This window comes from Bos mutus, chromosome 22 (assembly GCF_027580195.1).
Source record: "Bos mutus isolate GX-2022 chromosome 22, NWIPB_WYAK_1.1, whole genome shotgun sequence".
NCBI lineage: Eukaryota > Metazoa > Chordata > Mammalia > Artiodactyla > Bovidae > Bos > Bos mutus.
Genome location: NC_091638.1, coordinates 14,929,553 through 15,066,991, shown reverse-complemented (window position 1 = coordinate 15,066,991; position 137,439 = coordinate 14,929,553). Strand labels below are relative to the sequence as shown.

The 137,439-nt window shown below is 48.0% G+C and overlaps 6 protein-coding genes and 1 long non-coding RNA gene across 16 annotated transcripts; 3 read left to right on the top strand and 4 right to left on the bottom strand.

Moving 5' to 3' along the window:
* Window positions 1–3,670: 3,670 nt before the first annotated feature.
* On the top strand, window positions 3,671–36,199 carry CCDC13 (coiled-coil domain containing 13). Of its 2 annotated transcripts, none has more exons than XM_070359023.1 (16): window positions 3,671–3,740; window positions 4,619–4,845; window positions 8,645–8,793; window positions 12,243–12,385; window positions 13,975–14,064; window positions 18,593–18,709; window positions 19,915–20,019; window positions 22,564–22,722; window positions 23,348–23,524; window positions 24,685–24,891; window positions 26,499–26,638; window positions 27,123–27,206; window positions 29,387–29,509; window positions 33,229–33,383; window positions 35,358–35,472; window positions 36,040–36,199. In XM_070359023.1, the coding sequence occupies exons 1-16, from the start codon at window positions 3,717–3,719 to the stop codon at window positions 36,197–36,199; spliced, it is 2,175 nt and encodes a 724-aa protein (XP_070215124.1). In that variant the 5' UTR covers window positions 3,671–3,716. The 2 variants fall into 2 exon arrangements, with proteins under 2 accessions (XP_070215124.1, XP_070215125.1); XM_070359024.1 differs by having other exon boundaries at window positions 3,701–3,740; window positions 4,625–4,845.
* A 5,096-nt stretch (window positions 36,200–41,295) lies between these two features.
* On the top strand, window positions 41,296–51,109 carry HHATL (hedgehog acyltransferase like). Its single transcript, XM_070359027.1, is given in 13 exon segments — window positions 41,296–41,461; window positions 43,217–43,335; window positions 43,755–43,822; window positions 44,359–44,472; window positions 44,729–44,923; window positions 45,272–45,326; window positions 45,329–45,480; window positions 45,719–45,890; window positions 46,422–46,566; window positions 46,688–46,723; window positions 49,952–50,153; window positions 50,550–50,691; window positions 50,880–51,109. Coding segments are annotated over 12 exon segments (1,512 nt in total). The 5' UTR covers window positions 41,296–41,461; window positions 43,217–43,229; the 3' UTR covers window positions 51,005–51,109.
* Window positions 51,110–51,347: 238 nt separating this feature from the next.
* KLHL40 (kelch like family member 40) lies at window positions 51,348–58,614 on the bottom strand. 2 transcript variants are annotated; one of them, XM_070359026.1, is made up of 6 exons: window positions 57,414–58,614; window positions 55,711–55,871; window positions 55,279–55,386; window positions 54,896–55,081; window positions 52,875–53,048; window positions 51,348–51,907 (listed from the first exon to the last, which is right to left on the bottom strand). In XM_070359026.1, the coding sequence occupies exons 1-5, from the start codon at window positions 58,572–58,574 to the stop codon at window positions 52,898–52,900; spliced, it is 1,767 nt and encodes a 588-aa protein (XP_070215127.1). In that variant the 5' UTR covers window positions 58,575–58,614; the 3' UTR covers window positions 51,348–51,907; window positions 52,875–52,897. The 2 variants fall into 2 exon arrangements, with proteins under 2 accessions (XP_070215127.1, XP_070215126.1); XM_070359025.1 differs by having other exon boundaries at window positions 52,902–53,048; window positions 57,414–58,613.
* Window positions 58,615–60,569: 1,955 nt separating this feature from the next.
* Window positions 60,570–67,471, top strand: LOC138984757 (uncharacterized). Of its 3 annotated transcripts, XR_011462045.1 has the most exons (5): window positions 60,570–60,863; window positions 61,204–61,343; window positions 62,135–62,235; window positions 67,098–67,176; window positions 67,341–67,471. It is a non-coding gene; the product is annotated as an uncharacterized lncRNA (long non-coding RNA). The 3 variants fall into 3 exon arrangements; XR_011462043.1 differs by having other exon boundaries at window positions 60,570–61,343; XR_011462044.1 differs by having other exon boundaries at window positions 60,570–61,343; window positions 67,285–67,417.
* Window positions 64,460–76,025, bottom strand: ZBTB47 (zinc finger and BTB domain containing 47). The gene is given in 7 exon segments (XM_070360409.1): window positions 64,460–66,404; window positions 66,591–66,735; window positions 67,371–67,390; window positions 67,393–67,485; window positions 68,772–68,919; window positions 70,542–72,098; window positions 75,838–76,025. Coding segments are annotated over 7 exon segments (2,325 nt in total). The 5' UTR covers window positions 75,841–76,025; the 3' UTR covers window positions 64,460–66,045.
* Window positions 76,026–81,939: 5,914 nt separating this feature from the next.
* On the bottom strand, window positions 81,940–126,039 carry NKTR (natural killer cell triggering receptor). Of its 6 annotated transcripts, none has more exons than XM_070360628.1 (17): window positions 125,983–126,039; window positions 125,550–125,630; window positions 113,898–113,972; window positions 113,233–113,340; window positions 111,962–112,006; window positions 110,094–110,181; window positions 101,095–101,124; window positions 100,511–100,656; window positions 99,348–99,570; window positions 98,764–98,919; window positions 95,793–95,880; window positions 95,157–95,302; window positions 90,584–93,463; window positions 87,074–87,169; window positions 86,630–86,686; window positions 86,077–86,181; window positions 81,940–84,554 (listed from the first exon to the last, which is right to left on the bottom strand). In XM_070360628.1, the coding sequence occupies exons 2-17, from the start codon at window positions 125,605–125,607 to the stop codon at window positions 84,467–84,469; spliced, it is 4,389 nt and encodes a 1,462-aa protein (XP_070216729.1). In that variant the 5' UTR covers window positions 125,608–125,630; window positions 125,983–126,039; the 3' UTR covers window positions 81,940–84,466. The 6 variants fall into 6 exon arrangements, with proteins under 6 accessions (XP_070216729.1, XP_070216727.1, XP_005891140.2 ...); XM_070360626.1 differs by lacking the exon at window positions 125,983–126,039 and adding an exon at window positions 125,760–125,935; XM_005891078.3 differs by lacking the exon at window positions 125,983–126,039 and adding an exon at window positions 125,760–125,935 and having other exon boundaries at window positions 86,077–86,178.
* Window positions 126,040–132,152: 6,113 nt separating this feature from the next.
* Window positions 132,153–136,211, bottom strand: SS18L2 (SS18 like 2). The gene is made up of 3 exons (XM_005891077.3): window positions 136,033–136,211; window positions 135,705–135,781; window positions 132,153–132,707 (listed from the first exon to the last, which is right to left on the bottom strand). Exons 1-3 carry the CDS (start codon window positions 136,099–136,101, stop codon window positions 132,620–132,622), a joined length of 234 nt encoding a protein of 77 aa, XP_005891139.2. The 5' UTR covers window positions 136,102–136,211; the 3' UTR covers window positions 132,153–132,619.
* Window positions 136,212–137,439: the final 1,228 nt, after the last annotated feature.

Genomic DNA, 137,439 nt, shown 5'->3' with positions numbered 1-137,439 from the left:
AACTGATTTTTGACAAAGGGTCAAAAGCAATTCAGCTGAGGAAGGATACTTTTCAACAAACAGTGCTAAAGCAACTGGACATCCATAGGTTAAAAAAAAAAAAAGAATCTCAACCTAAACCTCACATCTTACATAAAAATTATGTCAAAATAAATCATGAACATAAGACTAATGCTTTTAGAAAATCATAAGGGGAAATCTTTGGGACCCAGAGATATTCAAGTGTTGTAGGAAGGGGGACCCCTTCCAGGGCCTGAAACTGGGCTCTTATCTAACACTCAGAAATGAATTGTCCGAGGAGACACATGTGCTGACAAAGCAAGAGATTTTATTGGGAAAGGGCACCCGGGTGGAGAGCAGTAGGGTAAGGGAACCCAGGAGAACTGCTCTGCCATGTGTCTTGCAGTCTTAGGTTTTACAGTGATGGGATTAGTTTCCGGCTTGTCTTTGGCCAATCATTCTAATTCAGAGTCTTTCCTGGTGGCGCACGCATCGCCCAGCCAAGATGGATGCTAGCGAGAGGGATTCTGGGAAGTGGATGGACACGCAGTGTCTCCTTTCGACCTTTCCCAAACTCTTCCAGTTGGTGGTGGCTTATTAGTTCCGTATTTCTTACCAGGATTTCCTGTCATAAAATAACTCATGTGAATGGTTACTAAAGGGCCTGGCCAGGGTGGGCGGTTTCACTCAGTGTGCTTCCCCTAACACAAGGAGTTCTTACACTCAACACTGAAAGAAAGAAAATGGTAAATTGGAATGAGTCAAAATTTTTGTTCCGTGAAAACTCATGTAAAGAGAAAAAGTTAGCTACAGAATGGAAGAAAATATTTGCAAACTACAGTCCAACAAATAATTAGTATCTAGAACGTATATCAATAACCTCGGATATGCAGATGACACCACCCTTATGGCAGAAAGTGAAGAGGAACTAAAAAGCCTCTTGATGAAAGTGAAAGTGGAGAGTGAAAAAGTTGGCTTAAAGCTCAACATTCAGAAAACGAAGATCATGGCATCTGGTCCTATCACTTCATGGGAAATAGATGGGGAAACAGTAGAAACAGTGTCAGACTTTATTTTTTGGGGCTCCAAAATCACTGCAGATGGTGACTGCAGCCATGAAATTAAAAGACACTTACTCCTTGGAAGGAAAGTTATGACCAACCTAGACAGCATATTCAAAAGCAGAGACATTACTTTGCCAACAAAGGTCTGTCTAGTCAAGGCTATGTTTTTTCCTGTGGTCACGTATGGATGTGAGAGCTGGACTGTGAAGAAGGCTGAGCGCTGAAGAATTGATGCTTTTGAACTGTGGTGTTGGAGAAGACTCTTGAGAGTCCCTTGGACTGCAAGGAGATCCAACCAGTCCATTCTGAAGGAGATCAGCCCTGGGATTTCTTTGGAAGGAATGATGCTGAAGCTGAAACTCCAGTACTTTGGCCACCTGATGCAAAGAGTTGACTCACTGGAAAAGACTCTGATGCTGGGAGGGATTGGGGGCAGGAGGAGAAGGGGACAACAGAGGATGAGATGGCTGGATGGCATTGCTGACTCGATGGACTTGAGTCTGAGTGAACTCCAGGAGTTGGTGATGGACAAGGAGGCCTGGAGTGCTGCGATTCATGGGGCCGAGAAGAGTCGGACACGACTGAGTGACTGAACTGAACTGAACCGAGAACATATAAAGAATTCTCACAAATCAACAGCTAGAAATTGGGCAAAAGACATGAACAGACACTGCACCAAAGATACACAGATGGCAAATGAGTACCTGAAAAAAATGTTCAATATCATTATTCATTATGCACAGTAGACCACAATGAGACGTCACTACATACCTACGAGTATGTCTAAAATGAAAAATACTGACAAATCAAGTACTGGCAAAGATGTGAAGAAAGTGGATGACTCATACACTGCTGGTAGAAATGTAAAATGGTAGACGCACTCTACAGAAAAGACTGATAGTTTCATATAAAACTAAACATGTTATTATCATACAACTGGACTCTTGGGCATCTATCCTGGAAAAATGAAAGCGTTAAGTTCCCACAGAAATCTATATCAGCTTTATTTGTAATCCTCCTCATGTGTCTGTTAGCTGCTCAGACCTGTCCAACTCTGTGACCCTATGGACTGTAGTCCACCAGGATCTTTTCTCCATGGAATTCTCCAGGCAAGAATACTGGAGTAGGTAGCCATTCCCTTCTTGAAGGGATCTTTCTGACCCGGGGATTGAACCTAAGTCTTCTGCATTGCAGGCAAATTTTTTACTGTCTGAGCCACCAGGGAAGCCCCTTTATTTGTAACTGCCCCTTACTAGAAAGAGCCCAGATGTCATTTGAGGGGCAAATGGTTTAAACAAGATGTTGTACATGCAAATCATAGAAAACTACTCAGCAGTGAAAAGGAACAAACTGATACATACAACAACCTGGATGAATCTCCAGAAATCTATTCTGAATAAAAGAAGTCAGTCCCCAAAGGTTACATACTACATTATTCCATTTATATAACATTTCTGAAATGACAAAATTTTAGAAATAGAGAACAGATTAGTGGTCACTCCCTTTGGGAGTGAGGAGGGAGGAAAGTGGATGTAGTAATAAAAGCCCCAAAGAGGAATCCTTGTGGTGATTTAAGTGTTCATTATTTGAAGATGATAGTGGATATGCAAGCCTAAGCATGATAAAATGGTACAGAACTAAACACACACACAAATGCATACAAGTACAAAGATCAGCATCAATATTCTGGCTGTGATACTGCACTAGAGTTCTGCAATATGTGGTCCGGTGCCCCACCTTCATGCATGTCTGTGGAGTGAATGCCTTATGAGGAAAAAAAGAAGAAAAAAACAACCATGAAATATCTGAAGACTTTCTGAAGACCTGAATCTAGTAGTGACTTAAATTCGGAAGTATCTGAAAGAAGAAAACAAACAAACACACAAATGTTTTCCACTGTGGAAATAAACCATGTGCTCTATATTATCCTCTAAAGTGCAAAAATAAAAACACACCATTGCAATTCCAGCACCCGAATACAACCATTTTAAACTTTAATATTTCTCTGCATTCCTCCCCAGTCAAGTTCCGTTCCCAGTTTTTGTTTTGTTTTGGCAGCGCCATGCGGGATCTCATTCCCAGATCAGGGATCGAACTCGCACCCCCTGAAGTGGAAGCGCAGAGCCCTAACCACTAGACTCCCAGGAAGTCCCTCTGTTCCTAGTCTTAAAAACATAACTACATTTATTTAGCAGTTACTATTTCGTGCCCTGCCTTTTACACTCACTGGCACAAAATAACCTTTTCCCGACACTGTTCTGTATTTTCCAAAGACTTTCTGAAAGGCTACGTTAAATTTCATGGTGGGATCGTTCACTTTAATTTCTTCCAGCAGGACTGCGGGATGCGCATCTCTGCGTAGAACGTTTGGCCCACAAAACTTTTAAACTACGTTCTAGAAGCGGACCACTAGCTCAACTTTAAAGTCTCAAGACGCAAGACGCCCCCTCCCATTACCCGACCGCGCTGGCTGACTTACCTACTAAACCCGGGTAGTCTGCACCTCCGTCCCTTTCCGAACTCCCTGCGCCCTCTTGGCCGCCGTAGACGCATGATGACGTCACGCGGCGTCGTGCCTGGTTTCCCTGGTGACGGTTGCCAGGACAGCGCAGGAAAGCGTCTGAAGAGGTGACGGACCTTCTGCAGCTAGAGATGGGGAGCAGCGGAGCAAACACTGTAAGTGCAGGGAAAACTACAGAATGGTTCCGGCTGGAGTCAAGGGAGCAAGTAGCCGCCAGGAGGCCTGGCCGGAGCCAGGGGTGTATACCTGTGTAAAGACTTATTGAGCTGTACAGTCACGACTTACTCATATTATTTACTCATGTAAATTATAATTCAATAAAAGCAGTAATTAGGGACTTCCCTGGTGGTCCAGTGGTTAGGACTTCGCGCTCCCAATGCAGGGGGCTTGGGTTCGATCCCTAATCGGGGAACTAGATCCCATATGCCACAACTAAAGATCCTGTATGCTGCAACTAAGACCTGGCACAGACAAATAAATAAATATTTTTTTAAAAGCAGTAATGATATCTGAGCCCCATTCCTAGGAATTGATATTTAATTGGTCCAGGAATGTGCCACAGCATTGTTATATTTTAGGAGCTCCTGCTGCTGCTAAGTTGCTTCAGTTGTGTCCGACTCTGTGCAACCCCACTGACGGCAGCCCACCAGGCTCTGCCGTCCCTGGGATTCTCCACTTAAGAACACTGAGATTCTAATGTTCAGCTAGAGTTGACAGCCACTGCTTATAGGGATAGGAAGGAGTCAACTGTTGAGTCTGAGTAATGGGGAAGAGTATCCTGATGGCACAGTCAGGGATGGAAGGGTGTGTCGGGGGTGGGGTGGGGCGGTAACGCTCAGTACAGTTCAGCTGTGGCTGTCAGGGGATCTGAAGTGAGGGTGGGTCTTCCAAGCTTCCACATGGACACTTGCAAAGCTAAGCAAGAAACTCCAGGCTTGAGGGGTCGTACAGGGCTTACTACGAGTCGAGCACTCTTGAGGAAGAAGCACTTCGTAGAGTTTGCTTCAGCTCAGGCTTCTTTTCCTACTCCGAGGGCAAGATGGCAGAGGATGAAGGCTCACAGGACACCTTGAGGCTCCAGTTTAGAGCCATGCAAGAGATGCAGCACAAAAGGTTACAGAAGCAGATGGAGAAACGGAAGGAAAAAGAACTGAGCCTCCAAAGCAGAGGTGATGACCAAAAAGAGCCCCTGGAGATCTCTGATGGCCTCAGCGTCCTCCAAGCTGGGGAGCAGAACTCGAAAACCAGCTTTCAGCAGAGGTAAATGCAAGCTTGGACTCTCCCAGGGGCATTGCAGGGAGGTAGGGAAGATGGGGAGAATGACTGCAGACAGTTCGACAGTCCGGTTGGCCAGATGTGTGTTTATCAACTGAGACTCAAGAGGTTTCAACATAGAGATTGTTATTGAAGACTCTTGCATCTGATAGAGGGTCTGTGGGCCTATAGACATAATTTGGCATGAAATTTATTCAAAAACCATGTGAAGTCAAATGGAAAATTTTGAAACTCATCAAGGTGTAGTTTATTCACTTGGATTTTGTCTTTCATGAAAGAAAAAACTGGTTTTTGAGGAGCCAGTTGGCTGGCTCTGATGACTCACAGATGACCACTGCTCCAAATCTCATCTGAGATTGTTCTGCCCCAATTTCCCTTTCCTGACACACAAGGACACAAACCTACCTCTCATAAAGAAGCACTTGATGGATTGCTTTTATATAGTTGGTGAAAAGTTTGAAGAGTCCAAAATCTTCTCATTTTGCTCTAAATTTGTCATACAGATGCAGTGATTTATATAGGCTATTAGAAGCAGAAGTCTCAATTGATACCAAAGTTTGCTAGCCAGTTTGCTAAAAAAAAAATCACAGCAGTTGTTGAGCTATTTCTTTGCTTCTGGTTTCACCCAGAATCTATTTTCTCCATCTACAAATTCTACTTTTCATGGTTTCTCAGTTTTCACAATGTTCTACTGAAAAAGCTAATTAGAAAAAAATTAAGATGTCAATAATTGAAAAATTCATAGGGCTCCTAAATATTAGATCTAAGTTAACCCCAGACCGATTTCCAAATGATCTTTACCCAAGTCGGAGAAAGTGGAATTTGTGGATATCCAACAATATTATTAATAATATCCATTATCTAATAATTAGTTGAGCTTCCCATGTGGCTCAGTGGTAAAGAATCTGCCTGCAATGCAAGAGATCCAGGTTTGATTCCTGGGGCAGGAAGACCCTCTGGAGAAGGAAATGGCAACCCAGTCCAGTATCTTGCCTGGGAAATTCTGTGGACAGAGGAGCCTGGTGTGCTACAGTCCATGGGGTCACAAGAAAGTTGGACATGACTTAGCAACTAAACAAAACAACAATAATTACTGTTACCTTTGAGCTTCCCAATTGGCGCTAATGGTAAAGAACCAGCTTGCCAATGTAGGAGACGTAAGAGATGCAGGTTCAATCCCTGGGTCAGGAAGATCCCGGGAGGTGGGCATGGCAACCCACTCCAGATTTCTTTCCTGGAGAATCCCATGGACAGAGGGGCCTGGTGGACTACAGTCCATAGGTTGCAAAGAGTCGGACAACTTAAGCAACTGAGCAGACACACATGCATAATTTCTATAACTTATTTACTTCCTGAGCAACTGCCTCTATGGAGCTGGTTTCGTGCCTAATGATAGAAACAATCACAGACCCATCAATCACATGTTTCTCATGTTTTAAAGTTCTGAAAAAAGCGTTGCAAGACAACGTAGAACATGCAATACCAGTCGCCTATTCTGATTTCCTATTGGATTAACCTGAGACCCAGAGCCCTGGCCTCAACTTAAGGCTTAGACAATCCTCTTTGGTCTTCTAATTGTTGTCCAGTCACTCAGTCATGTCCAACTCTTTGTGACCCCATGGACTGCAATACGCCAGGTTTCCCTGTCCTTCACCATCTCCCAGATGCTCCATCTTGCTCAAACTCATGTCCATTTAGTCAGTGATGCCATCCAACCATCTTGTCCTTTGTGGTCCTCTTCTCCTGCCTTCAATCTTTCCCAGCATTAGGGTCTTTTCTAATGAGTCAGTTCTTCACATCAGGTGGCCAAAGTATTGGAGCTTCAGCTTTAGCCTCAGTCCTTCCAATGAATATTCAGGGTTGGTTTCCTTTAGGATTGACTACTTTGATCTCCTTGCAGTCCAAGGGACTTGATTTCAAGAGGCTTCTCCAACACCATAGTTCAAAAGCATCAATTCTTCGGCACTCAGCTTTCTTCACAGTCCAACTCTCACATCCATACATGACTACTGGAAAAACCATTGCTTTGACTAGATGGATCTTTGTTGGGAAAGTAATGTCTCTGCTTTTAATATGCTGTCAAGGTTTGTCATAGCTTTTCTTTTAGGGAGCAAGCGTCTTTTAATTTCATGGCTGCAGTCACTGTCCACAGTGATTTTGGAGCCCCCAGAATAAAGCCTCTCACTGTTCCCATAGTTTTCCCATCTATTTGCCATGAAGTGATGGGACCGGATGCCATGACCTTTGGTTTTTTAATGTTGAGTTTTAAGCCAGCTGTTTCACTCTCCTCTTTCACAGTCATCAAGAGGTTCTTTAGTTCCTCTTTGCTTTCTGCCATAAGGGTGGTGTCATCTGCGTATCTGAGGTTATAGATATTTCTCCCGGCAATCTTGATTCCAGGTTGGGCTTCATCTAGTCCAGCATTTCGCATGATGTACTCTGCATAGAAGTTAAATAAGCAGGGTGAATATAAGCAGAGAAGTTAAATAAGAACAGAAGTTAAATAAGCCTTGACCTACTCCTTTCCCAATTTTGAACCAGTCCATTGTTCCATATCCGGTTCTAACTATTGCTTCTTGACCTGCATACAAGTTTCCCAGGAGGCAGGTAAGGTGGCCTGGTATTCCAACCTCTTTAAGAATTTTTCCACAGTTTGTTGTAATCTACACAGTCAAAGGCTTTAGCATAGTCAATGAAGCAGAAGTAGATGTTTTTCTGGAATTCTATTACTTTTTCTATAATCCAATATGCAAGTAAAACTAGAGGGCCTTCCCTGGTGGTCCATTGGTTGAGACTTTGCCTTCCAGTGCAGGAGCTGCAGATTCCTGTTGGAAAGCTAAGATCACACACATGCCTCGGGGCCAAAAAACTAAAACAAAAAAGAGAAGCAGGGCTTCCCCTGTGGTCCAGTGGGTTAAGAATCACCTTTCAATGCAGGGGACACTGATTCAATCCCTGGTCCAGGAAGACTCCACATACTGTGGGGCAACTAAGCCCATGCACCGCCACTAGAAGAAAGCCTTCACGCAGCAACCAAGACCCAGCGCAGCCAAAAATTTTAAAGTAAATAATTTTAAATTATAAAAAGCACAGAAGCAGTATTGTAACAAATTCAATAAAGACTTTTAAAAATGGTCCACATCAAAAAATCTTTTAAAAATTAAGACTATAAATTTCTTGTAAGTATCACTTTAGCTGTTCACAAGTTTTCAGATATATTGCTTCTATAGTCAATCCATTCTAAATGCTTCATAATACACATTATGATTTCTTCTTAACCCATAAATAATCTAGCAGTGTGTGTGTGTGTGTGTGTATGTTTAGTTCTAAGCATATGACAACTTTGGAGTTCTTTTCTGAATTTTTGCCCTTTTTTAGTATTGATTTCTAATTTTAGATAATGAATATTTAAGAAAATGGTCTGCATGATGCTCATTATTTGAAGTTTGCTAAGATTGCTTTTGAAGACTACAATACATTTTTATGCATGTTCCATGGATGCTGGAATGGAGTATGAATTCTCTGGGCAGGGTTTTACATAGCTCTGTTGAACCCCTAGTAAACCATAGCATTCAAAGCTTGTTACTCCTTTCACTTATGTGCATGTGTCCTTGATCATTGTTTTGAGAACAGTATGCTAAAAATCTGCTCATTGAGATTCCCCTTAATTCTTCATTCCTGTTTTATACAGACCAGTTCTAGTCACCACCCAGTACCCAGCCAGGGACAACAAACCTGGGCCACGGAGGCCTGAGCCCCCTGTGATTCTGCTTTTCCCTTGCAGGGTGCTTGAAGATGAGATCGAACAGCTTCGGGATCAACTCAGGGAAACAGTGGATGAGAACGGGCGATTATATAAGTTGCTGAAGGAGAGGGACTTTGAAATCAAACATCTCAAAAAGAAAATAGAAGAAGACAGATTTGCCTTTACAGGTAACTGCACTGCTATTATGACAGTTCCTACCCTGAAGTCTAGGTCGGCTGGCCCAGCTGCCATGGAGCCTACAGGGTGGACAAACAGCAAGTTCCAGAGGGCAGGTGTGAAGAAAGAGTGCAAGGGTCAGCTGTAATCAAGCTTGTCCAGTTAAGTCTCAGAAATGAGGGATGGGGAGAGGAATGGAGCAGGCAGGGTGGGCCAGCATGCCAGGAACCGGGAGCAGCAGAGGCAGAGGACAGGCATTCCAGGCAGTGTGGGTGAAGCCGCTGGGACTCATGACAGTTCTCCATGGCATCTGCTGCATGTTCGGTGGGCTGATGGCATCCATTCTATCTCGATACTCTGACTCAAACATGGACGTGAAAAAAGCCCCAGTAGAAGTAAGCATTTACTCTATACCTCTTGCTGTTACTGGGCGAGAAGGGTAGACAAGACAGGGAATTTGGCTGTTCCCATGGGGATTTCCTGGAATCCAGCAGCATCTAGAGTGGACCTTGTCTCTTCAGGTCTGACTTGGACCTTGGCTCTGCTGCTTGAGACCTTGACCCCATGGGCCTGTTAGGGACCCTGGGTATGTTAGCCCTGTGGGTGTGGACTGGACATTGACCACTGACTCTGTGGTTCTAAGCTAGACCTTATTCTTACAGACCTGGTAGAGACCTTGGCCCTGGCTGTCCTCTGCTCCATGCATTGAGCAATTCCCAGGTGGCTGACTAAAAAAGTACAAAGTCGGTGTCACCAATCACAGAGGGCAATACGTCTCACCTGGCATCTGCTGGAGTGTCCCCCTCTGCCTTTGCTAGTAAATGCCCTTGAGAGTAGGTGTACCCAGAGGACCAGTGCTGAATTAAAAAGCAAGGGAAATTTGGTATCTTAAAAACTCTTATGCCTCCCTCCATTCTTTGGCCTTTTCTGTCTAAAAATAAAGCTATACTGAAGAGAAGGTAACACCTAACCTGGCTTGGGTTTCAGATGCAAAGGGGCAGCTTTTGCAACACTGTCTCTCAAGGCTGAGAGGCTCCAGGGGAAGAGGAGATGCCTTCATGTTTTGAAGAGGAAAGTCTGACAGGCTCAGTTCATGTCTCTAAACCAGGCTGCTGACAGCTGATAAACTGGTTTTCCTTTGGCTGGATTTTTCGTGTTTGCTTTAGTTTTTCCATCGCTTTGTACAATTCTTTAATGATTGCACTAGTGCTTACAACACATATAACTTTTCATGGCCTACTTAGAAATATTATTTTACCACTCAAGTGGGATGAAGAAACTTTACCACCATATGGATCCCTTTCCCCTCCCCCTTACAGTACAACTCTTAAGTATTGTATCTGTATATGTTGAAAATCTCATCAGAGAATGCTATTGTATTTGCTTTCAACCATTATACATGAACCGTGAACTTCCAAATGTTGGATTTAGAAAAGGCAGAGGAAGCAGAGATCAAATTGCCAACATCTGTCGGATCATCAAAAAAGCAAGAGTGTTCCAGAAAAACATCTACTTCTGCCTTATTGACTATGCCAAAGCCTTTGACTGTGTGGATCACAACAAACTGTGGAAAATTCTTTAAGAGATGGGAATACCAGACCACCTGACCTGCCTCTTGAGAAACCTATATGCAGGTCAGGAAGCAACAGTTAGAACTGGACATGGAACAACAGACTGGTTCCAAATAGGAAAAGGAGTATGTCAAGGCTGTATATTGTCACCCTGCTTATTTAACTTACATGCAGAGTACATCATGAGAAACGCTGGGCTGGAGGAAGCACAAGCTGGAATCAAGACTGCCAGAAGAAATATCAATAACCTCAGATATGCATATGACACCACCCTTATGGCAGAAAGTGAAGAAAAACTAAAGAGCCTCTTGATGAAAGTGAAAGAGGAGAGTGAAAAAGTTGACTTAAAACTCAACATTCAGAAAACTAAGATCATGACATCTGGTCCCATCTTCATGGCAAATAGATGGGGAAACAGTAGAAACAGTGACAGACTTTATTTTTCACTGCAGATGGTGACTGCAGCAATGAAATTAAAAGACGCTTGCTCCTTGGAAGAAAAGCTATGCCCAACCTAGACAGCATATTAAAAAGCAGAGACATTACTTTTCCAACAAAGATCCGTCTAGTCAAAGCTATGGTTTTTCCAGTCGTCATGTATGGATGTGAGAGTTGGACTATAAAGAAAGCTGAGCACCAAAGAATTGATGCTTTTGCACTGTGGTGTTGGAGAAGACTCTTGAGAGTCCCTTGGACTGCAAGAAGATCCAACAGTCCATCCTGAAGGAAATCAGTCCTGAATGTTCATTGGAAGGACTGATATTGAAGTTGAAACTCCAATACTTTGGCCACCTGATGCGAAGAACTGACTCATTGGAAAAGACCCTGATGCTGGCAAAGATTGAGGGCAGGAGGAGAAGGGGACGACAGAGGATGAGAGGATGAGATGGCTGGATGGCATCACCGACTCAATGGACCTGAGTTTGAGTAAACTCCAGGAGTTGGTGATAGACAGGGAGGCCTGGCGTGCTGCCGTCCATGGGGTTGCAAAGAGTCGGACATGACTGAACGATTGAACTGAACTGAATTATATTAATACATATTTTAAAGAACTTAATGATATAAAATATTCTATTTACCCAGATATTTTACCATTTCTGTGCTTGCCCATTTAGTGCTGCCCCTACTATCATGGGGTTGGCAGCTTCAAGCGTGGGGCTTGGGCTTCCCTGATGGCTCAGTGATAAAGATTCCACCTGCCAATGCAGGAGACGCCAGTTCAATCCCTGATCCGGGAAGATCCCACATGCCTCAGAGCAATTAAGCCCATGCACCACAACTATTGAGCCTGTGCTCTAGAGGCCAAGAGCCACAACTACTGAGCACGGGTGTTGCACCTACTGAAGCCCGTGCATCCTCGAGCCCATGCTCTGCAGCAAGAGAAGCCACAGCATTGAGAAGCTGGGAATTGCAACTAGAGAGCAGCCCCTGCTTGCTGCAATAATGAAGACCCAGCACAGTCAAAAATAAATTAAAATTATTTTTAAAAAATAGTGGGGCTTGTCTGAAGACAGTTGGGAAAGAATAAGCAAAAGAAAAGGATTTCCCCCATTCGCTCTGAGCCCACTGCCTGCCCTTTGGACGAGAGAGGGCAGATCGCTTTGACCTCTTTCTGATGTCTAGTTCCAGGATTTGTAATGCTTTTGAGTCCTGGGAGGGAAACATAACCAGAAAACTCACCACTGGACCATCTGTACTTCTAGGTTTCGTTTCCTTCCCCAGGTTCTTTCTCCTCACGTGTCCTCACCCTCTTCAACAGACATGAGGTGGCCGAGGGCAGCTACTCCTTGTTTCCCCAGTCACTGCCTGGCCCAGGTCAGCAGCAGCAAGCTTATTCAAACATGCGGGCCTGTGTTTTTAATGGACCTCACCGTTTCCCTTCATTTTAGGGACAGCTGGTGTGGCTGGGGATGTGATTGCCACCAAAATCGTTGAGCTGTCCAAAAAGAACCGGGTGCTGATGGCAGAGTCCGAGGGCGCGAAGACCAGAGTGCGGCAGCTCAGCAACCGCATCCAGGAGCTGGAGCAGGAGGTGAGGAATCTCAGGTGCCCCTGCCCCGGGGGCTCCTCACACCCCACGCCACTCCTCCAGAGAGGGAACGCACTTACATGCTTTGGGTCCTTTGCAAGGACTTGGGGTCAGTGTTTGCCCTGAGTCCCTCAGTCTGTCCCATCCTGAGAGGGGACTGTTGGAAAGCAAGGAAGAAGCAGGTCTGGAAAGGTAACACAGCACACTGGAAAGGATGCAGGCCTGGAGCCTGACCACCCAGGTGTGAATGTCAGCTCCACCACCGACTTGCATTGTGACTTTGGGCCAGTTACAGTCTCCCTGTGCCTCAGTTTCCTCCACCTGTCACATGGCAGTGATAATGGTGCTCACCTCAAGGTTTTCTGAGGATTAAATGACTTACTGTTGTAAAATGCTTAGAACAGAGCCTAGCAGGTATTTAGCACCAGAAAGATGTTGTTAGATACATGATCAGGGATTCTGGCTAACTTGAAGCTAGAACCAGGAACATTCCATCAGTTCGTCCCCTGTTCGTCCACCTTCCCTCTCTGCCACCCCTGCCTCTCACAGCTAATCATAAACGCCTCCAGCTGAGCGAGGGCACAGCCCCAGCGGCTCATGGTCCTTCAGGAGCTGGAATGAACCTACGTGCATAGCTTCTCCTTATGTGGCTGGAGGAGCCGAGGCTGGCAGAGGTTAAGAGGCTTTCTCAAGTCACACAGCATGTGGTGGTGCCAGACTTCAAATCCAGTTCTGTTGTTCTCCAAAACCCTCCTCAGTCATTATACTTGGCATTGCATTAGAGCTTCTTTATTCTATAACAAATTTCTTTTTGAGAACCATCTCAGGCTCTGTTCCAGACCCTGGGGAGACTGTGAAGAGCAAAATAGGCCTGAGTCTTTTCCTCCTGGAGTCAGACCAGCATCGGGGGCCCTTCAAGGAGGTAGCACGGGCAGTGGGTCCCTGGAGGATGAGAAGGGCCCAGACTCGGAGGGTTGAGGCAGGGGCCTCCAGACAGAGGACCCAGCAGGTGCAAGGACCTAAATATGGATAAAGGCCTGAAAGAGGGCCAATGTGGCCAAGCGTGGATCAAGGTGAGGTGAAAGAGGTGGGAGGGCGGGTCGTGCCCAACCATGTCAGACAAGCGTGGTCTTGGTGTGAAGGACAACTGGGAAACCCTTAAAGGGTCAGTTGACTGTCTGTATATAGCAGCGGTCTTGGCCACCAGGCCACAAGCCTGTTAGGCAGGTTTCTTAGCATCTCCGACCTTGTTTCCTTGAGTGTAAGGTGAAGTCCGTAATTCCTTTTCTGTCTCCCAGGCTGTTGTCAGATGCAGACCATGGCTGCAGAATCATTATTTATTAAGCTGTTCATGAATCCTAAGGCTGCTCCACTGTGACTGGGGAATGGGGCAAACAATCAATTAAACCTTTTCCCACCGCAAAGCAGCTTGTAAAGGACAGTTCTTCCATTAATGGGCCTTCAAGTGAGCTGAAGAGACAGGCTACTGAGATCGGTGACCGCACATCCGACGGCAGCACCAGAGCACTTCCCGCAAGGTGCCACAACCACTGAGCAGAATTAAATATTAAGTGCCAGGCTTGCTTTTTCAGCTGCAGATAGCCCAGGCCAGGCTGCCAGCCAAGGGATCCACTGACGCAGGAGCCAAGCCACCAAGGACCCAGATGGGAGACAGAGTCTTGGTATGAATTCCCTTCTGTGCTGGGGAGTGTGTGAGGCAGCCATGGGCCTGGGCCTCCCCTCTTCCATGGGGGCGCAGGTGTCTCTCTCCAGGGTCTACCTCCACCCCACTGCTGAGCTGGTGCCACCACTGCAGCAGCATCCTCAGAGTAGCCATCAGGGCACAGTGACCAAGTCTACCATCTGAGGCCAGGAATGCCCCAGTGAAGGCTAGTGAGGGTCTAATTGATTTAGTTCCCAGAGAGGGAGGTCAGCAGGGGCCTGAGGACCCCGGAATCCTAGAATTTCAGCATCAGGAGGGAAGGCCTGGTGTAGCTGGCCTCCCACTCTCAGCCCAGCCATGAAGGATCTCCGTTACAGCCTTCACTGGTGAGACATCCAGCCTCTACCTCACCCCAGGGACAGGGCTCTCACTCGTCCTCAACGGAACCCTGGTTTTGGAAGGAGGCAGTCCATATTGTGGGAAGTCTTCCCTTGGTGGAACTCCAAATCTACAGAGTAAAAGTGGTCACTGGGAATGGGGGCTATTTCCAAGATTCCATTTTCACGTAGCCAATGAGCCTCCAGGAAACCTAGGACATGGGAATTACAACTCCATGAAAGGAAGGCAGCCTGACCCAGTGGGCTACTGGTGAGGGGCACCAAACCCAAGCCAGACAATAAATAGCTCAGAGTCTCAAGGACAGGCTTCCCAGGTGGTTCAGTGGTAAAGAGTCTGCCTGCCAATGTAGGAGGCAGAGGAGATGCAGGTTCAGTCCCTGGGTTGGGAAGATCCCTTGGAGAAGGGGCATGGCAACCCACTCCAGTATTCTTGCCTGGAGAATCCCCATGGACCGAGGAGCCTGACGGGCTACATTCCATGGGGTCACAAAGAGTCAGACATGACTGAGCAACCGAGTACACACTCAAGAACATCCCAGGAGGCCTCCCCACGGTTTTGTTTTTGTTTTTTTGGCTGCACCATGTGGTTTATGAGATCTTAGTTCCCTGATCAGAGATTGAACCCGGGGCCCCAGCAGTGAGAGCACCAAGTTCTAATCACTGGACAGCCAAGGAAATCTCTCCATCGTTTTCTTAAGCCAAATGAGTTGGTGAAATGGAATCCAAGCCTCAGTACTCCCAGTTCGGTGCCCCCTTTTCCACCCAATCTTCCCTGTTGTCTATGACTCAGGGTCAAGCCACTTCATGCCTGTCTCAAGGAGAATTCAGTCCTCTCCTCGGTGTACAGTGATGGGCCCCTCCATGTACAGGGTGACATATCTCTTGAAGGCTAGTCTTGTGTAGACCTGTCTCATTGCTAGGGAGGCAGTGGAGGGGCTCCGCCCTCAGCGGGGGCCAGTCTGGGTGTCATTCAGCGCTTTTCCCAGCTCTAGGGGATGCTGCTAAGCTGCCCCATGTACATCCACATCTCTGAGTGGGACTGTGCTGGGTGGGAAACTGCTCATTCGGTCACTTGTTGAACCTGATGGAATTTTCTGTAACACAGAGAATCAAAGACCAGCCCACTGTCCACAATAGGGGAGATGAGTAGGCATACTGAAGGGAAGAGGCGGGGACAGGGCCCTCAGGGAGAGCCCCCTGGCTTGGAGTTCACAGAGGGAACGCACTCCACCCGAGGCAGCCAGGAGGTGGGATGGGCAAGGGCTTCCTGAGGTGGCCTTGCTGGAGTAGGAAGGTAGGGGTGGCCCTTCCAGCAGAAGCAGCGTAAGCTCAGAGCAGGAAAGCGTCACTGTTCCTATTCTGTTTGTTAGCTGGGCATCAGTTAGACAACATTTGGCTGCAGCCCAGGGCCCATGAGGAGGAAAAGGGGAACATAAACAAAGCTGGGGTGGAGTCACCTGCGGAAGGAAGCCTTGACAGTAGCTGGAGGAGGAGTTCCAACTTCGTTCTCTGGCAGCAGGGAGCCTGGGAGGTTTCTGATGGAAGCGTGGGTGGTCGGCTGCAGTCTCCACTCCTCAGGACACAGGTCTTCCCGGGCCTCTTCTACTGAGAGCGAGAACAATAGCCATGTTCCTCTCATTAGACTGTTCAGCCCAACCCAGGCCTGGGTCATGCTCCATAGCCTGCGGGCTCACCCCCGACTGGGCCCAGAGCTCCAAGTGCATTCCAGAGTAGAGCTGAATACCCTCTCTGCATGGGGCCTCATGAAGCTGTTGTTGTGTGTGGCCTTGGCACTGTCTGCTCCCCCTGGACACCGGTTCAGGTATTCCCTCAGGGGAGAAAGCCAAGACCCCCAGAAAGCCTGTGGTATCTCACTCTGGGCAGAAACAGCTCTGAAATGCCAAGGAGGTGGGGTTGGCACAGCTTCCCGAGTTGGGGGTGAGGTGTGGAGCCTGGCAGAGTAGATGGGGTGATGCCCTCACCAGAACACCATCTAACCCTCAGCCACTTTTGCCAGCTGCCGCCCCAAGCCAAGTTATGCTCTCTGGGCATCACCATCTGTCAGAATCTGCCCCAGGGAGCACCTTTACAAGCATTATCCCATCAACACTCACAGGCACCCCAGGGGCTGGTATAAGATTGCCCCCATTTCACAGGCGAGAAAATGAGGCTTGGAGAGGTGTGAGGTTGCCCGGGCTCCAGATCGAGATGCAATCCGAGTGCCCTTTCTGTGCCCTCATGCTCTCAAGTGCTCTCTCAGCTCTTGCACCACCACCCACCAGAGCCTGGGGGATAGGGCGGGAGGGGGTTGTCAGGCAGGGGCTGCTGCTTCCTAACCCAGGGCAGATTCAAAGCAGCACCTTAGCAGGGGGCAGACAGGCCCCCAACAGCAGTGGGAAGGGATGGCAGACAGCCAGACGGGGGAAGGACAGACAAAAAAAAGATGCCCTTGTGTTTTGCCTAAGTTCTCCGGTTGCAAATTCTGCTCACACTGGTTACTCTATTTAGCCTCATGGTGGCGCTGTGAGGACGCAAGCATTTCCTAGATGAGACCCGCCCCCATGAGTCCAGGCTTTCCTGGCTGTGTGTGCAGGTCTAGTTACTTTGATCAGTGGTTTTCACAGGGGCTGCCCAGAACCTCTGGGGTCTATGGAGCTCCCCACCCCCAGTCTCCTAGGGTCTATCTTTCACTAGAATTCCCTGGAAGTTTTAATCTGTGTCTGCTAAGAAAAATTGAGAAAGCTGCTGCGGTATCCACCTTGTTTCCCAGAAGTTTACTCCACCTGATGTCTTGGGACAGGAGCAGATGGTCTGTGTCACTGCCAGTGGGACCCTCAGCCCACCAACCAGTGTACCTGTTGCCATCATGCCAGGGCAGCAGCAGCAGCTTAAATTTGGAAAATCAGTTGGTGCAAGGGAAGGACTAGGCTCCTAATTCTACTGCTGCCACCTCAGCCAGCTGTGTGACTGAGAGGGCATGTATTTCCCTCCTCAGGAACTTATTTTCATCACCTATGGAAAAGGTTTGAATGGGCTGACCCTGGAGTCCCTTTAATGCCAAAGTTCTGTGAGCCTCAGGAACTTCTATTGAAGTCAGAAATGGGGAGCACATTAGCTCCCCATTTTGAGAAAAATTTCATCCAAATAGTTTACATGAAATATTATTATTAAAAAAAAACAAAACACTGCTAAGAACTCTAACAGGCAGAGTTTTCATGGTTCCTGCAATTCTTTATACCACAGAAATGGAGCACTGGGGGATTAAACTGGTCCTTATTTCTTTTTTCAAAAAATAATGTTATTCATTTATTTATTTATTTTTGGCTGTGCTGAGTCTTCACTGCTGCAAGGGCTTTTCTCTAGTTGCGGTGTGCAGGCTTCTCATTGGGTAGCTTTTCTTGTTGCAGAGCACTAGGGCACATGGGCTTCAGGAGTTGCAGCTCTTGGGCTCTAGAGCACAGGCTCAGTACCTGTGGCACATGGGCACAGCTGCTCCGCTGCATGTGGGATCTTCCCAGATAAAGGATTGAACCCGTGTCTTCTGCATTGGCAGGCAAATTCTTTGCCAGTGAGCCACCAGGGAAACCCTGGGTCCTTATTTCTATTTAGTGAACTTACTGCCAGGAAAGCCCAAGGCCCAGTCTGACAATTCTAGGAGAGGGAGGCCCTGAGTTAGAATGTTTGTGGCCCTCCTGCCAAGCTAAACCCGTTCCCTCTTCATCCTGAGTGAGGGTGGATTTGCTGTGATACCAGTCTCTACACACAGCAGAGAGCCCACAGTCTGTGTCTGGGGAGGGGGGGAACAGCCTCCTCCAGATGCTCCCGGTCTGTGGTCAACCACAGGTGTCCACACGTGTGTGGGCCACACTTGAGCACAGGGCTCAGGCCCCAGCGTTGGGCTGCCAGGATCCACACCCCTGCTCCCCTTTACCAGGTCCCTCAAGCCAAGGGGCTCACCTTGCACCAGCCTCTGCTCTGCATCCACAATGGTCTGACGGCAGGACCTACCTCACAGCGCGTATGATGATGAGATGGGCTCCTTTTGTTGAGCCTCAGCGTGGTACCTGCACACACCTGGAGAAATGGGGGCTGTGAGTATTATTACTATTTAGGCTTCAAGTGAACTCTCTCCCTGTCTTTCCCAACCAGCCGGAGAACCCAGAGGTGAAAGTCTTGCAGGACAGGCTGGCGGCCACAAACTTGAAGATGAGTGACCTCCGCAACCAGATCCAGGCTGTGAAGCAGGAGCTCCGGATGGCCCAGAAGGTACTTCTGGGTCAGAGTTCAGGTCTTCTTGCATGGCTGGACTAGGGCTGGGAAGGGCACGGCTGGACAATGACTTCCATTCAGGAGCCTGGTCCCGTGAGCATCATGTTGCTTGTTCTGGGTCAGGCTCCAGATCCAGTAACGTCCTTCCACCAGCTCTTTAAACAGACCCATCTAGTAAGGGGGATTGCTGGCTGCCTGCAGGTCCCTGCACAGAGGCCCTTGTGGTGCCCACCCAACCCTGGATGGAAGACAGTGCTGTCCACCCTAGAAAGTCCCTTAAACCTTCCCTGAGCTATGTGTACCCCAACAGACCCTGGATGTCTCCTTAATAAGCCACCTTGGACTTGGAAGCCTACCAAGACCCACCTCCTGTCCACTGCTGTCTCTAATGTTAGAAAATGGAAAGGTTGTTTGTGGATTAAAGGCCCCTTTCAAAGGAAAATGCTCAGACTTGGGAGGCAGGCCCAGCTGGTTCATTATTTATTTTTATTTACATAGTGAATTCTCTGGCATTTGTCTTCCCTGCTGGAACCACTCAGACCAGCCAAGATTTCCAAAACAGAGTTCTATTGTGGAAACAAGCACCAGAGACTTGGTACGCTAGATCAGTTTCCGTGACAGGCTACAGAGGGCCCCAGGGCACAAGCTGGGGTGTACTGTTTCTACCTCAAAGCCTTGAGGTTGAGCCTGAACATCTCCCTGTAACAACCACAAATCTGGGCCCTTCTGGAAGCAAACATCCCCAAGTGGCATTTGGTAGGCCCCTGCCTTGCTGCACTCAGACACGGCCCCTCGTCTGTGGCTTTGCACGGAGGGCAAGGCCCTGTGGTGAGGTCGTCCCTGTAACCTCCAGAACAATCTCAGTTCAGGGTGACAGGGGAACAAATTTAGGAAGCAGGTCCTGGTCAACTTTGTGATTCACTCATCCCAGAATGTGTCAAGAGCAGGCGGCCCCACCTGGGCACTGTCAGCAGTTCCTTGTCTGCTTGGAGCATCACCGGGAAGTGCTGGGGAAGGTGGGTTTACTGCTTTCCCAGGGAGAGCTGCTCATAGAGCGTGGTCAACTGGCCTTTGAGGTGGGGAGGCGGGAGAGGGGGGTGGTTGTGCAGGTGGAGGCCGGGTCTTCTGGGAACGCCAGGCACCCAGCACTGTTTCTGCACATACTGTGCTTTGGGTCATACTGAAGGCCCCACCTTTTTCAGGTTTTGACTAGTGAGGTTGGGGAAGATGTGAACATCCAGCAGCTCCTGTCCTCGCCTGGGACCTGGAGGGGTCGGGCTCAACAGATCCTTGTCCTGCAGAGCAAGGTGAGTGAGTCATCAGGCTCCTCCTGGCCCTGAACGTAAGGCTTGAGATGCCCTAGAAAGACCCACGATGACCCACATTAAGAGACACAGAACCCAAAAAAGGCCTTTAGATTCTGCGGAGTGCACTCGCAACGCTGTTGTTTCACATTTTCCCCAACCAGCCTGATTTTCATTTGTTGTTTAATGAACAGGCATTTATGGAACACTACATGCCAGGCACTGGCGCTCAACAAATGCCTTTGATTTATTTCACTCCAGGCAGATTTTTTTCCCCCTAGTTCATGTAAATTTGCATGACTATTGTAGGCTTTTTCCAGTTTTGTCCAAATGCTTGCAGGCTTTTGAAAGTTTCAATTACCCACCCCACCCCCCACCAAAAAAAAACTTAGCCTGTCTCCCTTTTTATGTTCTAAATATTTTGGAGCATTTCTGGGAGATGGTGAAAGACAGAGAATCCTGGCATACTGCAGTCCATGGGGTCGCAAAGAATCGGACACGACTGAGTGACTGAACAGCAACAAAGAGGCTGGGAGTAGGGGCTCCGCAGCCATACTGCTTGGATTCAAATCTTCGCTCTCTGAGACTTCGCTGGTGGTCCAGTGGCTAAGACTCCATGCTCCCAATGCAGGGGGCCTGGATTTGATCCCTGATTGGGGAACTGGATCCCACATCCCACAACTAACACGTGTCCCAACTGAGACCTAGTACGGCCAAATACATAAATATATATTTTTTAAAAACCAGCAAATGTTAGCTCTCCACTCACCAACTGTGTGGCCTCAGGCAAAATGCTTCATCTCTGTGTCTCAGTTCCCTCCTCTTTGTACTGTGGATAATGACGGCATCTACCCTACAGGTTGTGGGGGGACTGAACGTGTGCACATGTGTAAATCGCTTGCCACAGTGCCTGGCATGGAGGAAACGCTGTCTGAGGTTAGCTGGACCAAGAAACTAAGAGGCATGCAATTAGGTGGGCCACTTCCATGATTTGCCACGCGCAGGTTCGCCTTCACCCCAGGTTCTCCAGTGGCTTTTACCCTCAGGGTCTCCTGTGGGATCCTTGAAGCCAAATGAAGAGGTCTCCAAAAAACTGTAATTAACAACCAGTGTGTGGCCTTGAGCTTCCAGAGACCTGAGTTTGAGTCTGGCCTCAGTCATTGGTCTACATGTTTGGTGTCTTTGAATAAATCTCTTCATCTCTGTGTCTCAGTCTCTGCACCTGTAAAATGGAGATAATAATACCTTCTTTATAGGATTGTTATGGGTTAGACAAAATAATGTTTGGGAAGCACCCAGCACAGTGCGTGGCCATAATAAGCACTCAGCACTTTAGTTATTATTGTTAGTGTTGTGCTGCTGCTACTGCTAAGTCACTTCAGTCGTGTCTGACTCTGTGCGACCCCATAGACGGCAGCCCACCAGGCTCCCCCGTCCCTGGGATTCTCCAGGCAAGAACACTGGAGTGGGTTGCATTAGTGTTGTAAAGCTGTGTAAATAAATGGTTAAAAGCAAGTGTTCTTTAGCGCTTAAATGGAATTACCACACAATGCCACAGGAGGGCGCTGATCCTGCAGCCCTTTACCAGGGATCCCAGTGAATTTTTCTCCTGGCCATGGACACAGGAACCCAGTGGGCTATGGTCCACACAGTGGCAAAGAGTCAGACATGACTGAGTGACTAACACTTTCAGGGTCACACCATGTATGTTGTGTTGACACAGAAATCAGGGTTAGAAGGGCCCTAGGGGTTATCCACATTAAACTCAAAGTGATAAAGCCATTGTTCTGTAGGATGACTTCCACCTGCCCTATGCTGAGGGCTTCCGCCGTCATTTTGAGGCCATTTTGGGGTTTCTCAAAGTTGCCTAACCTAAAAATCATCTATAGCACCTGTTTAAAATGAAAATCCCAGTGTTCTTCCCCTGGAGTGGGCCCCAAGATTTGTCACCCCAAAAACATCTTGGGGATTCCCAGGCTCAGACAAGTTGGGATTCTGAACTCTCCTAACATACAGGGTGTACTCATAGATCCCCTACCCTTAACAGACGAGGGACCTGAGATTCAGAGAAGTAATCTGTGCAGAGTCACAGCCAGCGAGGCTCTGAGCTGGTCTCCCAGCTTCCCCACCCTGCCCTCCCTCGCAGCATCTCCTGCAGGAACCTGTGGCCTCCCGAGGAGCGTCCCCAGGCTCAGGTGGCCTGTCTGTTAGCTATTTCTGGTACTGAGACCTGTTGTCCTTTCCCTCCCAAGTTCCCGGGGCTCCACATCTGCTTCTCGGCCTCAGAGATAGGGTGATTTCTCTCATTTCCTTTGAAGTTTCTCTTTGCCAAGCAAAGCCTCTCTGGTGTCTTCCCTTGTTCTGCTCAGGATGCTGCCACAGACCCCTTCCACCCCTCCCCCACCAGTGTCCCTCTCCTAGGGGCCTCCACACCCATCTGGAACTGCGGTGTCATCTGTCCAGGGGGGTCATGCATACATCACATTGCAGGGCGGCCCCTCTGAGGGGTCGAGTCTCACTGCAGACCTGTTGTGGAACCACCTTCAGGTTAGAGAGCTTGAGAAACAGCTGGGACAGACCCGGAGCCGGTCCGAAGAAACAGCCAGTGAGCTGTCTGTCTATCCTGACTCAAGGAAGCTGTCAGCCCAGGAGAAAAATCTGCTGCGCATCCGCAACCTGGAGAGGGAAAAACAGGAAGGATGGGAGGTAAGTGTGCCCGGCAGGAGGTCAGGGGCATGTGGAACCGGGAGACCACAGCCACGTCTGTGAAGACTCAGAGGCTCTGAGGTTTGGGGTCACCTCTGTGCATGCTCCTCATGCCCTGCTGGTCCACTCTGAGCAGCCTGACTGGTTCCTCACCCCAAGCCCATTTCATGAATATCAAGGTGGCCCCATTATGGCTGTTATGGAGATGCTGGGCCTGAAACTAGCTCTTGATGGGGTGAGACACCTCAGTTTGAACATTAGGCTTAGTGTTGTCCACCGAAGCATGGCTTTTCTCTTTTCACCACCCAGGCAGGGATTGAGGGTCCTCAGAAGACACACTGGGACTTCCCAGGTGGCTCAGTGGTAAAGAACCCACCCGCCAATGCAGGAGATGCAAGAGATGTGGGTTCCCTGGGTCAGGAAGATCCTCTGAAGGAGGAGATGACAACCCACTCTAGCATTCTTGCCTGGAGAATCTCATGGACAGAGGAGCCCAGTGGGCTACAGTCCATGGGGTCCCAACCCCTCTCTGCTCTGGCCTCATCAGTGAGTGGCAGTGAAGGCTCAGCTGTGACCAAGGGTCCCACTCAGCCCTGCAGCCTGTGACTGCCCCCTCTGATTACAGAAACTTGCGGCGGAGCGGGATGCCCTCCAGAGAGAGCTCGAAGAGCTGAAAAAGAAGTTTGAGGGCATGAGGTCCCGGAACAAGGTGCTGTCGAGTGAAGTGAAGACCCTCAGGAGTCAGATGGGGACCCTTGTGGAGAAGGGCCGGCATGATGATGAGCTCATCGATGCCCTCATGGTACAGTTACCTCTGGGGCCCCCGCCCCAACCAGAGACCTGTGACCCAGTCCCAGCCCCCAGAGTCCTCATGCACCCCAACATGCCACCTGCATAACCCGGGAGCTCGTTGCTCTGCTGGGCCCAGCCCCAAAGCCTGGCGCTGGGCACAGGAGCAGCATAGAGGCTGCCGGAGGGCCAGCAGAGGACCTGCTGTGAGAGGTTGATGCCGGCCATGAGCCACTGAGCCTGTGGACCCCAAAGGAGGAAGAAGAGGATGTAGTGGGGACAGATGCGGTTACACCCTGGGTTATTTTTCATGGAGAAATGGAAAGGATGACTGAGGGGAGCCAGTGCATATCCCCATCTGTGTGGTAGCAACAGCACACCCTTCTGGGCTCTTGGGGTGTGGTTTATGATGGTGAGTCACCAGTCATGTCCAACTCTTTGCAACCCCATGGACGGTAGCCTGCCAGGCTCCTTTGTCCATGGGATTTCCCAGGCAAGAGTACTGGAATGGGTTGCCACTTCCTCTTCCAGGGAAGATAACCCTTGCTGCTGCTGCTAAGTCGATTCAGTCGTGTCCGACTCTGTGCGACCCCATAGACGGCAGCCCACCAGGCTCCCCCATCCCTGGGATTCTCCAGGCGAGAACACTGGAGTGGGTTGCCATTTCCTTCTCCAATGCATGAAAGTGAAAAGTGAAAGTGAAGTAGCTCAGTCGTGTCCAACTCTTAGCGACCCCATGGACTGCAGCTTACCAAGCTCCTCCATCCATGGGATTTTCTAGGCAAGAGTACTGGAGTGGGGTGCCATTGCCTTCTCCGAAGATAATCCTTAGGAACACATAATCCAATTTCACAGCTAGGTAAGTCATCCAAGGCCACACAACTGAATTCAAACCAGACTTATCTGATCGTAAAATCTCCTTGGATGGGGCTCCCGGAAGCCTTTTGGATGTCCTTCTTAACCCTGATCTCAAGGAGAAGGGAGCTGAGGACAGGAAAACCTGGTTGAATACCCGCTGAGGGCAGGCAAAGTATTCTTCCTTCTCAAGGGAACACTAGCATCCCACTGTTAGGTTCCCGAGGAGCAGGGAAGGGGTGGGTTGCTGGTCTTCTCTTGTCCTTCTCTATCGAGAGTCGTGGCTCCCCTCGCCCACCCTCCCACCCGGCCCCACAGGACCAGCTGAAACAGCTCCAGGAGATTCTGGGCAGCCTGAGTCTGCAAGAGGAGAAGACGCGAGTGTCCCAGCACCGCCTAGACCAGCAGCTCAACAGCGAGGCTCAGCGAAGCAGCAGCCTGGTGGCCCAACTGCGGGCCATGGTGGCTGAGCGGGAGGCCAAGGTGCGGCAGCTGGAGCTGGAGATTGGGCAGCTCAGTGTGCAGGTGAGCGGGGCACTGGCTCAGCCTGCTGGCTCCCAAGTTGGGCAAGTCCACCCATTACCCAGAGAAGCCTCAGCCACTTCCTCTTCCCTCCACCTGTGTTCCCTTGGGCTGCACCATCTCCTACCTGGCCCTGCTTCGGCTCCCTGCTTCCATCTGGCTCCCCAGCCCATGCTGCACACACCTTTCCTCTCTGAAGTACAGATCTGATTGTCTCCCTGCTCCTTGTAAAACCTGTCTGTGGCTCCCCATCACCCTCAACCTCACCTGGCCAAGGGTCCAGGCTCCTGCCAGCTTACCCTCTTCCTCCCCAGTTGTGGCCTTCATCCTCATGACCCAAGATGGTGGCCACAGTGCCAGCACTTTTATCCACATTCCAGGCAGCAGGATAGCAGAAGGGAAGCACACTCCTTCGTCCAGTCTGCAGGGCACCAGATGACTGGCTCCTGCTGCCATCCCTCCTGCATCTTCTCTTCACTGCCCACCGTCCACCACTCTAACCACGTGGATGCCACTGAGCTCCCCCATGGCCCCACTTTCTCCCCACTCTGGGCCTGTGCACATACCCAAAGCACACACCTTCCCTGCCCTCCCCTCAGCTTTGACATCTTACTAGTCCAGAGCTCCTCCAGGAAGCTCTGGGGCTCCCAGTCTGTATTATAAGCCCCTCCTGGGTACTCTCCTAACTCCTGTGCATCCCCAAGCCAAACTTCTGTCACACAGTGTGATCATTTTCCTGTTTTCTCTCCCAAATTCTCCTTGAGGGGGCACCGACAGTGGTGCCTCAGTGCCTGGCCCAGGACCGAGCACACAGTAGTTAGCTGCTCAGTAAATGCCTGTCTAACGCGTGAGCTCCTGAGGATGTTTTGCCTTAGCAGAGGCCTGGAGGTCACAGTATCTCCACCTCACTGCTGTCCTGGCTCCAGGCACAGAAAAGAGACTGACCTTCACCTCAGAGGTCACACCGAGCAGTTGGGGGCCGAGCACTACCCCAGACAAAAGGGCACACATGGCAAGTTTCCTCGGGGTGGCCGGGCTTAGGGGACGTGCCAGGTTGTTCGGGGCTCACACCAACTGTCCCGCTGTTGATGGTGGCCAGACCTCCCGTTGGGGGTCCTCAAACGTTCCTCCTTCCACTGGCCCCACCAGCCATCTGAAAGAGGGAGGGATGGGGGAAGGTAGGGGCCTGAGAAGCCCAGCCTCCTGGCCGGGCTGCCAACCCTTGCTCTTGGCTTCAGGTGTTTGGAAGGTCTTCACATCTCTAGTTGAAAAAGGCCTGAAGTCACACCTGGTGTTCATCCCCGTGTGGGTGGGGCTGCCCGGAGAGGTGGACCTGCCCCCTCACCTCCCCTTGGGACCTGAATGTGGAACAGCTTCATGGCCTGGTCACCCTCCTCTGGCTGTGAAGCTCCCTTTCTGAAGAGAGGCATTATGAGCTGTTATTATCATGCAAGCAGTGCCTTCACCCAACAGGCCTCGCTTTGCACTCCTGAAAAGAAGCCTCTTTCATATCCCCTGAAAGCCCCGAAATCAAGCCAAGGCCCCCTCCTGCCTTCTCCAGGCCTCTGAGCCAAGGCCCTGATGATGGAACCCACGTCTGTTCCCTGCAGTATCTTCGGAATAAAGGAGTAGACGAGGGCTCCAGTGGGCCCGAGGTCAGCCGGGCCTCCACCAAGCTCCCTGAGGACCCTGGCCTGACCAAGCCCCCAGCCTCAGCGGGCGATCATGCTGGCAGGCTTGGATCTTCTCGGTAAGAAAAAATGGGGTGGGGCGCTGGGTTGGGAAGTGCATCTTCATTATTCAGAAGAAAGGGCGGGAAGCCCCGGATGCAATTTTACGATGTCTGTGGTGTTGTCTTTCTGATACATGGGCCTCCCCTTCCGTCAGCCTCGCATCTGTATGAAGGGGCCAGTGAGTTCCAGATACCATTACTTCAAGAGCGTTTGGCTGCAGCTGTCTGTAAAATTGGTTCCCAGCTGGCCTCAATTCTCACCCGCTTCTAGGATTCTCAAACAGACCCGTGTTGGACCCTTCGAGGCTCTGATGTCCCCTGGCTCTGTCTTGTTTTTAAGCAAGCTAGAGTTCTGGAAAGGAGGGCGGCAAATCCACAGGGTGGCTCTAGGGGCCAGCACTGCCCCCTCCTCCACTCCCAGGTCCCTGCTGGCCCCTGCTCCCCTCACAGCTGGGCCCAGCCTGCCTGCCCGTGGTGATGAGCCCATTCTGTCTTTGCACAGCTCCGTGACCAGCCTGGGCCACACACTGGTGGAATCTTCTCTCACATGGCCTTCGCTGCCCAGTCCTCATGGGGCCTCACCCAGGTAGGAACCCAGCCCTCTCAGCACCATGCCTTCACAGGACTTCCCATCCTTGATTACTTAGCCAGTGTTACCATCCCATTACAAGGATGGGAAACTGAGGCCAGGCCACGTCTGGGGACTCATCCCAGTTTCCATAGGGACATAGAGGGTCAGGGAGGTCCAGGGCCTTATCTAAGGTGAAAGGGCAAGTGGCTTCACAATAGGAGTCCTGGCCTAGTGTTCCTTCTGCTACCAGAGTTCACACCAGGAACCTTCCAGGGCCTAGGGCCCAGAACCTTCCCTTGCCTCCTCTTGCCCATTGAGAGTCCGTCTCTAGGGGGGAGAATTTCACATCACACGGTTCCCACTTGAAGCCACTGATATCCCCTCAGCTCTCTGGCCCGCTCTTTGTTGATAGAATCAAGCCATAGCACTCCAATGGGCCCTTTGTCCTTCCTGCCAGCTCACAGACAAAGGGCTGCTTTGTCCTTCCTCACTTGTCCTGTGTACTGTCCACTGGAGCCGTGCTCCTGCTGTCAGCTCCTGCCCCCACTCCTTGGGCAGGTCAGCTCAGGTTCTGCTTGAGGCCTCTCAAGGGCCTCTGTCTCACGCTCACCTTGCTGTGTGGCTGTCGGCAAATCCTGGGGGCTGTCCCCCAGGAAGTGTCTGGGGGTGGTGCTTCTGGCTTGACATCTGGCGGCACAGGCACCATGGGCTGAGGGCAGCCCTGCAGATGCCCCCTCCATCAGCCTGGGGCCACAAGGGCATGGGGGAGAGGGGTCTGACTCAGAGCCTCAAGGGCCCCTGTCACACTCTCCTCATAGCACAGGGAGAACAGAGGCTCTGTTGCTCTGAGGCGGTTATCACAGTAGTGAGAGCAGGAGGATAGACAAGATGACCCCAAGGTCCCTGCCAGGCTTATGCAGCCATGACCTCTGCACTCCAAAGGGCTGCAGAAGCCAATGTGCCCCGGGCTGGCCAGACTGCTGGTTCTTAAGCTTGTGTCTTCCACAAGACACATATTTACCAAAGCCAACCACATGTGAGTCCTGCCTTCACGGAGCTCACAGTTCCCTCCCATTAGGGACAGGACAGATGTTCAGCAAGTAGGAGTGATCCCAGAGAGCGTGTCTGTCAGGGCTAGCGTGCTGGCTCAGATGCGGTGCCTGGGAGGCAGGTGGAGTGAGGGGATAACACCTTACCCCAACATGTGAGATCACAGAGGCGACTAGAGTAGGTTTTCCTAACTCACTGTGCACACGAATCAGCTGAGGATCTGCCAGGTTACAGCAGGTTCTGACTCTGCAGGTAGGATCCTGCAGGAAATGGGATCCTGCATTTCCAGCAAGCTCGATGATTCAGAGACCACATGGAGCGGCAAAACCTTAGAGTATACTTAGGAACCAGAACAGAGGGGAGCCTGCGGTCCTCAGAACCCATGGGGGAGCCAGTCAGCTTCTGGGCTCCTGGCCCCAGCCCAGCCCTCCTCAGGTCCTGGGGTTCTGGAAGAGCAAGTCAGCTTCACCAGGGTCTCCCTAGGAAGGGTGAGGGCAAAGGAGAGAGCAGCTTGGCACTGTACAAGCACTCCAGGGGTGGGGGCGTGCAGAGCTCCCCTTTGGTCCCAACCCCAGCCAGCAGGTAAGGCCCAGTGGTAAGAAGGGAACCAGAGATGGGCTGGATCAGGGCTGGAGAAAACTGACTAAATTACAAAGCAGGAGTCCAGGGCCCAGGAAAGAGGACTGGGCTGAGGGTCATGCCAGGAAATACAGGAGGGCCAGGACAGGCTGACAGGGAGACAGGAGGGGCTGGGCCCAGCTTGCACTGAAAAGGGCGGCCAGGTCCCACACCTCACGGGTTCCCAGGGTAGGACCACCAGGTGCCCAAGAGTCAGCTTCCAAGGCAACCATACTGATTCCAGGCCCCTACAGGGACTGGGTGGACAGAGGTACTGATGAAACTCTAGTCCTGGTGGGGAATGGCTTTGGAGCCAGCTAAGTGAGGTCGAGAGATTTCAGCAGAGCCAGGAATGGAGGCCTGAGAAGAAGCCAGAGGAAGAGGCCAGAAGGGACTGGACTGTCTTCCTTCTCTCTGGTTCCCTTTGAGGACCCGTGAATGTCCTTCCAGTCCCTCCCACCCTCACAGGGATAAGCATCTCTTCAGGTAACCCTTAACTGACCTCTGCCCCCAACCCTGGTCCCCAGGTTCTTGGACTCCCCTGAACAAAAAGGCTGGCAGACACAGGTGACGGAGTTCAAGGCCCTCTGGCAGGCTGCCGAGGTGGAGCGCGACCGGCTCACGGAGTTTGTCACCGTCCTACAGAAACGGTAACGCCTGGAGCCAGGGACACACTCTCGTGGGCCCAGGTGGGCTGGTGGTAGGCAGCCTGACCCAGGGGCATCCCTCTTGGACAGAGGCCAGGCCGTGTCCGTGCCTGGGTCCACCCCACTGGTGAGCTTGGTTCCCATAGTGTTGGTCCTGGGCCTTCCCGGCCACATCTCATGTGCCCCCCGAGTGCCCCTCAGTCTCGGGGCCCCGTCATCACACTTGTGTTCTGCCGTGGCCGTGAGGTGGGAGTCTCAAGGAAGGGACTCTGAAGTAGGTAAATCAGTCAAGTCAACTCACCAGTAAGAAAGATCTAGGATGAGCACAGCACTGCACTCCGTGTCTCTGCAGGCTGCGGTGGGAAGAAGTTCCAGGCGAGACTGAGGCCTGAAATAACAAAGAGGAAAAGGGTCACCGAGAGATGGGAGCTGGGGCTTTCCTGGTTGGGGGAGGGAAGCGTGTGGCCTGAGGCAGTGGACCGGGGGTTTGGTTTCCTCTAAGGGGTTGTTGACAGATTTCTATTCGGATAAACCAGTGTTCCTCTCTCAAGTGATACTTTTGGCAAGAACTGTGGCTGCCCAGGCCAACACATGGCCCAACCATGTGACATCCACACTGAAAAATATAAAGGATACCGCTGATTATCTCCCTGAACAGGCCATGTCACATGTCAGTTAGGGCTCTTTGGTGACAACAGAAACCAATTCTGGCTTCCCTTTCCTTCAAGGGAAAGGAGAGTGGGAAAGTGCTGGCCGTCTCCAATGTGCAGGGCAGAAGAGGAGCCCAAGAAGGTCCAGGGATATTGGTAGCAGGAACCCTGGAGTAGTCTCTCCTGGGCCATGAGAATGATGCCCAGTGGATTTCAGTTCTTATGCCAGTGGGTCCTGGGAGAGAAGGTCTAGCTGGCCTGGGTGGCTCACATGTCAACCCTGGACAAAGGCCAGACACCCATACTGGAAGGACCTCCAGGTGCTCACATAATGGAGGAACGCTGGGACTTTCCTGGTGGCCCAGTGGTTAAAGCTCCGTGTTTCCACTGCAGGGGGCATGGGTTTGATCCCTGGTGAGGGAACTAAGATCCTGCATGCCACACACTGCAGCCAAAAAAAAAAAAAAAAATTAAATTAAGTGAAGGAGGGGCAAACTGCCAAAGGAAAAGATGGAGTAAGTCACCAAAGGAGCTGAGGTGCTGGGATGGCAACTGCCTAAGCAGTGAGGGGTAATCAGCTTTATTTTCTTTTCAGTAGTATGTACACAGAGAGGGTAGGAATTTCAGACATGCTCAAGCAAGTAAGAAAAAGTAACAAATTCTTTTTCTGTCACTGAAATATAATGGCTAGCACAAGCCTCCAGCCTACCCAAGGGAAGAAACATACTCGGTTATGGCTTTCTTTGCCGTTTTCTTTGAGCTGCACCTGAGTCTGGGGCAGTGCGGTGTGAAGCAAGCTGACTCGCTTATCTACTGCTGCCTAACAAACCGTCCCAGACCTAGTGGCCTCAAATATGACTGATTTTTTCTTACCCTTCTGTGGGCAGCCTAGGTAATCCTGCTTCACATGATGCCAGCGGGATCACGCACATGCTCCATTCAGCTAGCTCGGTAGGGGCGCCTCTGTTGTGTACGTCGCCTCTCTCTCCATGTAGAGCCTTATCTTCCAGGGCCTCTCCATGCAGGGCTGGGGTGAGGGTGGGGCAGGCAAGAGACCTAGGGTACAACATTCAAAAGACACTCTCAGAGTCACACGTGTGTGATTCTCTCTCAGCTGATACCCAGACCTTCTGGGAACTGAATTTTACATTTTATTTTCATGACTTTTTATTTGAATGGCTACATGTGGACACGAGGCTGCAGCCACTGTGTTGAGCAGCACAACTCCATCATATTCTACCATATCCCATGGTGTGAATATGTTACCTTTGGTCTTTCCCCTGTTGATGCACCTTTAGGTTGTTTTAGTCATTTGCTTTAGCAAATACAGTTTCAAGGAACATTCAAAGTAACAAGGAACATTGAAACTAACATTGTTAGTTTCAAGGAACTAACGCAACACTAACAGGTTGTGTTAGTAGCTGTATACTGTGTTGGCATACAGTTCTGTGTTGGTAGTTGTATTCTGTTCAAAATTGTTAGCATTCTGCTCCTTCTTGAAGGAAGGGAAGAAGAACACCGGGAAGGTGGGATGGTGGGAAGAACGCTTCCTCCATCACTGTTCTTACATCTCCAGGTTCCCACTCTGATTTGCATGGGTCTATGTGTGTATGTGATCCTTTGCTGGGGTGAAACCTCAAAGAGTCCTTTGGTATCACAAAAGTCTGAAATGCCACACGTCACCATAAGAAGGACCACAGCCTCAAACTCAGTGAGAAAATAATCAGATCCTTTGGTGAAATAACCAAATAACAAGGACTTGAAGGCCCATAAATTCATGACAAGTATATAGAAAATAATAAATAATCATAATAACAAACAGAAAGCAATCACTAACTCCAAGCAAAACAAGCAAATAAGAAAGAAAATGTCCAGAATTCTTCGGTAGTCTAGTGGTCGGGACTTGGAGCGCTTCCACTGCAGAGGGCCCCGGTTCAATCTGTGGTTGGGGAACTAAGATCCCACATGCTGTGTGACATGGCCAAAAAAAAAAAAGTAATCATGAGTATACTGCCTCTTGAGTGTCCTAATGTAACCCCCTGTGGTAGACAGGATTTTGTTCCCTGTGTCCTTCCATCCCCACTCTTGTGCCTGTGAATACTTTATGTTATATGGCAAAAGAGACTTTGCAGATGTAATAATCATCATGGACCCTGAAACAGGGAGATTATCCTGGATTACCCAATCTAATCACTTGAACCCTTAAAAGCAGAGAAATTTCTCCATCTGGGGTCAGTCAGAGAGGTGCTACAGAAAAAGTCAGAGACAGTATGAAAAGGGTACCCGGCTGGCTTTGCAGATGGAGAGGGCCCAGTAGTCTCTAAAAGTTGAAAGTCACCCAGCCAACAAACCAACAGGAAACAGGGATTTTAGTCCTTCAACTGGAACTGAAGCCTTCCAACAATGTGGACAAGCCTAGAAGCAGATTCTCTCCTAGAAACTCCAGGTAAGAGCCCAGTTCAGCCAACACCTTGATTTTGGCTTATAAAACCTGGAGCAGAGAAACCAACAGGACCTGCTAAACTTCTGACTTACAGAACCATGGGGTGATAAATCTGCATTGTTTTAAGCTAAGTCTGTGGTAATTTGTTACAGCAGCAATAGAAAACAAATACGCTACCTAACATTCATTCAGCCCCCAATAAGGGTAATATAACTACATTGGGAAGTGGTGAGGTGATTCTGTTTGGTGAGGAGAAAGTACCAAAATAAAACTAAAATCTCATGTTGCATAAGATATACTCATAAGATTATATTTAAGCCTTAAAAAATAGCAGCATAAGCATCTGTAGAAATATGGCAGTAGTGAAAGGAACAGCTAAAAGCGGTATAAGTGGTTGCTTCTAGAGAGCAGGAATTGGGAGTGAGTAGGGGTGGGAAGAGGCTGCATTTTTTTTTTTTCATTTTAAGGCTTAGAGAGAACTATATGGTTTTTAAACGCACATATCTATGTTACTGCAATAAAAATAAGGAAGAACGGAGCCTGTGTCCACTGGTGTAAGACGTGCCCAGCTCTCTGAGAGTCTGAGCAGGTGCCAGGGAGTATGGTGGCCCCTGTTCTCTCATCACCAGGGTGGAGGAGAGGAACAGCAAGCTTCTGGAGTCAGAGAGGAGGCTGCAGGAAGAGCGGCATCGCGCCGTGGTGCTGGAGCAGCACCTGGAGAAGATGCGCCTGGAGCCGGGCAGGATGTCAGCCTCTCAGAGAGCAGCCCCCAGGAGCAAAACAGGTAGGGCTGGGGGTGGGGCCGGCCCAGGGCCATGTGGGCTGACGGTGCTCTGGGGCTCCTGGTTCTGACTGGGGGCTGGGGGAGAGCACACACAGCAGCAGAGGCAGGCTGAGCTCCACCCTGGTGGAGGGGCTACTGCCTGGCTCTACCCTCTGTCCTGAGCCCCTTAGCTTCCAAGGGCAGGACCCTAAGGTTCCACAAGTCACTTCTGCTTTCATCCCATTGGCCAGATCCTAGTCACATGACCACACCAGCTGCAGAGGGCAGTTTAGGTGTCCTAAACTAAAAGTTCAGTTCTATGGCTCTAACACAGTGGTTCTTAAGGTACAGTCTCTGGACCGCAAGTGGCAGCATCTCGTGGGGGCAGTGGGGGTGCGAGATGCCAGAGCCAGAAGCCATTTCTGGGGAGGGAGAATCTTCAGTGAGGAGATGATGGGTCTGCCTCTCTCTGATAGCTCTATCCCAACCCCTCTGGGTTCTGGCGTGGACGGTTGTCCCCACTTCCCTGCCTCTCAACACCCCAGTACCCCTCCCCCAGCCAAGGACACTTAGATCTTTTCTCCCAGGGCAGGTGAGATCAGAACACTGTAGGATGTGCCAGAAGTAGGGCACGGAGAAGGAGTAAAGCCCTTTTCCCTCCAGCAGAGCCAAGACTCCATGGGCCTTCCAGGAGCTGCTGAGAGTACAGGCTGGGGAAGGAGTACAGGGCTTAGCTCTGCTGAGCTCTCAGAACAGGTTCCTCAGGGATACAGTGTCTCCAGACCTTGGACTTACCTCCTTGGCCGAGCCTCCAACTAGGGAGGGCTAAGCCACAGTAAGAAAAACTACTCTGGCACTGCCTGGACAAGGAAGGGGCAACTGCCTGGAGAGAAAGTGACCACGTGGCTTCTGTGCATGCTGCTTGTGACCTGGGAAATGCAGCACCCCTCTGGGGGGCACAGCACACCCCTGCACCTATACAATAGGAAGCCTGATTGTGAAATGAGGTCCCTTGTGGCAGTTCCATGCCAGTGGGGAAGAGAACCATAAACAAACCAGCAAAGGATGGTAGGTCAGATAGAGGCAGGTGCTGTGGCTCATAGAAGAGGAAGGGGACAGGAGGTACGGAGAGCAGCTGATTTCTGTGGAGCAGTCACCCTAACTGATGAGCTGACATCTGAGCAAAGACAGCAGAAGGGGGTGGGGATGTGGCATAGATACCAGCGGGAAGAACAAGTGCAAAGGCCCTGAGGTGGGTACATGGCTGGGGGCTTGGAGGCAGTGAGACTGGAGCATGGGGAGGGGAATATGAAGTGAGGTAGGGAAGTCATGAAGTGCTGAGGTGGTGGTTCCATCACACAGGCCTTGAGGGCCAGACGTGCATCCACTGTGGCCTCACAGAGCTCTGGAGGCAAGAACTATTCTCCTCATGAAACAGGTGAGGAGACCAGCTCAGAGAAGTTGACGGTTTACCTGGGGCCACACAGCAGGAGGTAAAAGCCAGGGCTGCTGATGTCAGGTGACTTACCCTGCACCAGGCCGCCCCTGAGGTCTTATTCAGCACAGAGGTTTTCTGATGCTGTGATAGTACTGGAGTTCCCCACTGGGTGGGCTCTGATTTCTTTTTCTGAGCACTCTTTGTCGCCTGGACTCAGCCACCCTGGATCCCCTATATGTATGGATAGAGCTGGAGGTGAGGGGCCCAATGGTAAGAGAGCATCAGGTCCAATGACCTAGACTCAGACCCAACCTGCAGGCCAGACCTCAGGCCCAGCTGACTTCCAGAAACTTGTAAAATGCAAATATGGAAACATTAACAAGAGGAGCCATCTCAGTACAAAGCAGGGCCTGGAGGGAGGCAGCCTATACCCTGAAGGAGGTATAATGTTTCACAAAGTGGAAAAGCAGGAAGTGGACAGTTCGGGGTTGGGCAGGGGGAAGTGCTAACACAGAGCCATGGCCGGATCACAAAAAGTAGCCACTGCTGCCCCACAGGTCTGCCTGCCTCTAACACCAGGCACCACCCGAGCGAAAGTGAGAGGAAGGACCCATCTTCCGCCCAGCTCTCCAGTGTGCCCATGGAATCCCAGATGGAGGAGCTGACCACCAGGTGCTCCCTGCCCCTTTTTCTGAAAAGGGTGATGTTGCATGGGTGGAGGTGCCCTGACAGGCAGAGGGATCACATCGCTCCCCTCGTGACTTCTATTTGCCCAGAAGGCTGGTCCCGCAGGGTCCTGGGTTCTAAGCCTGCCATTCAGTGGCCGGCCATCAGGGGGCAGAGAGACCCAACCATGACTAAAGATCTCATGGTCCCAAGAAAAGCTTTATCATGTGTGGGTTACTGAACCCACTTTGCTCATTCACTTAAACTTTTTAAGGTCAAATGCAGTGGTGGGAAAGGAAGAAAGGGGAACCTCTATAAATTAGTACTCATGCCTTGAGGCAGTCAACATTTTGGAGAACTACCAGACACTAGGCCCAGCAGCTGTGAGTGGGCCCAGAGAGGAATCCCAGATGGTATTATTCCCCGAGGGTCCCTGAGAGGAGGGGACTGGTCAGAGAGTACCCTGAGTGTGAAGAGCAGCTATGCCGGCAGCCCCAGGGCCCTTCGCAAACATGCACACGTGCTCACACGTGCCAGCTCAGTCATGCTGAGCCCTCTCTCTGTGTGGTCCAGGCTGGCCATCCAGGTGGAGGAGAATGAAATGCTGAAGGCTGCCCTAGGCAACGCCCTGCAGGGAAAGGAGGAGGACTTCCGAATGTACCATGAGACCCTGGACCAGGTGAAAGGGGTTTTCCTGCAGGCCCTGCGGCAGCAGAAAGCAGACAAGCACTAGGAGGGCAGCCCCGTCAGCCTGGCTGGACAGGGCAGCCTTAGGCCTTGAGAGGACGAGGCTCCATCTGAGGACTCCATCTGCTCCTGGAAGCCAACCTGAAACAGCCAGCTGGGCCCTTGCTCCCAGAAGAGGCGCTTCAAAGGTGACCAGAGCCAATATCCCATGGCAGGAGAGCAATATCCCCGGGCATGCTTAGCCACAGCAGGGAAGGAGACCGACACCCTGTCAGCATCAGCAAGAGCTCTGGGATGAGACGCCAGCTGTGGATGAACAGATGCAGTCCCTTGGGCAGGTGCTCACTGCCCCGTCCCCTGCAGGGGACCTTGCAGGCCCAAAGGGCTCCACACGTGCAGGAGCATGCAGAGGGCTCTGGGCTGGGAGCAGCCCCCAGCCACCCAGCCACACTCCATCCCCCTCACTAGAGCATCCTCACAGCCCTAGGCCAATCCTACACCATGGCCCCATCTTGGGCATTCCTCCCTCTGCAGACTCGGGGGGCACTATGGTCCTAGCCATCTTGCCAACCCACACCTTAGGGCTCTTCCTTAGATTCAGACCCTTAGGTTTGTAATAATAATGATTATTTTCACGATCATTGCAGATCCCAGTGAGTGGGCATCTACTGTGTAAACCTGACCCCCATCAAGATCTCCAATAACCCAGGTGGTTGTCACCCTATTCTACAGATGGAGAAACTGAGGCTCATGGAAAGACACAGAACTAATATTTAACCCTGGCCTGTAGGCCTCCAAAAGCCGGGGCCTCCAGTTGAGCAGATTACCCAGGGTGGGCATGCTACTCACTACTGGGCAGCTCTGCCCCCCACCAGCTATTCCAAGAGGCACCTCTTTTTGCCAGTGGGCACTGGCGGCAGAGGGCAGAGGCAAGGCCAGCAAGAGGATTTTGAGGCAGTGGGTCCAGGCAAAGGAAGAGTGTACCTCCCTCCCCACGGCACAGGGCTGAGCTGGGAGGGCTGCTGCAGGAGAGCTCCAGGCCCCTCGGTGACAACCACAGGGTCACCCCCTCCACTACTGTCATGGGGAGGGGTGGCTCCATGGAGGGTAGCCACATCTCTGCTCACATGGGCCTACACAAAGACACAGACACACACAAATCCCGAGACTTGGGAGCATGAATCATATGTATACACATGTGCCAAAAGACGGTGCTGACTCCACGCTCACGGGTCCTGCCTGGCCCTTTCCCTTCAAGTAGCATCAGAGAAAAACTTCCTGCCCAGGAAACCTGAGGGGCCCTTCATCCTGATTGCCTTCACTACACTTGCTGAGGTCTCTAGACCTGTCACCCCATCCAGGGTCGGCTCCAAGTAGGGGGCCAGCATGGACTCCCTCCTCAGCCCCATCCCTGAAGAAGAGCTCCAACAGGCAGGGTCCAGGAAGCTGTGGATGACTTTCCCTGAGGAGGGGGTTTTCACAGTATGTACGCCGCCTATGTGAGTCACTGCACAAGTAACACAAGTGACTGGTCTTCTCTAGCAGGAAGGTACTGCTGCTGCTGCTGCTAAGTCGCTTCGGTCGTGTCTGACTCTGTGCGACCCCACAGACGGCAGCCCACCAGGCTCCCCCATCCCTGGGATTCTCCAGGCAAGAACACTGGAGTGGGTTGCCATTTTATCTACCTCTAAACACACACACATACACGGAGGGGCCAGCTTAGAGGTCTGCTCCACTCCCCCAGCAGAATCCCTCTTCAGGACTCACTGAATTAAAAGGTGCCAAGTGCTGGCACAGTGGATGGCACACAGTAAGCACTCAATAAATCTCAGCCCTCAGTATCTCCTCTATTAGTTCCACAAATACTTGTCGAGCAGCTCCACTGCCCCAGGTAAGGGGGCGCCGGGCAAGGTAGACTCGGCCCTGAGATCCTAGAAGCCCCAGACCAGCTGGGGAGACAGATTCCCAGGCCACCATGTACCCAGCCAGCTGGCCATCAAGTAGTCACTGCATGCCAACAGCATGCCAGCCTGTCCAGGCCTGTTAGGGACCCAGAGGTGAGCCTGACTTGCTGCTGCTTTTAGAGAGCTGCTGGTCTGGTCAAAGAGGTGTGGGAAATGGAGGGCCCTGATGGGGCAGGAAGAGGTGGGGTGGGATTGGGGGAGACAGAGACAGAAAACTGCACCTCAGAGCCTCCCACCATCCCTCTGGCTTCCAGGCTCATTGGCCAGGTCTGAATGGGGCGGGGGCCATCCTTCTACTCTCCCTGAGGTATGGATGGGAGAGGGTGGAAGGGGAAGGCCCAGGAGAAGAAAGTGTTGTCAAAAGGGACAAGGACGGGGCCCTGAAGGATCTAACCCAGGTGGGCCGGGTGGGGAGTGGGACAACCTAGTCTGTCCAGGTGAGTGCCCTTGGCCCCTCCTGAGCAGCAGTACCTGTCCCTGAGGAGGACCTCCCCCGCCCTCAGGCAGGTGGGTAGCCGGTGGGCTGGACTTTTCTCCCGATGGGAATACTGAAGTCCCTGCCCAGAGCCACACGGTGATGGGAATAGGAGACAGGTGCCCGGAGAGTGCAACAAACAAAGAGGCCAAGGATGGAGAGGCCTCACGTGAGGACTGTCCTTGGCCGCACCGTGGGCTGTGGGCCTGGGTGCTCAGGTTCCAACACTGACAGGTGAGACCTGGCTGAGTCACTGTGGGGGCCTCTGGGGCACCAGAGCTGAGCTGAATAAGGTTGCATCTGGCTCAGGCTGATTCAAGCCCCAGACACATCCCACTGTCCCTGGCCCTCCGGAGGACTCCTCTGGGCCCCCATACCCCATACAAAGAAGCGTTTGCCCACCTGCTCCATCTTCACAGGCAGTGCCTGCACATACATCCTATCTCCTACAGTCCCTGAGCCTTACACACACACACACACTTTACCCAAATTTTTACTATGAGCAGCAACCAGAAACAAATAAAAAGGACTCTGACACTTGAGAGAGTTGGCCCCCTGCCCATCTTTCCCAGTGGCCCCTGCTGATCCTAGGCCAATCACTTCCTGCCCCTCGTTTTGTGGGTGCCAGGCGCCCTCCCCTTGGCACCCCTCATGCAGGGAGGAGCTGGCCTCAGGCTGTCTAACCTGAGGTCCAAGAGGCCTCCCTAGCCCTCCACCCACCTGCCGTCCACCCCATCAAGCTGCTGACAGACTCCACCATGTGGGGCTCGCCTGGTGGACCTGCTGTGTGTGAGTGCTGCCTGTCCGGGCCTCTGGAGTGAGCAAGAGGTCTCCATCTCTCTTAACAGCTTCTCTCTATGAGCAGTCCAGTGAGCCAGCCCTGGCCATGGAGGGAGTTGTCGAATCCCCCCAGGAATCCAGTGAGGTCAGGCCTGGCAGGGTGCCCATTTACAGAGGAGCACCTGAGGCTCAGAGAAGTAGATCGCCAGCAAGGCGGAGCTCAGGCTCAAGTCGGGCAGGCTGCACCTGGCTTCTGAATGGTGAAGCCAGACCACCCCATCTGCTTCCCAGAGTCGTTCTCTTTGAGCCTCACAAGGGCACCAGCTGGATGGCTGGCCCAGGCTTGTCTCAGCCAGCACGGGTGTGGGTGTGCTGGCTTCCTGCTCCTGCAGGGCACCCAGCTCCAGAAGCTTATGCAGTTGACCCAACAGCTGATTCTAACCTCCTCGTACGTCAGTTTCCTTTTCTGTCAACTAGGAAAGATGGTAACCACCCCTTCCCTAGGGATTGTGGTGACATTAAAAAGAGTTAATCCTTGTACTGTCTTACAACCATGCCTGGCTACTGTGATTAACTCGTTTCTCCTCTAACCATCACTGCCTCTGCCTCAGGATTCTGCTCAGGTGTCCCACGTCCTCCAGGAAGCCCGCCCTAGTCTGGCTTAGGCAGCCTTGCCTGATGCTGGCCTCCTCTAGCATTTGTGATCCATGACTGGAGCCACTACCCAGCCCCTTACAGGGCAAGAATCACCACTCATGCTTCTCCCAGCCAGGGACCAGGCATGCCAGGCTCCGTGTCACTCTGGGGAGTGCGTGCTGGGAGGGAGCTTGTTGCCTTAAGGTATATGGAAAGGTAGGGGACTCTCCCGCCCAGGCCTTGCTCAGGCCCTGGAAGTGCCCCTGCTGGGGGTAGAGGGAGGAGAGCACCCCTTCCTCCTCTAGTCTCAGCTGAGCCTATGACTGGGGTTGGGGATCGGCATGGGCCCCAGGACCTATCCTTGACAGATTACCATCACACAGCTCCTTCTGCCCCCAGACTCTGCCCCCCTGGCACATGCACAAACAGACCCTCACAGACTGAGATCCTCGCCCCAAAGGATCCCAGAGTGGGATCCACCCAGGCTGGATCACTGGGTGGCACTGGCCTTAAGGAGGCTGTGAGGGGCCCTGGCACACTACCCAGCAGGGAACTCTGGGGTCTGGCATCCACCCACGTATCCATCCGACCCACTGAGCTCTGGAGCTGGGGTGGAGTGGCCCTCAGGATATCCCTCTGTATCACGTTGGCTGGTTTGAGGCCTTGGCTACCCCTTCCCAGAATGAGAGTCCTGTCTCCCCCAGAGGAGTCCCAGTTGGTTGGGAGCACTGCTGGGTGCCTACACTCGAGGACCCACTCAAGTGACCCTGCTAGCAGCCCTCCACCTGGCAGCTCCCTGTGGGACAGGGTCGGGGTATGGGGTTCACATCGCTCTTGTCAGTTCCAGTTCCACTCCCCCCCTGCACTGATGCCTGGCCAGGCAGGACTCTACATGCTAAAATGGACCAGCGCAGGGAGCTAGGTGTGGGTGCCCTGAGAATTCACACGTAAAGGTGTGTGCCGAAATTCATGGAGCTGATCATCAGAGTGTGTGCATGGTGTGAGTGTGGCAAGGCAGGGCAGAGCTCACAAGCCTGACGAGGTCAGCAGGGGCACCTGGAAGGCTTCCTGGAAGAGGGGAGTCCTGGCGAGCAGTGAGAGGGAGACACAGGCTCTATGGACCAGGGAAGGCAGGTTGAAGAGAGGTCCAGGTGTCCTGGCGAGAGCCGATGCCAGTGGCCACCCCTTCTGCGCTCCCCCCCACCATCCTCCCTGCAGCTCCCTGTGGCCAGCAGCTCTGCAGCACTCGGCTCTGCTCCACTTTGCTCAGCTCCGCTCCAGGAAGGCCACCTCCTCCCTGCCCTCCTCCTTCCCCCCTCCTCCCGCTGTCACCACTCACCGATCACAGCCTCGAGGGGGTGGGGACCCCAGGGCTGGACACACCCCACCGTGGCCCCAGAGCCCAGCTGATCGGACGGTCGCACGGTCGGACGCAGGACCCCGGAGCCCTGAGGTGGGCAGTGTGCCAGGGTCCCTCACAGCTGCCTCAAGGTCAGTGCCAGCTAGGGATGCAGCCACCACAGGGTTCTTGAGACCCAAGGAACCCACCCCAGGTTCCTCATCCCAAACCTCAGGCTCCAAAGCCAGCTTTACTCCAGGTGTACCTGAGGCGGGCAGGTCAGTGGGCAGGGGGTACTCCTTTGTCCACAGGCGGGCCCAGGTCCGGGGGTCTATCCAGAGAGGTCCCAAGCTGGGGGCCAGCACTGGCCATGCTCACACAGGCCTCACTGGGGACACCCGGCACCGGCCATGGGGAGCTAAAATTGGAAAGTGGCGAGTGGGAGGCAGCTGACAAAGCTATTTCGCAGGCTCTTCACCGTGCTCCGGTTTCAAGCTTCTGCTCCATTAATCCGATCCTCAGGGCCTCCCTGCCCCCACCCGGCCCATGAGAAGGTGCCTCAGCCCTCAGGCCGGCAGTGGAGAAGTCAGGTCGGGCAGCCCCCCGGTAGTGGCAGGGGCAGCGGACTGGCTTCTTCAATGAGAGACTCCAGGGGCCTCACTGAGAACACTCAATCCTGTCCCTAGTCCACTGTGTGACCTTGACAGGTCCCTGCCCTTCTCTGGTCCATAACGCCTCCATCACTGCAACAGGGAGAATGCTGACTTTAGCGGCCCAGAGGAGCTGGTTTCAGAAACAGTGAGGGAGGTTTGGGGGAGGATCTGGGGCAGGACAGGGCTCTGCCAGCCACCTCTTGCTCAGCCCAGACCGAAAGGATGCCTAGACACGTTCCTCCCTTTAATTTGGGCCCATGGGGCCCCTGGGAAGGCCCTAGTTTAGGTTGGAGCAGAATACAGAGGGCACAGGTTCTAACTGAGGTCCCAGAGATGACCCAGGACTCCTGGGGATGAGCTAGGCCCTGGCAGGAGGGAGTGGCCAGGCTCACCCTGAGCCCAACACTGGTCAGCACCTTGGGCAGTGGCCAGCAAACTCCCTGGTGTCTGCCTGGCCCAGCCTAGCCCCACACCCACTACTCCAGGGCACCTCTTCAAATAGCACTCCTCCAGCCAGCTTCCAGGGCCTGAATACAGAGCACTGAGAGAGTGGGCTGGTGTGGCCACGGACACAGGCAGGAACCAGGGACGTGGCAGGCTGGGGCTCAGGGGCTGGGTGGGGTAATGGCGGTCGGTGAGAAGCTAGAGGCTGAATGAGAGGGATGGGGGCTTGGTGCTAGGGCAGGACCTGCGAAGGCCCTGGGAAGTAAAGGCAGCTCAGGAGCAGGTGGGGATCACAGAAGGGTGCCCTGAGGGGGTGGGGTTTTGTCAGAAACTGTGGGAGATTTACTGAGGGGGAGTGGGGATCCTGAGGGCCAGAAATACAACTGAGGTGATGCAGAGGGAATTTCTCCACGTGAAAGTCATCTGAGACCTTGGAGGAGCAGTTTGAGCAGAGGGTGGGGACCGGTCCAGCTGAAAGGTATGGCGGAGTGAATGAAGGTGAAGAAGGCAGGCTGAGGGTGAAGAGAATGCTTTCATGAGCCTTCAGTGGGAAGGGCGGGAGCTAGAGTGGCAGCTAGGATGGGGCACCAGATGGTAGGGGGCCTGGGAGGAGTGGGAGATAGGTGGGGGGGAAGGATGGTATGAGGTCCCCAAGGGGCAGGAAAGGCAGTTTCTCTTCAGAGTGGGGTCCCTACCACCTCAGCGAGGGACCAAGAACTGCGCTAGGCAGGGCTGGGGGCTTCGGGGCCCTCACTCGATCTTTCTCCCTCAGCTCCATCCAGGCTATGGGCATCAAGACAGCGTTGCCTGCGGCAGAGCTGGGCCTGTACTCCCTGGTGCTGAGTGGGGCCCTAGCGTATGCTGGCCGGGGGCTCTTTGAGGCTTCACAAGGTAACAGCTGAGCCCAGGGGCAGAGGGGTGGGACCCTTCTTCCCCGGGGTTCTCAGCAAGTTTCTCTGCCCAGCAAGGTCAGAAACTTAAGAGGCCCCAGACTCAAGGGTAGTCCCTAGGCCCTGAGCAGGGAAGGGGTGGGGGGGGTGTTGAGCCAAATGCAATCACAGGGAGATTCAAATGCGGAAGAATCAACAGAGACCTGGACAGAGCCAGAGCCAGAGCGACAGAAACAGAGAGGCTCAGACACTCAGGAATACAGAGACCAGGCCCCAGACACACAGCGAGACCTAGAGAGAATCAAAGGCAGAGAGAGACCCAGACCCTCTCGCCTCTTCCCAGGGTGGCATCAGCCTTGCAATAGAAGCAGGTATGGGTGTGAAGGGGTCCCTCCCCATGAGGCCACATTCTGTTCTCAGATGGGGCCCACAGGAAGGCCTTCCGGGAGTCTGTGCGACCCGGCTGGGAGTACATTGGTCGGAAGATGGTAGGTTCCCCACACCTCGGGGTACCTGACCGGGGTCCCTGATCCCTGGCACAACTTTCCTGTCCCAAACCTTCTTTGACTGTCCCCTGTTCCCAGTGGTCCCAGATAACAAGAGGGCTCTCAGTGGGGAGGGTCCCTGGCTTGAATTTTAGCAGCCTCAAATCCTCCAGTGGCCCCTCCTCTGTCCTCCTGGGGTCACGTCAAGTCTGCCCAGACCCTGCTCATTTAAGAAACAACTTGAGGCATGCTTCAGCAGGGCCTCCAGCACCATCCTCCCCAGAACACTGCAATAATGGCAGAATGTCAGGCAAGGTGCTGGGCAGAGGGGAAGCTCCGAGGAGCAGAGCAGCCCATATGGGGCCCCTCATTCTTCTCAACCTATCTTCCTGGTACTTGCCACAAGAGGGGAAGGCAGGGACCTTTTGCCACTGCTCTCCACTAATGTATAAGAAGACTCTGGGGGCGGGGAAGGTGCTGGGACCCTGACCAGCCCACTCTACCCCAACCCCACCTTAACCTGCTGGGACCTGCCCCAGGATGTGGCTGACTTCGAATGGGTTATGTGGTTCACCTCCTTCCGCAATGTCATCATCTTCGCTCTCTCCGGACACGTGCTATTTGCTAAACTCTGCACAATGGTTGCCCCCCAGGTGAGCTGGATCTGAGCCACCCCAGCCTCCCCCTCCCTTTCCCCTAGTAAGGGTTGTGGGAAGGCCATCCTGGGGTCCCACTTCCATTTACTTGAAAAGGTAACTGAAGCCTTCTCCAATGGCAACCCACTCCTTCTTGCCTGGAGAATTCCACGGACAGAGGAGCCTGGCGGGCTATACAGTCCATGGGGTGGCAAAGAGTCAGACACAAATGAAGCAACTAACACTTTCACTTTCACACTTTCCCTGTCCACAGCTCCGCTCCTGGATGTACGCTGTGTATGGGGCCCTGGCCGTGGTGGGCACCATGGGCCCTTGGTACCTGCTGCTGCTCCTTGGCCACTGTGTGGGCCTCTATGTTGTCTCACTCTTTGGCCAGCCCTGGCTCTGTCTTGGCGTCGGTCTGGCCAGCCTTGCCTCTTTCAAGCTGGACCCCCTCATTTCCTGGCAGGTGTGTGCTGGGGCAGGGCAGGAGTGGAGGGTGCAGGGACAGGACCCCAAACATCTTACTCCATCCAAACCCTTGGCCTCCAGAGTCTCCCCAAGCATTTCCTTCACTTTCCCAGCTGTCGTCAACCCTTTGATTACAGAGCATGCCTGGCCCATGAGGCAGTCACCTCCACCTCAGCAAAAATGTCCAGCTCTACCCCAGCACTTAACTAGCACTGGGCGGCCAGTGCTGACTGACGCCAGCAGAGGGAGAGGGCAGGACCAGGCTGGGCCCCTGCTGGAAGCGGGATGGGCTTCCCAGAGGCAAGGGGCACCCTGGTGAGCCGGTGGCCTGTTCTCTCCCATCCAGAGCGGGTTTGTAACAGGGACTTTTGATCTTCAAGAGGTGCTGTTTCACGGGGCTGCGGTTTCACGGTGCTGCGTTGCACCAGTTTTGCGCTGGAGAGCTGCGCCCACCCTGACCGCCGCTACTCCCTAGCCGACCTGCTCAAGTACAATTTCTACCTGCCCTTCTTCTTCTTCGGACCCATCATGACCTTTGATCGCTTCCACTCTCAGGTGAGGAGACAGACACACTGTGGGCTCCCAAGACAGGACTGGGCCCCTTCCCCCCACCATGACTGGCAGTGAACCCCTCGCAGGAGCCAGAGGGGCTGGTCTCCACACTCGGGGCAGCCGGGATGAAGCGGCGTCTCCCCTCATCTTCAGGTCCCCACACAGTGACTCACCATTCAGACAGGGCTCCTCCCGCAGGCAGGGCCGGCCTCCCCGCTCAGACACTTGGGCGTCCCCTCAGGTGAGCCAGGTGGAGCCGGTGCGGCCAGAGGGCGAGCTGTGGCGTATCCGGGCCCAAGCAGGACTCAGCGTGGTAGCCATCTTGGCCGTGGACGTCTTCTTCCACTTCTTCTACATCCTCACCATCCCCAGTGACCTCAAGTTCGTCAACCGTCTCCCGGACAGCGCCCTCGGTGGGTGCGCGCCGGGCCCAGCACAGGGACGGGGGCTGGGCAGCCACCTCAGAACTGACCTCTGTGCCCCCACAGCGGCGGAGTCACAGCCATGGCAGCGTCTATGGAAGGGTGGGGGAGCGGGGCTTTGCTCTTTGAAATGCGTGGGACTTGGAGGTAGGCTTGCCTTGTGAGGCCCGGAGGGGTATCCTACAGAGGGCGCCCCACTCCACTTGGGGCTTAGGGATGATTTCCACAGCCCGACAGCATCTCCCCAGGGCCAGCCCCGCCCTCGGAAGTGGGGCGGGACCTCCGCGGAGGCGAGCGGGGCCTCCGTGGGGGCGGGACCTCGTGGGGGCGGGACCTCCGTGGGGGCGGGACCTCTATGGGGGCGGTCCGGGCGCAAGGACCGCCCCAGGAGCTGGTAATTTTCCGTAGGGAAGGGCTGGGCTCAGTTACCACGCTGGATTTGGGAAGGCCCGGGGCAGGGTAGGGGGCGGGAGGAGATGCCAATGTGACGGCCCCCAGGCAGTAACGACCCTCTGTCCGCAGCTGGCCTAGCCTACTCAAACCTGGTGTACGACTGGGTGAAGGCAGCTGTCCTCTTCGGAGTCGTCAACACCGTTGCGCGCCTCGACCATCTGGACCCGCCCCAGCCTCCCAAGTGCATCACAGCGCTCTATGTCTTCGCAGAGACGTGAGTGCGAGGTCCAGGGACACGCCCCCGGTATCCCCACCTTCCCTTAGCCTCTTCCCCCATGCTCCAGAGCTGGGTGCCTGGCCGATTTAAACCCGTCTGCTCTCCTCTCCTCCCACAGACACTTTGACCGTGGCATCAATGACTGGCTTTGCAAGTGAGTTGGGGTGGGGTGGGGTGGCGGGATGTCACAGCCATCCCCCAAGTATCTGAGCAGGGCAGTGTCCGGATGGGTCCACGATTTCAAAGGTCACCCCCTGGGCCAGAGGAAGCAAGGCGGGAGTGAGGAGGTCATGGTAGAGGTTTAAGTGAAAGATGAGGATTTGGACGTGGGTAGGGGCCCTGGAGGAGAAGGAACTGGCAACCCACTCCAGTGTTCTTGCCTGGAGAATCCCAGGGACGGGGAGCCTGGTGGGCTGCCGTCTATGGGGGTCGCACAGAGTCGGACACGACTGAAGTGACTTAGCAGCAGCAGCAGCAGCAGGGGCCCTGGAGGTGAGAGAATGGTGGAGGGGAGACACACAGCAGGCAGCCAGGACAGGGCCTGGCCCTGGATTGAGGGCATCAGGAAGGAGCGGGCGATAACTCCCAGGAAGTCATGTGCTAAGAAGGACTCTAGTTGAAGGGAGAAGGCGGAGCTGGCAGAAGGGCCTAAAAGGAGTGTCAGAGGAGCAGGAGAAAAGTCAGGATCATGGGACACCCTGGAAGCTAAGGGAAGCCCATCCTGGCATGGTGGGGGCAAGCAGGTTGGATGCTGCTGAAGCTAGAGACTGAGCATGAGTGTTGGTTGCCTGCAGGTTTTCAGCGTTTCCCCGGAGACACAGGGGCAGGGGAGGAGAGGGAAAGTTGGGGGGTGGGCACTGAGGAACTGCAGGGAAGTCCCGATGTGGACAACCCCTGGAAGAAGTGTGGCACTGAAGGGGGACACACAGGAATGGCTGAAGGGAGAAGTAGGTGTTTTATAGACAAGAAATGATGAGGCATACTTGGGTGCTGAGGGGAATTATTCAGTAGAGGGAAAGAAGTTGACAATGTAGGATAGAGGGGTGATTGATGGAGGTGGTCCCTGAGAAAGGAAGAGGCAATGGAACCAGTGCCAGGCAGAGGTCTGGCTTCAGGACAGGGAGGAGGAAGAAAAGCCAGTGTGGATGCCAAGAATGGTGGGTGAGTGTGGCAAGATGAGGGATTCTTCCTGAAGCCTTTGGTTCTCTCTGTGAAATAAAAGGCAAGGTCATCAGCTGAGAGCTGTTTGGGGATGGAGGGAGGCAGCATCTATGTGCCTCCCTTGCTTAGATCACCATACACCCACTCATACCTGCAGGAGAGATGAAGGTGGAGTAGCCACTGCAGAGCCTGGGAGAAGAAGCTGACGAGAGAAGCTTTGACATTGATGGCGCAGATAGTGTGGGAGGCGGTGGATTTATGGATTCTAATATGCCAAGGTGTGGCATTCTTCCCATTAGGGTTTAGTTTCTAGGGTGCAGGTGAGGAGGAAGTGGGTGATTTGGGCTTTCCCAGATGGGTGAGAAGGAAGAAGTAAGGGAGAAGGGTGTTTTAGGTTGTGATGATGACTTATTGAATATAAGCCTGTTAAGAAGGGTGGTAAAAATAGAAGGGCATCAGGAGATGAGGACTGTAGGGGGAGTCAATGAGATTGAAGAAGTGGAGCTAGGGAGTCAGATCAGGTGGGGCTGGGTGAAGGATGGGAATCAGGAAGAAGTAAAAGAAGTGGTGAAAAAGTTGGGGTGTGGCCATGGGAGTGGATGACTGGAGTGGAGTGGAGAAGAAGTCACTGGAAATGAGGAGGTCAAGTAACAGAGACACTGGCTATGCAACAGGTCTTCAACCAAATTTATTTAACAAATATTTATTGAGTATCTATCTACTGTGTGCCAGGCACTCACTGTTCTAGTTTCTGGGGATACAGTAGTGAACATGGCAAAGACCCTGAACTCATGGAACTTAGAGTCTAGTGGGGAGAAACAGACCATAAACAGGTAAAAAAAGATAGAGAGAGAGAAATAATTTTAGAGAGTGGTAAGTGTTATGAAGAAAGTAAAAGAACGTAATGGGATAGAATCTTCTTTAGTTGGGGTTCAGGCATGCCTCTGTGAGATGAACTGAGACTTGAATGATAGGCAATTTGGAAGACAGATTTCCAGGCAGAGAGAAAAATAGGTACAAAGGCTTCAAGACAGGAACCAGCTGTGTGTCTCTGAGTGTCAGAAAGACTGGTAAGGGAAAGCACAGTGAATGAGGCAGAGAATGGTGGGTGATGAGGTCAGGGAGGGAGGCAGAAACCAGACAACGTGGGATCTTCTAGCCGTAGGAAGGTGGTTGAGTTTTAATGAGGAACTATGAGGGAGGGTATAATTGTGGAAGTGAGGTAATCTGGGTTACACTCTTAAAAGATGCCTTGACAGGGAAGCCTAGAATGCTGAAGTTCATGGGGTCACAGAGTCGGACGTGACTGAGCAACTATGACAACAAAAGCTGCTGTGTGGACGATGGACAGTAGAGGGCAGAGGCAGAAGCAGGGAGGCAACTTGCTGCTGCTAAGTCGCTTCAGTCGTGTCTGACTCAGTGCAACCCCATAGACGGCAGCCCACCAGGCTCCCCCGTCCCTGGGATTCTCCAGGCAAGAACACTGGAGTGGGCTGCCATTTCCTTCTCCAATGCATGAAAGTGAAAAGTGAAAGTGAAGTCACTCAGTGTCCGACTCGTAGCGACCCCATGGACTGCAGCCTACCAGGCTCCTCCGTCCGTGGGATTTCCAGGCAAGAGTACTGGAGTGAGGTGCCATCATCTTCTCCGGGGAGACAACTTAGGTCCTTGCAATAATCTGTGTAAAAGGAGATGACCTCCTGGACTCGAGTGGTGTTACTGGAGGCATGAGCAGTGCTCAGGACTGAGAGGAGGCTGTGTAATTTGCTCACTTGGATGTGAGCAGAGAGGGGAATTGAGAATCCAAGATGGGACCAAGAGTTCTGGCAGCAACCGAATGGATGGTGGCTGAGATGGGAATGAAGCAGGTTTGGGCAGGGATGAGGGAGTCAGTCATTCATATGAGGTGTCTGGTAACAGTTGGATTTATGAGTCAGGAGATACATTTGAGGCTCATCAGAATAGAGACGGCATTCAGAGCCTTGGCTGTGGATGAGGTCACTTGAAGAAGGAAGGTAGCTGGAGAGGACGGGAAGTTCAAGGCTGAGCCCTCCATATTTTGAAGTTGGATAGAAGCAGAGCAGCCACCTGAGGCTCAGGATATTGAATATGCCCCGGATGATAGTGTTGAGGAAGCTGCCCCCCTTTGTGTATCCTTTGCCCACCTCCCACCTGCCTTTTCTCACACTCCCACCGGTCCCTTTTTCCACTTTTCCTGCAGGTATGTGTATAACTACATTGGTGGGGAGCACTCTGCGGTGATCCCAGAGCTGGGGGCCACCATAGCCACATTTGCCATCACCACTCTGTGGCTTGGGCCTTGTGATGTTGTCTACCTGTGGTCATGCCTTAACTGCTTTGGCCTCAATTTTGAGCTCTGGGTACAGAAGCTGGCAGAGTTGGAGCCCCTATCTCAAATTGAGGTGAGCAGAGAAGGTCTGGGGCTGGGGTTGGCTGGGGCCCTGGAGTGGGTGGCACTGCTGACCTCTGGAGTCTTCCAGCCACACTTGACTCTCAGTCCAGAACTTTCTCACCACCACCCTCCTGGTCATCAGGGCTATGACTCCTCCTGTGGGTGTCTGGCCCTCCCTTACCTTCTGCAGGGTGGGGCCCCTGGCCCTCACTGTGTTGATCAGGCTGCGTCCTCTCTCCAGGGTGCAGTTTCCCATGTTTAACAGAGGGAGAGCTGACGTGTGAGTCTCAGAGACACGGGCATATCCTAGGATCCTGTGGCCATGTGGGCAAGGCCTCTGACTCATTGTATCCTCTTTTCCCCTGGGCCTGTTGCCTCACTGCCAATGTTTTCCTGGACCAAGCAGACCTCTCTGTCAGAGCAGATGTCCCGCAGGGTCCGAGCTGTCTTTGGGGCCATGAACTTTTGGGCCATCATCATGTACAACCTTGTAAGCCTGAACAGCCCTGAGTTCACAGATCTGGTCGCCCAGCGCCTGCTGCTCTCAGGTGAGGGACAGTGGATACAGAATGTGCCCTGCATCCACTTCGAGAATCGTGACCTCCTGAAATGTCCCCACCCCACCGTAATTCCTCAAGGACCCAACAGGGAGGGGACCATCAAGTGGGAAGAGAAGAGTCATGGTGGGGGGGAGGGAGGCTCTGTTCCTAGGACCCATAACCTGTTCCCCACCCAGGGTTCCCCCAGACCACGCTGGCCATCCTGTTTGTCACCTACTGTGGTGTCCAACTGGTGAAGGAGCGAGAGCGAACCCTGGCTCTGGAGGAGGAACAGAAGCAGGACAAAGAGAAGCTGGAGTAGGGGCGGAGGGGAAGAGGGGTGGGTTCTGCTCAGCTCTTCCTGGGCCCTGGCCCAGGCCAGGCCAGATGGGGCCTGACTGATAGAATAAAAGACTTTTCTACCGTGGTTCAGCCATTCCCTTCCCCTTCCTCCCGTGGTCTCCCGGCTCCCTGTCCACGCCAGATTAGGAGCTAGAGGTCCAGGGAGGGGGCTCAAACTCTCGGCGCACACAGAGCATGTAGGAGACACACATGGACGGCCAAGGCCACCGACCTTGGCAGCCCAGCAGCTGAACACAAGAAGCCCCAGGCCTTCAAACCACCTGGTCACTGCTGCTTGGAGCATCTCATCCCAGACTCTGAGCTGCTTGCTCGGAAGGCACTTTATTCTTCTCAAAGGAGGAGACTTACTCAGGCTGCAAGGTGCACTCGATAGAGTTGCTCCCCACCTGACAGGCGAGGAGGCTGAGCCCTGTGGGGCATTTACCGGCACACGGTCAGGCTGGGGCTGGACCAGGGTGCAGCCTGACACCCCATGAGCTTCTGCCTCGTGGACCAAGAACACTGGGGGATATGAGACACTGGAGAAGCCGAAAGTTTCTTATCCCTGCCCGAAGCCCCAGCACTGGGCACCGATTTCCCTTTCCCAGCTGAAGCAGTCCCTGGGGCACCATGATGGGATGGGATCCAGGTGGGCTCTGCCTCTGCCAAACTCCTCTGCTAGGGACTCCTCCCTGGAGTCCCCACCCAGAAGGCCAGGCCTCTGTGGTCTGCAGCATAGGGGACAGGGCACATTCAGGCCCTCTGGGCAGGTCACAGCTTGGTCAGGCGCAACACGTTGAGCCGCACAGGTAGGAAGGTGGCGCCAGCAGCGTAGGCGATCTCCCGGAGGACCCCCTCCCACTTCTTCTCGTCCTCATTGTATCTGGGGTGGGAGGAGTGGGGACAAGGATGCAGAGCTCAGTCAGCCAAGTCCAGGGTCGGACCCAGCAGGAAGAGTGCAGCAGGCCACCCCTGGGAGGTGCTGCCTCCCAGCCCCAGGCCCACCTCCTTCCTTTCCATGCTCTGGGAAAGGGGTGGGCACCTACCTAAAGAACACCTACATTCTAGGAAGGGCTCCCTCTCAAGAATTCCACGCTCTTTTTTTTTAACCACATAGCATATGGGGCCTTAGTTCCTTGACCAGTTATGGAACCCATGCCCCCTGCATTGGGAGGATGGAGTCTTAACCACTGGACTAAGGGAAGTTCCAAGAATCCCATATTCCTTGAAGTCCACCTCCTTCCAGGAGGGTCTACACCTCCTCAATCCCCTCCTCTTGAGAATTTCTGAACTGAACCCTCGAAGAAGTAACCCCCACCACCCTCAATGTCTTGGGTCCTGTTCTCCCAGGACCCAAGGGTTCTCCCAAGGTTCTCCCAGCAGCGCTGCTCCCTAGAGGCTGCCTGCAGCACTGGCATTGCTGAAGGTTCAAAAGCTGCCCCAGATGGCTGAAACCTCTCCCGACCACCCCCAGGTAGGATCAGCCAAAGAAGCAAGGCACTGAGAAGCTAGGATCCAGCTACTTCTCAATGCCAGTCCAGCTCTCCCCTTCAGGAGGGAGGAGTGAGGAAAAGCCCACTCTGCTCCCGGGGGCCAATTTCTGTGGGTCTGGGTCCTAACCTTGGCATCGGCTTCTGACTGTGACACTGCTGATACTCCACAGTGGGGTGCGGGGCCATGTGTGCACACCCAGACTTTCCCAACCAAGTGGAGAGACCCTGGGCTAAGCAAGGCATGTCTGCTGTCCCGTCCCCACAGGGTTCCCTGGAAGGGGGTCAGCTCTGCCCCGCCCACGAGCCTGCCAGGTGCTGCCTCGGTGCCCAGCCAGCCTTGCTCACAATTCCTCTTACCTCCCTGGTGTTGGGGGGCAGGCTCACCTCCAGATGTCGTTGAGCTCTGTGGGAACCAGCTCCCCGGACTCAGTCTCCAGAGTGGCAAAGCCACCGATGGCATAGAGGGTGCCCGCCAGGCTGACCAGGCTGAGTGAGCTGCGTTCCTGTGGGAAGGCCTCAAAGGGTGCCCACCTGATGGGAAGAAGGGGGCATGAGGGGGGGTGCCCGCATGGGCCTCGGCAAGCCCAGTGACTGTCCCCTGCCAGCATCCATAGCTTCAGTTGCAACCTTCAAAATTCGACTCCCAGGCACCCATTCTGCAAGCACAACCTCCTCTTCCCTGACTGCTCAGGAACACCCTCTGGTCTTCTCTTCTTCCCCATTTTCTTGCCCCTCACGTTTCCCTTCATTGTGCCCCTATCATCCATCCAACCTACACCCGGTGAAACCCACCAGGGACCTCCCCAAGGTCCCACCTTTGCTCCTAAACCAACTTCTACTGGTCACCTCAGTCACCACTGAGACCATCCTGTGCACTCCTGCCCCTTCTCTCTTCTCCCCTTCACAGCCCAGACCCTCTCAAGCTGCCTTCACTCCCCTAACTCCTGAGGGTGGACCTCCATCCCTCCAAAACTGCTCTCCTGACCACCGGAATCCAGGGCCCACAGCACACACCTCTGTTGACATGACTTTCTTCACCTTGCACCTCCCCAGCCTCACCGCGTAGGCTTCCTTGCTGAATAAAGCATCTGTCCCTGCTGTCCCTCAGGGCCTGAGCCTCAGCTTCTCCCATTCACACCCTCTCTCCTGAGGGAGCTTGTCCCCACGGACTACTGTTGACCCCCAGATCTCACCCCCCAGCTCAGCCCTTTCTCTGCCCCAGTAGGCTCCTCCTGGATACACCCAAGCACCTCACATCCACATGTTCTAAGTGGACCCTCATTTTTCCTACCTAACTTCAACAGTTCCTCAATAAATGACCTCCCAGCCTCACTCAAAAGCATCCACCTCTCCCTCTCACCCCCACCATCCAATCAATTGCTAAATCCTGCTTCTTCTGTCTCCTGAACTCTTGCTACTGAGTTTGGCCTATGGACCAGCAGCATCAGCATCAGCTGGGGGGTTGTTAGAAATACACTCTGAGATCCCTCCCCAGACCTGAGATCCCTCCCCAGACCTGAGATTCAGAATCTGCATTCCAACATGACCCCCAGGAGATTCGTGTGCACGTGAGAAACACTGGCTAGACCTTTCTCTGGTGCATCCTTTCTGCCCCATCACTGCTGTACCCCCAGCTCCAGGCTACCATCACTACTTGCTACCCAGCTGTACCCCCACCTCCTGGGAAATCCCTAATCTCTTCTCTACATGGTGTGCCATGAGGCATCTTGGTAAAACACAGATGGGAGCTTAAAACCCATCAGAGGCATTTCATTACTCTGGGGATAAAGTGCTTCAGCCCACTGGCCATCTCTCCAGCCCCAGTATCCACCATCCCCACCTCCCTTCACCCACCACGCTCTATCCAGCCTGACCAAAGCCCTTTTATCCAATGGGCTTGCCTTTTTTTTTTTTCTCCTAACTGCCTTGGCACTAGCCTTCCTTTGCCTTCGGGCATCCTCCCACTACCCCTTTAGCTGGCAGAGTCCACAGTTTTCTTCCTGACCTCCCTCGGCAGGGTAGCTTCTATCTTGTTTACTGCTCTTATCTCTAGCCATCAATCCAGTGACCGGTATGAGTCTCTGAATGAGGAACCTGGCATCTCCTGGAAGATCTCGCCTGCAGACCAGGCTGGCCATAACACTTGCCCCATCTTGTAGGGGAAGCCCACCTCATTGCTGACCAGATTAAAGGGGCTACATCTGTGCTGATGTCCAAGCTGAACAGTGGAGACTCAAAGTAGGTGCTATGATTCCTGCCAGGGCAGACACAGAGAGGGCTGATATAGGCCCAAAGCCACAGGGCCAGAGGGTTACAGTGGGGACCTTCGTCCCTGGCTGTCCTGTGGAAGTGGGTGGGGAGGTGGGAAGCAGCCATACTTGTTGTCTGCAATGCTGTACACCTCGGCTGAGCTGGTCAGCCCTGTGTCTGTGACCCCAGCAGCTACAAAAATGCGGCCGTCATGGATGGTGGCCCCGAAGAGTGAGCGGGGAGTCTTCATGGGCGCCAGCTCCCTCCACTCGAACTTTTTAGGGTTGTAGACCGACATCTTGTTCAGGCACTTCCTATGGGATCGGGGTGGAGGGGCAGTGAGTGAGAAAGGAGAAGGCGAGGGGCAGAGCCGCCCCTTTCCTTTGGCCCAGTCCCTCCAGCTGCCTCCCAAGGCAGGCAGGACAGACCCCTGACAGCCTCGGGGAGACTCTGCTTCGGTTCCACCCGCCGACCCGGCTGCTGCACTCCCCCGTCCAGGCCCGGGCCTCACCTGTTGCTGCCCTTCCCGCCAATGACGTAGACCAGGTCCATATGGGAGAGCACCGAGTGTCCGTACACGGCATAAGGCAGCGGGTCCGATTCGCCCCATTTGAACGACCTAGAGGGGAGGAGAGTAAGGCGCTCTCCGTCCATCTGCCCACCACCCAACACGTGGTGTTGGGATGCACCCGACTTGTTAACCGGAACTCCCCAGACAGCTCAGCTCCCGGCTCCCACGCTACCTGCCAGCCAGCCCCGCCCCGCCCCGCTCCACCCAGCCCCGCCCAGCCCCCGCCTCGCCCAGCCCAGCCCAGCCCAACCCCACCTCGCCTCGCCCCGCCCCCAGCCCTGGGCTCTCGCCCTGCCCCCGGCCCTGGGCTCTCGCTCACCCCGCCCCGCCCCGCCCCCGGATCCTTGGCCTCGCCCCGCAACCCTCACTCACAGTCTGTCGTAGCACATGACCGAGTCCAGGCTTTGCTCGTCGTCCTTGAGCTCTCTGCCGCCGACCACGTAGATGGAGTTAAGAGCCTCTCCCAAGCCGAAGAGGCAGCGCGGCGAGGGCAGCGGCGGCATCCCCAGCCACTCTGAGTCCAGGTGGTCAAACTGCGGGCCGGGCGACCAGTCAGCGACCCTCCCCACGCCCTCTCATCAACCCCTCTCCCCAGCCCCAGCCCAGCGCCTTCTGGCCACCCCCCGCCTTGGGTCATGGGGAGTACGGGCCTGCAGGTAGGGCCAGCGCAGCCGGGAGGCGGTGCCTGGAGACAGTGCCCCCCCGCCCCCCATATCGGGCTGAGAACAGCCGAGGGTCCCAACCCCACCGGGGCCGGAGATCACCTTTATAGCACCGTGATGGAGCATCCCTTGCAGAGCTAAGAAGGAGTCTCTGAGAGGGAGGCCCAGTTGCCACCCTGGCCCTTCCCCAGTACAATTCCTGAACTGAGGCCTGCCTGACCCCTGTTTTCCATCCCATCCCACTGCACAGGAAAGGTCCAAATACAGCCACCCACTCCTTCAAACTTACAGTGTAATAAGTCTATGGCCCTGTGCACTCCAACAGTCGTTTTTTCTGGCCACACTCGCATGGCTTGTGGGATCTTAGTTCACTAATCAGAGATTGAACCCCAGCCCTCCACCACGCCCCCACACACACCCTCCCACCATCCCCCACCCCCCTACCCCTGGCAGTGAGAGTGGAGTCCTAACCACTGGACCTAGAGGGAATTCCCAACGGTCTGTTAATAACTACACTAGTGGCTCATCTTTTGGTGGAGTTTTCTGAGGGCTGAGCACTGTGCTGATGAACACTTTATAATCATCAATTAACCTTCACACAATCTTATCAGGCAAGGAAGTATAATATCCCCATTTCCAAAGAGGCCTAGAGAGAACACACAATGCACCCACCGTGTGCCTTGGCTGGTGGAGATGCTCTCCCCACCCCCCAGCTTAACACTGGCACGATGCTGCCCTCACCCCTCTCCAGCCTGGTTAGGCCTCAGTAAGCACACTATTCACTCGGCTCCTACCCATCTCTGTTCCATGCTCACTGGTTCCCACCTAGAAGCACTGCACCCTCCCCTCCACGTCTCCAAATTCACCCAACTGGCAAGGCTTAAACTTACATGGCCAGTCACAAGGAAACCACGTTTGGCCTCTGAGATCCCACTGTCACACTATAGCTTGGACCAGGCACCCCACTCTCCTGCTCCTTCTTGGGCCTCAGTTTCCTTATCTGTGCAATGGTAAGGAGGGGAGGATGGTCCCTTTGTTTGAGACACACTGTTCCACATTCCAGTCCCAGCTTCATGCAAAGGTCTTAGCCAGGACCCCTACACTGACCTTGCTCCTTCTCACTGTCCCTGACTTCAATCCTTGCACAGAGCTAGGGCCTCCAACATATTCACCATCTGAAAGCTGACATCTCCCTGAAACTGAGACACCAAAGTTATACATCTTATTGTCAACTGCCTATAACGATCTTCAGCCTTCAGGCAAATGGCTGTCACTCATCCTCCCCGGTCTACAGCTCAGCCTAGATCCAATGACATTCCCCAACAAGTAGACATAGGCCTCTGCTGGGCCCCAAGGCGCCCCCCAGTGCCCAGAAATCAGTACTGGCCGCCCCTCCCAAGGCGGGCCAGGCACCTGCAAGAAGTAAGCGCTCATGGGGTCCTCTTTGTTGTCCTCATTGTAGAAAAGGCCTCCAGCCACGAAGATCTGGTTCTCTTTGGTCACTAGGCTGACATGGTTCTTGGGGATCTGGGTCGAGAGGGAGGCACAGTAGCACTCGTTGGCTGCCGGGTCATAGGCCACGGCGCCCTCCTCACTGATCATGAAGATGAGGTCCTGCAGGAACATGCCAAAGCGCAGGGTGTCATTGAGGATCCCGGGTAGAATGCGCTCTGCCTCCTCTTCCTCCTCCTCCGCCTTGGCTTCGGTTGTGCCCTTGTCAGTGGCCTTGGCCCCAGCCGACTCCTTCCCCTTCTCCTTCTTCTTCTTGCGCAGCACAGTGATGCGGCCCTCGTGGGCATCTTTCACCATCTGCACCTTGCGCAGCAGCTCCGGCTGGGCACGCACGAGAGGGTGGCGCTCCACGCGGCTCTCTAGGAAGGCGCGTGGCAGCAAGCGGAAGCGCACGCTCTCGAAGACCGTGGGCAGTGCGCGCTGGCGCTCGGCTTGCGCCTCGGCGTCACCGCTGCTTGCCCATCGCATCACCGCTTCGAACACGGCTTCCTCCTTCTCCACGTTGAGGCCATCGCTGGAGATGATAGCAATGAGCTCGTCGGCCGAGAGCCCTAGGAAGTCGGCGTCGCGGGCCACCAGCGAGAAGCGCGCGCAGATGAAGTCGCGGGCGGACACCGCGAGGCGCGCGCAGTCGAGCAGGAGGCCGAGGCGGAAGACCGCCAGGCAGTTGGCCAGGCACAGGCGCTTCTGCAAGAAGGACACGCAGATGGTGAAGATGGAAGGGATCTGGAAGCGGTGCGCCGCGGCGAACAGGTCCTGCACGCTCGCCTCGTCCAGCGCGATCTCTGACGTGTACAGATAGTGGAGCACCTGGGCCACCACGTCAGGGGACACCTCCTCCAGGCGCAGCTCGCCTGCGCTCTCAGGCTCGGCCAGGAAGCGCGCCCGGAAGTAGGGGCTGCAGGCGGCCAGTACCAGGCGGTGGCACGGGAACTCGCGCTCGCCCACCCGCACCACACAGTCGAGGAACTTGCCGTGGTCCAGCATGTCCTTGAGCCCGTCCTGCAGGAGCGTCTGCTGGTACAGCCGCTGCTCCTCCGCTTGCTCCAAGCCCAGCGCCATGGTGGGTGGCCTCCTCTCCGCCCTCCCTGCCTTCCTGCTGGGTCGCACTCAGTCTACGCAGCTGTCCAAGCCGGGCTATATATAGAGCTGGACTGGGCCCGGTAAGGCGAGCTGCCTGGCCTCCCGCACATGACGCAGAGGGGACAGCTGGGCTGAGGCCCCCTCCCAGAGCAACCTTGACTCAGCCCCTGGGGTTCATGGGACTGGGGTAGGGTGTCTCGGTCCTCCCTGAAAGATGAGGGCCTCCCTGCCTCCTCTGTAAACGGAGCACAGTGAGGCCTTGACTGCTTTCCTTGGTCTAGGTGATGCCCCTCAGGGAAGGGGATGACCCAAGCTCTGCCTCTCAAAGAAGGGAGAAGCCTTCGAATCCCTCTTCAAGGGTCTCCCTTCCTCCAGGCCTTGTGGGCCTTTCTGCCCAGCTGACCCTATCCTCCTTGGAGTGTACCTCCCTCCACCCAGTCCTGGACACGGTGTGCTCAGGTTTCCCACTCAATGAATTTGGGCCTGGGGCACCTGTTGCCTCAGCTTTAAAATGGGAAGACTTTTCTCCCCCAGCTCGGAGACCTTCCTTGGAGTGTGCAAGAAAGCAAGAAGACGCTTGAATAAACAAGGTCACTTTCCTGTGGGGCCTGAGAAGGCCAGATCACTCTGTTGCACCTCAGTTTCCCTTCCTGCACAGTGAAGAGATGGGTGAGTTTGATTTTTAAGGGCTTCAGTTTAGTTCTGCTGTGATTCGAAAGCAGAGTCCCACTGCTGTGTGATTCTGTGGTCCGGTGATGGGGCAGAATCACACAGTACCACTCACTGTGGTTTTGTGTCCCTGCGAATACACAGGCACAGGGTTTCACACTGTAAGCTGTCAGAGGTGCTAGATTCAGTTTTGTAGGTTCAACTATTCTAGGTGTTAAAACCCCCAGGGATCAAAAAACTAACAAAAAGTTACACTCAGAGTTGAATATTCCAGGAAAGCTGTCTGTGCTCAGTTCTTCATTCATCCTAAGCTTGACCTGAGCCTGCCCAGCCTTGGGGCCCCTACACCTGTCTAGCATCTAAGGGATCCGGGTAGAGGTGTGGGGCAGCCAGTCCCAATGCCCACCCTGCTTTGGACCCCTGACTGCCTTCCCCCACTCGACAACATGCACACACACATCAGCCTCAGCCACCAAGATAAACTTGTTCCCAAAGTGCCAGAGGCTGTAGCTGTGGGTTAAATTTAGCCCCCAAGACACTGGTGTGAACTGTTATGGGGCATTCTCCCATCATTCCTGAGTCACTTGTTTATAACCTCAGGCTTGAGGGGGTGGGGGGATTAGCGAGGGGGGCTTAGGCTGGGCCAGGACTGAGTCACCACCCCGTTTTTGATCCCGGTGATGTCAATGCCTGTCCCTCCTGAGCAGTGCTTTCAACCATTGCTTGATGACCCCTCTAGCACGTCTCAGAGGGACACAGCACCTAGGTAGGATCACCTAGAAATAGTCCTGTCTGTCTTCTGGGAAGGGCAAAGGCTCACCCAGGGGCCTCCAGCCCAGCCCTATACTGCAGAACATTTCCATTCAGCACCATCAGTGAGGAGACCAGGTTGTGAGAGGCTCAGCCATGTAGCCAAGTCACACAGCTGGCAAGTGGTTGATCCAGGATTCGAAGCAGATCTGCCCACCTCCAAAGACTGTGGGAATCCCTCCCTGCCCTGCTGATTCCAAAGAAAATGCCCATTAATCGTCATCTCACTTTCCAAAGACCAGGACAGAAGGTACTGGCTGAACAATTAACTTATGTTTATCAGATGATTCAGTGGCATATTTTTAGATTATGATGAGTCCCATGGTGCTCAATTCCTACCAGGCATTCTACTAGAATGTTTATATGTGGCTCATCCATTCATTGAGAACCTACTGTGCACTATTCTAAATGTTGAGGATTCAGCAGTGAACACATCAAGTAAGAATTCCTGTCTTTTTGGAGCTTAACTTCAGCTGAGGGAAAGGGGAACAGCAACAAGTAAATAGTTACACAGGGTGTCAGATGATAACTGCTGTGGTAACAGGTAGCTGGGAATGGGGCATGGGAAGCGATGGGTGGCAGAGGTCACAATTTTAAATGGAATAGTCAGGATGGACTCACTGAGTGGATTATGCTTGAGCAGGTTTAAACCATGGAGGAGGAGGATTCCAAGCAGGGAACAGCTTGAGCTAAGGCCCTGAGGCAGGACTACACCTGTCCTGTTCCAAGAACAGCAAGGAAGCCAGTGAGCAATGAATGAGGAGATGAGTAGGAGATGAGGGCCAAGAGGTAAGAGGGGGTGGTATCATGTATGACCAGTGTACAGACGGGTTTTTTTGCCCTCTGTGAAATGGGGAACCGCTGTTTATTTTTAAATTATAATTATGGGGAATGCAAACATTTCCAGGGAGAGAGTAATATACTGATCTCTCATGTACTGAGCACCCTCTTTCAACAACTATCAACTCATGAAGTTATGGCCAGTCCTGTGTCATCCCTGCCCCTCTCACTCTGGTTTCACCCAAGGACATGCCCAGGGACCACAGGTGGGCGGAAGAAAGCATGACTCCAGGGCTTGATGTTGATCAGAGGGACCTGTCACTTCATTTCATCCTTTTAAACTTTGCAGCATTGGGCTTCTCAACAGAAATGCTGGCATCTCAAATTCTGAGGGAAGTCATTTCCAGCCTGAATTTTACACCCAGGCAATTTTACACCCAGGGAGATACAGTCAAGCGCTTCATTCCCGGAAGTGGTCCGGAGGAGAAGGTAAATGTTAGGGTTAGGAAAAAGGAGTCCACTAAGACATAAACCTTTTAGAAGTTAAAGATCTCTGCAGTGAACGCAAAAGGACACAGTCTTCAGCAAAGAGGGACAGGGAATGACAGGCCGGGGGAGGCTGTTAGGCAGTTTCTCAAGTCTCCTCGTGGGAAGCTGGTTGCACTGTGTGTTCCCTAGGGTCATCTTCCTGTACTGCTCCTTGGTTATGAGAGTGAGGAAATGGATGGAACACTCGCTGTGTTTGTACATACGGGAAGGAAAGTTGCATTTATGACAAGAGGTTTGGGAATGCAGCAGTGCTAAACACCTAGAAACCAAAGTAAATTATGTTTAAAAGAGCCAAAAGTAAAAAGTTATGAGAAAGGAAATGGAATCCTATTGCATTATATGGCTTGGTTGAGATCGGTGTCTACATAGTCATAATAATGTAGATACTAAATATTAATCTAACCTCAAATAGTAACATAACCATGTTGGGAGGAAGGGGAATTGTGTATATAGTGTTTGTGTGTGTGATGGGAGTGTTGAAGAAATACATCAATAGCCAATGCCTAAAACTGAAAATAGGAGGAGAGCAGTGTTGGAGGAGTGCTTTCCATGGGCAGGAAAACACCAAAAATACCAACTGAATTGGAACTGCTCACTTATTGGGAGTTGGAAAGGAGGAGATGTGGGGAACTGCAGGTTTTTGGGAAAAAAAAAAAAAGTTCTAGAAATATTTGGCTTCTTCAACTATGTCCAAATAAAACTTTAATTAAAAAAATAAATATTTTCCTCAGAGGTTCTCTAGAAAACCGTGTTGTGTGACGTCGGATTGTTGCTCACAGCACAGTGGGGCTGCCGGGAAGAGGTGATATGGAGGCAACGCACGGATGGACAGGTAGCACAGGGGGGCCGAATCCCCTCAAGACACCCAGCAGGGAGCAGCCAGGCCCGCAGGCCTAGCAGCAAGCGGCACTTTCAGGGTGACTTGAGCAAGCCCCTGTTCCCCTCAGAGAAGTGGGGCTGCGTGGAGGGCAACGTACTCATCCTGGGGACCTGAACTGCCTCTCCCTGGCCAGTTAGTGAGCCACCCAGCAGCCTCTCTCCTAGCCCCTCCCGGTGTCTGAGACCCCTCAGATACCCTGGTATCTCATCTGAGACCCCTCTCTGGGCATCTGAAACCAAGTGCTACATACATGGTGAGGGGGCATTCATTCATTCACCATGTGTCCCCACAGCCTATAATTCTATCCCACATGGAGCCCGGTGCCCCAGCGAAATAATTCTGAGGTCCACGGGGAGAGTTGCTTGCTCCTCGGAGGCCACAGTCTTCCGTCTGAGTTGTTCTCCCAGGCGCAGACACCAAGCTCCTTCAGACCTCAGCCCTTGGCTCTGGAGGTTCCCCAGGAGCCCAGCCCATCCTCAGGAGAGGGAGACGGGACCTGGGGATGCTCCGGGCACAGGTGTCCATGTGGTCTTTGGCGGCCGCACTGTCCTTCATCTCTCTGTGGTCTGAGTCCTTTCAGCCCACGGTCAGGGCGGCATATGTAAAGAAGAGGCTGGGCCAAGAGACAGTTGTACTGCCTTTATTCCCCTCCACTCTTCTCCTCACCCTCCTGCAGTCCCCCATACACTCTGGGGCTGTGGGATGACCACACAGGGCAGACATCAAGGGTCCACGTACCTGGGCACAGCCGTTTTGCCACTGAGCGCCACCCCCCCCCCGACTGCCGAGGGGTGCCATGTGGGACATGGCAGCAAATGTCAGGATCAGAGGCTCAGGCTTTGCCCCCACTGCCTGCCCCCCCACCCAGCCTGGGTTCCTAGAACTGTAGTCATGGGGCTTGAATGGTCATCTCTCTGGCCACTCATCCCCAGCTGGCCCAAGACCAGGGACTACAAGGGGAGCTGGGGAGGGGCAGGCCAGGTTCCAGACTTGAGGCTTGGCCAAGTGGGCTGAGAAGTCCAGCTGGACAGAGCGGCCCCCCTTGGCAGATCTGCAGTGGGAGATAATCATCCCAAGCCCCCTCCCCATCACCAGCCCTGGGAAGTGGGTGTGATGGCCCAAGCCCCTCCCTCCAATATCCAGGTGCTTGTTAATTTGTTTTAAAAATTAAAAAGGAAATGTAAAAGCTGGTAAAACAAGAACCCCTATCCACACTGGCACGGCTGAGGTTCCATTATTGCTTCAGACCCTTGTGGTCTGGCCAGAAAGGAGCTCCCACCAACACTGGCCAAAGGGGAAGAGAGCATTTAGCACCAGGGACACAGGACTCCTGTCCCCGCTAGGACGGGGGCCTCCCAGGAGAGGGGGTGGCCATGCCCATCTAAGCTATTAATACAATGACCATCTGACCAGTGCCCAGCCTGCTGTCTGGACCCCTCTCATGCCCTGAGAAGGGAAGCGTTCAAGAGTAGGAGACCCAAGTCCTGGGACAGGGTCTCGCCAGCAGCTCCCTACACCCATCTCCAGCCTTTGCTTGTGAAAGTCTGACTTCACGGATCAGAGGCCAGCCTGGCCAGGGCCCCCCAGGCTTTCTAAGGCTGCAGTGACGGTAGCAGTGACAGGGCCACCAGCTCTGTGGTGGTGTCAGCCACAGTGGGTGAGATCCTGGTGTCAGCCACAGTGGGTGAGAAGCTCAGGGGAGTCCCAGCCTACAGCCCATTTGGGGAAATCAGACTTTTTTTAGGAAAATGTGGGCAAGCTCTGAAGAGCCGCCAGGCACTGGGACTGGAGGTTGGAAATAGCAAGGGAGAGGGGGGAGTGGGGGGGACCCTGAGGACGTCATGGAAGCCCAGAGATCAAGGGGTGCAGGAGAAGAAAAGAGCTACAGTAGAACAGGAGCCTGAGAGGTGCAACCCTGACCCCATAAGAGGCTAGAACCCTCAGCCTCGGGGTGGGGGAGCCGCAGTGCTGGGAACCAGACAGGGAGCTTTCCTCTCTTGAGGGGGTGCCCAGAGGACAGCAGGGGCATCTGAGGGTACGTACGTAGGCTCTGGCTTGCACTGTTCCTGCTACAGCCCCAAACTCAAACCCTCTAAGCCCAGAGAACAGTCTGGGCTGTGTGGCTTGGATTCTAAATCCTCAAATCATTTGGGCTCCTTGGGCTTACCCACATCTGTACAGAATAAAGTGCTTCGTTTATTGATGATTAAAATGTCCCCAGCCCCCTGCCCCAGCGCCATGGACCTTACAAGGAGGTCTGAGGGGTCCCGACCCCCTCAGCCCTTGAGCTGATGGGGCCAGTCCCCCCTCCACGACCCCCTGGGCTCAGGCCTCTTCCCACTCCAGCCATGCTGGGAAGGTGGTGGTGTGGGGGTAGTCATGGGGGTTTAAGGTGCAAAGAGTATAACAAACAAAACTGTATAAACACAATAGGAAAGAGCTTAACTAGGAAATATGTAGCTTATGGAACCTTCCTCCCCCTTTTAAAGGCAGGAATCAAGACGTTAAATGACAACAAAAAAAGGATGTCCTGTTAGTGCTGGCCTCGTGAGGGCAAGCATTGGGCACAGGCTGGGGCTCTCCCAGCGCCCGCGACCCTGACCCCCGGGCCTGGTCATGCAGGCTCCTCGTGCCACCCATGAGCACAGAGGCCCAGGAGGGACAAGGGTGCTGGATGTCAGCCAGGGTCGGGTTGTGACCAGGTCCAGGGAGCGGAGGAGGCCTGTGCTGCCTTCAGGGAGCAGACGGACACAGACACACACATCTCTAGTGTGGGAGATGCAGCTGGGGCAGCTGGTGAGGGATGGGGTGCTCTGTGAACAGCTGCCCTGGCCTCTGCCCCACTGATAGCACCTTGAAACCTCAGAACATTGGCCCAAGCCTCCTCCTTAGGGGCCTGCCCCTGGGGTCCACCCATCTGCAGGGGCTCCTGGGCAGCAGGCCCTGGGAGCTAGTGCTGTGGGATCCAGCCCGTCTGTCTACCCAGGGCCTGGCCCACAACACCCTGAGGCCCAGCGGCTTCCGGGGACATCTTCTCCAGGACCCAGGGCCCTCGGTGCAGCCTAGTGCAGGTCGGGGATCCCTGTGCCTGCCGCAGGGTTGTGAATGGGGAAAGCAAATGTCTGGGGTCCAGCCCCTGCCCGCCCCACACCCCCCTGACCCTCCCTATGTAGAGCTGCAGTCTTCACGCCTTGCCACAGCCTCCTGGCACGCTCCCAGGGCATCCAGGCTCAAGCCTCTGCCTGGATATCCGCAGCCCTCACACTGGGTCCACACCTCCTCCAAAGGGAGATGGCACCCAACTTCTCCCCAAACCCTCCAGGATATGAGGCACAAGTTAGGGGGCCCAGGAAAGGCGCGGATAAGTGGCTAAAGGTGATCTGGGCTGGGCCACCCCCCTCCCTCTGGCTTAGGCCTCAGCAGAGTGACCAGTCACACCTGCTCCCTGGGCCCCTGTCCCCCCTACCTGCCGCCTCCAGCGCCCCCCTCACCTGGAGGGGGATACTGCCAATGGTTTCCTCTCTTTTCTTTTTCCTTCACTTCCCAAAAAACAAACAACAAAAAAAAGTAAAGGCTTCAAGAAGTCACTGAAAGGGGGCACTTGGTAGCGAGGTGTCCTCGGCCAGCTCTGGGGGCTGCCAGCCTGCACACCCCCCAGGGTCAGGGGCCTTGGGGCGAGGCTGGGGTCCAGCCAACTCTGGAGGTGTCACTGCCCCCCAAGGAGGAGGGCAGGGTCCTGGGCCCCTTGGAGCAGGCAGGCAGTTAGTTGTTGGTGCTCAGCCTCCCGCTGCCCGGGCTGGAGGCCGTGGGGAAGAGCGGCGGTGGGGGCGGCAGGTGCGGCGGGGGTGGCAGGGTCTGCGGCAGCCCGGGCAGCAGGGGCAGAGCCTGGGGCGGGGCAGGGGGCAGGCCCGGGGCCGCGGGGGCGCCGTCGCTGGCCATGGGGTGGCTGACGCGGAAGCACTTCTCCTTGTGCGCCTTGAGCATGTTGGAGAAACGGAAGCGCTGGCCGCACACGTCGCAGGGGTAGGGCTTTTCGCCGGTGTGCGTGCGCCGGTGCCGCTTCATGTTGGGCCGGCTGGTGAAGCTCTTGCCGCAGATCTCGCAGATGTACGGCTTCTCCCCTGCAGGGTGGGTGGGGATGAGCCTCGGGGAGTTGCTGGGGGGCCGCCACGCCCCCCACCCCCAACCTGTGAGCCAGCCTCCCTCACCCGACCGTGGGAGTCAGGGAGGCCAGGGCTGAGCCTCAGAAAAGGGCAGAGAAGGATGCCTGCTATGGCGCAGAGGCCATCACCGTTGGACAGCAGTACCTGTGTGGGTCTTCATGTGCTCATCAAAGTACTGCTTCATGTTGAAGTCTTTGCCACACCACTGGCACATGAACTGCTTGTGGCCGATGTGGATGCTCATGTGTGACCGCAGCTGGTACTTGTACTGGAAGCGCTCATTGCAGTTCTGAGGGCAGGGTTGGGTGGGGCAAGACCCAGGGCAGAGTGGGGGAATAACCTTCAGGGAGGTAAGCACTGGTCCCCAGCTCACAGGGCCGGGAAGGACTCACAGCGGGAGGGACTCCTGGGCAAGGACAGGTGGATGCCAAGGCCGGCTGAGGTGCTCCTGGGGTGGGGCAGCGCATGGGGCACAGGTAGAGAGGCCCAGGCAGGAATGGGGCTCAGCAAGTGGGAAAAGGCCCCAGAGTGGAGGGAGCCCTTGTGCTTAAGACTCTCCATCCTTCCTCCTTGTCCAAAGGCCTCCCTCAGCCCCACCTGCAACTCCATCTCTGATCTTTGCCTAAGATGTGTCTTTCTCCACCTCTCCAGAAAGCCTGTCCTATGGTTCCAGCCCATGCAGACTTCCCACCCTGAACGTGCAGCACTGAGATAGTGAGAGGAAGCAGGGGTATGTGGCGGGGGTGGGGGGGGTTGGTGTAGGTGGGCAACCAGGGAAGGATGGAGTAGAAGGCAAACAACAGGAGGGCCCCCTCTCTTTCTGCACCCTATACTCCAGTCCCCCTACCCCCTGGTTTTTAAGCTGCTGTTGCCCCTGATCCCTGCCCTGTTCAGGGTGGTCCCTGGGGGCAGAAGTGGACTCACCTCGCATCTGAACGGCTTCTCCCGGAGTGCTGCAGGGAGTGCACCTTGAGAGACATGCTGCGTTTGAAGGACTTCCCACAGGTCTCGCAGGTGAAGGGCATGTCCTTGGTGTGGGCTACGGGGCAGGCACCATGGCCATGACATCTCAGGGACCCATCTGGCTTCTCCCAGGGGACCCCTGCTGGACCGACCCCACGCTGAGCCTTGAACCCACCTCCTGGGGCACCATCTACCCTGGGACCTGCCCCGTGGCCTCTGTCCCCCAGGCGAGGTCCTTCCCCCTCCCTCCCTGTCCCTCCCTCCCACACCCCCCGCTAGGTCTCTGTCTGCTCAGACAAGCACAGAGGCCTTCATGGTTCCTTAGCCTCGGCTCAAATCCTGGCCTAGCCACTGGTTCTCTGTATGGCTGCTGTGAGCCTCAGTGAGTTTCAGCATCCTCTTCTATAAAAACAGGAAGAGTGGTCCTGGGTCTCCAAGGTGGCTGGGCTTTACAGAGGATGGCACCTGTAAAGGCCTCAGCCTTGGGTCCCCTGCCATCCAGAAGGAGTTATCTGCACTCCCTGCCAAAACAAACTCCAAGGAAGATGTGGGAGGAAGCATCTGGAGACACGGAGGGCCCCCCTCACAGTTCAGAGCTGGGGAATCCAAGCCCAGGAAGGACCACCAATCCTGGGTTACCTAGCATGCTCCTGGCTGATACCTACACCCCAGGTTCCCAGCTCCCAGTCAGTTCATATTGGAAGCCTCCAGTACTGTCTGGTAGAGAAAGGGCATCTCTGGCCAGGGCTCACTGTCTCCCTGGCTAGACAGTGGGGAGAGCTCCAGCCCCTAAGTGGGCAAAGAAAGGAGGGCCACCCAGACAACAGCCAGACTCTCAGCCAGGCCCACCTAGAGGGGAGGGACAGCCATGCCCAAGGCAGCGAAGTGGCCCAAGACACACTTGTGTCCAGGTATGACTCCTGGGAGGAGGGTTGCATTCAGAGAAGTCTGAAGCCCTGTCAGGGGCATAGCTGTCCTCAGACTGAGACAGGGGCTGTGTCAGCCCACACAGTAAGCACTCTGTGTAATTTAGCAGAAGGTGCTCTGGTGGACCTAGCCCCATGTTGGGGTGCCAGCCTGGGTAGCAGTGTGCTAGCTGGATTCTGGTCTCTACCTGCCCTCCTGTCATGAGCCCTTGTGCCATGTGCAACGTGCCCAACTGTACATGGCAGCCCTGGCCCCAGACTAGCCCTACCCCCTCCTCGGCCCCACTGCCCCATCCACTGTCCCCGCCCCACCTCCCAGCTACTTGGTGCTTTCTCATCCCTTTATATTGTCCCTGGATGTGAAAGACTTCCTAGCACACCCAGCAGCTGGCCCAGCTTGGACCTTGGGCCCGTTCCGCCACAGGCCTAGACTTACCAACCATATGCTTGCGCACGTGAGCCATGGTATAGAACTTCTTCTCACAAATTTCACAGGAGAACTTCTTTTCTGCGTAGCCGTGCACAATTTTATTGTGCTCGTGGAGGGACCAGAGCTTCTTAAAAGCTTTGCCACATGTCACACACTGTGGAATGAAAAGACTTTAGGCCCTGGGTCAGGACCATGTGACCTAGGACAAGTCACTGCCTCTCTAGGCCTCAGTTTCCCCACCTGAACTGTGCTCGAGAGAGAGATCTTGGTGGCCAAGGACCAGCTACGTTTGATATTCTGAGTCAGGGGTGGTAAATCCCTAATATTACCCACCTGCCCACCCGCCCAGGGTTGCAGCCTGGGGCCCTCCCTCCTCATCCTGAACTCACTAGGGTCATGGGCCACCTCTTCCATGAAGTCCCTCCTCTGTGCTCATTTCAACAAGACATCTTTCTACAGAGGAGAGACACATAACTGGCTGAAGGGCCACAGTGGGTGAGGAGGCTACAGTTCAAGGGGGAGCCCCTCGGATAACAAGTCCTGGCAAAGCTGAGACATTATTTCTGCTGCCTCCCCTGCTGGGGCCCATACCTTGACACCACAGAGATCCCCAAGGGAACAGGTTCCAAAGGGCTGGGGGACTGCAGGAGGTGCAAGGGCCTTTTGGACACGAGATGGTAGTGGGAACCCTGGGGACCACACTCCCCTCCTCCTCGTCTCCTGGGCCCTTACCCCTGCAGTAGGCCAGGGCTTAGGCAGAAATTGGGTCAGGGTACCCAGGGTAGAAGTACAAGCGTCTTTCCCTTTCAGGAGGGAAGCTCGGGGGTGTGCATGTGGAGAGTCACAGGGCAGGCCAGCAGGCAGGCAGGTGGGAGCATGTGCCTGAGGGTGGGGCAGGAATCCAGGTAACCCTCAGGTAACACTTTCTCCAATTAGCAATTAGTTCAGGCAATTAGCATCGCCTACCTACTGCCCCTCAACCTCACTCTCAGCCAGAAAAGGCAAAAAATCACTTGGCTGGCCTTGTGCTGTCTTCACCCTGAAAGGCCAGGCTGGCCCAGATGCAGGCTGGCTCAATGCTTGGCAGTCAGCCCAGATCCCCTGTTTGGCCCCAGCAGCCTTCCTGTTGGGCCCCCTGCACTTCCCGAACTGCTCATCCAGTCCCTCTTCCCCATGCCCAGGCCAGCTGGTACCTCCAAAGAGCTGAATGCAGGGGTTTCCTCCCGCCTGGCTGCCCCTTGCTCCACTCAGCCCTTGCAATAAGTGGAAAATGGCGCCCCCTTCCGGGCAAACCCCTCCTCCCCTCTGTGCTTTCCTGCACTGCTCAATCTACCAAACTATATACCTGGGGGCCCTGCTGGCCTTGCAGCAGTCCAAAAACACTGACTCATCCCTCCTCAGAGCTGGCTGTCCCCCAGCCTCACATGCTCAGACAACTCTCTCCTCTCATTCTCCTGAGTCCCTGCTCCCCTCTGCCTCTCTGGCAAGGGTCCTGTTTGTTCCAATCCTTTCTGCACTCTTGCGGAAGCCCAGGTCTATCTGCCTCCTCCAGGAAGCTCTCCCTGACGTCATCCCCTGAGCTCTCACCACTCTGGGCTCACCCTTGGGCTGGGGCTGGTCCCACTGTCCCTGGGGCGGGGTTGGGGGGTGGGGGCTGAGCCTGCTCTCTGCAGACTGTGCAGACAACACAGGCAGCAGGACACTGGGTGCCCAGGGCCCAGTTCCGGCCTGGCTTAGCCTGGATGGCTGCCCCCTGCAGGCCCCTTGGAGGCCCACCTGGATGTTGCGTTCGCAGTCTGTCTGCCGGTGCAGCAGCAGCTCGCTCTCTAGCAGGAAGCGCTTGCCGCACTGGTCGCAGATCTGCATGCGGCTGTGGGTCACATTCATGTGCTTCTCCAGGTACCAACGGTTGTTGAAAACGCGCGGGCACTTCTGGCATGGATGGTGCTGTTTCTCCTCCAGCTTCACCTTTGCCCCCAGCCCATCAGCAGCCTGTGGCCCTCGGGAGCCAGGAGCGGGAGCCACTCCTGCAGGTGGCTTTGGCCGCTTCCCGCCCCGCCGCCCGGCCTCCTCCGGCTCAGGGGGGCCACGGCGCCGGGCAGACCTCGTGGCCATGCGACTGTGGGCAGGGGGCTCTGCCCGGCTGCTGCGGCGCCCCAGGCCCCCCTGCCTGCCCCCTGCCTCCCCGTCCTCCTCATCTTCCTCCTCCTCTGAGCTCTCCTGATCCTGCTCGCTGTGCCCTTCCTCTTCCTCCTCCTCTTCCTCCTCTTGCTCGCTGTGCCCTTCCTCCTCCTCATCCTCCTCATCCTCCCCCTGACTGCCGCCCTCCTCATCCTCCTCCTCCTCCTCTGCTCCACTGCCTCCTCCCTCCTCTTCCTCCTCGTCCTCCTCTTCCTCCTCCTCTTCGTCATCCTCCTCCTCTTCCGAGTGTCTCTGCAGCCCGTCCTCCCGGCCCAGCACCATGGTGGCCGGGCCAGTGGCAGTGCCTGGCTTGCCCTCGGGCCCTGTGGACACATGCAGTGTCTGGTTGTTGAGGTTCACCTCCACGATGATCTGGGACTGCTCTCGCCGACTGTAGGTGCCAGAACCCCCGAGCTCTTCCTCCAGCTCCTCCCCACCCTCCAGCTTGCACAAGCTGGCTGGGGGCCCGCCAGCCTCTTCAACGCCACCCTCCTTCTCCTCCTTGAAGAAGGGCTGAGCCGGCCCGAGGGCGGCAGGCACCGTGCCACCTGTGGCCCCAGCCCCGTCCTCGACGCGCACGGAGTAGGGGTCGGGGCCCTCTCGGGCGTAGATCTTGGGCAGGCCCGGGGCGTCGGCCTCCTGCTTGATGTCGCAGTAGTAGGTTGGTGCAGCTGGGGTGCAGCCGGCAGCTGGCTGGGCGAGGGCCACGGCACCAGGGCCCGGGGGGCCGAGGGAGCGGGCATCTAGCAGCTCCTGGCAGGACGCAGCGATGTCGGCCATCTGCAGCAGTGACGCGGCACTCAGCACTTCGTGGACGTTGGCCGCGTTGACCAGCAGCTTGGACGTGTAGATGAAGTTGAGGATCTGCTGCAGGCCGCCGGGTGCCAGCGCCTCCAGGGACAGCTCCACGCGCTGCAGCTGCTTGTTCTGGGTGAAGAGCGAGTGGAAGAACTGGCTGTAGGCGGCCAGCACGCCCTTGTGGGCTGGAAAGACGCTGCGCTGGGGCACCAGCACCAAGTCCACGTCGCACAGGTCAGGCTGGAAGAGGCGCTGCTCGTTCAGGCGGCCCATCAAGCAGGCGAAGTGCAGCGCCACGTCCTCCACCAGCGAGAACTCGGCCGCCGGTGAGTCCGTTGTCTTCTCAACCAGCAACTGCAGGGCCGAGGGCACAGGTCAGGTCGAGGCCAGCCAGGAGGTGCCCCCCATCCCCCATCACTATTGGTTCCACGTGACAGAGAAGGTGCCGAAAGACTCAAGCAAAGACGATGGGGAACCAGGGTTCAAGCCCGAGTCAGCTGTCCCTCAGAGCTCAGACTCTGGCCGTGACCTTCTGAGGCCGCGTATCAGCTCCTGGGTCAGTGGTTGACTTTTCTGGACCTCCAGCTGTTCCACTGTGAAATGGGAGCAGTCATCCCGGGAAGGGAAGCGGAAAAGGAGAAAAGGGGAAGGAAAAGGTTCGAGGATGACCAACTATGCAGGTGGGCCAGGAACCTAGGGGTTTCCTGGGATGCAGGACTTTTGATGCTAAAACCAGGGCCGTCCCCAGCAAAAACGAGGACTGGGTTGTCTCCCCAGAGGCATCATTTCAGTCTTTCTGGTCCCCATGGATTGTCTCCCTGACACTCACTTACAAATTAAACCAATCCTGCCCAGCCCCAGACACTTTCGGAACAAAAGTCACAGTCACTGTCCTGGAGGTACAGTGGCCAGAGACAGAGCAGTGAGCTAGGTGACTTCTGTTCCTGAGGTGTTTGGGGTTGGGCAGGATTGGTTTTATCTGTAAGTGAGTGTCAGGGAGAGAATCCACAGGGCCTGGAAATACTGAAAGGATGCCTGTGGGGAGACGACCCAGTCCTGGTTTGCTGGGGACGGCCCTGGTTTTAGCATCAAAAGTCCTGCATCCCAAGACCTGTACCAAACCCTTTCCCTCTAGGCCCCCCATACCCCAGGTCAGGTGTGGTCCAGGCCCAGAGGTTCCCAGATGATGTCATCTTCGTGGAGCCTGAAGGAGGCCTTTGAATCTGATTGGTCAGATTATTAGATCTTTGGACCACTTTCAGTACCTGTGAATTGCCTGGAATTAAGCAAGGGCTTGGAGAAGGCAACGGCACCCCACTCCAGTACTCTTGCCTGGAGAATCCCATGGACGGAGGAGCCTGGAAGGCTGCAGTCCATGGGGTCGCTGAGGGTCGGACACGGCTGAGTGACTTCACTTTCACTTTTCACTTTCACTCATTGGAGAATGAAATGGCAACCCACTCCAGTGTTCTTGCCTGGAGAATCCCAGGGACGGGGGAGCCTGGTGGGCTGCTGTCTATGGGGTTGCACAGAGTCGGACACGACTGAAGTGACTTAGCAGCAGCAGCAGCAAGCAAGGGCTTAATTAAGCAAGGGCCTGGAATTAAGCAAGGGCTAGCTTAATTCTTGGTCCAACCACAGCGGCTTCCCCAAAAGGTGAGGAGCACAGACAGGCAGGCTGCCCAGTTCCTTGCATGGATCCAGCGCACAGCAGATATTCAGTTAACATCTATCAACGACCTGCCTGGTTCTGGCCCTCCTCAGGCCCTGTCCGCTAAGTCAGAGCCTCCTACATTTGAGGGTACCTTGTTGCACTGCAAAGCCATCAGCTCTCCTACCCTATGCATGTCTCTGGAAGCCTCGGGATAAAACCCCAGTCCCATCCATCCACAGCCTACCCCTCCCTTTATGTCAGTCCTTTCAGTCACTTGAATGAGAGGACCTGCCCTGGGCTTCACCCTTCACACCCAGTAGCCCAGGGCAGCACCCACCTCATGCTCTCTTTTTTCAGCAGCTGCAGCTTGCGGGCTCTAGTAGTTATGGCACACAGGCCCGGCTACCCTGCAGCACGTAGGATCTTCCTGGGCCAGGGACTGAACCCATGTTCCCTGTATTGGCAAGCAGATTCCCAACCACTGGACCACCAGGGAAGTCCACCACCATCTCTCTTGAGTTCCTCCCCAACACCTCCTTCACCCCAGCCAAGAAGCCACTTATTTGTTCCTCTGTCTCAGGGCTGCTAGCCCATCTTGGTCTGGCCAATCTAACAGGAATAAAGTGCCAACCCCCTTTCATCTCCATCCTCTGACTCATTCTAATTCATCTTCTGGGACCAAACTTTATTACACAGATGGGCTCAGAATGGGAGGGTCTCACAGTCAACAGAAGCAGAGCCCCTGGACTTTCAGCCCTGCTGAGGCCACCAAATCTGTGTTGGACTGGATACTATTCCATGGGAAAGTATTTCTTGGCCTTTAATGACTCAAAAAGCAGGACGAGGCGTCTCAGGACCAGCTGTGGTTCCCCAGACCCCACCAGCACCTCCGGCAACCTGTACCCTCCTCCCTAGAGCTGCTGCCACCTGCAAGTCAGTGAGGGGTCAGGATGCAATTTGGGTGTAACAGAAGTTCCTCAGGGCCTCCAGGGCCAGAGAGTGGTGGGGAAGTAGCTTGGATAAGGACTTGTCAATGTCAGACGTGTTGTGGGGTACCCATCCCAGGTCCACTGCTCCTTCACAGAACGCCCTCCAGTGCTTATCTGCCATGGGTCAAGGGCAGTGCCTAACACTTCCTGTGTGCACATCTGGTCCCAGGATCCACTGAAGACTCCTCTGGCCTCAGCAGGGGAGGAAAGGTTTTAGCCTGGGAGGTAGTGTTGCCCCAGAGACTCCATTTCTGAGGCAACACCCCCAGGCAAGGCTGCACCATCCTTGGCCCTTGAGGGGCCCAAGGATCTTACAACCAGGAGCCCTGACTGTACTTCCTTGACCAGGCACATAGATGCTGCCTGAGTCCTTATCTGGCAGCCCCTCAGTGGGGTATGGTTACCCCCTAGCCTGGTACCTCCCACACAGGGCCCACCAGCTGTGTCTGCCTCTCCAGCCAGATGTGCCAGTTTCCTGAAGCTGTAGATGCCCCTCCCCATCTGGCTGTGCCAGCTGCAGTCACACACCCCACCCCAAGTCCAGGCCAGCTGGGCTAAGACACAAGACCAGAGGAATGGTCAGGGACTTCTGTTGCCAGGGCATTTCATGCTCTCAAACCCTCCCCCACAAGCCAGGCTGGTGGGGGCAGGCCAGGTGCCAGGGACACCTGCTGAGGCTGCTCACCACCGGCAGAGCCTTCTACTCCTGAGAGGTACCCTGCCTCACCATCACAAAACCACCAGCTACCTCCCTACGCTGCCCCAGAATCTCCCTGGAGGCCCCAGGATGAAACCTGGGTGTCCATCTGCACCCTCTACTCCCACGTCAATTCTTCTGTCCCCAGAAAGCAGTGGGTGGACCCAGACTGAGCACAGGGGGCACAGGCTCATGACTTACTGCCTCCTCCTTTTAGGGAGAGGGTATCTGTGCCAGCCTCCTCTCAACTCAGGCCACTCGTCCTTCCCGAGAAACAGGCCCAGAGAGGGCGGTGGACAGGTCCAAGGTCACACAGGAGTTTGGACCAGAGCTGCAGGCGTCCTCCCCCGATCCCGCTTGGCCCAGGAGCCCCGAATCCCCTGGCAGGGCGGCTCCAGCGCCCACGTGGCCCAAGGCCCAGGCGGGAATCCGACCTCCTCCCTCCCCCCATCACCCAGTCCGAGGGCGGCGCCGTCCCCGGCCCAGAGAAGCGCCCCCCTCCGCTGGTGCCTAGCAGGACCTCAGCCTCTCGCGCCCCGGCCCCAACCCCAGGAATTTAACCCCTTCCCAGCCCAGGACCGCGTCAAAGCTCCGCATTCCCAGCCCGCAGGGACCCCGAGAAGGGGTAGGGGAGACCCGGCGAGGGCTAAGATCCCTCACACCCCTCCACGCCGAGACGACCGGCTGTTCGCTCGAGAGGGCAGAGCGGGCAGGTGGGCGGATAAGTGGGGGGACAGGCAGGGCCTTGCGTACCATGGTGCCGTGGCGCTGGGGGCTCACAGGGCCCCGCGGGATCGCGCTGCCCCCGGCGGCCAGGCCGGGGCCGCTCCATGTAGCGCCGCGCTGGGGGCCGCCCCCGCGCAGGGCCCCGCGACCATGGCCCCCGGGGGCGCGGCCGGGCGGGCGGAGGCGCAGGGCCGCGGCGAGTCCAGCCGCCGAGCAGCTGCGGCCCCAGAGCCTCAGGCGCGGCGGGCGGGGGGCGCGGGGCGCCGATTGGAGCCCGCGCGTCAGCTGGGGCCGCCGTCTGGACGCTTAAAGGGCCAGGCCGCCCTGCGCGCCGGCGGGGGCGCGGACACGCGTGGTGCGCGCCGTCCGGGTGCAGCCAGCCCCGCCTCGGGCCGCCGCGGACTCCGGCCAGGCCCCGCCGCTCCCATCCTAGAGGATGGTCCCTGGACTCACTCTCTCGCACCGAGGCCCCTTTCCGCCAGGAAGTTCATCCCAGAGTCTAACCTGGGAGCCCTCCAGATGCGCCACCGAGGTGGGGTCATAGGAGGAGGAGGCCCCAAAATGGGGAAGCTGGGCGCTCCCGCGCCCACCAACCAGTTACAGAAAAGGCTTACACCTGCTCCCCTGAGCGACCTCACACTGAGGGACTGAACCCAGCGTATCCTTGCTGGGTCACCATCCCCACCCTCTGCCCTGGGCTGCTCTGACCTGAGAGTGAGTCTAGGATCTCCAACTGAGCTGACCCCCCACCCCGATCCCAGGGCAGCTCAGGGTTTATGTTATTCTGTCTCCAGGACTTGCTTCTTGTCGATCCATACTGACCTGGTGGCTGCCTCTGGCTACACAGGGACGCCCAGGGCAGGAGATGGGAGAATGTGAACCACAGGTGCATTGATCAAATCCTTTCATGTGACAGACCCAGAGCTGGGAGAAGGCAAGACTAGAGGAGTGAGGGCCAGAGGCCCAGGTCCCACTGTGTCCCCTAGCTGTGGAGCTTGATGGCTGCTGAGAGGCCTTCCTGCTGTTTCTGCTGGAGAGATACAGCCAGGGCTGCGGAATGCTGCTCTGGCATGGATGCCAGTGGGGGCTGGGGGCTGGTTGTGCTGGCAAGAGGCTGCAAGGAAACACTGCCAGGCCAAGCAGGCAGCAGAGTGGGGACCACAGGACGGTAGGCCTCGCAGAGCCTAGGTGGTGGTTGGGCCATCATTGTGGAGAGGGCCACAATGTCATCTGTGTCATCATTCAGATGCTTCTGTTCCCCTACTCCAAGCTGATGGCTGCCCCACGTTTGGTCACTTTCACATTGCCCACATCCTGGCAGTACCACACTGTATCCCCCACCCTCTTCGCTCACACATGCACTTGTGCTTACACACCCGCCCATGCCTGGCTGTAGCAGTGTCCCCTGAGTATGCCTGCCACCTTGCTCATGAGTGGGCAGGGCCTCTGGGGCCAGTTCAGAGTAACTTGGTTCTGGATGCCAGAGAAGGAAATGGAGTAGAGGCCAAGATCCCAGGCAGGCGCCATCCCGTAGTCTGATGTCTGTCCTATGAAACTGCAACGGCCTCCCATGAGGCCAGGATTTAGGTCCTTAAGGCCGTTCCAGGGTCAGGGAGAAAACATCTCATGGGCAAAAATGGGGGTGACCAAAGAGTGCCAAGAGAAAGAGGAGGAAACCACATAGCTGGATGGAGGGTGAGATGAGACCTTGGTGGAAAAAGATGGCAAGAGAAGAAGGGGCACCGATGGGGGCCCATGCCCCCAGCGATGACCACACAGCAGATATTCTGCATCTCTGTGGCTGTGGTGGGTGAATTGACTCAGCTCCCAAAGGCCTCAAGCTGAGGCCAGGCCAGAGCAACCTGCATGTCTGACCAGCCCATCACCTCAGGGCTGCCTTCTGCTTCTTCCACCATCCCAACCCACTTCCTCATCTGACTCTGTGGCTCCCTTGCACAGGCCTGAGACGTGGTAAGAGAGGAACCGTGTATACCCATTGGTTGGCTAAGGACAGTGAAGGCAGAACAGGACAGATCTCACAGTCAGATACCAGCGTGAGGAGCCAAGGAAAGGTGAGGCTGGAGCAGCCTGCCTCACAAACTGGGAGGAGCCTGGCAGGCGGCTGCAAGGGACACTCTTGGGCCCATTTCCCAGCCAAGGTTTGGCAGGGGTTGTGGCCAGTGTGACCAAGGTAGGGCTGCTGGCCCTTTTGGAATTGGTCTTGGTTGCAATAGTCAAGCCAAAGAAGGGGCTGGAGGTTGGGTGAGAAAGGAGGGAATAGGGGGCTCAGTCTTCCTGAAGACCTTAGCTGTTCCCATTTCTTCTCTGGCCTACAGCCCATCTACTGGGGGAACCCCAGGACAAGCCAGTTCTGGGAGGCTACTGGGACTTGGGTCACATGAGACATGGCAGGAAGGCACTGTCTGAAGAGCTGTCTGGTGGGCTCATGTGGGGCTGGCTCAGAGCTGAGGACTGAAAGCTGAGTAACGCTAGAGCAAAAGGAGAGAGAAGGCAATGGCACCCCACTCCAGTACTGTTGCCTGGAAAATCCCATGGATGGAGGAGCCTGGTGGGCTGCAGTCCATGGGGTCGCTAAGAGTCAGACACGACTGAGTGACTTCACTTTCACTTTCCACTTTCATGCATTGGAGAAGGAAATGGCAACCCACTCCAGTGTTCTTGCCTGGAGAATCCCATGGACAGAGAAGCCTGGTAGGCTGCAGTCCATGGGGTCGCACAGAGTCGAACATGACTGAAGCGACTTGGCAGGCAGCAGAGCAAAAGGAGAGGAAGGGTACTCCCCTGCACATGCCCCAAGGGAGGATACAGTTAAACATCTGCAGGGAACTAGAGGTGATTTGATGTAGCAGAATCCAGATTCTTGTCCTGTAGGAGTAGCCGGATGGAGATAGGCAGAATTGTTCTGTTCCCTTGGCCTTGAAAAGGTCCATGCCACAGGATCTTCCTCTCAGGGTTCGTCAAGGCAGGCTTTCTGGAGAGTCCAAGGTGGGACAAGTTATTGGGGAGGGGGATCCCAGGCCAGAATCACATGCCACGGGGGCAAGTCAGGAGTTTGTGGAGATCAGGGCAGGGATGGATGATCCTCAGACACTCAGGACTGGGTGCTGGCAAGGTCAGCAAAGCCACACCCCTGCTTTTAGAGGCCAGCTCTGTGTTTTCTGCTTTTTTTTCCCCCACAACTTCCCTAAGCCTCTAGCCCTGAACTTCTCTCCCACGTTGGAGGAGGAACAGACCCAAAACGTGCTGGGGCAGCACTTGCGTGTGTCTGCACACAACAGGGTTTAGCCTCCCTAGGCGGGGCGTGGAGCTGCGTAACAGCAATGGGGGAGTAGAGTGGGCAGTGCCAGAAAACAGAAAGGGACATTGCAGCATGGGGCTGGAGGGGTGGCATGGAAGTTCAACTTACCCACTAGGTGTGGACCCAGGGCTCTGTAGGTTGAGGGAGCATTGATCCCTGGGTGGGGGGTTGGAGGGGAGTAGATCGCTCCTGTTCAGAGCTCAGCACTAATAGGCTACAGCTGTAGATGGTAGGGCCTAATTCAAACCAGCAGGTTGCCCAGTTCCCTCCAGCAGCATAAACGTCATGGCCTAGGCATTTAAGGCCTCCTTAGCAGCTTCCAGGATCCTCTCCCACCCTGCTGGTTCAAGGGGCCCTGGGCCTCTCACTAGTGACTGAGCCTGGCCCTCCTCATACTCTCCACCTGGAGGCAAGCACAGGAATTAATGTCCCTGAACCACTTCAACGTGTGCTTAGTTCTAAGCATTTAATCCTCACGACTCCTAAAATGGAGAAGTTATATTAATAACTACAAAGGTCAAACAATTTACCCAGTCACCCACCAAGAAGTGTCAGAGTGAAACTTGAACCCAAGCAGTCTGGCTCAGACCCCAAACCCTTAAGGGCTGTGCCACAGAAAGTTGCTCACAGAGATCCTTTACTCTTTCAAAATAAAATCAGATTGGGCCAGAGACATTGAGACCAGTGGGATCTTTCTCTGGGAATCTAGCCTGGTGGCAGAAGTTTTAGTTGCAGGAGGCCCTGGGTGACCAGAGACTGGGGATATGCCAGCCCAGAGTCCTATCCCCTGTGGGCTCTCTGGGAGGCTGATTCATCTCCAGGATGGTCCGGAAAGGGATGCGCACTCCTGGTTTTCATGTCTGGTTGCACCCTCTTTCTGGGTGTGAGCTGAGAGACCAACAGTCTAAGGACTATTAGCCTCGCCTCACATTACAGATGAGTGTCAGGGCTCCAGATGCAGAATACAAGTGTTTGTGCTGAGCGCTCAGGTCACTTTTTTGTTTTTTTACCCTAATGTCCTCAGATCTCCAGGCTGGCTGGAGACACACCCTCCCCCAGCTAGTCTGGGTCCTGCAGACTGTGAAACTCAGCTAAGTCTGTAGAGCTGGAGTTCAATAGCTATAGAAGGTGAATGGTGGGGCCTGGGGTCTCCAAGAGGCAGAAGTGCTTGACCCCAAGCTTGGCATAGCCCCACTGCAGTCCTTCTGATTCACAGGGAGTAAAGGAGGCAGAAGCAATGGAGCACTCTGCCCTTACATTCTACTGAAATCATTCAAGAAAACAGTCCGTTAGAGCCTCCTGCTCCTTTGCGTGTTGCCCACGTAGGCCCTCCTTATCTCACGTTCCTCAGGCACTGGCTGAAGCTGCCCAGGGTCTGTCTACAAGCTGCCATCTTCCAGGGAACCAGCTCCTCCCCCCAACCTTTAAGCATCAAAGAACTTCTCCCTGCTGTGCACGAGTCCTCTTAGCATTCTGCCCAGTTCATTCTTCACAAGTCCCTCATGGGATTTAGGCGCTCACCTCTCTGAGCAGCAGCAGAGTGGATTCCCTCTCCTAAAGACCAGCCATCTGAGCCCAGTCTCTTCCCACATGAGCCATGGCTTCTGGGCCCCCTCCTGGCCACACAGTTTGTGTCACTCATTCTGCACTGGTGGAACCTCCTTTCTCTTCCAGTGATGCCTGGCCAGTATTCATGGTCAGTTATGAGGGGCATTTATTTCCCTGGAATCATCTTGCTAGCTAATTCAGCACAGTCAAAAGTCCTTAACACATTTCCTCCCAATACTGCCCAGCCGATCAAGATGCTATCAGAACATCAGTAAAGATCATGGCGCTTTCTAAATAATAAACGACTCTAAAGGAACCTCACTTGGGGATTTCCCTACAGCAAACTGACTCTACAATTTTCTTTAAATTTTAAGGCAACACATCCAGATTTGACTGTTTTCAGGAACTACCTGACTTGGCGGTTTACTGTTAACTCAACTTTGGAAACTGAATCTCTGCCAATCTTACTGTGTGAGGCTATGTTGTATTCACTAAGAAAGTACAAATCCCTTTGAGTTCTGAGGAGAAAAAAGTTAATTGTACTTGCCCTGCAAATTCTCATGTGGATGCTAAAAATATCACAAGGAATATTTTCTCCCAGAGTAAGTGCTATGTGCTTGCTTGGTGAACCACTCTTAGGGAGGGAAGGCGGAGGCTGTAGGTGGCTTAGCAGGTAAACGTGCTGTCCCTGGGCAGCATCTCACAGATGGGGTGGGACACAGTCCCTTCTCTGCAAGGATATCTGTATGCAGGCCACCTCAGCTGGATGACAACTGGACCTGAAAGAAATCTGGAGTTGGCAGGGGAAGCATGACCAAGCACCATCAATGGTTCTCTGCCTAGGTAAACATTCTGCCTGAAGTTGTCTCTAGCACCACCTCGTGCCCCACCACTAATACCCGGCCAGAAGAGGAAAATGAGCCACAGAGAGAAGAGATGAAATCTCTTCCCTGGCTGGGTCAGCAAAGAGACTCAATGCTTCCTTTTCCATTTCAGAAAGACTATTTGAAGTCTTGGTAAATAAAGAAGGATGAAACATGCTCAGACTCAAACTTAGACTAAGTATATAGTTTAATTTCTACAAGGCCTCCCTTTTAAGTTTTAGGGAATTTAAATGAAGTATATACAAATTAGACATTGCCAATATATACAAAAGTATTTTCTACTGTTTTTGAACAATACCAGCTATATTGTTTCATTTGCAATAAAGAGGACATTACAAAAACAGTCCAATAATACATTTTCTGTTAAGAAGCACAATACACGATGTAATTCAATTTTATTAAAAAATAATTTAAAATACAGAACAATCCCCTTTAGGAAGAAAAGCTATTTCTGTAGTCCATTCAGTAAACACACAAGTTGAATGGTGCAGCTGAGGGCTGTTCTTTTCCATGGAGAAAACAAACGAGGCTTCTAGGGCTTACCTTTTGAGGATAAAATTCTACCCATAGCACAACCTGCAACGTTATTGCCTGTGGGAGGTAGAATTCTAAAACGCCCTTCCCTCTTTTCATGCCCCAAGCCCAGATACCTGTAAATATATCACTTCTGTGACTACATTCTATGGCACAGCTGACCTTATATAGGGACACTGTCTCACACATGAACCGTGATCTAATCACATGAACCTTAAAACAGAGGAGGAAGGCAGAGAGATCTGAAGCATGAGAAGACCCCGATGGGCCATTGCTGGTTTGGAGATGGAGGAAAGCGCACAAGGAGGAATGCGAGCAGCCTCAAGGAGCCGAGAGAGAGGACCCCAGCTGACAGCCAGCAAGGGACTGTATACTGCCAACAACCTGAATTAACCTGGAAGCAGATTCTTCCCCAGAGCCTCCACAAAGGAATGCCACCCTGCTGACCCTTGATTTCAGCCTTGTGAGACCCTGAGCAGAGAATCCAGCCATATCACGCTGGACTCATGAGCTACAGAACTGTAAGCTAAGAAATGAGTATTGCTTTAAGCTGCTAAGTTTGGGATAATCTGTTACACAGCAATAGAAAACTAATACACTGCCTAAAGGTAACTTTTCTTAACGTAATTAGATTTGGCAGTTTTGGTTTGAGTTCTAAATGCAGTTTTTTTCCACTGAATATTATTAAAGCAATATTCTCCTCTGCAGGCAACTTTTGAGAATGCTCATATGAATCACACATTGTTTTTTATTCACCATCAAGTGTTTGCTTGAGTCAGGTCCTACTTTCTAATGTACTCTCATCTATCAACTTGGCAAACAATTGGCCACTTAACCCTGTTTATGAACCTTTTATAGGTGATGGTTGTAATACATCCAAGGTCACCCCTCCATCCATCAGGGGTGGTTAGATCCCTTCAACTGGGGGTTCTTTCCCACTTCCCAAGTATAGCAGGCAAGGGGTAGGATGGCACAAACTTCTGCATCAAATATCCAATATGAATTTCTTCTGCATAACTGGATAAAACTGGCACTAAGGTGATTAAGTACACTTGGGGAAAAAGCTCAAACTGAAGATAAAAAAACACAAAATCTCACCAGTTTTTATAGGTCAAATCATTTTTACAGGAACCACCCAAGACACTGAATATGTGTAATCTATGCAATACTGCACACCCTGATTTCCTGTCTGTTGTCATAGGCTTACCCATCTCACACAAGGTTTCACTGCATCACTGCAGGCCACTGAAACAAGGGAACAAGCTGGCGGGTGCTAAGGACCGTTCAACTGCTCTTACATCTCTTACTTGAAAGGCTTTAAAGTAAAGCCCTGAAAAATGTGTCCAAAATGGTGGCAGGTAGATCTTAGTGTTACTTTTGAAGTCCACTCTCCATTCAACTCTTCCAGGCATCAGTTCTGGGCAGCATACCCAAGTGGTTACACAACCCTGTGCCAATCCTGCCTGCTCCACGGCCTGCAGCCCACACCTGTGCTTGAGAGAAGCTCTCCAAATAGTTAAAGTGAATACAGCTTACAATGAACCCTACTTGGTGCCAATGAACTTTTTAAAAATTTATTTCTCTCTCTGATGGAATTCTAATGTATAATATATAAGAATAATGCACCAAAAGTTACCAAGCACCAGAGCATAAACTGGAATAGAACTTTTTTTTTTTTTTTAAACAAACTGAACTTCTAATAATATTTATTAAAAAAGCACATGAAACATTAGGGCTACAGAGACAGTGCAGATATTTATAGTTAAGGCTGATCTATTCTTTTTAACCTCACCCGCCAGCCTGAAATAAGACAGTGGGCTGTATTATGACCACGTTCTTGATCCTCTGAAACAACAAAGAAGAAAGGAGCCACTGCCTGGTTACCATCAGTATCAGTTTTGGGTGGTTTGTTTTTAAGAACACACATGAATAAGACTGTGTAATTGGTATGGAAGTATTTGGCCACCTTTCACAGTTCTCCTTCAGTTCTATGCTTGGGCAGCATAGATGCTAAAACCTTAAAAATGGGCAAAAAGAATCTGTATTCTAAGAAATATATGAGACAAATCATCTATCTAAAATAATATTGCAAATTATACTTAAATTTCATGATTTCTTGATTCAAGAAAAAGAAATTAATTTCCATAGTTGGCTACTGTAAAATGTGGCATACAAATATTTTAAGGAGACATATCTGTATTTTAAATTCTATGCACATGTAAATAAACAAATAACAATTAAGAAGTGTCTATTTTTCAAATTCATCTCTAATACTGAAACAGAACAACAGACTGCCATTAAGTTTCTTAATTTTTTAAGTTACCAGGTATTTACACATAAGATATAATTCATATAAAAAAAGGGGACACTTTCAACTATATCTGCTGCTTTCACTGGGACTTCGGTGATGAGAGTAACTTCGGTCACTTTCACTGTCAGAGCCATAAGATCTACAACTCCTGTATAACAAGACAAAACAAATATACAAATATCTTTTAACTCTCAACCCTTTGAATTCTTGTTGAAACTTCTTTTTTGATATAAGGGGCTTGAAAGCAAGTGACTCGAGGAGGCACAGCATAGTGGGTAGAAAAGTACAGTACTGACCATGACAACACTGTGGACTTTTCAAAGATGTTAGTGACAGATGGTGGTAATATCAAGGCGTAAATAAAGAAATAGCACTTCCTGTGGAATTACTTGAAATCCACTCAAGGAAATGAGAATAATTTTCCATGTTACCCAAAATGAACATCAATATTTAATTAGACTGAAGAAGGGGAAAAAAGGCCAACAAGAATTCATTAAAAGACAAGGAAATCAAAATCAAATCAAAATGTGAGCCCAATGAGGGGTGAGGTGGGGCAGGGATGGGACCACTGGGACAGTGAGTGAAGAAGACTTTGGTAATGGTCACCATTCAGTTATTTTGGGAAAAATATCCACAAAGAGCCAGTCACTTTGCTAGATGCTAAGGGCACACACACAGCGGACTAGTGTTCCCTGGGCTCAAGGGTAGTCTGGAATAGAGGGTAGTAAGATAAATAAAACACACAGCAGGGAATATATCTCAGGATGAGCAGTCAGGAAGGGCTTCCCAGGGGCAGTGAGTGGGTTATTTCAAGAGGCGGGATGGGAGATGGTGAAATGGGCATGTGAATCTCTAGGCAGAAAATAGAGGTTCCAGAATGTTAGTGCAGGGAACACAGAAAAGCCCAAGCTGGAGTTGGTAGGTGGAGAGGCCTCCATGCAATACTCAGGAGCATGGTGGACCTGCTCCTAAGGTCACTGGGGTGTACTTGAAGAGTTTCAAATAAGGGAGTGTCTGTATCACACTGAAATTCTATAAGCACCACTGACTGTAACCGCAAGGCACGGGGGCAGAGCAGTGGTGGTGAGGGAGGGCAAGACCAGAAGCCACCAGGAAAGAGATACACAAAAAGTAACCAAAAAGACTTCTGCAATAACTATATGTTATATAAAACATATCTATGAATATATATTAACACATAAAAGACATTTTTAACCATATAAGCCACAAATCCTGCTACTGAAGCAAGTGACTATGACATTTTATTACATATTACAAAAAAAATACTACCTTTTTAAAATTTAAAACACTGACAAATTGGCTGTTATTTCTAGCAAGTAACCGTAAAGAATGGGCCACAGTTTGAGTGGTCTTCTCTCTCTATTCCTTCCAAAAGAAATCTTTGTCCAAGGATATGTGAATATTTAAGAATGCACTTTAGATTTAAACATGTTTAAATGTTTAATGTTTAAACACAACCAATAAACACTACCCAGCAACTCTTAATACAAAGCCCACTTTCAGTAACTGCCTCTGGACTGAAGAAATTCAAGAAGAGAAAGAAGAATTTCTCTCCTTAGAAGATGATGCTTTCTCTGCTATAGCAGTCTATTGCCCCATACCCCAAGTGCCTGCAATAACTTACAGTGCTTGAGAGAACAGAGACCCACCTGGATCGCCTATTGTAGCTTCTGCCTCGGTGATAACTGTCACTCCTCTGGCTTCTACTTCGGCTCCGACTTCTGCTATAGTAGCTATCGTAAGTGTAGGACCTGCTTTAACAGCAATAACAAACACTAAATTTTCCCATTCAAATATTCATATACTCCCATTTCTTTTTAGGTTCTTAAGTGTCCTCATAGAACACGGGCACTATATGACAGAATGAAGACATTATGTGCATAACACGTACTGGAAACATTTAATAACTGCTCCAAATCAGACTTACCACATTAAACAGAAAAACGTTAATTTCTTTTTTGCATTGAAAAATATCACAAAGTTGACACTGAGTTAGTTCAATTGAATCTGGTGCATCTTATAGGCAATTATAGTCAATAAACCCCTGCCATTACAATTTGACATCAACTATCACTTTTGACACTAGAGAAAAATGGGTCAACAAATAAAAACTGTTTTAAAAAGTCAAAGACATGTTTTCCCATGAAATACAACACCTTTAAAAAGGGAATTAAGGGGTGGTTTCCCAGGCCCTGTCCATACCTGGACCGACTGTGAGGATCATAGGAGCTGCTCCTGGATCTGCTCCTGCTGGACGTCCTAAGAGTAACCACATGAGGGACCATCAATTTGTGGATCAGGACAGGCTACATAAAAAATCTAGGCATTTATTTACCCATTAAGGAGAAAACACAATGAAATCCAGCAGCTATATTTATTTCATTTCTCATATTAAAAGCATACTGGATTTTTTTTTTTTTAAAGCCTGTTGGGTTTCACAGGAAAGGTTTAAGTTTTACACAATTCTTCTATGAGGTGCACATAAAGAAAGTCACTGGGAAAAGAACTGGGTGGGGAAGGGGAAGACAGGTGGGACACTGGTTTGGTATTGAGCAATGACAAGACCCTTTTCAACAGCTACTCCACTCTGCCTGTGCAGGGAGATAGACTGGAAACCACATTGTAGGGTGGGATTCACGAGGTCACCTATGACTTTTGTAACTGCGGTAGGAACTGCTCCGGCTCCTTGTGCGGCCTCTGCTATACCACCCTCTGCTCCGACTTCTAGAGTAGCTTCTTGATCTACAATTAAGAGTGGAAAAAATATAATTATATTAACTCATTATGCTGTTAAGATTAATTACTAGTAGGGCAGGAGTGGGAAAACCCAATAGAGGAAAGGTCTTTGGAAAGGTCTCTCATAAACTCCTCACAGCAGGTATGACAAGAGATGGCTAATGAGAGTTTAAACTGAACAGAATGAAATAAATAAAAAACAGAAAAGGCTGATACAGGTATGTTCACAGGAGCCGTTTCTGTAATACCAGCAAGAGGAAACAACCCAAATCCTCATTAACAGCAGAATGGGTTTTAAAACAATTATCAGATATATACTGAAATATCCTAACGTAGGAAAATTAACTACATTTACATGTATCAACACAGTTAAATCTTGGGAACATAATGTTGAGTGAAAAAGGCAAATATACATATACATATAAAAAAAGGATTCTATTTGAAAACAACAAAAAACATTATATATAGATAGAAACATTTATAGAAAGACAACAAAGAAAAACAAGAGTATTATAACAGAAGTTTAGAATAATATTTAACTCTTGGAGAGAAGAGAGAAAGTAGGGTAGCTTCAGGTTGGGCTCTATTATGTCAAAGCTCTATTTTTTAAGATAGAAAATTATTTTCTATACCTTAATCATTTGTATGTTTTATACCTCAATCATTAAAAAATTTATACCTATTTAATATTTAATAAAACAAACAAGAAACTTAATGCAAATTTGCCCCCACCCTGCATTCACTTGGCTCCCAAACCTTTTCCACCTAGTTTGTACCTGTCATTCAGGATCAGAACAATAACCCTGTGTATATGCTCCTTACGTAATATCTTTACAGGTTGTAGTTAGTATATACTTACGTTCTGGAAGACAGGTGCAGTTTATTTGCAAAGACATTCTATTCTCATAAGATTCTAGTCATTTACTCAAACAATTACAGGGTAACTCTGTGAGGTGGCTAAAAGATGAGTAGCAAACAGTCCTTGATTCCACCAAGTTCACAGGCCAGAAGGCGAGTCAGGCCCGGGTGGGTAACCAAAATAGGGAGGCACAGTTCAGCTATCTCAAATCTACCACCTGTGAGCTGCTCAACTTAAGAGCAAAATTCTCAGCATTTCTGAAATGAAACACTACCCACTCCAAATGCAGGGGTAGGAAGGAAGATGACAGTGACCAGAACCACCAACAGCTCAGAGTTATCTGAGGGTGAATGCCAGGTAGACAATGAGCAGACAGCAGCAGACTGCAGAAGCTAAACAGGCACCTGCATCTAGAATATGAACCCAGAGAGAAAAGGCCAGAATTCACCAGCTCTCTGGGGCTTGCCGTGAATCAGAGCCCGAGGAAGAAGAGAAGCCCACACTCAAGCAGGAATGGTCTGAGGGATGAGGAGAGCCAGCAGGGTGCTTCCAGAAGGACTGAAAACATGCCCTGGCACTGGCCATGCAGAAATACCTGAAAATCTTAAGTCAGCTGAGTGAGATGAGGGGAGGAAGGCACAGACTACATACTGCAAGCAATTTAAGAGTAAGTGGGAGATGGTTATTATAGATGGTAAATGTTGTTTCCTATTTTTAAAGAAATCTGGGTAAGTGAAAAAAAAACTAGGAAGAAAAAAGTTAAAGATTCTTAGTCTATTTCAAGTTAAAGTGATGAAAATCAAGCACAAAATAATAAAGGATATGAGTAAGAGACAGTGAGGTAAAAACCATGAAAAGTTTACAAGAAAAGAATACAAATTAGTTATTAACTTCATACCACCATCACTTTTTTCAGTTGTAAAAATGCTCATTCTCTGCATTATCCAGTCTATGTCAATGACAAAAGTTAGATGTAACTTGAACCAAAAATCAATCAATCAATCAAAAGATGATCACTTTTTTACCATTTCCTGCCCCCTGAATAAAGATCAACTAGATGCATGTCTTGGGGCAGCCAACTTGGTCTCTCTGGCCCTCACCTTCCACTCGTATAAAATGGAGGGTTAAATTACTGATTTCTAAATCCTACATATTCCGTAAATGTTCCAGGAGCCCCCACGAGAGATCCCACCCATGACAAAGGTCATGCAGAGAAGACCTGACAGGCAAAGGCAGATGAGGACTCGAGGGATTCCCTGGACCTGCTTGAGCATCTACCCCGAAACCAAAATCTGTCTGTCTACTGTTTACTATATTATGCCTTTCAACCACTCTTCTGATATTAGCAGGGGGCTATCCCCGACCACCTTTCTCTCGAGAAAATCAACTTAGGACTCTAAGTTAATAAGTCTCCTGGGCATGAAAGGAATACTTCTATTCTAACCCCTCTGTTGGCATTCTAGCTTGCTTCACAGGTTTTTCCTTACTCTTACAACTAACGCACATGATTGTTCACAACTTCCCAACCATGAAAGGCACGGGAAGCCTAAACATTCTAAAAGTCCTAATGGGCATAGAGCCCTTTAAGGGGTGAAAAATTATTAGAATAGTACTGGTAAAGGGCTTCATTATTGGGCCAATGCTTGCTGCCAAGTTCCCATATCCCTTATCCCTTGTGCACCTGGGAGTGCATTAGTTAATGTAGTTGCAATGTAAGAAAAACAAGTAGTAGCCTTGGTATTAACCACATCAGACCTTTGAGCTAATAAGTTCTTTCCTTGTTGTGACCCACTGTACCTTTGCTCCATGAAAATATAACTGTTTAGTACTTTCTGAGGCTGACACAGATTAGAAATATAAAGAAAAAACATTTCAAGGGAAAACAAGTTTTCTGGTTGATCAACCTTTTATCAAAAAAGGGTCATAAAATGTCAACAGGCCTCCAGGCCAGAAGATAATGTACATAGCATAAGACCCTTGTTTATGGAAAGGCATACAGAAAAAAACCCTGGTTTCGATAAGGGCAAAACTGCTGGAGTGTTTGGGCTGACTCTGCATGACCTTGCATCTTTCATTTTCCTCTATGTACAAGTCAGGGTATAAAGCTCCTTTTGAAAATAAAGTTATGGGCCTCGCTCACTGAAGCTTGGCCTCCCCGTGTCATTCATTCGCCGATGCCGTTCATCTTGAGGGTATCCCTGGACTCTGCTGAGGCTGGTCCCCAGCAGTAAATGCAAGATTCCCTTCTAAGGTATGACTGATAGCAGAGAGTGGGCTTACACCTTTAAAGATGGAGACCCTGTCCCTTATCATGGCAACGCATTGCAAATACCAGGGAGCTTTAACTAACAGCAACAGTTGTTTACCCTGAGCCCAAACTTCTTCCCCTGAAATCTCTACTCCCTGTGTCTTCAGTCTGCTCTGTGAGTCACATAGCACAAGCCTTCTCCTTATTTCCTCCCAGGTATTTGGAAACAGTGGTCTTGTCCCTAACTCTGATGTTCTTCCAAACAAAATGGTAACGGACTCTGCTTGGGAGACAAAAAGAGAGTAACACTCACCGATAAGATGATGTGGAACTTCTCGATCGACTTCTTGAGTGACTATAGGAGACAGACCTTGTTCTGTGTCTTGATTTGGTCTCAGACTTACTTCTAGATCTACTTGGACTCCTGGACTGGCTATCACCATCTCGACTAGGTGTCTGTTCATCACTTGAACTCTCTTGATTTCTTGGCCTCCGGTTTAAGCGTGCCGTCTTTCTTACTTCATCAAAGAGAGACCCAGGCCGAACTTTATTTTTGCTTTTAATTTCTATTCTCAAACCCTGTGGTTTCATTTCAGGCATAGCAGTCAGTGCCTTAACGTCCGTAGCACTAGATGTGGTAGCAGATGGTGCTGCAAGGTTCCCCACACCTTGCAGGGGCTTCCATTTATTATCCACAAGGCTCGTCTGGCTTTTCTCAGCTACCTCGTTCTTTATAGTACTTTCTACAGCACTGGTCAAGCTGGCAGAGCCGCTGTCCTGTTTGCCCATCTCACCCAACATTTTGATTTCTGACATACTGCTTTCCTGTTTGCTCAACTCTGCCTCAGGATACTCTGCTGCCATATCCTGCTTTAGAACAATGCTTATATCTGGGGTATCAAGCCTTGAATTTCCTAGAGGGGAAGTCCCCTCGGCCTTTCCTGGGGAGCTCCGATCAGGAGTGCAAATCTCCATGTTGTCATCTGCTTGTAGCATATCCTCTGCTCCGCTTGGGATGCTCTCTTCAATATGCTGAATGTTTGGGGGAGAACGGACTACATTTTCATCAGTGTTTACGGTTACAGGAGAAGTGCTGAGTTTAACACCATCTTTAGTAGACTGGTCAATATCTGATGACACTGTTGTGCTATGTTTACCTGAAAGGCTGCTGTCTTCACAGGGCTTCTTAGTTTGGGGAATATTTTCTTTTATGGTTTCACTGTTCTCAGAAACTTGCTTTTTCTCTTTCGCCTCCTGAGTAACTTGCTTTTCATTAATCTCCTCCTCCTCCTCTTCACCAAATTCTAGTGGAGGCTGCCAGTGAAATGCTTGTTTTCGTTTTGGAGTCTTGTGCTTTTTATCTTTTTTCCCTTTTAATTTCTCTTTTGCTTTTTTGGTGTGTTCCCTTTTAATATTCTCCTTTGAGCTGTGTTTATGCTTGTGTGGCTTTCCTCTAGTGTTTTCTGAATTGGAATAGAATTCCTCAGAATCAGAGGTTAAGGAGCGCTGTTTGCTTGATTTCCAGGCACTGTTACCATCAGGCAGTAAAGTATTTGCTGAAGACTTAGTTGTGGGTTTGGCTTTGATGTGAATTTCACCAGACTCTGACTCAGAATCCGAAGTGGCCTCACCTTCCTCCTTATCAGAAGATGGCCGGGGACTATTTTTATTGTTTTTAGTTACATCTCGTTCAGAATTTGACTCAGAGTCCCATTTACTCCCAGCATAATTCTTCCTTTTGGGCTTACTGCTATTTCTAAAGTGATCAGAAAGATTTTCTTTCAAAGTTCTTTTTTTTGAATGAGGGCATTCCCGTTCAGGCCTAGATTTGTCATCTCTGTTTCTCTCTTGTTTATTATTCACTTCCATTTGGACTTGCTTCTCCTGGACTGACTGCGTAACCTGAACACTTGACTGTTCACTGTCTGAAGAGTAATCTAAAGATGATCTGCTTTCACTGTACTTTCTATGACATGAAGACTTGGCTCTGCCTTTGACATATCTGTTACGAAGTGCTTTTTCAGAGCTGCTGCTGTGCCTTCTATTTGAGGTATAACTTTTTTTCCCACTGGATCTAAATTTTCTCTTGGCTCGTCTTCCATCATCACTGCTAACAGAAGAGTATGAAGATGATCTACTACACCGTGAATGGTCACTGTATTTATTTCGTGAATGAGATCTAGATGAGGGAGACCTAGACCGTGAATGTGAACTAGCTAAACTTCGAGACCTTGTGTATGATCTGGAATAAGATCTACTCCTAGAAGATCTGCTCCTTGACCTTGGTGAACTTTCTGAACTTCTATCACTGTATTTTGAATAAGCACTACGATCACTTTCTGAATTTTTTTCTCTTTTATGGTAGGATGATGAACTACCAGTCTCTTTAATATTTGCTAAACTATAAGTGCTTTGGATGGGCAGCAAATGGGTTGTTTTAGCTTTCATTTCCTGGATTCGTTCATAAGAGGGCTTCCAGGGCTTCTGCCCAGGCTTCCACCTTGAAGGAGGGGGGCTGTCACTCAGTGGTATAACAGGAATATTTTCTGCCACCACTGGTTGTACTACAACATTTTCATTTTGTGTCACTGTTGCTCTTAAAGGTTCTGTTTTAACAGGTTTATTTTCACTTAACTGAGAGGCTGTTCTTCTTGGTGATTTTGATGCTGTTCTTTGGTGCCCCGACTTAGAACTAGATCTGGACTTTGATCTACTTCGAGAATGTGATGAAGATTTTGAGGCAGTCCTTGATCTTGAGCTTCCTCTAGAATAAGACTGCGAGTGAGATTTTGATCTGTATGAGTCTCTGCTGGAATGCGTTGAAGAGCTCTGGTCATCCTTATCAGATTTAGACCAATCCCTCTTGGACGAGTGATGAGATGAAGACGAGGAAGAATGAGATCTCCTTTCTCTATCACATGAGGATTTCACTCGTCGGGTTGAAGATTTTAAGGATTCTATGTCAGACGGTACAACAATCCTTCTTTTCTTAGTCTGTTTGTGCCTTCTGCAATGTTTCTGCTTTTTAGCTTTCTTTTTATGCTTAACCTTTTTCTCTTTTCTGCGTTTTTTATGGTGACCATCAGAGTGTCTTGCTGTACTCAGATCTGAATAATACCCATTATAGGACCACGATCGGGATCTCTGGGACAAGCTCCTTTCATCCCATCGGCTTGAAGAGGGATCACTTAACCTATAAAAAGGACATAATATGCAGGCAGTTATGTACAAGCATGTTTTCTAAGCTTTAAAATTAAAACACATTTGTTGTCAATACTAGGCATCAACAAAAGCCTAGTTAACAACCAAGTACTAACTCTATCAATGCTTTAAGCACATGTAGGAAGGATAAAGCAAATAGTTGATAGGCCTGGTCCTGAAATTATAAAACTTCAAAGAAATAACTGTTAACAGATTCACTTACAAAAGGATTTTTCCAGAGTCAAATCAGGAATTCTCAAATTTGATAGGAAAACAGTTTTGAAAAGCAAACCAACTAATTACAAAAGCACTGCTCACCTACCACATTCCTGGCTTTGATCTGCTCAATAATGCTCTGCCTCCAGGAATAATTTCTGAGGGAGTCAAATCAAATTCCCAAACAACTTGCTGATTCTCTGTAGATACAGGATAACTGCCAAAACTTTAAGAGAAGCCTCCCTTTTTTTTGGCTGCATGACTTGTGAGATCTTAGTTCCCCGACCAGGGATGGAACCTGGGACCTGGTAGTGAAAGCTCCAAGTCCTAATCACTTGATCACCAGGGAATTCCTGACAATCCTCTTTTTCTTTCTTTTTTTAAAAAATAACCTTATTTATTTTTGGCTGTGCTGGGTCTTCCTTGTTGCATGTGCTTTCTCTAGTTGTGGCAAGTGGAGGCTACTCTCTAGTTGCAGTGCATGGGCTTCTCATTATGGTGGCTTTTCTTGCACAGGCTCTAGTGCACATGGGTTTAAGTAGTTGTGGCTCCCAGGCACAGACTCAACAGTTGTGGCACACAGGCTTAGTTGCTCCAAGGCGTGTAAGATCTTCCCAGATCAGGGATTGAATCCGTTTCTCCTATACTGGCAGGTGGATTCTCTACCACTGAGCTATCAGGGAGGCCTGCCTCTTCTTAAAACTAGCATGACTATTGTTTTATCTCAGGATCATAGAGGTGATCATAGACTTTTCCTTAAGGTTTTAGTTAAACTACTTAGTACAGAAATTGGGGGAAAAGTACATGAAAACTAAGATGCAGGCTTTACAATATCAGTGCTAATGTCAGAGCTCAAAACTGTTCTCAGTGCTACCATATCCATACCACTTGCACACAGCAGATCACACACCTTGTCCTCCTTCTCTGAACTCTGAACCATTCCATTGGATGGCCACAGAGAAAGAGAATTCTACACAGGGTCCCATTGGTATATTTTGCACTAGCTATTCTGGGGCCAGCCCCACTTCTAAAATAGATATTCCACTGTGGAGTGTCACTGAAGACAAGAGATGGGTACACTGCTGAAGAAGCAACAGTCCCTAGGGTCAGAAGTTAACACACACAATGGCTACAAATTTTTTTATCTACCATCAGTGACTACAAAAAAAGAGGCTATGAGAGAATCTGCTATGTAAGTTAAAAAAAATAAAGTCCTGATTATTGCTAAAATTAAACAAGAAATCTTTAAGAAATTCAGTAGGGTAATGGTCTTGTGAGAGAAAATAGAATTTTGATTTAAAAGTATCCAAAGCCAATCAGCCCTCCTTCCATTTCATCAAGCATTCCCAAATGTATTCTCTGGTGACAATCTAATTTTAAATATAAATCTTTAGTGAAAAACCCAGAAGTATGTCTCTATCCCCTTAAGACTTAAAATATAGCAGAGATAGGATTATACTTTTACTTACTTATCTCCTTTACTCCATTTTTCTCCACTAGGTGGTCTATATGCTCTTAATCTCTGCATTTCTTCTTTCCAGTGAGGAGGAGTTTCACTGCTATCATCATCATCTGATTCAGAACAGGATCTTGATCTTGGAGGTGTGTGATAGCGCTTTAAAAACAAAGTTAGGAATAACTATTTAAAAAATACTTCCCAACTGTAATCTGCTATAGGACAGGTAAGCATAAGACTCAATCTTGGATGCCATTTAAATGCAATAATAACTGAAGTACCATAATGATGGTATAAAGTTAAATCAAACTAAAAGAAATAGGAAAGGCAGATATTCACCTGTAATCACACATAAACTTTTCCTTAGAAGTCCTAATGGTTATACTCATTAGCTTATTCAATATACTAAGATTTCTGAACATACTATTTCACATTCATTTCAATATTTAAACCCATTCAAACATAGCAATAAACACTGATCTAACAGCAGTGCCTTCGCATAGCTACATATTAATTTAAGAGAATACAACTAGCTCCCTGGACAGACTTTGGACTACGCCTAAGATTAAAGCTAGGATTTGCCTATAGGTAAAAACATTTTACTGCTCAGATAACTAATTTGAAAAAAATTAAGTTTTAACACACATACAATTGTGCCCCTTCCTTTAATCTTCCGTCCAGACTTTGACACAGATGGTTTCTGGTCACTTACAGTGGGTGTAACATCAGGAATTTTCCTGGAAAAGAAGATTGAAAATTAAAAATAAACAAATGCTAGGCAGTTTTCTCAGTGTGTAAACGGAGAATTTATGTTCCTTTAATACAATAACAGTTCACTTAGATCTAACACTTTTATAGAATGAGGCACTCCACATGACCTAATTTTCTAAGCAAATCCTCTGTTATTTTTTAAATCTTTATTGGAGTACAGATGATTTACAATGTTTTGCTAGTCTCAGGTGTACAGCAAAGTGAATCAGTTATTTATATATACATATATCCACTCTTTTTTGAAATTCTTTTCCCAGATAGGCCATTACAGAAAATACTGAGTGAGTTTCCTGTGCTATAAGTAGGTTCTCATCAAAAAAATCCTTTAAATAAATGTTAACAGATATCATTAAAGGCATTATTAGTTCATTTAATTCTCATAACAATACTATGAGGTAGGTACTATTATCAACTCCTTTTTAAAAATAAAGAATTTTAAGATTACAGTTAAGAATGTTGTCCAACGTCACATAGAGGAATGAAACATGACTTTTACAACCATGATATAACAGGGTTTTCCCAGCCAGGAATCTGGCTCCAGATAAACATACAATGCCACTATAAGAAAACCTTACTAAAAAGTATATTATAGTTTTTTCGGTTATTTCATATTCATGATATCATTTGATTCTCACAATGAAAGAAGCCGGTACTCTTGGTAGACAACTGTTTACCTCATTTTCCTCATGAAGAACACATCACTGAACCAAATGACCTGCCTCTAACTGTTCAGCATGAATTAATGTTCATCTGGTATCTTTTACATGGCTGATCCAACGTTGCCACTCTCCACCTCCTTCCCCACAACATTCCAATTTACTCTGTTGTATGGCCCAGAAACTGGTATTTTTAAAAGCTTGCCAAATTACACTGAAGTGCAGCTGAACATGAGAACAAATGAATTAGAGCAAGTGTAGAATCCAGCTTCTGCTAAACAAAGTATAAGTGGTAATGAGCTTGCTGCTGCTGCTAAGTCGCATCAGTCGTGTCCGACTCTGTGCGACTCCATAGACGGCAGCCCACCAGGCTCCCCTTGTCCCTGGGATTCTCCAGGCAAAAACACTGGAGTGGGTTGCCATTTCCTTCTCCAATGCATGAAAGTGAAAAGTGAAAGTGAAGTCGCTCAGTTGTGTCCAACTCCTAGAGACCCCATGGACTGCAGTGCACCAGCCTCCTCCATCCATGGGATTTTCCAGGCAAGAGTACTGGAGTGGGGGTGCCATTGCCTTCTCCGATAAAGAACTTAACTGCTGGCAAATTCAGTAAGATGGCAAGCTCTATAAGGCTGTCAGTCCCTGTTTCTTATCCTTTCATATTGCATATCTTGCATTCTTAGCACATTAATTTTAGCTCCCAAGTGACTGATCAAATCTCAAGCATTCTAATGAAATAGATCAACTTGCTATCTTTGTTATGACACAACTATTTACCAATTATGATTTAAAATTATTCTGCAGGATATAACTTCCAAAGATATTATGTAACCAAAGAGGAGCAATGACCAAATAAACTCACCAATGATATTCAACCATAAATACAAGACAGTGGTATAAACTACTTAAAAAAAATACCAGATAATAGGGGTCAGCAAACTTTTTCTTAAAAGTCGAAGAGAAAGTATTTTAGGATTTCTAGGCCAAGAAGAAAATTAAAGATGATTATGTAACAAAAAGAAAACAAGTTTTCACAAATGTTTTATCAATGAAATTTGAAATATAATACACTGTGATGTGTAGTGCACTGAACAGCATATATACCAATGACAGCACCACATACAAACTCTCTGCAACTCCTCAATCCTGCTGCTATAGCATAAAAACGGCCCAAGAAAATAGTGAACAAATGGATATGGCTGTGTTCCAGTAAAATTTAATGGACACTGAAATTTGAATTTCATACAATTTTCACATATCACAAAATATTATTATTCTTCTGATTTTTTCCCACAAACATTTAAAAACATAAAAATCACATTTAGCTCATGGGCTGCACAAAACCAGACAAGAGGCTGAATTTAGCCCACGGAGGACTGTAGTTTGCCAACTCCTACTAGATGACACTGAAATTGACCTTTCAAGTTTCCTACTTTCTGGAAACTAGATGGATTTGATCAATGAATGGTGTTTTGTATTTTAAGATTTGTTCACAAGACAGAATTCTTAGAATTTTAAAATATCTAACGGTCTAAACAATAATCTTCTATAGAGACTTAACTGTGAACAGGGACATCTCTATAACTTTTCAGACTTCAAAATAACTCAATTGCCAATTACCCCAACCACTTTATGGTATTTCTAGTCATACAACATTTCTCTTAACAATTCTAAACTTGAGTGTAACACACAAAATACATTAAGCACTATTTTTTGAGACCAAATCTAAAGCTACATTTTAGCTTTTCTAATATAGAGGAGTTATCACTGAGTAAGTTAACAATAATAACATATGGTACTAAATTATATCCCAAATCACCATGCAATAATTTTGCACTACTAATTGGAGTATGTTTTAAAACCTGACTGGACCCAAAGAGTTCAACTAACCCTCTGTTCTGGTAACCAAAATCTCACCCTCTAATGAAAGGCTAAGTAAATGAAGTTAGTAAAGAAATCTTCCCAGATCTCCACTAAGAACTCTCCCAGGTCAACTTGGCAAATTCCCTTTTTCTATTAGTAGATTACGAATTTTGAAAGATAGGGTCCATGGCATTCATGAATCCAGTATCTCCCACAGTATATTTCAAAGTGCTTTGACTATGGGTCACGCTCAATAAATGAGTGTGCACCTGCAATGAGGTGACAGGAATTATCAGTCAGAGAAACAAAAACATGTAGGTTAATCATCCTTACGGTTCAGGCTCCACTGTGACAAGAGGCATATCTCTTCTCAGTAAAAATCGGTTCTCGGGCACTGGAGGAATCTCTTCTGGGCGGACCACAGGCTTTTCCCTTTTGGCATTTGAATCAACAGATCTTTTTTCATTGGTATCACTCCTCTCAGAATGACTTAGAAAGAACAATCAAATCACCAATTAAAATGTGTATATCTAAATTTTTAGTATTAAATAACATAATTAACAGCAAAAGTACTGATACCTTGCAAATCCCACTAAAAAGGTTAACACAATTTTCATAAACAGAACATATAAAACATGAGTGAGTGAAACAGTCACTGCACTAAAACTCTGATACAAGAATTGCCAAATGATCCTTTCTTTAAGAGTTTTAGGGATTGTTTTTACCTACAAATGCATAAATCTTTGATATAAAACATCTGTGCTACCCTTAGATTTGCAACATTTCAATATAAACTTCCTAAAATACTATCCTTTTCAACAATAGGTAACAAAGATAAGTTTACAGAATCACACATACTGTTCCCATTCCAGGGTGTTTGTTTTCTAGGTAAGACTACCCTGGTGTCTCACACTTACCCTTTTGGGCTTATTATATGTTTATTTCTTGGCTCTTCTGAACTGCTTGCTTCCTTTCGTCTCTTTTTAGAATGTTTAACTTTAGGTCTCCTCTTATGTTTCCTTCTTCTGCTTCTCTCATGTTCAATTTCACTTTCTGAGGATGATTCTGAAGAGGATGAGGAATTGGAAGAGGAATCCGAGACTTCTGAATGAGTTGGCTTCTTCCTTTTTTTCTCAAAAACTTTTAATAAATAGTAATAAAAGTATTAGTACTGGATTTCACTGCCCACCTTTCAGAGTAAAAAGAAATGATTACCAAGTATTATAAAACATGTTTTATATAAAGCCCACTAAAAATTTAAATAAACTTTTTTTCAAGTTGATAATACAACTTGTTGGTGAGATTGTAAGGTAACAAAGCCCTCGTGAAGTTTATTTATTAGTTCAGTCAGATAAGAAAATAAGTAACTACCTAATATAACAAATGATAAATGCTTAAAGAAGAGGGAGGAAAACACAGAGTAAAGGGAACAAGGCAAGTCAAGGTAATTTAAGATAACATTTGAGCAGAGACCTGAAAGAAGCGAGGGACAGGGGTCATGCAGGTATCTGAACAAAGAGTATTCCAGATAGAAGGAACAGCTAGCACAAAGTCCCCAAGTGTCTGGCATGTTTGAGTAAAGATTAACACTGCTGGGAAGACAATGAATATGGAGAGATTAGAGAAACAGCAAAAAGCCAGAATCCCTTACAAACCACAGTAAAGACTTTAGTTTTGGTTGACAGAGAGGGAACCCTTGGAGAAGCTGGCTTTGGTTGCTGCTGAGGACTGAAGAGGGTCAGGTGGAAGCAAGAAGACCAGTTACGAAGCTATTATTACTGAGAAAAGATTATACAATGACAGAGGCAAAGTGAACTGTGGTGAGGCTATTGGAATAACCCAGGTAAAAGATATTTGGGTTTGGACCAAGGTGACAACAGGGGAAGTAAAAAGAGAAAGTCAGAGTTGGAAAGATTTCTGATGGATTGGATACAGGCTATGATGTGGAGGCATCAGGGATATTGGTATATTACTCGTAGGAGTTTCTTCCACTACTGAAATCTAGGAGGTATCTTTAAGTTATAGTCTTCAACAAGTGTTACCTGTATCCTAGCTCCCTCTGCACTCAAAACACTCTTACCGTCTTTTGCTGACTTTGTGGCAAGCACCCCGCAGTCAATAACTCGTACATCTGCATACGGTCTACTTGCAGCATCAGTTTTCAGATTTTCAATTTGTTCGATCACTTCAAAACCAGAAATAACTAGTCCAAAGACAACATGCACCCTGTCACAATACAAATTCAAGAAAAATTGGTTTGATGATAGTTAAGCCAAGATTAGTAATCAAGACAATTGTAAATGACATGTCCACAGACCTGAAAATAAAAGTGTCTGATGTATGAAGCAACTAGAAGGAAATTAGAAGTTCTGCTTCATAAAAGGAAAAAAAAAAACCTTGCTCAAACTGGGCCTTAGTTTTCTGCTTTTAAAACAATGATTCTTAACTATTTTACAGTAGAGAGTGTACCAATCAGATTGCACTTGATACTGAGACACCATCCGTGGTCTCAAGACTACTGCATCCTGTGATCCTTAGGGGAGAGCTTGGCTATGAGAGAATAAACCAGAGGTCAAGAGTGCCCCCTTGAGGGTTCACTACGGTCTAATTGGTTGGACTGGCCACCAGCACACCTCCCCAAAATATTAAGAATGTAACTCTTACCCATCCAGGTGTGGAGCAGGTTTTGTGGTACTGTGCAACAAATATCAACACAAAGAAGATGGCAGAAACCAGGTGTTCAGGTGTACAGAGCAGAAGGGTTTAAAAGCACAGCATGTAGAGAACAAAGAAGTAAAGATAAAAAGGGGAAAAAGTTAAACATGATATACACCTAAACTTAATAAGCTTAAAAACAGCAATAGTAGTCATTTTACTGATTAAAAAAACCCTCAAGATGACAATGCATTACAAATTTTTCTCTCTCCAATATGAAGACTATATATATATACATATATGTGAAATAGGTTTGAAATATACAGCATAAATATACATTAAAATTAAAGTTACTCTCAAATCCGAAACAATGACAATAACAAAAACAAACTCAAAACTTATCAAGATAATTAAACAAGAATAAAAAACATCTAGCCATTTGCTTATGGAAAGAAAAGTGTGATCAACACTTAACAAGTGCCCCCCCACACTTAAGTGAGTTTTTCTACTAGTTATTTTTCATACTGAGTCTGCATCTTTTAGGCAGGTAGCTGGAGGTAGGCCTCAACAGCTGTTTTTAGAACTTCCTGCCCCTCTTGCTTCACTTAAGTTGCCACTCAAAACAACTCAGAAAACGCAATAGGGAACAAAATTTTCCATCTGCCAACACTTCTGACCACAAAGTAAGTAATCGTGGATAACATTACAGGTACTTTACATTTCCATGGCCCAAAAACATCCAACTGCTTGCTTTACAGTCACAAATTGGCAGACAGCCACTCTTGGGAAGCCTAGGGGGTATATTATGGTTAAGGCATTTTGAACTCAAGCTGGTTTTCCCATAGCATTTTCACACATCTTCAGACTATGTGAATTATATAGTGGAAAAAAATTCAAAAGTAGATAACTAGACTCTATCACAAACATCTTAGTTTATAAGAAAGAGAAATAGTATTTGAGAGAATCGTCACTGGATTATCAGACCATGTGAAAGCAGTCACTTGTACTAGAAGCTCTAATGTCAATTTTTATTATCATTTTAAGGAAATTCTAAGGAATATAAGTCAATAAAACATAATTTTAGCCTTCAATACTAAAAAGCATTATTCTATCAGGAAATATAACACATATATTTACATTAAGAATTTTTAGTTCTGTAACAGTACTACAGTTTAGCTTTAAAAAATTAAAATATCAACTCAAGAAGTGGCAGAATTTTAAAGGGAATCTTGAGTTTTAAAACCACTAGTCTCAAATTTTCCCTAGAAGATTGAGAAGTGGTAGTTGAAGCCAATGTAACCATAAAAATGAATAAAAACAGAAGAAAAGAAAATGTAGCAAACGGTTAGGCACTGATGCTTAAATCATGAAAGGAGCATCCAAAAACTATCCTGACAGTAACTTTAATACAGAAATGTGCTTCCCATAATTACGCAACTTTACCAAGCACAGTAAAGACAGTAAAAATTAGGACATATGCTAGACAGTGATTCCACTGTATGAAAGATGGAAAGAGATAACAATTTTAAAGGTAAAAAATGTTCTATAATGTAAAGGTTCAGTCTCAAACATGTAGCAGTAAAAACAATGATGTATTAATTAGATATATTTCTCTTCCTTGGGCCTTTCTCTCACAACTCTCAGATATTCTGGTATTGAGGAAAAGTCTATATATTTTCTTAAAACATACAGAATCCAATTCAGTTTGCACCCTGGTTAATAGAAGTGCTGTAAAAACCACCTTAGGGCAAATCTTTGGAACTAATGGTGTAATTAAAAATTTGAACTTACTGCAGTGATGCAGCAAAATACTACTTGAAACTCAATTTGAGAATAGAACCTTTATGACAGATTCAAGTCTTGTTTTTAATTCAAGTGAGAACTGAACACAAACTCAACCTTTAGTGCACTAGCAAGGAAAACAAATGAAAACAAGAGCAATTCTTTCAAGGATAAATTTCAACTGGCCTACTGTGCCTAAACAGGTGTGAATAACTAAGTCTATTACTCGCATCTGCAATTCAGGATGCAGAAATACAAACTTATGATCTAATTGGGTTAGGCTATATAATAAGAATACTGGAAGTAGCTTAACAAAAAGAAGCCCTCTGGAATTCTCAGCCCACATTCTAACAGCAGAAATTCCAAGGTAAAGCAGGCTTACTGGAATTGGGCTGATGGGCAAGGGAAAAAAATTATATGCTTGGTCCAAGCCCTTCAATTCTACTAAAATAGACAACGAGACCTCACCCCACCAATTCTTAATTGATGTTTCAAAACTATACAGCTGTAAGGACCAATGTAGTGATAACATATGCCCAGTAAGTTAAGACCTTAAAGCCAGGGGCTATCATAAATATGTAAGTTTATACATGCTTATGAAAACACACCTGAAGGAGAAATAACCACAAAAACATTTCAAGTTAGAAAAGCTTCCAATATTTTCACATTTCCATTTTCTACTGTCACTCAGATACTGATTTTCCAGTTCCCTTCACCTCTGAATCTGCTTTAAAAATACATGCACAAGGGTTCATCTAAATCTCATAAATCCTAGAAACAGAAAAGTATGACTGATACTGCAAAAAAAGAAACTACATTTTTTTTTTACCATTATCAAAGCAGATTTTGGCCTTATACAGAAAGTAACAGTTCTGTACTGAAATGAGATATAAACCATTATATACAATATACCCCAGTCCCCAAGATGTGTGGGAACTTGGTGGTAACAGGCCACTGAAATTAAAATTATACTTCCCAGGATTTACTATGAACAATAAAACACACTTATTTTACATGTACTGCTGCCACAGATCAAGCAGAAAGTTTTTTTCTTAATGCATATAACAACAGGATTAAAGAGATAAATAAAGGTAAAGAAAGAAAGAGAGAGAGCCTTAGAGTAATGAGACATTACCTTTGGAGCGCACGGTGTAACACTCTTTCTGTAAATTTTACACAAAAATGGCAAGAAATAAATTGTAATACACTTTTAAGACAAGACTGAATCTATGTTTTAATATCAATATAACTTTGAAATTAAATACTTTCAAGTTTTATGCAAAGCAAGAAAGCTTTTTAAAAAGGAGGGCTCTAAATTTTCTTTCACATAGGATATGTATGTAGAGATGAACTATGCTTAAGAAAAGCACTGTGGTTGAAGTGGGAATCTGCTCAGGTCCCTAATATTTGTAACATCACAGTGTGAATAATAGTTAGAAACAAAATATTATATTTCCTTTTATATTCCTAGAAACTGGCTAAGTCAACTAACATCTTTCTCAAAAAGATAATAATGTATCTGGAGTACATACATAAATATAAAAATCTGAATACCCAGGAGCAGTTACTAGAGGTACAAAAACAAAAATCTCAATGGAAAAAACTGAGTTAAGAGACTTCAAAACAAAATTCCAGAGAATACTTTTTACTAATTCACTTCAGATAATTAAGGAACCTTTCATGTTTCTACATTTGAAACCTTTGTTGGTTACACATCACATCAGACTACTATACATTATGAGTTAATGAGCAAATGTTTAGATTGTAGTTTCTGTTCACTGCCATTACACACACTTTTTTAGTTAAGTCACTGAAAATAATAATAATAATAAGGCAGCATACCTAGAATTTTAAGAATCTTCTCAAAGGATAAAAAGGCAAGAGAAATGAAAGTATAAGAAAATGTATGCTGTCAAATCTTGGTTGGCTACAGTACTTTCTTTTCCTCTCAAATGTCTGATTTTCCCCATTATAAAAATTTTTTGTTCAATGAATATACACTGTCTGATCAATTTTAACTCAATTAAAATTTAAACATATCTATTACTATTCAGACCAAAACCCATATTATATACAGTGGACAAAATTCTTTACAGGGGTTTTGGACATACTAAATCTTGAAATATTTAAAAATGTTAAAAGGCATTGATACATGAATGACTGTCAAAGAGTATGTTTCAAATAATGTGGTGTTTCCAATGAATGTTAAGAAAAAAAGTGACTCTATTTGTAAAGTAGTATGAGAGAAGGAAATAAAGACAATCTATTTGTCACAACCTTTAACATGCAATTTTCCCGTTCGACTCCTGAAACTGTAAGAGGCACCAAATTGTACAGAGTAACAAAGCTCATGTAAGGGCAATGGAAACTAACGAACCCACAGTACAGTGCTCTACCTATCATTCCAGAAGCCACTAAAATGGAACAGCTTTAAAAAATTCAGCACTAAAATTAACATAATACACACCAAACACCACAAGATACAGAATTCCGTCCATGCTGCTAACACAAATGTCACACAAACACTAAGTAATATTCAGACTGGATGTCAGGGATGACATTTGATATCCAGAGAATATGGATTATGGTTAAGTGTCATGAAATCTGTTCATGAAAAATCTTTAACATATGAAGGTACTGTTCCTAAAAAAGTAAGGAAAAACTTCTCAGGTTATTAATACTTAGTAGCATTTCTTCTCAAACAAACTCATGAATACGTGGAAAGAAAAAGCATTTCTACCCCCAAATATCAATACAGCTTTGTAAAGCCCTGAAACCGAACCACCCCTCAACTCCTCTTGCTCTGCTACTCTGAAACAATCAGCACTTCTCTCATTCAGGTGAGTAGCTATCCTAAATGACACAGAAGATATCCTAAAATTTATGTTTTCCTCCCACAGTCCTATTTATAACAAGATGTAACAAACAAGATGAACTTTTGTTTAAAGATCAAAGTCCGACTTTTTGACTATCCTATTTTCTTAAATTTTTATAATTATCATGACTGCTAACAGTGGCAAGTGACAAAGCCTGTTCTCGAAGGTTCTGTGGGTATTCCCACTCCCTGGTGTGACATGAGGCCTTCACAGACTAAGCCAAGGGGGATGAGCGTGATCATTACTCCAATATGCTCTACTGCTGCTGCTAAGTCACTCTAGTTCTGTCCGACTCTGTGTGACCCCACAGATGGCAGCCCACCAGGCTCTGCCGTCCCTGGGGTTATCCAGGCAAGAACACTGGAGTGGGTTGCCATTTCCTTCTCCGATGCATGAAAGTGGAAAGTCAAAGTGCAGTCGCTCAGTCATGTCCGACTCTTTGCGACCCCATGGACTGCAGCCTACCAGGCTCCTTTGTCCATGGGATTTTCCAGGCAAGAGTACTAGAGTGGGTTGCCATTGCCTTCTCCATCAATATGCTCTAACAGCAGCCAATGAAGAAACTGGCTGACTTTGGCAAGATGAACCAAAGCTGCTTTGAACTACCTTTCAGACTGATGAAAATTAAGCAACCACAACTATTTCTTTTAGGCAAGACAATATTTGCATATAAATCATTTCATATACTCAAAAATTTAGGATCAACCTATAGAAACACTTTCTTCCTTTAATGTCTGCATTTTCACACCAAAATGTTATTTATATTTGAAAGTGAGCTACAGTTTACAAACAGAAAAGGAAAAACAAAACTAACTCAAGGCATACGGTAAGACTAGATACAAGGTTTCCTGATAGGTTAGTGCTCTAACCCAGGAGAAGAGTTACTTAATACAAACTTATAAATTACCTAACTAATCTCTTTAATTTATGTTATGCAGTATCTTCTTCATCTTTCTGATGAATGAAAGACAATGAATTTCAGAGCCAGACTTGATAGTTATTACTGACAGCTAAAGGACAAGAAAATGCTTTCTTGTGTGTCATATTATTTTTCCAGCAACAGTTGATGCATCTAAAGCTGACTAAAATTAAAATAAATTCAGGGGAATTCCCTGATGGCCCAGAAGTTAGGACTCTGTGCTTTTACTGTTGAGGTTCAATCCCTGGAACTAATATCTCACAAGTCTAAATAAATAAATAAACTCAGAGCAGACGGTCAATAAACCTATGTAGCATACAGTGTTCAGCATGCTCTTTTTAGCCATCAATTTCTTCAAGATTATGAGAAAAACACTATAACCTAGACTGTATATGTCTTTTCGTCCTTATTTAGCATTATCTATAGAACAGAAAGACTGGAATAGAGGATCTCTAAATTCTTTTCTAGTCCTAGGCTTTATAATCCTATAACTTTTATTGCAGCCTCTTCCTAGTCTTTGGCCTAAAAAATAAATAATAATAAAATGAACCCCATTAACATGGTCCTAGGTCTTTGAATTCCTTCAAAAATACCTCAGCATGAACAAACTATTACTTCCTCAGTGATTCATGGGGATAGTGCCATGTATTACTTCTTTCATGTTTCTTGAGCAGTACTATTCCAAAAATAATTAGTTTTCTTCTATTTAGGTCCCTAAAAGCAAAATCACTATGACTAATATAGTAGTAGATATAAGCAATTACTGCAAAAATTATAAATAGCTTTATACAAAAGACAATCTGGTTTTTATCACACACATAATTTTTCCACCCAAAGAAAGCAATATATACAAAAAATTTTAATAAAATGATGTATATGCCTTAGGAAGGAGAGGTCTTAAGTGTTTCAAGTAATGAAGGCAATAGTTTTTACAAAAAGCACAAGAATTCTTGAGAAACATTTTGCTCAAAGTACCCACACTAATTGCACCAAATTTACTCCTTGGAATTACAAGGTAACAGATTTATAACATGAACTGCAAATACCATTTTGCAAGGATTTATTAAATGTCCTTATTAAGCGGAACTATAAAGGCAGTTCTTGGCATTTTATGATCCATTCTCACACTACTCTTTCTTTTTCAGACTGCAGAACTGCTGCTCAAGGTGCCAAAGAAGTGTGGGAGGAGGATAAAATTTAGAAGTCACCAATGGGAAGCTGTCTGACAGCTCAGTGACCATCAACCCTCAGAACCTCAACTTTTAGAGCAATTGTCTGTGATCATCTACACAACTTGAAGATTGTACATTATGCTTTTTCTTAACTACTTCCAATTCCAAATAGATTTGGGCTTGCAAGACATAGATTTTCAAAGATACTTCTATGGGCCACCGTCTCCATTTGACTTACTCTTTGTATAAAAGCAAGGAAACATTTTATTTAGAAAAGTGAATAGTTTTATTTTATCCTGAAACCCCTGAGGAATTGGTACTTTTAGCCCACATAAAAAAAGCACGTGCATAAAAGCTTCTTTAAAAAAAAAAAAAAGAGGATTTTATTTTGTGACTGCAAAAATGTTTAATTACTTCCAAGACTGTTTTTAACTGAAAACTCATTTCCAAAAGTAAATTTCAAACTAGAAGCAGAAAAGTTTCTTTCAATCACAAGTTTACAGTGATCTTAGTGCCATCCATAAGCAGTTAATTATAAAAACAAGGTTAAAACTTAATCCTAATTTATAAATGTTACAATTTTCATTTGGCATTCCTTGTCAAAAGATAGTCCGATGTAAAATTAAGTCATGTAGAAAATAGACATAGCTTTAATTTTGTTTGATGCTAAACATTTCTAGAAAAGACTTAAGCAAATACTAAGTAACAAAAAAACAAGATACTCTAAATTTTTTGAAGTCAGACTCTCATATACTGAATTTTAGTCAATGCATATACATGCATGGGTTTTATCTCTTAATATTTTATAAATAAGCTAATAAGTATGTAACAATGGGAAGAAGCTACTACTACCCGATAAATCAAATTTTAAAATTACTGATTAAAAAAGGAAATCTAAAAGAAACTTTAGAGCCCTCAGATGGTAGCTTTTGACCAATGAATCATTAGTTTATCATGTTCACAGTTCAGATAAGCTTAAAAATGGAAATGGGAAACCTTAATCAAAGAGTAAACAGCTCCTACATTAAGTTTTTCAAAATATTTTCCACTACTTTTTTTTTTGGCTCTCAAGGAGATTAAGAATAGAAAAATATTCTAGTAAAGAAGTGTAGTAACTAATACTCTATGGGATCAAAAAAGATAGAGGAATAACTGTTTTAAGTCTTCTTTTTTTCCTGTACAAATCCAAGCATTATTATCTTCTGTCAGCTTTCCATTTTTAGGACATTCTTGGGAACAGAATGCCCCTTATCTGAACTTTATCAGATCATGTTGGAATTTATTTTTCACACAAACATAAAGTGTGAGATTTATTTTATATGAATACTTTACTCCTTTAAATACAGGGAAGCGCCATTCATACCCATCCATTCAGAAAGATGACAAAATTTTTTTCTGGTATGGAAAAAATATTTCTCCAATATATATAGGATAACTGCAGAAATTTACTTTCAATCAAAAGCATTAAACTCCATACTAGGCAACTACCTTTCATATTTTATATCATGGAGTTATAATAAAAATAGGTTTTAGAATAACTTTACATAAGAACATAACAGAGAGTATGCCAAAAGTCTTTCAGATGAGAAATAACTAAGGTTTTGGTTGTGTATACACGTACATGTAAAAGTGTTTGTTTTTTAAAAAACAAATTTATCATTCTAAAGTTTTCTAAGCAATAACAGCACAAATTTTTGGTGAAAATGAAAGCAATATTGGGTTAGTTCAATTATGCATAGAGATCTCACAAAGTTTAAGACTGCTACAAATGTTGGCTTAACACCAAATCATTTATCTCTATACAGTGTCAGAAAATAATGGCACCTCTCAAACTGGCTCAAAGAACAACAGTAAGAGGGAAAAGCAACCATACTATGGTTTACTCAAACCAACTGCTTTCCACGCCAAGGATACATTCAGTTCCAGTCATGAACAATTTTTTAAATGCTCATCAAGAGTTTATATTCCAATTCAGATTTGATAAACTGAGCCCCCAAATTTGTTAAGAGTCAAAGCCAATTTCTTAAGATGACAACAGAATAATTTACATCTTCAAGTTATGCCTTTTAAGTACCATCCTTCAAATCCAGGATATATTTTTAATACTGAGATGGCTGTTAAGAGCTTACCAGTTACTATAACATAATAAAACTCAAGCTGACAGAACCTAGTAGTAAATTTGGATCAAGGATACCATCTTTCTCATGAACAGCGCTTCTCTGTTTAGGAAAAGCTCATCTCTGAATTATGCCTACTCACATGAAAAACTGGGAACCATTGGTATGTTTCCCTCGATTTGCCATTGACAAAAGGAACGCTCTGTCATGTTTGAGAATAAAGTTTTCATCTGTTTGAAGAAAACACAAATTTGTCAGTCTCCAATTATAAGCCACTTGTAACGTGTAATGTTCAAAGCAGTAAATAGAAAGCAAAGGATGAAATTCCTCTTCTGGTCAGTACAGATACGTGACTATTTCGAAAAAAATTCTTTTAACTAACCAAATAACAAAAGCATAAAAAAAAAAAACCCAGATACTACTTATTTACTACTTAGCTTTGAGAAAAAGAACATATATTTAATACTTTATACAAACAGCCTTAGAACAGTCACTTTTAGTACCAACAGACTTTGGCTAAATGATATTTAAACTATTAACTTTCAGGGAAAACTACCAAGAAAATTAAAAAAAAAAAAATCTTTATAGTAGAGCTCGTTTCTTCCAAATTTCCAATCATCCTGCATAATGCACCATTCATGGGAGCTTTAATAATCCTCTTATGTGCTTAATTTCTATATGGTAAATTTATTACTCAATCAAATTGTTGCTAGATGATGAAACCAACCCTAACCAAAATATTACAGTAAGTTTAGAGACATGCCTAATTAAATCAAGTATGTAGATTCTAATCAATAGGATCAAAAACTATCTAAGGAAGAAAGCCCTGCAAATACAAAAATTTAAATGGCAAGATTCAATTTTAAGATATACATACAAATATCTGCCACAGGCAACAACAATGTTAAAGTGGCCTACAGTATTAATTTCAAATTGCTACATGCTAATGGAATCAGCTCAAGAGCTGTTTGCTACTAGTTCAAAGGAAAACCTCTGTCATAAAGATCACTTAGAGACGGATTTAATTCCAGCAGAAGTATCCTGAAAACTAATTTAAGTTTCCTTTTAACATTGATACAAACAAATCTTTCTTTTGAACAAACAGAAACACAGAAAACTTAAAAAACAAAAACAAAAAAAAGATTACCTTGGGAACAGGCTTCTGAAAAAGAGTAGTAATCCATTTTTCCCCAAAAGAAATATAAAAGACTATTATAACACTGAAGCTATCATGGCATTAAAACCTAGTAATACTGGATCCCATTATAAATTTCTGCAACTGACTTTTCTAAGGCTTTTTGGGGCAAGTGTAATAGTTAGGTTTATGCAAATACTACTGTAGGAATAAAACACAATCATATAGTTCTACTATACAAAAGAAAACATACAAACCTTTGAGAAAGGAAGAAATACCAACTTTTATTCAAAGACACTGTTTGGCTTAGAGGGGAAAAGAAAAAAAAAACTAGACTCTTCACCCTGACGTGGAAATAATAACCCATTGGAAAAAGAAAAAAAGATACAGGTGCATGGATGAAATAGTACACAGAGTTTTCCAAGTCTTCAAGCAATATAAGAAATCCAGTCACAACCTGACCCAGACTCTCCATAAATTTATTAGGAAGGGTGCAAGGGAAAAGAGTTGGAGTTTGTGTTACTGAGCTTCGTTCTCTTACCTTTTCATTTTGCAAAAGACCACATTCTCTATAAACAAAAGAATATGTTGACAGTTTTAGGCAGGAAGATAGGAGTTTTCATGTATATAGTTGCCTAACCTCCATGCTGAAAGTCATGTTTAACCATAAAGTTAGCCTTAATTAATCTTGTCAATTAAAAGTTATATATTACAATATAATTTATCCCCAAGTTCATGCAAATAAAGTATTTTCATGCAGCATTAGTTTCATGCAAAAAGTGAACTATAAGTAAACCTCTTCTCATTAAAAGTACATGATCAAACTTGCTTTATATCAGAAATGAGACAAAAGACCATAAAATATTAAGCCTTACCTTTAAAATAACCACCATAAATTGATTCTCCACCTTTTCCATTACCTGAAAATAATGAGCTACGTTAAACAATGATGAAAACTAAAAAAATACTAACATACATAAATTACTCTTTATGGTTTTAATTTGCTGAAGGAGTTAACACCTTGTAATTCCTGTAGATGATAAAAATTCTAATAATCCTCAATCAACCTCATTTTTAAACTATAAATCCAATTCCATTATAATAAAAACTATTTTAAAAAATTATCCCCAGAACCCATTTATTTCAAACACTGGCAAAACTCTAAAAGAATAAAACCAATTGAACAATACTTTGGCATTCACTAGAGGGTATTCACCAAATAACTGTATTAAAACTGCATAAAAACAAAACAAAAAACCTCTTAGTATTTTGCTTTTTATAAAAGTGAAAAAGTTGGCTTAAAGCTCAACATTCAGAAAATGAAGATCATGGCATCTGGTCCCATCACTTCATGGGAAATAGATGGGGAAACAGTGGAAACAGTGTCAGACTTTATTTTCCTGGGCTCCAAAATCACTACAGATGGTGACTGCAGCCATGAAATTAAAAGATGCTTACTCCTTGGAAGTTATGACCAACCTAGATAGCATATTCAAAAGCAGAGACATTACTTTGCCAATAAAGGTTTGTCTAGTCAAGACTATGGTTTTTCCTGTGGTCATGTATGGATGTGAGAGTTGGACTGTGAAGAAGGCTGAGCGCCAAAGAATTGATGCTTTTGAACTGTGGTGTTGGAGAAGACTCTTGAGAGTCACTTGGACTGCAAGGAGATCCAACCGGTCCATTCTGAAGGAGATCAGCCCTGGGATTTCTTTGGAAGGAATGATGCTGAAGCTGAAACTCCAGTACTTTGGCCACCACGCTCATGCGAAGAGTTGACTCATTGGAAAAGACTCTGATGCTGGGAGGGATTGGGGGCAGGAGAAGAAGGGGACGACAGAGGATGAGATGGCTGGATGGAATCACTGACTCGATGGACGTGAGTCTGAGTGAACTCTGGGAGTTGGTGATGGACAGGGAGGCCTGGTGTGCTGCAATTCATGGGGTCACAGAGTCGGACACGACTGAGCGACTGATCTGATCTGATCTGACCTGATATATTCTTGGCTTACAACATTCATTCATCCAACAACTATTCACTGACCATCTAATATTTACATCATACTGTGACACAATATTTATAATTAAAATAATGAGGTGCTTTAGGAATTAATACAGTTATTAAGAGCATAACTTTTAGCTCTACCTTCACTGAAGTCCCCACCCTGAATCATAAAGTTTTTAACCACACGATGGAATGTAGAACCTTTATAACATAACTTCTTTCCAGTTGTTTTCCCAAGGCCTTTCTCTCCTGGAAAAAAAAAAGAAATGAAATTTAGCTACAAACATATTCTTCCATGGGAACAACCATTCAATTAGCTCTTTGTCAAATTCCTCCCTGGTATAGGACACTCTAAGACATAAGCAACATTATAAATGTCTTTCCTCCCCATTTTATCTACTGTTTAAAAATATAAATCCAATTACATGTAACAACAACATCATTATGTTCTGCTTCTCTATCCTCTAATCGTAAATTTATTGTGAGATCTGGAAGGCTAAATTTATTCAAAGTACTAAAATCTGTAAAATTCTATCAAAATAAATCAGTTTTGAATACATGCTATTATTTTTTAAACTACAATGCATAAAGATTCCATTACATATGGTGGTACTTCCTTTTAAATTTTTGAGACCATTTCTTTCTCCTCTCTTTAAGAAATGCTTCCCTGACTTATCAGTGAAAATAATATTTTTTATTTTTCATTTCACAATCCATTACTTTTTAAGGAAAACAGCTATTCTGTTAAGGAAGGTAAAATTTTAAGCCAGGACTTCTCATTGGAAATAATCTAATAATTCATTTACCTGAGCATAGGCAAAGGAAGTTTTTGCATGTTTTTGGACATATATCTGAAAAGAGCTGAAACATAATTCGACCAACTGAAATAAAACACATGAAAAAACAGGTAAGCAAGTTGATTAAATGTATCATATTTATATGGGAGAAATAAAGAAAATAAACAAATTGAGAGGCCCATTTTTATCATTCATTTTAATTTTTTTAAGAGATTCAACAGGAAAAGAATTTAACTAGGCAATACCAATTAATAAGAACCATACTATATTTATTAGCATTAGGATTCACATGCAACCAAAGTGAATTCAGTCCAGAACTGTGGGATTTTAAGTGTCTTTAACAGGACCTTATTTTATTAGATCTCTCTTAGTATATCTCCTACCTGAACTATTAATCTTTAAAGATATTCTCGATAACAGTTGTCTGATTTATGCCTAAACCCCTCCAGTGATGAGAGCACATCATAAGACAGTCACTCTGGGCTAGTACTAGTAGAAGAAAGCTCTGTCCTCTACATTTACCTTTATGCAAGAACTGTTCACAGCCAACCCCTGAACTGTCACTCACAACTAAAACGCACATTAAATTCCCTGAGAGGGCAGAAAGAGAATAGGTTATGGTTCCTAAAAACTAATCAACAAACAAACAAGAAACAATAGGAGCAAGTCTCCAAATTCGACTTAATTATGCAATAAACAATCTGCCTACCAATGCAGGAAACTCAGGTTCGATCTCTGGGTCAGGGAAGATCCCCTGGAGGAGGAAATTGCAACCCACTCTCAGTATTCTTGCCTGGAGAATCCCATGACAGAAGAGCCTGACAGGCTACAGTCCATGGGGTTGCAAAGAGTCAGACAGAACTCAACATGCCTCTCATGCCAAAAGAGAAGTGTTTCACAAATCTGTTCATCTCAGGACTCCTTTAAACTCTCAAAAATGACTAAAGCTTTTAAAATGTGGGTTATAATTTTGATATTTACTGTATTATAAATTAAAACTCAGAAATTTTCAAAACAAGAATACTCAGGTAACTGTTCCATCAGCTGTCAGAGCAGTGACATCATTACATATTCTGTAATGTCTGGAAAACTCACCTTGTGAATGAGAGTACAAGGGGCAAGTCATATTATTTTAAAAACTGTTTCAACTTTGCCCTCCTGTCAATAAAATAAAGGGAATTTTGAATTACAACCATTTTCCAGGAGTTCCTTTTCCCTTTATTCTATAAAAGCTTTTCCATTATGAACATTTGTACATAGTCAAGACTTGTAGAATAAATCAAAATTAACTGGATCAGGCATAATCCAGTAGACACAAAATGCCTTGATATATTGTGTCACTAAGATTTTACTTTATTCCTGGCATGTCAGTCAGTTACTGCGAGGACAAAACAAGGTTACTGTGTAAGAAACAACCTTAAAGGATAAAAAGTAGAAGAATGGAATCATGTAAGAAGAGACTCCCGTGTCAGCACTGTCAAATCGAGTGCTGGAGTCAAAATTAATGCAGTTTCAAAACCTTCTAGCTGATCTTGATGTCTAAAGAAATGAAGAGAAAGTTAAGAAAGCAAAAAGGAAGATAGCAATGTATCTAAAAACATTTCAGAATTTTAGGAAATGCATGTAATATCAGTAATATTAAGTACTATTCTTTGTATTTACATAGAAATAATTTATTATCCTATGTAAAATAATTTATTAATACTCTTATCAGAGTATTTCCATCACTCATAAATCCCTAAGAAATGGCTGGCTAGGTGGGTGTCAAAATTCAAAATCATATAGCTTTGCAAACTACAACATACATAGGTCTTTGGAATCTCTTTAAGACAGATGTTTTTCAGAATAAAAGATATAATCAAAACAACTGAAACTTCACCTTTTCTCTAGGACTATAGTAACTTCAATAAAGAGTTCTTCCGCCCAAAGTCTTATGCCTCCACACAAAAACTGATGAAAATTTCAAATATTTTTAGTTTCTCCTTTACAGACAATTATGAACCCTCTAGTGGTAGGAGTACGTCAAGGCTGTATATTGTCACCCTACTTATTTAACTTATATGCAGAGTACATCATGAGAAATGCTGGGCTGGAAGAAGCAGAAGCTGGAATCAAGATTGCCGGGAGAAGTATCAATAACCTCAGATATGCAGATGACACCACCCTTATGGCAGAAAGTGAAGAGGAACTAAAAAGCCTCTTGATGAAAGTAAAAGTGGAGAGTGAAAATGTTGGCTTAAAGCTCAACATTCAGAAAACGAAGATCATGGCATCTGGTCCCATCATTTCATGGGAAATAGATGGGGAAACAGTGGAAACAGTGTCAGACTTTATTTTCTGGGGCTCCAAAATCACTGCAGATGGTGACTGCAGCCATGAAATTAAAAGACGCTCACTCCTTGGAAGGAAAGTTATGACCAACCCAGACAGCATATTGAAAAGCAGAGACATTACTTTGCCAACAAAGGTACATCTAGTCAAGGCTATGGTTTTTCCTGTGGTCATGTATGGACGTGAGAGTTGGACTGTGAAGAAAGCTGAGTGCCGAAGAATTGATGCTTTTGAACTGTGGTGTTGGAGAAGACTCTTGAGAGTCGCTTGGACTGCAAGGAGATCCAACCGGTCCATTCTGAAGGAGATCAGCTCTGGGATTTCTTTGGAGGGAATGATGCTGAAGCTGAAACTCCAGTACTTTGGCCACCTCATGCGAAGAGTTGACTCACTGGAGAAGACTCTGATGCTGGGAGGGATTGGGGGCAGGAGGAAAAGGGGACAACAGAGGATGAGATGGCTGGATGGCATCACTGACTCGATGCACGTAAGTCTGAGTGGACTCCGGGAGTTGGTGATGGACAGGGAGGCCTGGTGTGCTGCGATTCATGGGGTCACAAAGAGTCGGACACGACTGAGCGACTGAACTGAACTGAACTGAATACCCTACCCTCTAACCTGATGAAGAAACAAAATTTCTATTGACCTTTCACACTCATGGGGCAATGGTTTGAGCAGAAATTCTGTCTCTGCCATGGCACTGTGTTGTTAAGAGCAAAAGAAAGAAACATGAACAAAACCAAATTGTTTTGGGTGCAGTACTACAGTACAAGGTTAAGAACACTGCTAAAGACTGTAAAGTAAATGATGTACCTATCAGAACTGTTAAAAAAAATTCTGAATCATACTGGACATGTAGTTCATCCACCATTGTCAGAATTCCATTTGCAACAACACTGACAGATGAATACCAACAAATGTAGAAAAACAGCTGAAAAGCACAGGGATTCAAACAGGAGTAAGAGGTAAGAGACAAGGAATAATCATCTTATGTTAAAGGCAAAAAAGGAGAAAAATCTTTGTATATTTCACGTGGAGATTTGAGGCAGAGAAAAGGAAGGAAAAGGATAGTGCTAAGAAGCCAATTTTCTCCTCTCAAAGTCCCCATAAAAACCCGTAACAACTCTCAGAATGGGAGAATAGCAAATGAAACAAGTAAGAAAGGATTGATTTCCAAAATATACAAGCAGCTCATACAACTCAATACCAGAAAAACAACCCAATCAAAAAGTGGGAAAAAGACTTAAACAGACATTTCTCCAAAGATGACACACAGATGGCTAACAAACTCATGAAAAGATGCTCAACATCGCTCATTATTAGAGAAATGCAAATCAAAACTACAATGAGATATCACCTCACACCGGTCAGAATGGCCATCATCAAGAAGTCTACAAACAATAAATGCTGGAGAGGGTGTGGAGAAAAGGGAATGCTCTTGCACTGTGGTGGGAATGTAAATTGATACAGCCACTAAGGAAGACGGTATGGAGATTCCTTATAAAAACTAGGAATAAAACCACCATATGACCCAGCTCCACTCTTAGGCATATACCCTGAGGAAACCAAAATTGAAAAAGACACATGTATCTCATTGTTCACTGCAGCACTATTTACAATAGCTAGAACATGGAAGCAACCTAGATGTCCATCGACAGATGAATGGATAAAGAAGTAGTACATATACACAATGGAATATTACTCAGCCATAAAAAGGAATGCGTTTGAGTCAGTTCTGATAAGGTGGATGAACCCAGAACCTATTATACAGAGTGAAGTGAGTCAGAGAAAGATAGATATTGTATTCTAACACATACATGGAGTCTAGAAAAATGGTACTCAAGAATTTATTTACAGGGCAGCAATGGAGAAACAGACATAGAGAATAAACTTAAGGACATGGGGAGAGGGGAGGAGAGGGTGAGATGTATGGAAAGAGTAACAAGGAAATTTACATTACCATATGTAAAGTAGACAGTCTATGGGAATTTGGTGTATGGCTCAGGAAACTCAACAGGGGCTCTGTATCAATCTAGAGGGGTGGGATGGGGCAGGAGATGGGAGAGAGGTTCAAGAGGAAAGGGATATATAGGGAGGGGATATATGTATACCTATAGCTGATTCATGTTGAGGTTTGACAGAAAACAACAAAATTCTGTAAATCAATTATCTTTCAATAAAAAAATTTAATTAAAAAAAAAAAATCCGTATGAATTTGCCTTCACGACCTTTCAACCAGGCCTGTGGTTATTACTGGGATTCTCTGGGCCCAATTTATAAAAAAATAAGGAGAAAAGGGGGTGAAGGAGAACCTTCTTGCTTACAGAAATGGTAACAAGCCTTTGCCCTAAAACTGAACATGAGCTCAGTGCTCAAGCTCACGTTCACGCAAATGCACTAATTAAAGCAACTTAAAAAACAAGTGTGTCACATGCTGTGCTAGGTTCTTTACAAATACAGGCAACTCTGCAATAACATGAAAAAACTGAAAGAAACACTGCATTATCAAAAAATCACATAGAAAGACAACTGTTCCCATGGGACAATGTGAGCTGGGGACAAGGGAATTTCAGGTTCTAGTAAAAAATAGTTTTTATCTTAGGAGTATCAATGATAAAGGCATGCTTTTAGTTATAAGAATATCTTATAACATTTAAACATCACTGGGGAAATCCTACAACTGATCACACCTCACTCTGACCTTTCTCAGCACTGTCATTAGCATAACCCTCCTTGTGGTCTTTCAAGTAACTATTAAATAGATGAGAATAATTCAAAACAGCAGTGCTGCTCACCATCCTTTTCTCCCACACAGTAGTTCCCCTCCTTGCTATCTGTGTCACAACACAAATGGTAATCTGGCTAAGAAAAATTGTGCTCCTTAATTGATTAGAATAAATTCATTTTAAAAATATGATCTTTAAGACACGTGGTTGTATTATTTAATTACTCTTTTCAAGAACCTTACCATGCAAGCAATACTGCACTGTCTTATTAGTCTGAGTATATACAAAAGGGAGAAATCATTTAAATGGAGCAAACCACTGCATCCAGAGTCATCGAGTCATTGTATTCACAAGCTTATGACCCAGAGCATGCTTGAGATGGGAGATTCATTTCTCCCGGCCCCCGTACAAATCAGGTCTCATATGCCCTGCTCTATCTCAAAGTATAAGTTATTTTGGATATTAATCTAAAGTTTAAAGGTTAATTTCGAATACAAGCAAATTTTGCTGTACTTTAGAACCACAATAATGACTCTATAGTACTTTCATTTCCCCACTCCAGTACTTTTGCCTGGAAAATCCCATGGACGGAGGAGCCTGGTGGGCTGCAATCCATAGGGTCGCTAAGAGTCAGACACGACTTCACTTTCACTTTTCACTTTCACGCATTGGAGAAGGAAATGGCAACCCACTCCAGTGTTCTTGCCTGGAGAATTCCAGGGTTGGAGGAGCCTGGTGGGCTGCCGTCTATGGGGTCGCACAGAGTCGGACACGACTGAAGCGACTTAGCAGCAGCAGCAGCAGCAGCACTTCCATTTACAAAGAGGTCAGAGGGCTTTCCCTAGGTCATAAGCAGTACTCAAACATTTGTCTTCCTCTTTACTTTAAACTTGTTTCTCAGTTTCAGTTCCAAATACTCTATAGTGTTTACTAAGAACATATTTTTAGTTTCTTTGATTCATGTGAACCTTGAGCAGTAAAGCTAAAACATCCATTTTACCTATTTTGATAAATTGCCAGGGTTTTATGACATTGTTCTGAGGCCCACATAAACAAAATTCTAAAGTCAAGCATTCTTTTAAAGAAACACCTTGGTCATCATTTTGGAAAATCAACTTTAGTTCAGTTCAGTTCAGTCGCTCAGTCGTGTCCAACTCTTTGTGACCCCATCAATCACAGCACGCCAGGCCTCCCTGTCCATCACCAACTCCCAGAGTTCACTCAGACTCACGTCCATCGAGTCAGTGATTCCATCCAGCCATCTCATCCTCTGTCATCCCCTTCTCCTCCTGCCCCCAATCCCTCCCAGTATCAGTCTTTTCCAATGAGTCAACTCTTTGCATGAGGTGGCCAAAGTACTGGAGTTTCAGCTTTAGCATCATTCCTTCCAAAGAAATCCCAGGGCTGATCTCCTTCAGAATGGACTGGTTGGATATCCTTGCAGTCCAAGGGACTCTCAAGAGTCTTCTCCAACACCACTTTAAGCCTCTGACAAATACAAAATAAGTAACATTCTATTCAAGAAGGGGGCTATATCTTTTTAAAATGTCAATCTCATAAAAGACAAAAGCTATGGAAATGGAGGGTAAAGAATGATATAAATGATTTTTTAGGCCAACGAACAAAAATAGAATACAGAGATAGTAGACTAAAGTATTGTATCCATGTAAATTTATGAAGTTGACAACTGCATTGTGGTTATGTTGGAGAATACCCCTTTCTTTTCTTTGAAAAAAATTTTAAAATGTTTAAGACTCTTTTAATGAATATTTCTGTTCTTAATAAATACATGCACGTACTTAGGGGTAAAGAGCCATGATGCGGGTAACATATCTTCAAATGATTCAGAAAAAAATTGTGCGTTTAGAGAGAAAGAGAGAGATTAATAAAGCAAATGGTATAAAATGTAAATAGGTGAATCTAGGTAAAGAATCTAGGTAAAGAATCGGAGAAGGTAATGGCACCCCACTCCAGTACTCTTGCCTGGAAAATCCCATGGACGGAGGAGCCTGGTGGGCTGCAGTCCATGGGGTCGTGAAGAGTTGGACACGACTGAGTGACTTCTCTTTCACTTTTCACTTTCATGCATTGGAGAAGGAAATGGCAACCCACTCCAGTGTTCTTGCCTGGAGAATCCCAGGGACGGGGGAGCCTGGTGGGCTGCCATCTATGGGGTCGCACAGAGTCGGACACGACTGAAGCGACTTAGCAGCAGCAGCAACAGGTAAAGAATAGATTGGCATTCTTTTTACTGCTTTTACTTTTCAACTTCCTATAAACATGAAATTATATTCAAACAAAAAGTTTAAAACGATTGCAGATAAAACCCAATGCTTGAGTTCTATGAAAGCATGTGTCTTTATCAGCAGTTCTCAAACTCTTTGGTCTCAGAATCCCTCTATATGCTAAACAATTACTGAAGACTTTATAAAGACATTTGAATATGGTTTTTAAAAAAATAATTTTATGCATTTAATTTTGGCTGTGCTGGGTCTTTGTTGCTACACAGGTTTTTCTCTAGTTGCAGCAAGAGGGGACAAGCCTCCAGTTGCAGTGTACGGGTTTCTCACTGCGGCGGCTTCTCTTGTCAAGGAGCACAGGCTCTAGGGCACACGGGGTTCAGCAGCTACAGTTTCTAGGCCTTAGAGCACAGGCTCAGTAGCTGGGCCCACTGGCTTAGTTGTTCTGTAGCAGGTGGGATCTTCTCAGACCAGGGGTTGAACCCATGACTCCTGCACTAGCAGGCAGTCTCTTTACTACTGAGCTGCCAGGGAAGCCCAATATGGGTTCTTTCTTAATACTTTACATTTTGAAATATGAACAAAAAACTTAATGAGTGTCATCTTTTACATTTTTGCAAATCTCATTTCATGAGATTTCCTATTTCATGTCTAATGTAATAAAAGATAGATTTTCCTATCTGCTTCTGCATTCAATCTGTTGTGTCACTGCTGCCTTTGAAAAACTATTGAATACTAACAGAAATGGGAGTGAAAAAATTGGGAGTTTGACTTCTGGTCTCATGATAGCATTTCCCAGTTTGAAAACAAAAAAAGGTCTACACCATTATACTATTATAATGTAATATATTACAACTATAATTTTTCAAAAATACCTTACATAGACATTCTCATTTTAAAACTACACCTCAGGCCTCTAAGAAACACACAGCCTCAAGGGGAGTGATAAATCAAAGGCCGTACTCCAGAGGTGACTTCTAATACTGCTTTTGCTATCTTTATCTCTAATCAAATAGTAATTAGTAAAATGAATGCTTAAAATCTGTTTTTATTGGCAAACTGGTAATGTCTGGAACATACAGACTGAATAAAAACATTTGGAGATAATCCATACCCTTCCATTAATAGGACATAAATCTGGAGTCACCCTTTGGAGTAGAATCTCAGGCTGGGTTCATCAAAAAGGTCCTGGGTCTAGTCAAGATTTAAGAGGATTCTGGTACACAAAACTAAAAGATTCGCATGGCAATTTTCAAGACCAGAAATCTTCCACATAAAGAGTACTTGGAGCACTGAAAATGACTTCATCAGACTTACAGAACTGGTTTTATGACTTATGTGTATGTATACTTGCTTGTCAACATCTACATATGGCAAATGTGACTTGCTTTCACTGTGTCCTGGTAGCAAGGTTGTGACAAAAGCAGTCTACAGCCATTAACTTATTGGTGACTCCTTGATATGCTCTAAAAACTTAATAGCCATTTTTGACTAAACTGGCTTATATCAGTTTGCACCAGATATCTAAAACCTGTTTCCCTGGGCTCCAATATTCCACTTCTTGATACAACATCTGAAAAGGGCAAAATAAGTTTCTGAAGCACCAAAGAAGGAAAAGGTAGATTCCTATTTCATGTCTGCCCTGAAAGGTACTCAGTTTAACCAACCAGTAACAACCATAGAGAGAACTAATATTTAATCAAAGAAGGGTGGACCTGCCTGTCAGAAAAAATAAACAGAACCTCTGAAAAAAGAAAACAGAACAAAACACCAATGAAATGAAAATCTGGTTCTTTGAAATAACAGTAAAATTGGTAAAACTCCTAGCCAAACTGGCCACAGAAAGAAAGACAACAGGCACAAATTATCACATGAGGAATAAAAGTGATATTACTATAGATCCCACAGATACTAAATTAAAGGATGATGTTGTTTGACAACTTAAGATTAAATGAGCTAGTTGCTTAAAAGCCACAAACCACCAAAACTCAAAGAGAAGTAACAACATGAATAGTTCTGTAACTATACTCATGTAATTTAAAGACATTCCTCTTTTAATATATACTTGCATTCATTTGGTGGCTTTACAATTCAAAAGCCTCGTTTGCTATAAAATATACAAATTTCCATTGATAGTAATGGAAAATACACACTGTGCTGTTCAATTTTTATCAGTACTTATTGATCTCTCATTAATATGGACAACATAGCTACTCATTAAAGGATCTTTACTTATCAAAGTAAATAAAAGATATTACTTTGTATCAAGGGAATTATTAACTATACGAGAAGACAAGAGTTATTACTTGAATAAATACTCAATGACATACATACTAAAGGTTAAATAATACAAAGCAAGACACCTCATTTCAAACAACTGAAGAGATTCTTACAAGCTGTGTAAAAATCAAGTACCTACTGCTGCTGCTGCTAAGTCGCTTCAGTCGTGTCCGACCCTGTGCGACCCCATAGACGGCAGCCTACCAGGCTCCCGCGTCCCTGGGATTCTCCAGGCAAGAACACTGGAGTGGGTTGCCATTTCCTTCTCCAATGCATGAAAGTGAAAAGTGAAAGTGAAGTCGCTCAGTCGTGTCCGACCCTCAGCGACCCCATGGACTGCAGCCCACCAGGCTCCTCCGTCCATGGGATACTCCAGGCAAGAGTACTGGAGTGGGGTGCCATTGCCTTCTCCACAAGTACCTACTACTTAGATAATATACTGAAAAGTGCTAGAGAAATATCAATATTATATATGAAACTGAACCATATGAAATTGCCAGTTATCAACTGGTTCAACCTAGAACAATGCAAGCATTCCTTGTTTTATATACGGTTCAGTGTTCTCCAGAGTTCTAGTCACTTCTACCGGAACGGTATTATAATATTGGTGATCAAAGTTCATTTTACATTTGCCAAACACATTCTGGAGATGTTTCATGACAAAAGTTATTTGCGAAACTAGGATATGAATGTGTACAAGATAAGGAGTACTTTCCAGGGCTACAGAACCTTTGTTTGACCTCTACTTTCCAGGACTATGCTATTTTTAACTCTTAAAAAAATAAGCCTTCTTATTCAAAACGAAAATTCACTATAGAATAATGATTAAGAGCCTCAAGGTTCAAAAGATGAAGAGAGAATGCAACAAAAATTTCTAAGATCACATCATTCCTTTGCTCAAAACCTTTCAACATTTTATCTCACGGAGTCAAAGTTCTTACTCTGGCCTTTACTCATTTTGTGCTACTCAGTTGCCTCCTTTACTCCTCAAACAAGAAGGTACGCTTTCTCATCAAGTCAAGGAGGCTACTACACTTTCTGTTCCTCAAACAAGAAGGTACACTTTTTCGTCAAGGCCTTCATATTATCTGTTCCTCTATCAGGAAGGTTCTTCTCTGAGATATCCACACCCTCACCTTCTCTTTCAGGTCTACTTAAATGTCATCCTCTTAAAATGTCCTTTTCTGACCAATCTATTAAAACAGTACCCCTATTACAAGACACTTTTTTTTTTTCTGGTTTATTGTCTGTCTTCCTCCAACAGAATATAAACTACAAGGAAGAGAGGCCTTTGTTTTATGCATTGCTATATTCTCAGTCTAGAACAGTAGACAATCTGCTGAACAAGATCTGCAGAGACTGTATACATGCTTCCAACTAAAACTTCTGTCACAGTAAAAAAAAAAAAAAAAAAAGCTAAGAAAACTGTTTGGAATCTCGCACGCTCTGCTACGTAGAATGAAGTTAACTATCCTTGAGAAGAAAATATCTCATTTTCAAAAAAATATACCAAGGAATGGCTGGATTCCCTAAAGAAAACAGTAATGGAAGAGAACACACATTGCAAGTCCGTTGATACTAAATGCTTTGGTTTAAAGCCCAAGACTTGTGCTAAGTCATTACCCCATGAACCAAGGAATTATGGCTAAAGACACTTAAGGAAAAATAAAAGCAAAGTTAACCTATTAATGATGCACAATAATTAGAAAATATACAACGTACGAGTCCAAAGCTCATAGTACAGAGCAAGATACCAGAAATCGAAATTGGGAGTGTTTGCTCCTTAGAGATATTGTGAGAGACAAAGTCCAGAAGGATCGCACCCCTTTTCCTGGCGCTAAGGCAGGGCAGGAACACTCAGGAGGGGTGCAGGGGCAAGGAGTTTGGGAGGACGAGGCCTGGACTCCGATTAGTTTGTATTCGGACCACCCTCCTCTCCACAGATTTTCCCTCAGGAGAAAAGGGAGTACGGACTGCGCCTACCAGTTCCCAAAAAGGCTTGGGGGAGGGTTGATGAAGGTAGACCCCTCCCCTTCCCCAAGGCAAGCCAAGGCCCCGCAGGGCTCCCCAGTGGCCCGGCTCACCCGGCTCCCGGTTGATTTCGATGTCGAAGTGGCATTGCGGCCGGTCCTGCGCCCCCATAGCGACCGAGGCGGCAGCAAAAGCTGGGAGAGATGGAGAGGAAAGCGGTCAGGGCGGGGGCTGGGGCGGGGGCTGGGGCGGAGCCCGCGCCTCAGTCACCTCCCGCAGGCCTGTCGCGACAGCGCCGGAGGCCGAGACCGGCTCCCTCTCACCTCAGGCCTCCCGGCTCCCATGGAGTGCGCACACACATGCAGCCGCGCTCTTCACCTGGTTGGCCTCCAGCCTGAGACCTCCCAGTAGACAGAGGAGAAAGCGCTGCCACCGCGGCCGGAGGCCAACGCCACTAACGGACCGCCACCCCCGCCCCCCGGCCGGGTCTCTGATTGCCACGCTAAACCCCGCGAGAGCCAGGACAAATACCGCGAGAGCACGTACTCGAAGGCGGTGGTTAACAGTAGCGGCTACGCCTACGTGGGAATGCCTGGGAGCTCGAGTCCCGCGCTCCTATACCTGAGCTGGTTCTATTTTGCTCCGCCCCTTTCCTCCTTTACGCTGCAATCAGACGCCAACTGTGGGGAAGCCCCGGACGCGCCTGCGCTCTCTACTTCCTGTTGTCCTTTCTCAAGGGCCGTGTCAAAGTATTTGCGGATATCGCGAGCCTCCCTTATTGTCCATAGCTGCAAGAGTTTGGAGAATCAAGTCGTTGAGGATCGGTAGACTGACAGTTTTGACTTTCTTTTTACTCAGGGAGTAGTTATGACCCTATCCTGTTAGACTGTCTCACTTCAAAGGCCGTTTAGGTACAGTTATACGTGCGTTTCCGCTTTGGGGGCCAGCGTCATGGGCATAGTGTTCAAGGCAATTCTACCTCTTTTCTAAATTGTCAGTTCAAGACCTTTGCTCTTATTTTAATCATGTTCTTCGTCTAATAGAAAGCAAGAATTCTGTATAATAACGTGTTGTTAAACGATGTATGTATATTCTGAATACAAATCCTTGCTAGGTTTATGTAATTGTGACTATTTTCTCCCAGTCTGTCTTGCCTTTTCATTGTTTTGATAGTGGCTGTGGAAAGCAGTTTTTTAATTTTTTATGAAGTCATTTGATCAACTTTTTCTTTTATGGTTTGTGCTTCTCTGTGTAAGAAATCTCTGCCTACCCCAAGGTCATGAAGATTTTCTCCTATATTTCCTTTTAGAAATTTTATAACCCTGTCTTTTTGGTGTACGTCTATGATCTGTCAGCATTTGCGGATATGGTGTGAGGTAGAAGCTGAAGTTCTTTTCTTTCTCATAGGGATATACCATAGTTCCACCACCATTTGTTGAAAAGACTGTCTTTTATACATTGAATTACCTTGGCTTTGTGACCACATATGTGCCATTCTATTTCTGCGCTCAATTTGCTACATTGATTTATCTTTACCATGGGCCACACTGTTGGGTGGTTGTTGTTTTACGTTATTTTCTTAAAATTGTAATATATACTTTAACTTTTCATAAACTGGTCTTTTAACTTTTTTTAGCTTATTGTTCAGAAGCACCAAGTAGATTCGCATTGTTATATCACCGTCACTACCATCTAGCCACAGGACAATCTTCATCTTGTAAAACTAAAATTTTGTACCAATTAAACAATAACTGCTCCTTCTCCCCTCTACCCAGGATCTGGCAAGCACTCTGCTTTCTTTCCTTTTTACTTTATTGTGGTAAAAAGACTTAACGTGAGATCTACCTTCTTGACAGATCTTTAAGTGTTCAAGCTGTCTAATAACGTGAGTGGGGGGCAGCTGCTATCACACTCCAGCTGATAGTTTTCACCGTGGACCTGTAATCCAGCATTGCTAGAAATCCAGGCTTTCATGGGAAATCCTCAACCCACTCCAGTGTTCTTGCCTGGAGAATCCCAGGGACGGGAGAGCCTGGTGGGCTGCCGTCTATGAGGTTGCACAGAGTCGGACATGACTGAAGTGACTTAGCATAGCATAGCAATGCAAAACTAAAGACATTGCACAGCACTTACCATATTTGCTGATCAGATCAGGCCCTTCAGCAGCCTACCTGGCATAGAGTACAAGCACAAACCACATGAATAATAGAGAACAGAGAAGACCAATGATGGGATAGAACCCTACAGATGACAGAATGGGTTGGGGCCTCTGAAAAGGGCCAGAGCCTTCAGCTAACACACTTGAATGTTTACCATGCCCAGCTCCCAACCACATAATCTCCACCTCATAACCTCAAGAGGCAGATACTACTTTTCTTATCTCCATTGTAGAGCTTAGGAAACAGAGCTTACAGAGGTTCTGACAGATTTGGGATTTAAAATGAGGTCTCTCTTCACTGTTTACATATTACAGCCTTCCTGGGTTGAAACCCTTGACTCTCAACAAAAGGAGGTTTTAATTTGGGGTTCACTTACAAGCTCTTTGCCCCATTTAACAGATACATCTCAAAGAAGGAAAGTTCTTGACAGAACAAAGATAAAAGAAGCAGAAAGAATGATAACATAGAAAAATCACCATTAGGTAATCCCTAATGAAGAGAAGCAAAAAGCAAAGGAGAAAAGGAAAGATATAAGCATCTGAATGCAGAGTTCCAAAGAACAGCAAGGAGAGATAAGAAAGCCTTCCTCAGTGATCAATGCAAAGAAATAGAAGAAAACAACAGAATGGGAAAGACTACAAATCTCAAGAAAATTAGAGATACCAAGGGAATATTTCATGCAAAGATGGGCTTGATAAAGGATAGAAATGGTATGGACCTAACAGAAGCAGAAGATTATTAAGAAGAGGTGGCAAGAATACACAGAAGAACTGAACAAAAAAGAGCTTCACGACCCAGATAATCACGATGGTGTGATCACTCACCTAGAGCCAGACATATTGGAATGTGAAGTCAAGTGGGCCTTAGAAAGTATCACTACGAACAAAGGTAGTGGAGGTGATGGAATTCCAGTTAAGCTATTTCAAATCCTGAAAGATGATGCTGTGAAAGTGTTGCACTCAATATGCCAGCAAATTTGGAAAACTCAGCAGTGGCCACAGGACTGGAAAAGGTCAGTTTTCATTCCAATCCCAAAGAAAGGCAGTACCAAAGAATGCTCAAACTACCACACAGTTGCACTCATCTCACACACTACTAAAGTAATGCTCAAAATTCTCCAAGCCAGGCTTCAGCAATACATGAACCGTGAACTTCCAGATGTTCAAGCTGGTTTTAGAAAACCCAGAGGAACCAGAGATAAAATTGCCAACATCCGCTGGATCATGGAAAAAGCAAGAGAGTTCCAGAAAAACATCTATTTCCGCTTTATTGACTATGCCAAAGCCTTTGACTGTGTGGATCACAATAAACTGTGGAAAATTCTGAAAGAAATGGGAATACCAGACCACCTGACCTGCCTCTTGAGAAATCCATATGCAGGTCAGGAAGCAACAGTTAGAACTGGACATGGAACAACAGACTGGTTCCAAATAGGACAAGGAGTATGTCAAGGCTGTGTATTGTCACCCTGCTTATTTAACCTATATACAGAGTACATCATGAGAAACACTGGGCTGGAAGAAGCACAAACTGGAATCAATATTGCCAGGAGAAATATCAATAACCTCAGATATGCAGATAACACCACCCTTATGGCAGAAAGTGAAGAGGAACTAAAAAGCCTCTTGATGAAAGTGAAAGAGGAGAGTGAAAAAGTTGGCTTAAAGCTCAACATTCAGAAAACGATCATGGCATCTGGTCCCATCACTTCATGGGAAGTAGATGGGGAAACAGTGGTAGACTTTATTTTTTGGGCTCCAAAATCACTGCAGATGGTGATGCAACCATGAAATTAAAAGATGCTTACTCCTTGGAAAGTTATGACCAACTTAGATAGCATATTAAAAAGCAGAGACATTATCTGCCAACAAAGGTCCGTCTAGTCAAGGCTATGGTTTTTCCAGTGGTCATGTATGGTTGTGAGAGTTGGACTGTCAAGAAAGCTGAGAGCTCAAGAATTGATGCTTTTGGACTGTGGTATTGGAGAAGACTCTTGAGAGTCCCTTGGACTGCAAGGAGGTCCAACCAGTCCATCCTAAAGATCAGTCCTGGGTGTTCACTGGAAGGACTGATGCTAAAGCTGAAACTCCAATACTATGGCCACCTGATGCGAAGAGTTGACTCATTGGAAAAGACCCTGATGCTGGGAGGGATTGGGGGCAGGAGGAGAAGGGACGACAGAAGATGAGATGGCTGGATGGCATCACCAACTCAATGGACGTGAGTTTGAGTAAACTCCAGGAGTTGGTGATGGAGAGGGAGGCCTGGCGTGCTGCTATTCATAGGGTCGCAAACAGTTGGACACGACTCAGCAACTGATCTGATCTGATCTGTGCTGCCAGAAAAAACATCCATTTCCGCTTTATTGACTATGTCAAAGCCTTTGACTGTGTGGATCACAATAAACTATGGAAAATTCTGAGAGATGGGAATACCAGACCACCTGACCTGCCTCTTGAGAAATCCATATGCAGGTCAGGAAGCAACAGTCAGAACTGGACATGGAACAACAGACTGGTTCCAAATAGGAAAAGGAGTATGTCAAGGCTGTGTATTGTCACCCTGCTTATTTAACTTATATGCAGAGTACATCATGAGAAACGCTGGGCTGGAAGACGCACAAGCTGGAATCAAGATGGCCAGGAGCAATATCGATAACCTCAGATATGCATAACACCACCCTTATGGCAGAAAGTGAAGAGGAACTAAAAAGCCTCTTGATGAAAGTGAAAGAGGAGAGTGAAAAAGTTGACTTAAATCTCAACATTCAGAAAACTAAGATCATGGCATCTGGTCCCATCACTTCATGGGAAATAGATGGGGAAACAGTGGCAGACTTTATTTTTTGGGGCTCCAAAATCACTGCAGATGGTGATTGCAGCCATGAAATTAAAAGATGCTTGGCGTGCTGTGATTCATGGGGTCGCAAAGAGTCGGACACAACTGAGCAACTGAACTGAACTGAACTCCTTGGAAGAAAGTTATAACCAACCTAGATAGCATATTCAAAAGCAGAGACATTACTTTGCCAACAAAGGTCCGTCTAGTCAAGGCTATGGTTTTTCCAGTGGTCATGTATGGTTGTGAGAATTGGACTGTCAAGAAAGCTGAGCTCTGAAGAATTGATGCTTTTGAACTGTGGTGTTGGAGAAGACTCTTGAGAGTCCCTTGGACTGCAGGGAGGTCCAACCAGTCCATTCTAAAGGAGATCAATCCTGGGTGTTCTTCGGAAGGACTGATGCTAAAGCTGAAACTCCAATACTTGGGCCACCTCATGCGAAGAGTTGACTCATTGGAAAAGACCCTGGTGCTGGGAGAGATTGGGGGCAGGAGGAGAAGGGGACAACAGAGGATGAGATGGCTGGATGGCATCACCGACTCGATTTGGATGCGAGTTTGAGCGAACTCCAGGAGTTGGTGATGGACAGGGAGGCCTGGTGTGCTGCGACTCATAGGGTCACAAAGAGTCGTACACAACTGAGCGACTGAACTGAACTGAACTGAATGAAATAACCTATCAAAGCTGGGTAGATCATAATTTAAGTGAAAGGCTATCAGGAGCTTGATAATAAATCATTTTGGGTTATTTCCTGATGTGATGGAAAAGCAAGCACCTATCACTTCCTATGATATATTCTTGCCACAGATACTAGAATCTGAGTCTGAACGAGCACCTTGATCTACTAGTTTATAGGAAAACTGGGCCAATAGTGGGACATATAATGACACCACACCACAGGGATACAACAGAAATGTGAAAATTTTTAGAGCAAATGATGTTTTTTTCAACAAATGGGAAAGAAAGGAAAAGGGAATTAAGTATTTTTATAGACATAGTGATGTCAACAAAATGCAGGGTGTGAATTTTGTTGGGATCCTGTTTCAGACACATCAACAAAATCACATTTTGTGGGAAGAGAAGAAAATTGAACATCACAGAATTCAGGACATGCCACTCCAAAATACAGCTCCTTGGCATAGTGAATATTTTAAGGAAGGAATTTGAGAAACAGCAGATCCTAGAGGGACTCTCAGACCTTCTCCCATAAAGCAGGTCATGTGACTCTCAGATGAGAGGTGCCCTCCCACACCCAGAGGGACAGAGATTTTGAACAAAAAGGCCTTGCTAAATTTCCCCCAGTTTCCTACAGTTAGTTCATACCCTTATGTCCCATCACATTTTTCTAAAACTTTATACTTTTCATCGAACTTCATATATAAAAATGCTCAGGTTTAACTGTTTCTTTGGGTCTTTTGTTTCCTTATGAAGGCTCCCATGTCATGTAAACTTATATTAAATAAATGCATATGCTTTTCTTCTGTTAATCTGTCTTTTGTTATAGAGGCCTAGCCAATAACCTTAAAAGGATAGAAAAGAAAAAGATACTCTTCCTTTGGCATCACATCTTCTATTAGTAGATGATGTTGGATGATACTTAAGAATTACTATTAATTTTGTTAGCAATGACTGTGGTGGTGTTACATGTATTTTTAGCTCCTTACACTTTTCCTCAAAAACCAAGTGGAAGACATTACATGAAAATTTCTATACCTTAATATCAGGCTTTTGTGGAAAGGCAAGCTTTATTTCAAGGCAACATGAAAACAGCAGTCAGGGGTCCACCACCACAAACTGGCAGGAGGGAGAAACAGTCACACATCCATTTGGCAGTGTCTCAGTGGAAAGTCTCACCAATTTCTGCTGATCGCCCAATACCTGCTCAGTTTCCTCTTCAGATTGAAACTAAAAAGGTTGACTTGAAGATGCCCATTATATCTCTGTTATCCAAACACACTTATTTCAGGATGGAGGACACTTGGAGTCAACTTAATTGAGGGAATCCACTTAATTATTAAGTATTTATACTGAGAATATGGTTAAGTTAGTAGCTTTCTTCACATTTTCACATTTTTAGAAGAGCCACAGAGGTTCCATTCACATTCTAAGCAGTTGAGCTGGCAAAAATCCATTTCATAGGAAATAGATCACATTCAATTACTCCTCACAACAGCCAACTGGAAGACTATTCCATTGCTTTTGAAGCACTGGTTGGGTTGGCATCTGCGATGGTAGCCAAATAAATGAGATTTCTGTGTAACACATGCTGGTACCTATGGGTGAAAAACATAAAAATTAGAGGTGTGTTTTTATTGAACAAAAAACTGGAAAAGAATTTTATCTAGTGAATGGCTCATCTACTGACTAGATCAGTTTTGTCAACGTGTCTATTTATCATATCAGAGGAAAATACATCCAGAATCTTACCTGTTCTCACTTCTCACTACCGCAGCTATATCTCTCGGCCAAGCCACTATCACTTCTTGCTTGGATTACTGTACTGGACCACTCTCTAACCTGTCTCCCTGTTCTACCTTTGTACCCCTACTGTAATTATACTCATAGCAGCCTGAGTGATTTTAGAGTTTAGGTTAAGATCATGTAATACCTCTGTTCAAAACTCTTCAAACGTCCCCATCGCATTATGAGTAAAGCTCAGCTCTTCTCATGGCCTATAAGGACCTACATGATCAGGGCCTCTAGTCTCTCTCTCTGATCTCATCTGTCACTTTCCCTCTACTCACTAAGTTCTGGCCAGAGTGGAGTCCTTGTAGAGACTTGAAGCTATCCAGCAAGCTCTAGCCTGGGGGACTTCACCCCATGCTCACTTTGATTCACACATTTGCATAGCTGCCTTCCTCACCTAAGGTGTCTACCCAAATGCCACATCAAAGATAACCTGTATAAACTAGCACTTCCTCCCATTTACTGTGCTTTATTCTTATTCAAAGCACTTATTATTATATGCCTAATTATATGATTCTACAGTCTATAATGTAAGCTCCATGAAAGCAGAGCTGGTATCTGTTTTGGTAATGATTCCCCAGTAGCTGAAGTAGTGCCTGATACTCAGTATTACTTATAAAAAAATCTTGAACAGGGAATTCCCTGGAGGTCCAGGGTTAGGACTCCATACTTCCACTGCAGGGTCACAGGTCAGATCCCTAGTCAGGGAACTAAGGGTTTCCCTGGTGGCTCAGCAGTTAAAAGAATCCTCCTGCAATGTAGGAGACACAGGTTCAATCCCTGGGTAGGGACGATCCCTTGGAGGAGGGCATGGCAACCTTCTCCAGTATTCTTGCCTGGAGAATCCCATAGACAGAGGAGCCTGGTCAGCTACAGTCTGTAGGGTCACACAGCACGACTGAGGCGATTAAGCACACACACAGGCAGGGAACTAAGATCCCATGTGGTACAAGGCCAAAAAAAATCTTGAAAAAAGTTAAAGAAAGGACAAGACACTTCCATGATAAAAGCATGTTTACTACGATCGCATTTCTCAGTCAAGGGGTCGAGCCCCAAATCAGACTAGGGGGCAGGAATCATGCACCATGCAATGTGAAAATGTCCATGAGGAGATTTTGGTAACTTACCCATAATTTGAGAATCACTGCACCAAATAGAGTGTTTGGCAACGGTTTTCCATATAGAAAAATGGGAGTTGTTTACTATAAACTGTAAAAAAGCAAATCACCAAATGCCAGTGTCCAATGTAAAGACTTACCCAAGATGGATATCTCCACTAAGCTGTTCAGTGAGGAATTGAGGGTTACTTTTTAGGGGGTGGGGAAAGCATGGCTTCATTCGCAATGAAATAAAATCTTTTTTGTTTCTGTAATAAACGGGGCATAATTCCTGGAACTACACTTAGAAAACAGAGTGTTTTCTCTCATCTTGGCATATGGCTAGAGAGGACCTTAAATTACTGTGCCAAATTTACCTCTGTCTTAACTGAGAACTTTTATTGGTCTTTGTATGTGTTACCACAAAAATATGAGCCAGGGATCCACGACCAGAAACAGCCACCGCTCTCATCATTTCGTGAGACATTTTCCGAATGCTAGAACTGGACATGGAACAACAAACTAGTTCCAAATAGGAAAAGGAGTCTGTCAAGGCTGTATAATGTCCCCCTGCTTATTTAATTCATATGCAGAGCACATCATGAGAAATGCTGGGCTGGAGGAAGCACAAACTGGAATCAAGATTGCCAGGAGAAATATCAATAATCTCAGATATGCAGATGACACCACCTTTATGGCAGAAAGTGAAGAAGAACTAAAGAGCCTCTCGATGAAAATAAAAAATGAGAGTGAAAAAGTTGGCTTAAAGCTCAACACTCAGAAAACTAAGATTAAGGCATCCTGTCCCATCACTTCATGGGAAATAGATGGGGAAACAGTGGCTGACTTTATTTTTTTGAGCTCCAAAATCACTGCAAATAGTGATTGCAGCCATGAAATTAAAAGACGCTTACTCCTTGGAAGAAAGTTATGACCAACCTAGACAAGCATATTAAAAAGCAGAGACATTACTCTGCCAACAAAGGTCGGTCTAGTCAAGGCTATGGTTTTTCCAGTGGTCATGTATCGATGTGAGAGTTGGACTGTGAAGAAAGCTGCGCGCCGAAGAATTGATGCTTTTGAAATGTGGTGTTGGAGAAGACTCTTGAGAGTCCCTTGGACTGCAAGAAGATCCAACCAGTCCATCCTAAAGGAAATCAGTCCTGGGTGATCATTGGAAGGACTTAGGTTGAAGCTGAAACGCCAATACTTTGGCCACCTGATGCGAAGAGCTGACTCATTTGAAAAGACCCTGATGCTGGGAAAGATTGAGGGCAAGAGGAGAAGGGGACGGCAGAAGATGAGATGGTTGGGTGGCATAACCGACTCAATGGACATGAGTTTGGGTAGACTCTGGGAGTTGGTGATGGACAGGGAGGCCTGGCGTGCTGCAATTCATGGGGTCGCAAAGAGTCAGACACGACTGAGCGACTGAACTGAACTTAACTGAACCGTCCCCATCCCTGTTGTCATCGGCCGGCATGGCTTTTCGAGGACTCTGCAATGAGCACAATTCAAGTTTTGAAGAGGAAGCCACGTCTGACTCCAGGCTTCACAATGTACTGTCTGTATTATCTTGGGCAAGTAAGTAATTCCTCTGAGCCTTATCTGTGCTCACTCAAGACTCCTAGTTCAGGTCAGCTGATGGATTCCAATACTAGCTTCCCCTTCACACTCACAAATTAAGGGAATAAAGAGGAGACTCACTGGACGCACTCATTCGCCCGGCCTTTGTTCTGATATTCCACGATACAGCGGATCAGCTGGTCATTCTCCTCCAGGAGCTAAAAGACCAGACAAAGGGTCAGTGCGATGACGTCAGGGCGGCGAGGACCACTGCCGCCTCTGCGCCCCCCGCCCCCGCTCCCCCTAAGGCCGGGCTTTCCAGCCCCAGCACCTCTGCTGACTTCATTCTCACCTCACAGCAAGTCACCTACGCACACCACCAGTCTCAGCTGCTCGCTCCAGGAAGCTTCCAGCATCCGCAGCCATTTAGGATCTCTACTAAGAACTCTCTGCCCGTGTTAGCGCTTACCCGCTGGATGGTCTCCTGATTGACTTCTGCCTTCCCTCTCAGCCAGTCCGGTACGAAAGCCACCGACATCCCGGGAAGCCAGGGTGGAACTCGGCCTCAGGCCCGGCAGATCTCCTGATCTAGACCGGAGCGGTCAGACGTACTACGGCCGCAGCAGGGACCAAGATAGGTTGGCCTACACTCTCTACGTTGATTGGGTCCTCCCACCTAGGGGGCGGGGAACAGGCAGAACGTCATTTGTGATTGGGCACGCTCTTAATAAGAGAGAATCTTGACGTCCTCCTCTGGCCCCACCCCTGAGAATCTTGAGCTGTTTGTGGATCTTCTACGTGTGTGCAAGCTGGGCTTAGGGGCGGTATCCGTGGTAGCGTCTGGGCTTTTAGGCTTTGGGTACCGCCACTCTGTGGGAGCTTGCCTACCTGGGTCGACATTCACACCTCTTTAAACACCGCTCTGGTGCCTACAGGCCTGCATCTGGACCCTGAACTTTGGGCATTGCCTCCTTTCAAGCCAAACCCTGCAAGGCCGAGGAAAACACCGGTGTCGGCTTTTGCTGAGGGAGAAACTCGCATATAGCCCTCTTTTTCCTTTGGGCCCTTAAAAAAAAAAATCAGATTTACTACCCTAAAAAGCACTATTATTTTTTCCGTTTTACAGATGAGAAAGCAGAGATTAGGTAACTTGCCCAAGATCTCCTAGCTGCTAAGGGCAAAACCAGCATCTGAACAGAAGCAGTCTGGCTTTAGAATTCTTGCTTTTAACCACCTCCCTGTGCTAGCATCCGGTCCCATCACTTCATGGGAAATAGATGGGGAAACAGTGGAAACAGTGTCACACTTTATTTTTCTGGGCTCCAACATCAGTACAGATGGTGACTGCAGCCATGAAATTAAAAGACGCTTACTCCTTGGAAAGTTTTGACCAACCTAGATAGCATATTCAAAAGCAGAGACATTACTTTGCCAACAAAGGTTCGTCTAGTCAAGGCTATGGTTTTTCCTGTGGTCATGTATGGATGTGAGAGTTGGACTGTGAAGAAAGCTGAGCGCCGAGGAATTGATGCTTTTGAACTGTGGTGTTGGAGAAGACTCTTGAGAGTCCCTTGGACTGCAAGGAGATCCAACCAGTCCATTCTGAAGGAGATCAGCCCTGGGATTTCATTGGAAGGAATGATGCTAAAGCTGAAACTCCAGTACTTTGGCCACCTCATGCGAAGAGTTGACTCATTGGAAAAGACTCTGATGCTGGGAGGGATTGGGGGCAGGAGGAGAAGGGGATGACAGAGGATGAGATGGCTGGATGGCATCACTGACTCGATGGATGTGAGTCTGAGTGGACTCTGGGAGTTGGTGATGGACAGGGAGGCCTGGTGTGCTGCAATTCATGGGGTTGCAAGGAGTGGGACAC

Excerpts from the sequence above, each read along its gene's own strand:
- NKTR (XM_070360628.1), bottom strand. The coding sequence starts at position 125,607 with ATGGGGGCGCAGGACCGGCCGCAATGCCACTTCGACATCGAAATCAAC. Across the intron at positions 110,182-111,961 it reads TTATGGTGGTTATTTTAAAG|ATGAAAACTTTATTCTCAAA; the intron begins GTAAGGCTTAAT and ends TTCTTCAAACAG. Across the intron at positions 101,125-110,093 it reads AATGGTTCCCAGTTTTTCAT|TACCACAAAACCTGCTCCAC; the intron begins GTGAGTAGGCAT and ends TTTGTTGCACAG.
- SS18L2 (XM_005891077.3), bottom strand. The coding sequence starts at position 136,101 with ATGTCGGTGGCTTTCGTACCGGACTGGCTGAGAGGGAAGGCAGAAGTC. Across the intron at positions 135,782-136,032 it reads ATCAGGAGACCATCCAGCGG|CTCCTGGAGGAGAATGACCA; the intron begins GTAAGCGCTAAC and ends CTGGTCTTTTAG. Across the intron at positions 132,708-135,704 it reads CGGGCGAATGAGTGCGTCCA|GTACCAGCATGTGTTACACA; the intron begins GTGAGTCTCCTC and ends TTTCACCCATAG.
- CCDC13 (XM_070359023.1), top strand. The coding sequence starts at position 3,717 with ATGGGGAGCAGCGGAGCAAACACT. Across the intron at positions 4,846-8,644 it reads AAAACCAGCTTTCAGCAGAG|GGTGCTTGAAGATGAGATCG; the intron begins GTAAATGCAAGC and ends TTTCCCTTGCAG. Across the intron at positions 26,639-27,122 it reads GGCAGGCTTGGATCTTCTCG|CTCCGTGACCAGCCTGGGCC; the intron begins GTAAGAAAAAAT and ends GTCTTTGCACAG.
- KLHL40 (XM_070359025.1), bottom strand. The coding sequence starts at position 58,574 with ATGGCGCTGGGCTTGGAGCAAGCGGAGGAGCAGCGGCTGTACCAGCAG. Across the intron at positions 55,872-57,413 it reads TGAGCGCTTACTTCTTGCAG|TTTGACCACCTGGACTCAGA; the intron begins GTGCCTGGCCCG and ends CCCGGCCCGCAG. Across the intron at positions 51,908-52,901 it reads GAGCTCAACGACATCTGGAG|ATACAATGAGGACGAGAAGA; the intron begins GTGAGCCTGCCC and ends CTCCCACCCCAG.